At 41.1% G+C, this 113,940-nt stretch overlaps 13 protein-coding genes across 15 annotated transcripts; 4 read left to right on the top strand and 9 right to left on the bottom strand.

The window, feature by feature from the left end:
* Positions 1 to 4,865: 4,865 nt before the first annotated feature.
* LOC115693551 (uncharacterized) lies at positions 4,866 to 12,091 on the bottom strand. Its single transcript, XM_056314762.1, has 10 exons — positions 11,879 to 12,091; positions 10,836 to 11,091; positions 10,092 to 10,249; positions 8,579 to 8,649; positions 8,360 to 8,465; positions 8,175 to 8,264; positions 7,903 to 8,047; positions 7,384 to 7,754; positions 7,251 to 7,308; positions 4,866 to 6,265 (listed from the first exon to the last, which is right to left on the bottom strand). Exons 1-10 carry the CDS (start codon positions 12,089 to 12,091, stop codon positions 4,935 to 4,937), a joined length of 2,799 nt encoding a protein of 932 aa, XP_056170737.1. The 3' UTR covers positions 4,866 to 4,934.
* Positions 12,092 to 12,156: 65 nt separating this feature from the next.
* Positions 12,157 to 12,826, bottom strand: LOC130138970 (RNA polymerase II C-terminal domain phosphatase-like 2). Of its 2 annotated transcripts, XM_056314767.1 has the most exons (2): positions 12,557 to 12,826; positions 12,157 to 12,339 (listed from the first exon to the last, which is right to left on the bottom strand). In XM_056314767.1, exons 1-2 carry the CDS (start codon positions 12,824 to 12,826, stop codon positions 12,157 to 12,159), a joined length of 453 nt encoding a protein of 150 aa, XP_056170742.1. The 2 variants fall into 2 exon arrangements, with proteins under 2 accessions (XP_056170742.1, XP_056170741.1); XM_056314766.1 differs by lacking the exon at positions 12,157 to 12,339 and having other exon boundaries at positions 12,356 to 12,826.
* A 3,062-nt stretch (positions 12,827 to 15,888) lies between these two features.
* LOC115693580 (chlorophyll a-b binding protein CP29.1, chloroplastic-like) lies at positions 15,889 to 17,279 on the bottom strand. Its single transcript, XM_030620592.2, has 2 exons — positions 16,699 to 17,279; positions 15,889 to 16,398 (listed from the first exon to the last, which is right to left on the bottom strand). The coding sequence occupies exons 1-2, from the start codon at positions 17,191 to 17,193 to the stop codon at positions 16,039 to 16,041; spliced, it is 855 nt and encodes a 284-aa protein (XP_030476452.1). The 5' UTR covers positions 17,194 to 17,279; the 3' UTR covers positions 15,889 to 16,038.
* Positions 17,280 to 29,225: 11,946 nt separating this feature from the next.
* Positions 29,226 to 35,625, top strand: LOC115665822 (E3 ubiquitin-protein ligase APD2-like). The gene is made up of 10 exons (XM_030587650.2): positions 29,226 to 29,669; positions 29,859 to 29,965; positions 30,045 to 30,170; positions 30,272 to 30,365; positions 31,132 to 31,206; positions 31,284 to 31,366; positions 33,861 to 34,007; positions 34,209 to 34,281; positions 34,366 to 34,717; positions 35,260 to 35,625. The coding sequence occupies exons 1-10, from the start codon at positions 29,372 to 29,374 to the stop codon at positions 35,333 to 35,335; spliced, it is 1,431 nt and encodes a 476-aa protein (XP_030443510.1). The 5' UTR covers positions 29,226 to 29,371; the 3' UTR covers positions 35,336 to 35,625.
* A 3,406-nt stretch (positions 35,626 to 39,031) lies between these two features.
* LOC115663679 (probable pyridoxal 5'-phosphate synthase subunit PDX1) lies at positions 39,032 to 40,370 on the top strand. Its single transcript, XM_030585662.2, has one exon. The coding sequence runs from the start codon at positions 39,114 to 39,116 to the stop codon at positions 40,041 to 40,043; it is 930 nt and encodes a 309-aa protein (XP_030441522.2). The 5' UTR covers positions 39,032 to 39,113; the 3' UTR covers positions 40,044 to 40,370.
* Positions 40,371 to 42,272: 1,902 nt separating this feature from the next.
* Positions 42,273 to 43,508, bottom strand: LOC115663680 (rhodanese-like domain-containing protein 10). Its single transcript, XM_056314316.1, has 2 exons — positions 42,939 to 43,508; positions 42,273 to 42,563 (listed from the first exon to the last, which is right to left on the bottom strand). The coding sequence occupies exons 1-2, from the start codon at positions 43,424 to 43,426 to the stop codon at positions 42,365 to 42,367; spliced, it is 687 nt and encodes a 228-aa protein (XP_056170291.1). The 5' UTR covers positions 43,427 to 43,508; the 3' UTR covers positions 42,273 to 42,364.
* Positions 43,509 to 45,999: 2,491 nt separating this feature from the next.
* LOC115663681 (vacuolar-sorting receptor 1-like) lies at positions 46,000 to 47,904 on the top strand. The gene is made up of 2 exons (XM_056314735.1): positions 46,000 to 46,472; positions 47,588 to 47,904. Exons 1-2 carry the CDS (start codon positions 46,178 to 46,180, stop codon positions 47,902 to 47,904), a joined length of 612 nt encoding a protein of 203 aa, XP_056170710.1. The 5' UTR covers positions 46,000 to 46,177.
* A 5,214-nt stretch (positions 47,905 to 53,118) lies between these two features.
* LOC115667105 (jasmonate-induced oxygenase 4-like) lies at positions 53,119 to 56,242 on the bottom strand. The gene is made up of 3 exons (XM_030588719.2): positions 55,634 to 56,242; positions 53,896 to 54,229; positions 53,119 to 53,798 (listed from the first exon to the last, which is right to left on the bottom strand). Exons 1-3 carry the CDS (start codon positions 56,155 to 56,157, stop codon positions 53,532 to 53,534), a joined length of 1,125 nt encoding a protein of 374 aa, XP_030444579.1. The 5' UTR covers positions 56,158 to 56,242; the 3' UTR covers positions 53,119 to 53,531.
* Positions 56,243 to 74,326: 18,084 nt separating this feature from the next.
* Positions 74,327 to 75,142, bottom strand: LOC115661353 (protein RESPONSE TO ABA AND SALT 1-like). Its single transcript, XM_030583649.2, has one exon. It carries the CDS (start codon positions 75,140 to 75,142, stop codon positions 74,468 to 74,470), a length of 675 nt encoding a protein of 224 aa, XP_030439509.2. The 3' UTR covers positions 74,327 to 74,467.
* Positions 75,143 to 76,230: 1,088 nt separating this feature from the next.
* On the bottom strand, positions 76,231 to 83,669 carry LOC115661344 (phosphoinositide phosphatase SAC8). 2 transcript variants are annotated; one of them, XM_030583643.2, is made up of 20 exons: positions 83,443 to 83,667; positions 83,057 to 83,131; positions 82,528 to 82,655; positions 82,356 to 82,447; positions 82,174 to 82,231; positions 81,538 to 81,594; positions 81,356 to 81,389; positions 81,000 to 81,080; positions 80,813 to 80,919; positions 80,099 to 80,185; positions 79,880 to 79,957; positions 79,505 to 79,569; positions 78,253 to 78,351; positions 78,040 to 78,139; positions 77,673 to 77,781; positions 77,508 to 77,580; positions 77,312 to 77,405; positions 77,102 to 77,188; positions 76,611 to 76,677; positions 76,231 to 76,502 (listed from the first exon to the last, which is right to left on the bottom strand). In XM_030583643.2, the coding sequence occupies exons 1-20, from the start codon at positions 83,594 to 83,596 to the stop codon at positions 76,375 to 76,377; spliced, it is 1,773 nt and encodes a 590-aa protein (XP_030439503.2). In that variant the 5' UTR covers positions 83,597 to 83,667; the 3' UTR covers positions 76,231 to 76,374. The 2 variants fall into 2 exon arrangements, 1 of the variants encoding a protein (XP_030439503.2); XR_008817223.1 differs by lacking the exons at positions 76,231 to 76,502; positions 76,611 to 76,677 and having other exon boundaries at positions 77,312 to 77,431; positions 83,443 to 83,669.
* Positions 83,670 to 86,720: 3,051 nt separating this feature from the next.
* On the bottom strand, positions 86,721 to 89,479 carry LOC115662418 (bifunctional monothiol glutaredoxin-S16, chloroplastic). Its single transcript, XM_030584573.2, has 2 exons — positions 89,000 to 89,479; positions 86,721 to 87,613 (listed from the first exon to the last, which is right to left on the bottom strand). The coding sequence occupies exons 1-2, from the start codon at positions 89,396 to 89,398 to the stop codon at positions 87,110 to 87,112; spliced, it is 903 nt and encodes a 300-aa protein (XP_030440433.2). The 5' UTR covers positions 89,399 to 89,479; the 3' UTR covers positions 86,721 to 87,109.
* Positions 89,480 to 96,382: 6,903 nt separating this feature from the next.
* Positions 96,383 to 99,193, top strand: LOC115661657 (protein trichome birefringence-like 3). Its single transcript, XM_030583889.2, has 6 exons — positions 96,383 to 96,869; positions 96,993 to 97,230; positions 97,351 to 97,522; positions 98,031 to 98,230; positions 98,352 to 98,510; positions 98,595 to 99,193. Exons 1-6 carry the CDS (start codon positions 96,674 to 96,676, stop codon positions 98,926 to 98,928), a joined length of 1,299 nt encoding a protein of 432 aa, XP_030439749.1. The 5' UTR covers positions 96,383 to 96,673; the 3' UTR covers positions 98,929 to 99,193.
* Positions 99,194 to 104,612: 5,419 nt separating this feature from the next.
* On the bottom strand, positions 104,613 to 105,349 carry LOC130138983 (AMP deaminase-like). Its single transcript, XM_056314823.1, has one exon. The coding sequence runs from the start codon at positions 105,258 to 105,260 to the stop codon at positions 104,877 to 104,879; it is 384 nt and encodes a 127-aa protein (XP_056170798.1). The 5' UTR covers positions 105,261 to 105,349; the 3' UTR covers positions 104,613 to 104,876.
* Positions 105,350 to 113,940: the final 8,591 nt, after the last annotated feature.

Raw genomic sequence — 113,940 nt, forward strand, 5'->3', positions numbered from 1 at the left:
GTACACCTGTAACAATTTTACCCTAAACATACCACAAAAAACCCTAAACTGGTACACATGTGACAATTTTACCCCGAACTAATTTTTAATATTATTTTTTTATTTTTTTGAATTTTTGTTTTTTCTTTTCTTTTTTTTTCCTTCACCTTCAACCTCGCCGGTCGCCGGTCCGGCGACCGGCCAGAGGCGGAAGCCGGCGAGGGCCGTCCTCGCCGGCGTCGGGCGATCCTCGCCAGTATCGGGCGAGGGCCGTCCTCGCCGGCGTCGGGCGATCCTCGCCAGTATCGGGCGAGGGCCGCCTTCACCGGATCCGGCGAGGGCGACCCTCGCCGGTATCGGGAGAGGGCCGCCCTCGCCGGCGTCAAGCGGCCCTCGCTGCGTCGGGCGAGGGCCGTCCTCTCGCCCGGCAAGGCGACCCTCGCCGGCGAGGGGCGGCCTCGCCGATGTAGGCGAGGCGGCCCTCGCCGAGCGGAGCGAGTCGCCCTCGCCGATCCGGGCGGGGCGCGGCGACCCTCGCTGCGTCGCAGGGTCGCCCTTGCCGGGCGGCGAGGACGGCCTCGCTCGACGCGCGAGGGTCGCCCTCGCCCGGACCCTCCGGGCGAGGGCGACCCTCGCTGCGTCGGGCGACCCTCGCTGGCGGGCGGGCGCCCTCGCTGCGTCGGGCGAGGGTCGCCCTTGCCTGGGCGGGGAGGACGGCCCTCGCTCGACGCAGGCGAGGGCGGCCCTCGCTCGACGCCGGCGAAGGCGGCCCTCGTCGGCTTCCGCCTCTGGCCGGTCGCCGGACCGGCGACCGGCCAGGGTCTGAAGATGAAAAAAAAAAGAAAAAGAAACGAATAAAAAATAAATAAAAATTCGAAAAAAAAAAAAAAATAATATTAAAATTTTAATTCATGGTAAAATTGTTACATATGTACCAGTTTGGAGTTTTTTGTGGTAAGTTCAGGGTAAAATTATCACAGGTGTACCAGTTTGAGGTTTTTAGTAGTCAAAAAAATAGTTCAGGGTAAAATTGTCACAGGTGTACCAGTTTGGGATTTTTTATGATCAAAAAAATAGTTTGGGATAAATGTGTCACAAGTGTACCAGTTTAGGGTTTTTCGTGGTATTAACCCTAAAAAAAACCCTCTCAAATTATATTTTGGATCATTTCATTGACCTTCGTAACATGCTCTAACATGTTAACGTTGCCTTCCCATCAATAGTTGTCCAATTCTTCTCTTAATCTTAGAAGATTCATTCTTTGTTCTCACATCCTTCGTATTCTAGGACGGCGTATGATAGTTACCATTGTTTCTGCAACGAATTCAGAATAAAGGATTACTCATAATCCATGATACAACAAAAATATTGGGAACATTGAAGACATCGACATGCATAAGTCTCGGGATCTTCTCCCATCGAGGTCAATAATATTAAGAAATTATACCACGGTTTATATAATTACAATATAAACACAACGACATCAATCATGCCCAAACATTTTTTTTGTTGGTCACAGATCTGTCAATGGTCAACTGGGTCGATTAACGGTCAACGAGTCGGGTCGGTCAATTGGGTCGAGTTGGTCAACTAGCGAAAGGGTAGAATCGTAATTCGGCAATGTGGATAGAATAGTAATTCCATGGAGAGGGCAACAGGCACGTGCTGCACACGCCCCGGCGCATGAGGCCGCCCCTTGCAGCCACGTGTGGGGGCGCATGCGGCCTCCCCCGGAGACGTGCCACCCACCATTTTTCTTGTCTCGACGAGACCTACCACCTTGTATAATCAAAATTTATTTTTGATGGACGGAACTCCGAGAAGCCGTCCCGAAAAGTACGATCGAGTGGCGTTTTCATACCCGAGCGACCATCGGAGCCAGTTCTCATTTTCCGACAAATCCGTGTCTAAAGAACAATTCAATTAATAGTATATCAACCACGGCTTCGATACCAATGTTAGAAATTCAAGGAAAACAAATTTCGAATTCTAGACACGAGAAACATATTCCTCATGAAATACATGGCCAAGAAAAATGTTCTATCACTGATCAAAACTGGTATATTACAATTACGAACATACCTCGATGTCCACAGATTAATCCGTGTTTGAAGAACAATTCAATTAACAGTATATCAACCACGACTGCGATACCAATGTCAGAAATTCAAGGAAAACAAATTTTGAATTCTATACACGAGAAACATATTCCTCATGAAATACATGCCCAAGAAAGATGTTCTATCACTGATCAAAACTGGTATATTACAATTACGAACATACCTTGATGTCTACAGATTAGATGCTCTCTCACAGCAGCCTTAAGAGAGAGTTCTTCCTTTTTATGGGAGTCACTGTACGGCGTTTTCTTTCTCGTCGCTTAAGAAAGAAGAAGTAACGAAGAAGAGAACGTAATTCTCTATTAATCGTTCTTTTCTTTTTTATAACCACTATCTCCTTTTTTATTACAATCTTTTATCTTTTGTTTTTGAATTCTTAAGTAACTGCCATTTGATTTATGGGCTGGGTTAGTCCAACATGGGCGGCCCACATCCATAAACCCATAATCTTCCCATGTGCAGATTTTGACAGAAAATTAAGACAGACCAGAAGCCACTCAACTTTACCAACAATGGAAGAATAATGATGTGAATTGTAAATAGAAACAAGCCATTTAAATATAGTAAATTACAAAATAATGTTAATCAAAGATCACTCGAACAATTAAAACCTAGAAACTATTAACAACTCCTCAGAATTACAAAGAAAGCCTTCGACGACTATTGCTGAATTTGAATTCCTGTTTGTAATAAAAAGAAGCTATTCCTAACGAACTATCTAACCTAATAGAGTTCCAAACGAACTAAGCAAGTTTCTCCCTACTGGATTATCATCTGTGTTGTTCAACCTTGAAAACAGGTTTTGATCCAACTCAAACGTATGACAAGAGTTTTGGTCAATTAAAGCAACAAAATTTTCATCAATTTGGAGTCAACACACCAAAACTCCATTGTTCATGAACTTGAATGCAATGCTCTGAGAATAGCTCTTAACCACACCTATCTTGAATCCACCAAGTTCAATAGAAATCCCATAAAAATTATTCTCACTAGAAAAGCTAATAAGCGTTAAAGTCGTAGAATCTCTCGGTCAACATGTCTCATGAAACTGCTCTTTTCCAAGACCAAATTATGATATTTTACCAAAAGCTTAACCAAACAACGCAAGAACCAAAGGATGGACCTCGAGCAACAAACATGACAACGAGGGCGTTTTTTATTGGATACAACTCATGCTTACGACATGAACAAAAAACCTAGATCAAGACGCAATCAAAGTCCGAGAATGAGAAAAGCCAAACATACACAGAATCCCCCAATCTACTTCTAGATACCTTGTACTCTTCCATTTCTGTAAAAAACTTTGTATTACTCAAGCAGTAATATTTTTTCCAAAACTCCTATATTTTAGCCTAAGGGGCACTGGGCAAAGCCCCTCCAAAACGCACCCTTAGTAAGAATTGCTTTTGTCATTAAGAGTGATAAACTAAGTTTGTTGTCCTCGTTCAAATATTGAGAAAACCCAAATGAATGATGTATTTTATGTTAATGCACTTGAAAATATCATGTACATTCAAGTTTGCACTAGACAAGACATTGCTTTTGCAACATAAATTCTAAGTAGATATCAGCCAAATCCAGGACACGATCACTGGATTGTTGCAAAACAATTTTGAGGTACTTAAATAGGATAAAAGACTATATGCTGATTTACAGACATGTTCAAAACCTACAACTAGTGAGGTATTCCGATTTAGATCTTTATGTTAGTATAATAGAAAAGCAAGAAATAGAAATCTATATCATCTTCTATCATGCAAATAGAGTTTGTAGCATTCTTCACGACCACTACTCAGGCTATTTAGCTCTGCAACCTCATTAGGGAGTTAACTGTATTTGACTTTGTTGATAGACCATATAGTTGTATTGTAACAATAACTCTAACAATAGAGATCTTAAGGGTCTAAGCGTATAGCGGTTAAGTTTTTGACCAAAAAGGAAACAGTTTAAAATGTTGAATACATATATTCAATGAAAATCTCAAGGTATTGTGTAAACCTCGAGTAAATGCTAGGAGCATTTAGTTATTAGCCTTAAGATATGTCTTGTTACACATAAAGTAAATTTAACTATAAGAATAAGACATATGGTATTCTTAGGTGATACATCAGGTTTTGTGACACTTAAAGAGAGAGAATGTGGACCGAGAAAGGAAATGACACATAAGGCATCACTCTTTATGAGCTCTTATCCATTTGCCATACTACCGTATTAAATCCATATCAGTAGAGTTAAAAGCACTCGTGACCGTAAAATACTCTATGTATATTCATGTAATTACCACCATGATTCGGCGTTTGGGACTTTATGAATTATTTGACATGATTTCATTATAAAAGAAAGCACCTTTGAAGGGAAAATTGTGCAAAAAGTCTTAAACTTATTGGATGGAGGCCAATCTAATCCTAAAATTTTCAATTGTGCCAATATAATCCCAAACATTTTGATGATTTACCAATTTAGTCCCAAACCTTTTGACTACTTGCCAATTTTGTTCACATAATTTTGACGATTTGCCAATATAGTCATTCCAACTAAATAACCAAATAATAAATTTAGAATCAAATTGACAAATCTTATAAAGGTTTAAAACTAAATTGACACGAAGAAATATTAGCAAATCCCCAAAAGGTTAATGACTAAATTGACACAATTGAAAGGCTTAATAGTGAATTGGCTTTCATACAATAGTTTTATGACTTTTTGCACAATCATCCCCATCTTGGAAAGGAAAATCGATGACAATCAATTTAAAACCCATATGAATTATAAAAAATAATCCTCTTGATTGAATTTGGAGTATTTTAATATGAACTTAGATTAGATACAATCAGGCTATTCACAGATATGTCGTAGCCGCTTATTCTGCAAGGCCAGATAAGAGACTTTAGCTTGCGCCTCATCTCTGTCCCGCTTGAGCTGCTCAATCTGTGCTTGGAGAGCATTATGAGTAAGCTTCATCGGTTTCTCTGGTACGAAAGGCAAGAATTCAGAATCAACCAGGCGATTGATGTACTCTAGGGATGCATGGTGTTCCTTCATTTGCCCTTCCAACTCTCCAGCATAGGTAATCTTTTGCGGGTGACAGTCGTGCCATGCACATTCGATGTAATCCACTTTCTTTTGGTAGACGTGTGACTGAGATTCACTAAGATCCTTTTGGGTGATGTCCAATTGGAAAAGGTCCGACCTTAGGGGAGGTGGGATCTCCTGAATAGCGCCGTACTGTCGAATAACCCTAAGGGGATAATAGGATGTACACCCTGTGAATCCCACTAAGGGGATCGGATTACCCGATTGGTGGGTAAGACGCGCAATATGTAATCTAGGCCACCTAACGTGCCATAAAAATTGTCTGGGAGTGATGTTTTTCAAAAAATTTATCCATTTGGATAGAGTTCTTCTTGAAAAAACTTTCGTGTTTTGCAAAAACATTTCAATTGGAGAAGTGTGGTCACCAATCTCATGTAGGCCCATGTTGATACAAAATTTTTTGATGTGAGAAAGAAACCATATTTCCAAAAGTGCAGCTGGTACATGCAAGCTTCCTTCTTTATTCTTTTTAAATCGTGTGAGAGATAAGAAAGTTTCGGCCAAAATCATGTTGGAGAAATTCATTCCGCAACATACTTGCCTAACTAGATGTGCAACTAATGGATTCATTGCATCCCTAGTATGAGGAAAAACTACGAAACCAAAAAATGCTAAAAGAAACACCCTAGAGGAGTGACACATTGATTGCTTCGTCGGATATGCATAATGTTTGACTAAAAAGGAGAGCGGACAACTATTGTTATGAGCTTCCAAAACCTTCTCTATCTCATTGATTTTACGTTCCAAAAATTCAGCTAAGACAACTGCAGGCTCTAAACCAATGGGAGGCCTAAAAAGTTTAGTGATCGGGGTAACTCCTATGGCAACGTTATATTCCTCTATAGTTGGGACCAATTCATGTTTACCGAACGTGAACGTAGACGTCACGGGATTCCAAAAGTGAGCCAATGCTTGGACTAGATTGATGTGGGTCACGACTTGAAGCAAGGACCCAAGTTTTCCAATTTTTGAATCAGTGTAATTGCGGCCACTCTGATCTAGTCTCTTCCACCATTTCAAGAGTATGCTATTGGGAGTAAGAATGATTTGGATGTCGGACCTCTGCTTTGTACCTAAATCAAGAAGGATGTTTGATTGATTATTACAAATTATTTGGAGTAGGAATATAAATTATGACAACGTAAACAAATAAAAAGAGATAAAGAGTAATGAAAACTCATAGAGAGGATAAAGGTTAGCGAAAATATAGAGACATGCGCATAACTTGTGAGGTCCGACGCCTACTGGGTGAGATATATTAGGGTACTCGAGGCTCCCATTCGAACGGAAAAAATGAGTCCAGTGATATGAGTGAGGCTGAGCCGATTCACTACCAGATACTACTTGCAGCCGGGCTCAGCCTTCTCAACATCATCCTTTTTGGGATAAAGACGCCACAAGCATGATAACTTTTGTATGACGTTCACTCGAGTGCCATAAAATTTTTTTCAATCACTCGAGTGCCGTGACTCTTAAAAGACGTTCACTAACTTTTAAAAAACGTTCATCCAAGTGTCAAAATCCAAAATGTCATGACACTTGTTGTGAACAATTTTAAAAATTTATGACACTCAAGTGATCGATTGAAAAGTTATATGAACTCAAGTGATTGCATTTGTGGTGATTTTTTTTACTCCTATTTGGCTTCTTAGAGTGTTAACCCGAGGTTTTGGATCACGGGAGGTGTGTGTAAAAACGTAGTGCTAAAGCATATAAAGCATGCACGACATGATATATCATGCGTACACCGCTTAAAAGAACTTTTCGGAATTAAAACATTCATCCATACACCTCCCTACAAAACAAAGGTTAGTAAACACTCCTTCCCCTATAAATCCAACTTGTAAGAACACTCAAACGGCAGAGGAGCGTACCTGGAATTTCACAAGCAATGATGAGATATCACAAAAATGTTTCAAAAAGAGAAAATCAGAACTAAGTTTTCTATAGATTTTAACCGGTCCCCAGTGGAGTCACGAAGCTGTCACGACCCTCCGAGGTGAACCCCGAGGTAGTTAGACGTATTACTAAGTGAAAAGGAAAAAGAAAAATCCATACCAGATTGCCGGCTTCCAGAAGAAAACGTTGCTTCTTTTTTATCATGTCCAGACCCCACCTGGTGAAAAGGGAACTAAGATCAAAACTAGAAGTAACTTGTAAACTAAACATTAGATATAAGTTACAAGCAAACCTCTTCTGCCTTCACTTGAGATGAGTTAGAGAGGAAACAAGAGGTACTAAAACTTGAAAGTTTTTGACCGAGCTGATTTTGATGAGCTCTCTGCTCATCGAACTTCTTTGAATCAGCTTCTTGAGAAAAGCCAGAACTTCCAGAATTTATATGTCCTTCGTTTGAGTCTTCTTCCGTAGGACATTCTCCTAGTGGTTGGATATTGGCAGTAGATAACTGCACTGGTGGTTTAGATAGGAGAGGAGGCTCACCAGAGCCCTGATTCTTCGAGTCAGGACCATGCTTCATAGTAAGAATCCTCCTTTTCATGTCATGTTCCTGATCCGAAAAGCTGAAATCTTGTCTGGCAGTATTATCAAGCAAACCAGGTTCTACAAACAAAAAAAAAAAAAAACAAAAATCTGTAACGTATCCGAATATTGCATGCTTATAAGCCCATATCAAGATTGCATGCTTATAACCCCATATCGGGTACAAACTCTAGGAGACACGCATGTTCCTAACAGTGGAGAATCATACTCTGAGATGGCATAAGTGTTCTTGAAGCATTGGGACCAACAGCGTATGGAATTATTGTGATGGTTGGCTGGGATGTTCCGGATTTTACATCAGAAGTTTCTTTTACAGGGATACTATTAGCCACATCAACAGCATGCTTTTTACCCTAAAAAAGAAAACAAATGAAAAAAAAAGTAATTTGGACACATTCATGGTAAAATCAGGACCCCAGAATTCCTGATTCGAATGAATGTATTTGTAGAAAAGTGACCAGAGCCTATATCAAAGGTTACCGGAAAATTAAGTCTTTTATCGATTTCTGCACCATGCATTCCATCAGCAAGTGGAGTATTTTCAGGGCCATTTGGAGCAAAACCAAAGTCCTGACATTAAGGACAGATGATAACCATAGATGAGCACTTTAACAAGCCTTCAGATTTCTCTAATGACTGCATATTGAATACGTCAGTTCAAATACCTCTGACATCAAGTAATTGCTCACATCAGGGGAATGGGGTAAAGTAACCACCTCATATTCATAAAATACTTCAAAGGTTTTGCTTAATAGGTTTTCATCAAACTCCCTGGATGAGAAATATTACATCTCAATCAGACGATATAGAGATCAGAATGCACTCGAATCCAATCTTTCATTGTATATGGCTTTATAAACTTTAACTGAAACCTAGATACTTACTTGAAAAAGTAACCCCTGACATTGCATGCTACATTTCTTGCCACACAAAGGACTGGAATAGCATTTGCAGTCTGAGAAATACCCCAAAAGAAAATGTGTATTCATACTTTCATCTATATTATTCATAGGAAAACCCATTTCATAAATGAAACCTCAACAACATGCCCAGAAAAGCCACAACAAATCAAAAAAAATGAAAAATGGATATAAGATAAGAGTGTGTTTGTTTGAGGGAAAGTGTTTTCTGGGAATTTATTTTCCGGACTTTCACCTGTTTGGTTCGCCGAAATGATAGTCAACCCAAAAACACTTTCCGGTCAAGGAAAAATTCATGTATAAAATTAGGAAAGTGAATTCCCCAATCTAAGAAAGTGAAAACACTTTCCAAAATTGCTGATCTTGACTTTTTTAATATTTTATTTTTTATTTTCTGTCTTTTTTTCTGGATTAATGAAATTATTCTTATAAAATATTTTTTTTTAAAAATCGAATTTTTAATTATTTTTAAAAAATCGAATTTTTAATTATTTTAAAAAAATCGAATTTTGTTATTATTTTTAATATTTTCTTCTCTTTTCTTTTTTTCTTTCTTTTTCTTTTCTTTTCTTTTTTCTTCTTTCTTTCTCTTTTTTTCTTTTCCCTTTTCTTTCTTTTCCTTCCTCCTCCTTCCTCCACCGGTGCTCGGCGAATGCCGGCAGGTCAGCGACCGGCCAAGACCTAGGCCGGCAAGCTCAAGGCTCGGCCGATCCAGGCAAGCCCGAGCTCGGCCGAGGCCGGCGAGCTCGCGGCTTGCCAGATCCAGGCGAGCCCGGGCTTGGACCGGAAAGCTCGCGGCTCACCAGATCCAGGCGAGCCCGAGCTCGGCCGAGACCGGCAAGCTCGCGGCTCAGATCCAGGCGAGCCCGAGCTCCGCTGAGGCCAGCAAGCTCGAGGCTCGGCCAAGGCCGGCAAGGTTGTGGCTTGCCCGACGCCGGCGAGCTCAAGCTCGCCTATGGCCGTTGCCGGCCAGTCGCGACGGAGGAAGGAGGAGAGAAAAGGAAAAAATAAAATTAAAAATAATTAAAAAAATCCAAAATTTTCAAAAAATAGAAATAAAATAATTAAAATGGTAAACAATGCGAATATTACTGCATTTGGCGAAAGTTACGTATATGAGTATTCCTTCCTACTGTTTGAATTTTATGGTTTCAGACTATTGCAAACATACAAACAATTTACCGTTCTATTGCCAAATGCGAGCCCTATTTAATGGACTATCTATGATGTTACCTTTTTGGCAATGTCAATTTCATTCCCGTTTCTTAGCTAGAATCACAGTACCAAACAAGATCTAGAAGTTTTTATAAAATAATAACCCTTAATTGTTTGAGTGACTGTCTTCCCATTTCTCATGCAAATCAGCCCGACTGACATAATGACATTTAGGCACAAAAATAAGCTCAGTGGAATTTTCTTTCACAAGAATAACAAAAGGACTACCCGGAAAAGACATAATGAATTCATGATCTCATACCTCTGCCTGAGGAGCATAATATGGAGCAAATGGAGGAACTACATGCACTCGTGGTTGATCCCTGTCTTCCCAAACCTTTGAGTGGTCATCAATCACCATTGCCATCTTGGGATGGCAATTACCATCCCGAAACACATTTAGCAATGATTTCCTTGAACCTGCCATTCATACATATTAGGCATAGACACTACCGGACAAGAAGACGGTTGAGCAGCAATGTGAAAATGAGGAACAGTTGTTCAGTAGAATTTGCCTAAGTAATAAAATTAACATCCTAGTAGTTAGAAGAGATAGGCAATCGAAAGGTGGCATACCTGAATCATTAATCAAGATTTTTAACTATGAAATTTCATGAAACAAGAAAGAAAAACTAATACTATGGTTGCAAAGCCAGGTGGACTAAAGTTAGTGGGACTATGGGAGGTAGTATCATAAAACCCAATAAATATCTGAAACAAGTGTTAGTAAGTCTGTGTACATGTAACACATCCCATTGACTGACACCATTGCCATTAGCATATTCATCCTCCTGTTGGTTACTCATCGTATAACCAGATCAGCATGTGAGGTTCTACAAAGTTGATTCCCCAAATTCCCCATTTCGAACCTTCTCCTGTTGGTTCACTCCACGTATAACCAGATCAGCATGTGAGGTTCTACAGAAAGTAGAAATTACTGCACGACGATGAACCATCAAATTATTAACTCATCATATAGTAATCAACTCGCAAACTCCACACATACCATCTCCTACAAGCATCTTAATTTGTACATTAGCAGACAACTTGCCTGATTTGACACAAACAACACGGTTAAAGACTTGTTCTCTATTAATTAGGTGTGCTTCGGGGTCAAGAAGCCTCCACATCTCCAAAGCATAGTCTCTTTCAGCCATTGTGCACACATAAACTTCAAACCTCTTACGTCCTTTAGCTGTTAAGTAACTCCTCAAGTGGTCCCATGCAGGTCTTAATCTCACTAGCACACTGGTGTCACGGATCTGCATAAAGGGAATAAAGATGCTGAGAAGAAAAATACAAGAGGCTTTCTATATCTTGAAACGTATAATTCAGCATTAACCTTAGAAATATTATCATTAACCATTATCTAGTGAGTATGATTTTTTCTTAGTTGGGTGAACAAGACATTGCAAATAGAAACAAGAAGTGGAACCTCTTCAATCAAAACCTGCCTGCAATAACTCAATACTGAATCATGGACAGACGAATTGAATTTGATGACAATAGAAGTTTGCCCACCATTATGCACACCGCTTTCTCAATGTGAAAAAACATTTTATCAGCAACTTCTGTTGAAAGCCACAACCTAGATTGTAGTTTACCCTTGAATATAAAACATGCCTTGCTCATAACCATTGGGACTCGGTATGTCTTTGCTCACTAGAAAGGCCCACAAGAACTCCCAACTTTTGTCAGATGCCAACAAATTAAAAAAAAAAACATTATTGCACGAGCCGCTACTGTAGATAAATGAATTAAATAAGGGGAGCCAGCATTCTTTCTATAAGTAATGAGTCGATGGTCATTTTTTTCCTGCTTCAAACCCGTTGATCAGTTCTAACTATGTTATCCTTGATGCAAGAGAAAAAGTCCTGGTTCTGATTTGCCACAAAACACATGCCTATGGTGCATGACGACATCAATTTAAAGAGTAATCATCCCCCACAGAGCCAGTGTTCCATCTATTAGAGACAGCTTATGCGAAAGCACAAAAAACAAAACAAGAAGTAAAAGACTAAACAAGAATAGCAGCAAGTATCTTCTAACCTCAGGATTGATGCGAGTGAGGATGATATTCTTTTCCTGCAATCTAATTACAGGTCTAACAACTTTCTCAAGGCTATCTGAAAGCTGAGGGACCTCCTCAACCTGAACCTCGTACATCTTTCCATTATTCATGACGCGATCACTGTCTGCATACTGCTTCAATAGCGTTCTATCATCTACGTACCACTTCAGTTCAGCTGACATTCCTGACATCCTCACCGAATCAGTCTCCCTCGCAATCCTGCGTCAAAGAGCCTCAATTCTGTCCTCGAAAGACTTCATTGTGTTGGCAACAATGAGTGTCTCGTCGAGATCAAACACGATCGCGAGGCACCGTAGATTGAACAATCCCAGAGAGGAGTCGTAGAAACCCAAAGGAACGGAGAAGCACCAAAAGCACGGGGACTTCTTCTGCTTACTCGGCATTGCCACCAAGTGTATTTCTTCTTCGCCAAGCAACACTAAGGCAGTCTGCCAAAACCAGATTCATCCATCAGACCTCTCACTCACACACTCTCTAAAACCAACAGAAACACTACACGCTGCAGAGACAATGCAAGACCTGATCATAATAACCAAGCACTCTGTACCACACGAAAGACATTCAACAGTAAGACTAAAAGGACACAGAGCGACTTTCGAGCAATTGAAATCGGACGATTCGTCGCGAACAGAGACCTTGAATTCTTGGAGGCAAGAGTCGTGCAGGCTGATCAAATTCGCCTGCTCGACCGCGGAGGACGGCTCGAGCTTGCACCGGACCGAGAACGAGGACACGGTCTGGAGGATCGAGAGAGGGTGGCACCTCTCGCTGATCGGGGAGATGTGGTGGATCCGAATCTCGTTGTTGGGGAACTGGAAGCTGTCGCCGTTCGCCGGGACCGCGTCCAGCTCCCCCAGGCGCAAATAGCCGTGGTACACCGCGGACTTGAACGCTAGACGGCTCATAGGAAGCTCCCTCGCTCGCTCGCTCGCTCCGGCCGAAATCGCCGGGGAGCGTTGAACCGGAAGAAGAAATCGCAACAATGTGCACCGGAGAAATCGAGCTCGCGTTGCTAGGGTTCCGACGGATTGTGGCGGTTCCGTCGACGTCGTCCTCGCAGTCGCCGTCACCGCTCCCACTCTCTCTCTCTCTCTAATATCTAACTGCGGGATTCGCTCCGAAATCTGAAACGAATATATATGGGCGATGGGGAGGTGGGTTATATGTCGGCGGGCGCGAGTGTCGACCGATTTTACGAAATTGCCTTCGTCGATAAGGACAATTTCGCCTTTTTGCGCGGCGAATACGTACAGCGATATAAAAATTACAAAATTCTCGACAAGCTTGCCTTTACAAAAAGACTGATTAATTTTATGAGGAGTGTTTTGCTTATATTCTCCCCCCCGTAGTAGAAAAATGGAAGGGCTCGGTTCCTTGGCGGACAATCGTCGGCGCTGGAAGCATCCGTCGCATAGCTAAAGACCTTCAACAAGTCCTTTAAAGACTTCGGTAATCCTCCAGCACTTAGTGATGGACAAGAGCAACGGCACACTCATCTCCTCATGCGTCTTCTTCAAAATCTTATACGTCGAATTTCACCTCCTACTTACGTCGAGAAGGAACTTTTCAGCTTGCCTTCCTTGCCTTCTTTACTGAACCTCCAAGTCTTGATGCCTCATTTGAGTGCATTTGATGTATTAAACCTGCCCACGTATGTTGAACACGAAATCGTAAAGCTGGCGAAAACCATCTTGTACGTATAAGTCAATGTAGTGGCGCACACACCACACGTGGAAGAAATTCCAGTTGTAAGTGGAATTTAACTATTAGACCAAAGAGTGAATCAGAGAGGTGCGTGATGTTGATGATCTTATCGGTGATGCCAAACTCACAAACAAGTTTCGCTATTTCCACAGCCACATTTTGAGAATCATGCGGAAATATTATTTGCTTAAAGAGCTCGGTGACATAATTCTCATTTCTCATTGACCCAATACTCGGTTACAACATAGTGTGCATGATAGGTAGAAATAGTCTGTAAATTAAAAGTCAAAGAGACTCGAAAGTTACCAGCCTAAAGCGAATGCATCAACATTGCCTTTTTCTCTTTGTACAACAATTTGTAGTTTCTAGTGTTTTGTTCCTCTGAAAACGGGCTTGAACTGATATTAGAGAGTTGTCTGCACATAGTGGATGAAGCGGGGATTTTCGAAGTCCAAGGGTTGATTGGCAGCAGCACAATAATATGCAAGCTCCCATTGATTCCTTGCCTTGCGGACTTCCTATATGTAACATTGTACCTGAAAAGCTCCCGCCGCCCTAGACATCTATTCCTCATGTGTGCGTTGGTGCCTCCTCAGGTGGCCTGTGCCACTTGCCGATTTGCCAACTAAATATTTGCAATATACGGGGCAAATGGCCTTCCCTGTTATCATTGACATCGACCTCGAGTCTAAATGTCCTCCAGACACAGGACCTTCTTCTCTACGAAGTTCGCCCCCAATTGCTTGGGGCTCTTTGGAGTTAGGGGTATGATCCGGGAAAACGTCTTGGCGGAGACTACCTTCCGGTGTCCGCCCCTGCAATTCTTCCCAACCATAGGTCGTTATGTCTTGTCATAGAGTATTTGGTTGGGTGCGGGGATGGAGCTAGCATGTGTACATTGTTTTCTCTGTACTCACGAAACGAGTCTCAAGATAATTATAAGGTAAAGTTCGGACTGTATTAGGATAATCTGACACGGTTGTTGTTGTTCTATGTTGCAAAACTTCGAACGTGATTAAATTTTTGTAAATAAAGGAAATAAACGAAATTGAGAAGAAAGGTTTAGAGAGAAAGAGCTTTTAGAAGTGATATGTGAGTGAAGATTGAGAACCGGTTAAAAATGAGAGGAGGCCAGCCGCCAATAGTCACTGGTCAAGTGACCCAACGATCCCTTCTACTCTTTTTGAAATAGATTTTAGCAATCTGGGTTATTGGATCAAAGATTGTGGGTCACTGATCCAATGACAGAGAATTTTCGGGGCCGAGGCCTAAAGGATTGATTTCCTGTCAATTTTAGCATTACGTGTTGACAATCTCCGCTTCAGATTGTGTGGTAACTGAAATAACTAATTTTTTTTTTGGTCAAAAACTGAAATAGCTAATTAGCATTACTCAATGTAGATAACTTATTATTCTAGAAAAAGTATGCGCTTTATATAATTTAATGTAACAATTCAAAAAACATTGAATAAATCAAAGAAAATTTTTAAAACACAAACTGGGAAATAAGAAAAGAAAGTAGAGAACGAGGATGGGAGACAGCCGGGGTTAAGGCTGCCACCATAGTCGATCACCGTTTGTGACTCTTGGTTGAGGGTCGTGAGGGAGCGATCCCTAGGAAGGCGATCGACTCAACTAAAGTTGTGACTCGAGCAAGCCCGGTCCTCATCCGAAGGCCGTGCTTACCCTCAGTTGAGTAGAGGGTAGTCGCCATTGGTCAAATATTACCGACAGCGGTGGTTGCCACCATGCTGATCGGGCAACCCCCTCCTATTTCTCACTTAATTTATTTGTAAGTCTTTATAAACCGAAACCATTAAGTTAATGACACAATATAATTTAATTATGTTAGTCGTCAATAATTTTTAGGATCCTCCATTAGTTGATCTGGGAAAGTCATTTTGTCTTAGAGGGGTTATTAACAGGTACAATTTAACTACGTGTCTCAAAATTTGACCCAAGCGATCACTTCTATTCTCTCCCTCGCTCATGCGAGTTTGTCTTAATAATTTCCTGATCGAAAAATAAAAATAATGAACTCATCTTTCACTCTATAGATTCTTGCAACACTATCATGCAAGTGGCATTTAGCTAGCGAGGCCTGCTCATCAGATCAAATCACATTGCAGCCCTGTTCTTCAATCTAGCAACCAACATGTTCTTGCCCATTGACACTCCCTGCATAGGATGAGTCAATAGAAATTGATGCCACACCACCCAGTGAATCATGGGATGGGATCGGATTACTTAAGAGCTCTTCCGGTTTGGCTTCGAAATGATTTAGCGATTTAACATCACATTCTACTTAACATTGTAAAGGGTAATGAACTCTTTTTTTACAGGGTCAAAGACCATAGCATAAACATTTCATCCTCAAATTGCCACAGATTCTGGACAAATTGAAGCTCGGACTCTAGGAGGTGAAGGTGTCGATGATGGTCGTGTGAAGGGGGTCGCTCAAGTGGGTTGCCCAGTTGTTCAGGGGGCCCTTCCCGGTGGCGGCGGCCTGGACGGCAAAGCCGAGGAACGCGACCATGGCGAGGCGGGCGTGCTTGATCTCCGCTAGCTGGAGGGTGGCCTTCTTCTCGGGGTCGGCGGCCAGGCCGAGCGGGTCGAAGAACTTGCCTCCCGGGTAGAGCCGCTTCTCGGGGTCAAGCTCGGCGTTCCTCTGGAACTCGATGTACCCGATCACCAAGACCTCGATCCAGATCAGCGTGGTGATGGAGAATGGGAGCGGTTGCCCGAGGTAAGATGACCCTTCAACAAGCTCCACCTGATATGGAAATGGCCATAGATGATGAGCTTCTACAGATTTCTCAACCGGCAAGGGAATGCAGAGCTAGAGTCTTAAAGCTCACGAACACGAGGCTACACTGACACAGATTAAGCAATCAAGCAGATTCACAAGCAAACACTTAAACGCATTACGTAACCTTATAATTGGTTAAAAGAGGCCTTTACTTTACAGTGTAAATCAGAAGATTAGCCAATTAAATCAAGCACGGATGGAACTCTTTTCCTCTTTACATCATCTGATTCCAGAAAGAACGGAGAAAGGGAAAAGGAATATAACCTTGCCAGCGTCTTGCCAGGTGACGCCGGTGAGCCACTCGACGGTGAGGGCGCCGAGGGTGGCGAGCATGGCCCACCTGCCGTGGATTAGCTCGCACTCGCGGAACCTCTGGAGCCCGAACACCTCAGTGTACGGCTGGAACGGCGTCGACTTCACGTCGGAGGTCTCGAAGCGGGTGCCGATGATGTCGCCGGCCTCGTTCTTGGCAAGGTTCTGGTCCAGCGAGTCCAGTTCGAACTGCAGGTACTCCGCCGGCTTCCCCAGCCCGAACGGGTCGAACCCGTAGTCGCCGACCAGGCTCCCGTCGAGCCACTCCGGCGCCGTCGCCCCCGGGTACCACAGCGGCCGGTCCGGGCTCCGCTTCGCCGCCTTCTTGGGGGCGGCCTTCTTGGTCCGGAACCCGAACCGGGCCTGGACCCGGCCGGAGCCGGGGACCTCCGGCAGGCGGGTCCCGATGAACGAGGACGCGGCAGCGGCGGTCGTCATGGCGGCCATCGGCTGTTGTGTGGTGGTTGTAGAAGAAGAAGAAGCCGAGGAGGCCGAGCGAGCGAGGTTCCGGACGGTGGTGGTATGATCATCGCATTACGTTGTTTTGGTGGTTATATTCGGGATTTCGAAGGTAGAATTCTGACAATCTAAGGCGGAGGTTATGGGGCGTCGGATGGGAGGGCGTATCCATCTGACGGCGGAGGGAGTTTCGGGCTTATCTTTCCTTATCTGCATGTGGGCCCCGGCAATACTAAAGAAGAGGAGCGAGTAAGAGACCTTTGTTAAAGATGGTGATCTGATCTCATGTGGCTGAGGTTGTGAGGGCGGGGAGAAAATCTTCTGATCAAAGCGATGGGCCCCACCAGTCCAATAGGAATGGACGAGATATCGGGAGTGGATGGCACTGGATATAATTAGAATACGCGCCATGTCTATTCGGACAAAAATAAAACTTTTATGGGACATATATTTCGATTAACAGATTATTTCGATACCGTTATTTCTGTTTTGAAATAGGAAATTTACTATCAAAATTTGATTATATATGATCACGGTTAGGGTTAATCGTGCCATCTGACAATCGTGATATTCCGATATCTTATCCCAAATCATATAATACACTCATAAATGGTACAATAATCGATTGATTTGAATGAAAAAGAAGTTGAAAGTACACTTCTATATATAAAAGATAAGTTGAGTTTCAAGAAGCTTTTTTGTTAACTAGATTTAAAAATTAATACAGTAAATAGGGGGGAAAGGAAAAATTAAGATACGTAACATCTTATGTTTGTTTGGAGATGAAAGGAAGCTATTGATGTTTAATTAACAATACAATTGTTGTCCATCGATAGGAGAAAATGAAGAGCCTTCTTTTTATTTCATTTTTTGAATGAGGGGATACCAATTTGTTATTTTTATGGTCAACAAACATATGATTGATTTTGATGCAATGATCATAAAAATAATTTGGAAAATAGAACTAACTTTGGTCATTTTTCTATTAACAGAGCCTAGGGAAGAACACCTAGCCCAGCTTTCATGCGGAGCCATAACGCAAGATGAAATCGAGCAATGAGGAATTGTATTTTAACAACTTAGCACAAGATGCCCAAATTTCCTAGTCTCTCAATATGAAAGACACGAAGCTAACATGCATTGCGAGATCTGAAGAGCAAAATTTGATCAATGCAATTACCATAGCAACCTACCGTCGATCACAGAAAAGAATTGTAATTTTAATTCGAAGGATTTACAAAGCTTACCGTCTTAGTCCGATTGAGCAATTCATAACGAATTCATGTGGTATTTAAATCCATGCAATTAAAGAGCATTTCCTGCGTCAATGAATCTTTACTTGGAAATAGCAAACGTTATATGTTTGTACTTCCTATAATATATCTAATTTCATTTTGGACTGCTATAAGATATAGCGGTCCTACCACGCCATTGGTGTTCAATATTTTTGAAGTATCTTTATCCTTTTACTCGCCAGTTGCCCCCGAGACACAAAGCAAATTACTTCGTAAAGAGAGAGAAACACAATTTAATAAATAAAAAAAATCAGTCACAATTAACAAAATGCAATCTTATTCACGTAAAAGACTAACGCAATCCATTGTTCAGATAACGATTACATGTAATCATTCGAAACAGATGGAAAGGTTAGATAATTACCTCTGCTATGAAACAAAAAGAAACAGTAACTCATTGCAAATTTAAAAGTCAATAATCAGTGTTCTCTAGGAACAAAGAGACAAATCGACCCGCGTGCGGATCATCAGACATTGATCTTCTTTCGAAGCTTCTCCCATCCTTTCTTACAAGCGCCCATCGCCTTCCGGCCGTGTTTGAGCAAGTGCTTCTTCAAGTCCTTGGCCTTCTCCTTCAAGTCCTTGGCCTTCTCCTTCACTTGCTTCTGCAACTCCCCCATTCTCTTAGCTTAGCTTTTGCTGTGTTGGAGAGAGAATGGAGATCAAATGGCCTTCTGATGAGAGATTCATCTATTTATGGGGGTCGAGCAGCAACCCCTTTCGTCGATTCTGTTTCATTTCCATCTGTCTTCTGGTTAATTACAGCTTGTGAAACCCATAAAGCTCGTTGCAAACCTTAATTTAGTCGTATTATGTCGGAACACAACCAGAGCTGACCTGTTTTTTGTGGACGCCATGGGTTTTGTTTAGGTGACATATTGACCTGAAACACCTTTGCAACTTTTCAGATACTTCTAACAAACAAAAACATGTATGGCAACTAATATAGCTTGCCCATAATTGACGACTTATGGACACATACATCGAAAAAAAAAAAGATCATCTCGCAATAAATGCATTTTCCAATCCAAATTAAAAGTCTTGATAAAAGAGATTTAAGGCTGAGTTTGGCATGCAAACAAATTTATGTCGGAAAACATTGTCCTTACTTTTCGACATTTAATCGCTTAGAAAAATGAATAAAATAATTTTTTCTGGTAATCAATAGGAATCTATGCTTCAATTTAGACAAATATATATTTTTAAAATTAGAAAAAAAAATTCCAAAATGCGACTAAATATCGACATTTGAACCAGAGATCATGGCACTACACCCGAAATTGTGCTCAGCTCCTTAGCGACCATGCCCGGGTATCCGACTCTCATGCCCAAGTCGCTAGCACCCGAGTTTGGGTCCGCCGAGGTCAGGCATGGTTCCCCTTGGCCCAAGTTTATAGATGGTAGGCCCATGTCCCTCGAAACCTGGCCTAAAACCCCGATGCTTATGCCTAGGTTCCCCGTGAACGTGTCTAATTCTTGGCTCCCTAGCCCAAGTTACTAGCGCCTAGCCCGAGTTCATCAAAATTGGGCTCGGTTCCTTGGCACCCGAGTTTAGGTCCGCAATAGAGATAAGCAAAAGGAATCGCTCCAATTGGGAATCGCTCCAACCAGACCGAACTAGTGAAAATCGGTCTGGTTCTCAGTTCTTGGTGTGGATCCACCCACCTGGATCATACCGATTCTTTTTTAATTCTTACAAACCCTAATTAGACAGATTTTCCCTTTCTTGTTCACAAACTCACGCCTCCCGTTGACAACTTCACAAACCCTAACCGATAGATTTTCTCTCTCGTTCACAAACTCTCTCAGTCACGCGATACCTCTCTTAGTCACAACTCATGCTGTCTTGCGGTCTCACCTCGAAGCCACCCTCTCGCTCGATCGTCGACACCTCTCTCAGTCACGACTCACGCTGTTTCGCGGTCTCGCCTAGACGCCACCCTCTCGCTCGACTGTCGATGCCTCCCTCTCGTTTTTCTCAATCACGATCACGCTGTCTCGTGGCCTCACCTCGACACCACCCTCTTGCTCGACCGTTGATGCCTCTCTTAGTCACAACTCACGCCGTCTCGCGGCCTCGCCTAGATGCCACCCTCTTGCTCGACTATTGATGCCTCCCTCTCGTTTTTCTCAATCACGATCACGCCATCTCGCGGCCTCACCTCGACACCACCCTCTTGCTCGATCGTCGACACCTCTCTCAGGCACAACTTTTATCTCTCTTGAGAGTCTCTGAATTCGTCAATTTCAGTAGCTTGAAAGCAAGCATGTCATTTTCACTTTTCATCACAACTAGGATCCGTAGAATTGAAATTACCATGTCGTTTCCAAGTTAGCTAGCTGTACTATGTGCATTGCTTGTTATAGCTGCAACAAGCAATGCTCTTCTTGTTAATGGGCAGTGGGTACGACAAGGTATCGCAAGCTGAGGTTGTTACTGGATAGTGGGTACAATGCTTTGGCTTTTGTATATCAAGTTTGCTTTCAGAATTCATTAGGAAAAAAAAAAAAAGATAGAAGGAGTTGGTTCTAAGAACCCACTCAGGAACCAAATTGGATCGATCGGTCTAGTCCGGTTTGGCACTAGGACCAGGTGGGCCGATTCCTGATCCCACAAACTGGGAACCGGCCCCTCTGGTTCGGGTCCCGATTCCAAGGTGGAAGTGGCCCACCTTGGTACCGATCACTTTTAGTCCACAAGGGTGGGTGCCCATGCCCGGGTCCTCCGTGGGCGGGCTTAGGTACCCAGTGCCCATACTCGGGCTCCCAATGGTTGACTTGAGAAACCCCGACTCTTTTGACCAGGACCTCGACACCTAGGTTGGGGAACCCCGGTGGCCAGGCCCGAGTCCCCTGTGGCTAAGGCCCAATTCGTGACGCTTGAGCCAGGGCCTCGACACCTGGGTCTAGGACCCTAACGGGTCAGGCCTAATCCCTTAAGGCTGGGTCCAATACCTCTGTGTCATGCCCAACTTCCTGGGAACCCAACAGCCAATGCCAGTTCCCCTGCGCCTAGGTTTAGGACTTATTCGACCAAAAAAAAAAAAGGTTTAGGACTTCGGACCTAAGAGCAAAAAAGAAATTGGTTATCATTTATTAAAGTATGTATGCTATGAAATTTTAATTCGATGATATTTATTTAAAAGTTAACCTTATAGCATGTGCAGCCCTTATATTATACGAAGAATGCATGTCTAATTAGAAAATAAAAGTAAATTTTCCTTTCTAAATGACTGATAAAATTTTCCAATTCATTTGCATATTTTAGCCCAACATGTGAAAGTTTCCATCATTTTCTCAAACATGACTTCTTGAAAAATATTTCTAGAAATGTCAATTTTTTTTGCGAAAGAATGCAACATTAATAGAAAATAATAGCGAACTTGATTGTTTAAGAACATTTGTCATGTGCGTGATTCGCACCCATTCCTTTCTTCAACCACTAAGCTATATCACAGGGTGGAATTGCACTTTAGTTATGTAGCAGACAAAAATATTGTGCAATATTTAACAGAATCTATCTTTATTCCTACTACGCTCCACGTAGTGGTAGTTATTGAAATTTTTATCCCCATTAAATGAGTTAGAATAGAAAAGAATTTTCCGCAATTAAAGAACAATCTAACAATTTTTTAAAAGATGATCAACACAAAGCATGTGTGAGAGTACTAAAAGATACTGTAAAAGTTGTTATTTTCAGTTGAATTTAGTAAGATCTTTTACACTACTCGTGGAATGAAACCATAACACTAGTGGAATAAGGAAGTTAATTAAGATAATATCGCTCTTCTAAATAAGCTAAAAAATATTATATTAAAGTTGTGACATTCCGAATTTTGGCCCATTTTTGGAATTTATAGAACGTGTAATTCGTCAGTGCGCTTATAATAGAATCTCGCCCGGGAATTGATCACTCTCGGATTCTTGTTTTTAAAATAGAGATTTTGCTAGAATCGCACTCGATCGAATTTGGCCGTTCTTTAGAGCCCAAACTTTGGTGTCGAATTTCTCGGAGTTCCGGGACGAATTTAATTGGACGGTGTCGATATTATTGTGGCCAGCCTCGAGATTGCCAAGAATAGTGGAAAAGTGAAATTTTGGACCGGGTGCGGATTTGGACTAGTAGACCTCCCTCGTAGTGTGTTTTGAATTATTTTATTTTGGCCTTTTTTTATCCTATATTATTAATTGGGATTTTTCGTGAACCGTTAGATCGATTTCGGGTTCGAACGTGACCGTTGGATCATAATCATTGCGTTGACTTTGGCCCCCCTCTCTCTTTCTTTCTTTCTCTCTCTCCTCTCTCCTCTGCCGCGTCCACACCCGCGCACGCCCCCTGCGTCTGTCCTCTCTCTCTCTCTCTCTCTCTCTCTCTCTCTCTCTCTCTCTCTCCTCCCTCTGCCGCGCTGAGCACGTCCCCTCCGCGCACGTCCCACCCCCCTGCCATGCGCACGTTTCCCCCCTTCCCCATGCAACCACTCTCTCTCTCTCTCTCCTCTTTCCTTCTTTTCCTTTTCTTTCTTCTTCTTCTTCTTCTTCTTCTCCTTCTTCCTTCGCCCGACTGGTCCTGCTCGTGCGTCTGCTCGCCCGACCGAACGCCGCACGACCGCCCCTCCGCCTCTGCTAGACGCCGTCCCACCAGACACCGACTCTGCCGTCCTCCTCGCGCCGCCGTGTCGCCCGGGAACGCCGCCTCGACGCTGCCTCCTTCCCCTCCCGAGCGCGCGAGCTCAGCTCGTCGTCGCGCCTGTCACGGTCCGGCGTTGCCCAGCCGGCTCGTCCCGTTCCGTTCCACCGCTTGTGACGTCGCCAGCCAGCTCGGCCGCCGTCGCGCCGTCCGTCAGCCGCCGCCCCGACCGGCTGTTCTCTCCCCCTCCTCCGCGCGAGCTGCAGCTCGCCGCTGCGTCTGCTGCGACCGAACCCCGCCAGCCGCCGGCCAGCTCGCCCGGCCAACTCCTCAGCGCCGCCCCGACGCCTGAGCGTCCCCGACACCGCCGCCGAGCGCCCCCCCAACCGCACCACCCGCCTCAGCCAACTTCCTCTCCTTCCTTTAGCTTTCCGCCGTTCGCCGCCGCCGCCGTCGTCAGCTCGCCGCCCGCCGGTTCGACCAGCGTGCCCGTCGCCGCCACGAGGTCGCCGTGCCGCCTCGTCACCGCCGGTTCGCCCCTCTCCCTCAGCCCCGACCTCTTTCTCTCTCTCTCTCTCTCTCTCTCTCCTCACCCTCACCCCGGCTGACCTCTCCCCCTTCAGCTCGCCGCCGTCGCCGCCGCCACCGGTCGCCGCCCTAACCAGCCAGCCAGCCCCGGCCAACCAGCCCAGGCCGTGGTCGGCTCGTCGCCCACGCGACCAAGCTGCGTGCCCGCGCCGCGCCGCGCTCGCGCGCCGCCGCGCCGCGCCGCGCTCACTGCCCGCGCCGTGGCCGACCGCCGTGCCCGCGCGTGTGCCTAGTCCGCACTGTTCACCCGGGCCATTTTAGGCCCGAGCCGACTTTTCCCGGGCCAAACTTAGGTAAGTGACTTCCTAAACCCTACCTAATATTTTGGGTACTTTATTGACTTGTCTCGGGTTTAGAACGGCTAGGGCGTGTTTTAATTTAATTATATTATGTTACAATTATGCTATTTGAATTGGATTAAATGATGTGCTTGATTTGGGTAATTGTGCGTGGCCGACTTGAATGTCGGGTTTGTGGATTGAGGTGGCGAATTGTGAATTGGACTGGGTGGTGATTATGGGTTGTTTGATGCAATTGGCATGAAATTGATTTAATTGAGTGGCGTGTGCTTGCTTGTCGATTCTAAGCCCGGATTGATCGGAGGGCTACGGACTTGGGACGTGTTGACGGCGGTCCGTGTGAAGGCATGAATGGCCGATGTGCCAAATGGATGCGAGCTTAAGACGTGTTGACGGTGGCCCGTGGAAGGCGTGTTGGACCGGGACGTATTTACGTCGGTCATTGGAATTTGAGCCCGGATTGATCGGAGGGCTACGGACTTGGGACGTGTTGACGGCGGTCCGTGAAAGGAAAGTGTGGCTTGGGACGTGTTGGCGGCCACTTGGAATTGATTGAATGGTATGGCTTGGGACGTGTTGACGGCGGCCATTGGAATTGATCGAATTGTGTGGCTTGTGTGCCTGTGAGACCGGACTTGAGACGTGTTGACGGTGGTCCGTGAGAAGAAAGTTGGTTGGACACGTGTGTGCGATGTGATTGATTGAATTGGCTAATTGTACGTGTGGATGCTTGGTTGGATTGGTTGATTGCGAGTAGGAGTGTGTGTGCCGGGTGATGGTGATGTGGCAGTGAACTATTCTTGCATTGTCATGTTGGACTAATATGTAGGGTTGGCACGTGGTTCTAGGCGAGGTAAGCTTATCCTGTGAAACTGGTTGTGTTGTCTGGTGACTCGCATTGTTAGACTTGTCTGGGTACGCATTGGCCTACGTGGGGTATAGGGGGTTGCTTATTGAGACTCGTTCTCACGGTTATTATATAACCATTTCAGATCCGCGACCGTGAGTGATGGGAGACGCTGCAAGGGTATCTTGGAGATCGAGGACGGGTCGAGTGTCCTGTATTTTGAGTTTTCCCATTTTGTAGAGGAGTTAAGTTCGCGAACCATTGTCCCTTTTGATGAGCATTGTATGTATCTGCCAAGTGTAGGAATTACAGTTATTGTTTTGTGCTATTGTTACCCCTTGTCATTATTAATTGTCCGGGTTGTTTCTATTTGTTTCCGCGCGTGCCTAATCTCTGATATTTGGATTGGGTCGGCGACGTGCCTGGGACGTCGCATTCAATGATCGACCATCGCGGGATGATCGCGCGCTCGTAGGGTGCGGGGCGTGACAAAAGTGCTGTACAACGGGTGTTCAAAAATACTAATAATACCTAAATATGTATGAATCGATTTCTTTTTAAACAAAGGTCCATTTGTTTCACGGAAAAAGAATGATTTAAAAGATATTTTTCAATAAATGATGAGTTATATCTATTAAAAAATTAGTTAATAAAAATTATTTTCGCCATCGACAATAATTTATGCCTAGATAGTTCTATGGATGATAAAAATATTTTTCATTTATTAATTTTTGTAAGCGATATAAGTAATCATGTTTTGGAAAATATCTTCCAAGTTATGGATTTTTCGTGAAATGAATGCATCCTAAGGTGAAAGTAAAAGTATCATGTTAATGAAAGTAAGGTAAAAGCTTGAAGACTCTCTATTTTGTTCTATAAAGTGCTATTTTCCTAGCAAATAAAAGGAAAAGCTTGAAGACTTTCATTCTCAAATTCCCACTTGGTATTTTCATTAACGTGAATATGTCACATTCCTTTAATGCGTACACAAAGTTGAATAAAAATTTCAATTATATACCAAAAAGTAATGGGGAAGATGATGACTTCTACGGAAATAAAATCAATAAAATTAAATGATAAAAAGGATATTTACTTTTACCAATAGATCTTCATAACTTCTTGAGAATTATAGTACAAAACGCAACCTAAGTAACATAGAAAATGCTATGATATGAAAATATCAATATTGACTTAAATTTATCGAGGGCTCCATTTTTTTTGCCTTGGAAAATATTTTCCTAAAAATAATCACTTATATCGCTTAAAATAATTAGTTAATGAAAAATGTTTCATTATCGACAATAATTCATGTCTAAACATTTTTATGGATGATGAAATTTTTTTTCCTTCTTTCACTTTTGTAAGTGACACAAGCGATTATTTTTAGGAAAATGTTATCTAAATCATTTATTTTTCGCCAAATAAACACACCCTTACTTTACATCGGTTTGCACGAAGACCTTAAGTTTTTAAAGTATATTTGACAAGATGTTTGCTTACAAAAACAAAAAAATGAGCTATTGAGTATGACTAGAGTTTATGACTCCAATTAATTACTTGTCATGACTTTATTAGATGAAAATAATGCGACTACAAAACGTTTTATAAATCCATGCGCACATAAGAAGCAAATGGAAAAGAAATTAGATATAAAAAAAAACAAAATAAAAGGAAAGGAAAGAAATTTGGTGGATCGATATCAATTTATGTCTAAATATTTCCGTGAATGATAAAAATATCTTTCATTCGTTCATTTTAGTAAGCGATACAAGCAATCATTTTTAAGAAAATGTATTTTAAATCATTCATATTTTGCGGGACAAACGCATATGAAATTCCAGATGTTGAGATTAAAAGTCGAATACGATCCTTTTCTTGTTCATCGAACATTTAACATGCTTAGCTGAACCTGTGATTGTTGGGTTGTTTGAACTTTTAAGTGAGTGAGCACCCGAAGAAGATTGGTGGACGAATGTTCTGATTGCGAAGGGAAACCACCATGACGTTTTCTTCCGAATTTAGGAAGAAGCGTTCCGTTTCCGTCGGCAAAAAGTAAAGAGAGAAGGGAGAGTACCCAAGACGGTAAAAAATCGCTGGGAATCTACTTGAGAGAAGCCTATCTCTATTTCCGATATCCGATTGCCTAGATTTTTGCACCCACAGAAGCTCGTGACCCGAATTTCCAAGCAATGCGGTCCAATTCTTGAAAAAGTATCAGGATGGCGGATTTTCGAAAATTAGGATGAATAGACGACGATCATGGTAGAAAGTTACGATATTTTCCTCATAAAAAATTCGATCGTTTTTGCATCATAAAGCTTGTGATTTGATCTTTAAAATGGAATTAATTAATCGGGTCAAATCACAAAATTCTTGATATCTCTTGATCGCATGTCCATAATTGAAAAATAACGAAATTTTTACATCCAATTATCCGATACGGGGAAATTGGAAAAGCTCGCGACGAGCACGACCAAATTGTACATTTCAGTGGAAATTTTAACGATGTTTTATTTTCGCTCAACTTTGGTAAAACCTTAAATTACGTGTTTACACTGGCCATCACGCTTGTCGTAATTATCACGACCTCCATAATAAGGGTGAATCTCATAGTCGTCACGGTCACCAAATCACAACCACCACAATCACTACAGCTATCATAATTCACCATGAATATTTCTCCAACCAAAATCCTATCTATCCCCAAATGAATTGTGTTCCTCCAGTTAGCTAGGTTAGATGTGAGTGACTCCAAACCGTCGAAACAAGTATACAAACGGTTGGCTATGGGCGTGATTCACCACGGCACCACTTTGTTACCCTAATCGGGCGAAAAGCCTTCGGCCAAGTAGTCATCACATCCTGTTATCGTTTTACAATCTATTAAAACACTTTAAGGCTCCGTTCGTTTGGCGGAAAATATTCTCCTTTTGGAAAATATTTTCCCGGAACATAATTTTCCGGTGTTCGGCGATTAATATGAAAAAGTTTCGGAAAATATTTTTCACCGGCGACCGGCGGCGGCGGGCGGCCGGCGGCGGCGGCGGCGGCGGCGGGCGACCGGCGGCCAACGGTGGTGACCGGCAATCAACTTCCTCTCCCACGGAAAATATTTTCCCTCCGATGGGCAATTTTGCCTTCAATTTGGGGGAAAATGATTTTCCTCTTTGTGAAAAGAGGAAATCATTTTCCTCAAAACAATGAAGGATTTGGGTGTGGGGAAGGAAAATGTTTTCCCACGGAAAACATTTTCCGCCCCCGAACACCGGAAAACGCGGAAAATATTTTTCGAAAAAATATTTTTCCGCAAACGAACACAGCCTAAGATAATCGCCAAAGATACTACAGCTCCCGATCTTTCTCAGCGAGATGGTTATCCTCAAAGTAGGCAGTATATATCTTTGCCTTCCTACGGCTAACTTTTCTCTAACACCACCTAATGTGGTGGAAACGGGGATAGGTAAGCCTAACTTACAATAGAATCAGACAAACCATAGTTGCAATCGCATCAAAGCGCGACAATTTAGAAAATTCTCTCAGTTCATTAATTGATCAAAGAGGTCAGCTGCTTGACAAAAGAACAAAGTACCAACATAGCATCCTAAAATTCCTAAAGAGACCTAGATCCAACTTAGCCGGAAACTATTCAAAAAGCACAACAAATCTCATAAGAATATTGTCTAGAATCTAATCAAATAGTTAATAAAATTACCCATCTAAGACAATAATTTTGAAGATGATCATGTCTCGCGTCATTAGTACGATCTTCCCGACCTTTTCTAGTAATAGGGAGAAAAATGCATTGCTCTTAAGGATCGAAACTACTTAATTCGTTATTTACCATTGCGTGCACCCATTAATGACAGGGAAGCTTTCATTTGATGCAGCGAATGACAGGAGCTTGGATACGCAGAAGATGGAAGAAGCACATGGAGCACGTGACACTTGCGGCCAATGTCAACAAAACCAACAACCTAAGTGGCTAATCTAGCAAAAAAAGGAAACCACAGCTTTAAGGAAAGTCAAAGACGCTTCTGATCTTGTTCCCATGGCATGCATGTCGTCTCACCTAACTAACCCCCACGGCTTTCCCCTCAATGAACCAATCATCTCCTGCCACGCCAGCGCAAGGAGCTCTCGTATTTACCGTAACGCCACTCTGGAGAGCATTTTCGTTCACTTCCCATTGGTCAGAGACTCAGGCGCTTCTCAAAAATAACTGTCGCTCTCCTCTTCAACTTCAACTTCAACTACCAGTCCCCTGCGAAGAAGACGACCGGCCGGTGAATTCGTACACCCCATTCTCTCGCTCCACCTGCATTTTCCGATGGCCTCTTCTCGACACGGACATCCAGCAGGTGCGTCCCTTCTAATCCCCAAATTCGCTCTTGCTATTACGGTTAGGGTTTCGATCGGTTCCTCGGAATCGATTCTCGGATCCTCTGTTTCAGCTCACGCTCTTTTCTGTCTCCTCTTGGATCATCCCTTTTCTCTTTTTTTTTATAGTAGAATGGAAGATCAGGGACAGAGCTCGAATCCGACTTCTTCTTCTTCCCCTTCTTCTTCTTCTTCCACGTCCATTAGGGAAGCTTCGGGGGCTTCGTCGTCCTCCTCGTCGGCGCCGGTTCGCGAAGTGGAAGACGAGCCAGAGCGAATCGACGAGCATCGGTATGGGAACCCTGAGATGGAGCAGCAACATATCGGGATTACGTATCGGGGGAATTTCACCGTGTTCGATGATGGGTCGGCGGTGATACGGGACGATACTTGGTCTTGCATCATCGTGGTCCTTACCTTCTGGTTCTTTGGTGCGTATGGGCTCTGTAATTGGTCCACATTTTGGAATGTCTGAATTCTTTGGGATTGCGCGACTAGCCATTCAAATGCTTCGCGTTTTTTTTTTTGTTGATTTCCGCTGTCGTTTGTATTTACCTCTCTTGTGACTGGGCAATAAAGTGGAAAGCCAAGGTGTATGATTATGCTTCGAATTCTTGCAGTGTCTATGACTCTGATATTGGGAGTTTATGGTTCTGTGAGCATAAGGCTTGGTCCAAACACCTCGATTCTTGTACAGCCAAATTCCATTTTCGTGCAGTCTCTGAAGGTAATGAACTGTTTGTCTCATTGCAGTGTCAAATTATTGACCTTTTGTGCTGCCCTTCACATAGCTTGTTTCTTTTTAGGTAGAGGAGTTGGATGATACCAAGCCTGGGCCACTTCTATATGGGTTTTATAAAGCTCCTTCTCTGGATGTTACTACCACTTGGTCCAAAACTCAAAATGCTTCTGTTCCGGCTGACTCAGACAAGGCAAGGCTTCTATCTTTTAGCTATTGGGTTGCTGCTTTTTCACATTCCAAAATGGACGTTTCTCACTTCAGAACATCAATTTCCTTTATCTTCTTTTTCAGGAGTGGATATATTACTTAAACGAAGGGTCTCAAATTAATATTACCTATAACGTGAGCTCTGCAGGTTCCTCTGTATTTCTTGTTATTGCTCAAGGTAAACTTGAAATAATTCGTCCACCTTGCAATGTTGTTGCCCTAACTTGTCGTCATATATCTGCAATTTGCATCATGTCAATATCCTTATCATTTCCTGTGGTGGTTTATTAGATTGATATGTACCTACCTACTTTGATCATTGCGTCAGTGAAAGGAGCCAATACAAGGTGAAAGAAGAGTCAATGAGAAAATATGCCAACCAATCCCCTAAATTTTGAGCTTTAAACAGAAACTACTTAAATTGCAATTTGTCATGTGCTCTCATAGGGGGAAGCTTTGTCTTAACTAGCTCCTACTCCTTAGATGTAGGTGAATGTTACCAGAATATGCTTAAATAGACCCCTGTTATAAACACAAGCAAGTGTAAGTGAAATGCTTGTTGGAGTTTTTTTTTTCCTGAAACATGAGTCAAGGATCCATGTGTCGTTCGTTCTGATGATTATTTGTATACAATGCAATGACAAAATTATTAGTTCAGAGTATCAACATATCCCGTCGTTAACTTCCAAAAACTTAAAACTCCCTAGTATTTGTTACCTTTTCTTTCTTTTTTTCCTTTTGAATTCTCTGCCTTCCTTGTGCCAAGACAATTTTTTGAGCTTCTCCTAATCGATTAATTGTTGTGTCAGTGAGATGATTCTTTTCCTTCAAATTCTCATACATCTCATATAACACAATCATTACTTGTCTGCCACCTACACCGACTTCCTTATCTCTTTTTGTGAACTCCATTGACAATATCATTGTGAATCTGTCAACTGCAGGCAGTGAAGGCCTTGCCGAATGGCGTGAGGACCCAACATATCCTAACACCACTTTATCATGGAATGTTGTTCATGGTTAGAAAGGATTTGAGAGTTTGTTAAATTTTGCTTTGTCTACTGCATACTAAATGTCTGCAATAAACTTTTCTCAGGGGTCGGCATGATACAGCAAATCATATATAAGTCCTCCAGTTACTATATTGCAGTTGGCAACTTGAACTCGGAAGAAGTGGAGGTAATTACGGAATGATTCATGAAATTCTACATTCCCAGCTGCGAGTTTGTCAAGTATACATAGCCTTGAGATGGAAAATGTTTAGTTTATCCATGAATGAATGCTTGCTAATTGTGTTGTTCATGAGACTGATTTGCGTTGACTTAGTTCGGACTTCACACTTCCTAAAGACTTAACTGCCCGACTAGACAGAAAAACTTTTGCTTCATAAGTTATTTAACTAATTGGTTAGTAGTGCTGATGCCTGTTGCTTCTGTATCTTGTCGTACCTTCACATTAGTACACTTGCCTATCACGTAATGAAGTAAAGTTTTATCTGGATGCTCATGGTTCAATCGGATTATGTAGTTATTTTGCTTTAGCCTGACATTTGATGGGGCAGACTTTGATCCTTCAGATTGGCCATTGCTACTACTAGACTCCTCCAAACATGGGTTTTCTAAGATATGAATATGGTTGTTATTGTACATTTTGGCCATCATGTCTTCTGGAAGGTGCTGGTATTAGAGTTCCACTTGATAATCGAATCAGTTTCTCCATATATGAACCCCATTACCTACTTAAGGATGAATTCATGGAGATTTTACATAATTTGGTTTGGTGGACAACTTTTGTGCAAAGTTTACTGTGAGTTACATAGTTCATTCCTTAGCTAACTTCTAGTTTTTCTTCCAAAGCTGAATAGTGTCCAACTGAAGACTATTTGTTTTCTGAATATTATATATCTCTATACTTCTAAATCTAATACTTTAAAAGAGATCCACTTATCTGATGAGAGGAATGTAACCCTCATCTTTTGCTATTCAGTTTATAACTATTGTTTGATGTGATGCTCAAAACTCTATGCTAGTCGCACTTTTCTGGAGCAGCTTAGTTTATTTAATCCTGCACTGCTATCAGGCTACCTCTCTCTTTAGTTTCGCCTTCCGAGCATAGTCCAATATTACATTATCGCTCTTTTCGCATTCTCCAAAAGATGATTGAGTCCAGAATAACACATTTCAGATCAAGTACAGTTTTAACGTGACTTTTTTATCTTTTGTTTTCTTCTTTTAAAAGCTTTGGCAAATTGAACTCTGAATAACATAATGTTTATGTGATCTTTTCACTACTTCCTCACGACTCCTACTCTTGGTGGTGCATCTCATGTACTCACTTTAAACAGAAAGGGCCCATGATTCCCTTTAATTTTTTTAAAAAGGGGATAGTTGTAATTGTCAATTTGTCAGCATTTTGTAGTAAATGAGACTAAAGGAAATTCATTATGTGGAAAAAGGTGATAGTGGTGTGTGCTTTAGTGATATGCATAGTATAACCTCCATGTCATGGGATATGGACATTCAGCGCTAAAGTTAGGGATGGTAGAAATTTGTCTCATGGATGATGATTTGGTTGAGCTTTGAGCTGTATAAATAAAGGCAAAGCATACTTAGTGCAAGAGATCCTTTCTAGTGATTGGCAGATGAGGTTATTGTCTGCCATTCTTATATCGCCGCTGGTCAACTTTCTTCTGAAAGAGATTGAAATTCAGGAGACAATCTGATCTCAGCAGCATTTAAACACTTTCAGAAAGAGGTTGAAGTGAGATATAGCTTCTATTCCATAACTGTGCAAAAAACAAACCAGACTTTCAACTAATTATAATGTAACTGTCATTCCTTTGCACAAAATATGTTCTTTAGTAGATAACTGACTAAAGTAAGACAAGTTCATGACTAAATTTGGATATGCATGCAGATATAATGACACTGCTCTTGATCTGTCATGAATGTCGGTCTCTACTGAGTTTATGATTAAAATAGCTGCAGATTGCAACTGAATTTTCTTAGAGAGGATAAATAGCACCGTATTAAGTTTTCATCATTACCAGTTTGAAGTTTGCGGAAAACAAATGAAGCTAAATAAAAAAGAGACATGATTTTGCTTGGTTAATTTAGCACATCACATTCATGCATTTATGAAGGAAGCCATCTTTCGTTTATGGATGGTGAAGACCTAGTCAAGAGGGTGTCATCCTAGGTCAGAACAAGTCGATAGAATCCCCATTTAGATGTCCCCATGCCCCTCCCATGTGGTGACTTGGGGCAAGCCCTCCTCTCCATATATGTATATTGTGATGTTAAATTAAATAATGATATTTACCAAGGAGAAAAGGATAAGAAAAATGAATGGACTGGAAGATGGTGGAATGTAGTCCTTGGGACAACTTACCACGTATGTGGAAGTGAGTACTGCAGTGTAATGGCTTAACCATTCAAACTTCCCAGTTCAATATTAGTTTAAGTCTGGTTGGAGAAAATCCCATTATTAGGGCAAAGTTTTGTATTCAAGATTATGGCAGTAATAACAATGCATAGAAGAGTGCAGTAAAAAGAATCTATCTAGATCATAGATTTTGTACCTTGCGATGTTTGCTAAGATACGCGAATTCTTCATATTAATTTGTTCCAATTTATCCTTGTTGTTCACTTTCATCTCCTTCTATGTTCAACAGGTTCAATTGAACCTTGGAGTGAAGGCTTACCTCTATAACACGACCTCGGCCTATTACAAGTGTACTTTTTCCCACGGCGAATGTAGTATGAATGTTCTTTTCCCCGAAGGAAATGCTGCTGTCATAGCTACACCTGGTGCAGGACAGGTAAAAACTTACTAAATTTTGACTGGTATGGTTTTGTGGTTCTTTTAACTTATTGTATAGAGAATTTTGAAAGGGGTTGCCTATATGGAGGCCCTGCTAGGTTTTTGTTACATAAGGCTCTTGAATTCTGTATACCACTCTACTTGACTGTCTCTCAAACCCTACATATCAAGATATATAATTGGCTGTCTTTTGCTGTAGGGAACACCCAGTGATGACTGGTATGTAAGACTGTCCTATGGACCGAGATGGATTACATATTTTGTTGGAATTGGTACACATGATTTTCACTTTCTGTCCTTTCCTTTCATCACCTTTAAATTGTGTCGACACTTCTTAGGGAAGTTGATTTTTGTAGGTGGAATGACAGTGCTCATGCTACTAGCCTTCAATTTCTTGAACAAATTTCGATGTAGTCGTGAAGAGGCAACTGGAGCACCATATGGGCGAATGGAAGCTGAGAGAGCACCTCTTCTATCATATAAAGATGACGATCTCTCTAGTTGGGGGTCATCCTATGATTCTAATTCACATGATGAGGCGGATCTAGAAGAACTTTTGGCAGCGGGAGCTCCTGAAGGGAAGCTATTGCAAGATGGTGAAAATGGTAATAATACACGGCGTTTGTGTGGAATTTGCTTCGATGCTCCCAGGGACTGCTTCTTTCTTCCTTGTGGACACTGTGTGGCTTGTTTTGAATGTGGACAAAGGTAACTGCACTCTAAACTGATCTTATTTTGAAGTTCCACAAAGTGTCCAATTTACACTGGCAACCTATTTGGTTTCATAGACAAAAGAAAATTAAGGTTCTCAATAGGGCTTTATGAACTCCATGAGGATCTAGGATCTAAGTTCTGCTGTATGTGAAAGAAACACAAGGATTAAAAGATGAATGAGAGGAGAGGGATGCCTACTTTTGACTGTTTTCCATCCTTCTTCTGTTATTTAAATTCGCGGGAGTGTCACATCTTGTTCAAGATGGGTGGAAGAAATGGCATAAGCTTCTCTTCTGTAGATGTTCAAAACGTTAGGGTACCTGCCAATTGGGAGAATATGAATGTAATAAGCTGTTTGCACTGGATAATTAGCTGAAACACTCATCATTTCAGTTTCCTTAAGTCCTGAATTAATTAGTTTGAAAACACAGTTCAGTTGGTCTTTTCTTACTCCTTTAGATTTAGTTGAAGTTATGGCAGTGCAACCGTAGTACAATATAAGGACCTTAACACATGAAGTTAACTAATTGCAACAGGATAGCCGAGGCAGCTGGTACATGCCCTATCTGTCGGAGGAACATGAAGAAGGTACGGAAGATTTTCACGGTTTGAAAACAATGAGAAAGATCCAGTTTTTTCGATGGATTAGCAAAGCCTGGACAAATCACCGGCAAGCAGATCCTTTGTGCCGCCTCCAGTGATTTCTTTCTGGTGAATGGCACTGATCAATTAATCATTGTTGAGCGATTTTTTGAAAATAGATGTGACCATGTCCCCATTTGTTCCAGTGGCTTATTGGCTTGTAAAGCTGTTTCTTGGTAGAGCAATGTGAAGATATCTTAATGTGGGCGCTGTAACCTCGAGAAGATTTTGTTAACAAATACGTATTTTTTTTAAACAAAGTTGGCGCCTTCTCTCCTTCTGTGCATGGCAAGGATTACGCTACAGGGCGGGTCTGATCCTGTATTGGAAAACGGTCATCAGCAAGAGCCATGGCAATTGCTATGAGGTTAGTTTCATCATACTTTGTCACACCTGTGAGTTTATCCAGTGGACTGAGCCGAAGCCCCTTCTGCACATGCTTCCTTCGAGATGACTCTGCGATGTGGCATGGGATCTTGCACACCTTGTCATGATCACCACAAAGCTTGTCCGAGTTAGCTGCTGCATCATTCTCACTACTCCTATAAAGCAGTGCCAAATGTTTTTCTCTTGGTTCTTGGCTGGGGAAAGGAGAACCACCTTCGAAATATGGACAGCTCAACTAAGTTATCCATGTCTTCATGTAATGGTAGGAACATATTAGTCTCCTATTTTGACTCCCAGACGACTAAACTGATAACATCAAGCAGAAATCAGACAACAGTAATGTTTTGATGTACCAGGACTTAATCCACATTGGAAATCCTAAACTACGGATGATATTGTGATACTTAATCAACATATATAGACGACCATACTGTAAAAGTAGTCTTGATATGAATAATCTAAGGGCAAATGTGTAAAAAACTCGTTACATTGCAGTGGATCTTATGAAGGATCTTAATTCTGTGGTTGGGAAGTGCATCTCTATAAATGCAATTTTGCATGTAAAAAAGAAATGATGAATGTGTTCATGCTCATATGAACGGTATTACACCTTAACATGACTTGGGTGAACATGAATCTATAAACGTGGAAATCAATAATCAAATTTTCTGTTCTTTTTTTATCTAGATACAAGTGTTATGATTCAACTTTTCCACTGCAGTAGAAGTTAAACAGTCCTTTTAGGAAGATACCGGGAAGGGACACCCGCCTAGATCACGCATTACAATGGAGGGGGGGATGACAAATGAATGTAATAATCACAATTATGGAATTCTTGGGGTTGGGGAAGCACAATCATGGTCAAGGGAAAGCGGGAGAAAGAGACTTTTGACTTGCCCTTCTTCTTCAGTAAGAAAAGAAGTGGACAAAACCTTGGACCGCCAAAGGTGATGATGGCCAACTTTCAACATAAAAAAGTGTAAAAAGAGATCAAGAAATGAATGCAGCTAAAGAAGACAAGTCGAACACTCCTTCCTCATTTTCTAGACAGGTCGAACACTTCTTCTCCATTTTCTGTGGATGTCATGCGAAGGGCCGAAAATGGTTTGTCCAGAAATGTTAAATAAAACAAGCGGTTCGCTTTGCTGACTGCACTCGTGCCTCTTAAAATAATAATTTTTCCTTTTCTTTTCCTTTCTTTTTTTGGCTATTTGGCATGCTTTATTTCGATTCCACGCCAGATAATAACAGAGCCACGAAAAGTGTGTCCTCCCATAAACCAAATTTTAAACGAAAATAATAATTAAAAAAAGCCCACCTTTCTTCTCTCAGACCAAAATGCCCAAAATCGTGTTAGCCCTGACATCACGTTTCTCACGTATTTCTTGCATGACAAGAAAATATCGAGTCTCGTTTTTTTCCTCTTTTTCGATCGAGTTTGAATGTGTGAGTTGACCCTCTATTTTGGATGAGTTGGAATGTCATGAAATTAACACTTGTTATGCCAACAAAATTCAGATACCCGTGGAGTTTATATTGTAACTTTTCGTAAAGATTCTCCTTTTTTGGCATTGATTAATGTGACATCTCAAAACTAAATTGATAATCAGAAACTTTGATATTGTATAAAGCCGGAACATTGGATTCTTAATCGAGCTTTTGATTCAAACGATCAAACCGTGAATACGTAATCGTTAAGTGTCCCCTAACCAAGAGATAAGTGGATTGTATTCTTGGTATAGAAAAAGATATTATTAAGTCAAAGATGAATCTGCTATCTCATCGATATATGTAAGCCAAAAAGATCAAATTACAGATGAGATGAAATGGAAGTTGATGGAAAAAAGAAATCGAGAAGGGTTTTTTGTGAAAAGAGTATTACAACTTCTGTATATTTGGTTGTGACAGAAAATAAGGTCACAATCTAAGATTATATATATAGCACTGGATATGCCCCTAAAGAAAAATATGAGATAAAAGATTAAAAGAAATCTTAGAAGGAATTATCATATGAAGAGGCCTTCTAACTTCTCAAGTGTTGCTTGACCAAAAAAAAAAATTTCTCCAGTGTTGGTAAGACTGCACTGCAGCAATGGGCTCGCCATGTCCCTACAAATTCATTAGGGCTGTTCTTATGGGAGCATTGAATACAGACATGATTCACTCAATATCACAAAATAATGTTACTGGATTAAAATGAGACATGTTGTAAAATAACGTGGAAGCTAACGAATCTTGCAATTCAAGTCTAACGCAAGAAGAAGAAATTACCAAAGAATTCAATGAAGAATGATAAAAAGACCAAGGATGTACCAGATTTCCTCTATGGGCTCAAATTCAAGATATATTTTTAACAAGACCAATGATGATTTCATTTATTGAAGAATTCTAGGTAACATCCTCGTTAAGATTAATTCATAAAATCGATGTATTCATAATGATGTGACGAACTACCAGTCGGTATTGGTTTACGAAATGTTCGATTCATTAAATAACGAAATGAAATTATCGGTAAAATTGCACAATTTAAAGAAATTGTATATGGAAAGATTAAAATATCGTAAAGATAATAGATTTGAGATTCTTTGTTGTCTGTCGTAGAATAAGGGAAGATAGAGATTCTAATATTGAAATATACATGAGAGACAAAAGAAAATCCTTTAACTTGCCCATGAATATGGTTGTAACACTAAAATAAATGAAGATATCTGGGGGACAAAGAAGTAAAGAAAAGATTGAGTTTCCATCAGAAGTAAAGAGTATTTTTATTAGTATATAATGTCGTTTGTTTTTCGTAAAATAAAATAAAATAATAATAATAATAATAATCTCGAATCAGCGCGACAGCCGCCACGACGACATCGGAACCGCCAATCCATATCTAAGTGGGCCCCACTTCCTCCCCCCCCACTATTATCGGAGTCAGCCCAGCCCCGGGAAACGCATCTCGCTTTAAATACTCGAAGCCCGCTCCAGCAGATCCAACCGCGCTCCCTCCCTCGTCCCCTCGCCCAGAGCCCGTCACCACCGTTCGATCGGCCGCTCCACATCAGCCAACCATTCTCCCCCCTCGGCACCCATCCCCACCCACCATTTCCACCCAAAAAATCCGACGGCGCTCGTCACACCACGCACGTCGAAGCGACACCAAACCCTCCCCCTCTCTCTCTCTCTCTCTCCCTCTCTCACCATTCAAAAGCCGCCCTCCCTCAATACTCAATCCCTCGCCACCCTCTCTCTATCTCTCTCTGTTCTCCTCTGCCTCCACCACCACCACCACCACCATCATCATCATCATCATCTTCTTCACCCTCTCTCTTTCTCTCTCTCTATCTCCACACGTGCAGGCGGCGAGGGCGAAATGGCCGGGACCGGAGTGGTGGCGGTGTACGGGAACGGGGCCCTGACGGAGGCGAAGAAGTCGACCTTCTCCGTCAAGGTGGGCCTCGCCCAGATGCTCCGCGGCGGCGTCATCATGGACGTCGTCACCCCCGAGCAGGCCCGCGTCGCCGAGGAGGCCGGGGCGTCCGCCGTCATGGCCCTCGAGCGCGTCCCCGCCGACATCCGCGCCCAAGGCGGCGTCGCCCGCATGAGCGACCCCCAGCTCATCAAGGAGATCAAGCAGTCCGTCACCATCCCCGTCATGGCCAAGGCCCGGATCGGCCACTTCGTCGAGGCCCAGATCCTCGAGGCCATCGGCATCGACTACGTGGACGAGAGCGAGGTCCTCACCCCCGCCGACGAGGACAACCACATCAACAAGCACAACTTCCGCATCCCCTTCGTCTGCGGCTGCCGCAACCTCGGCGAGGCCCTCCGCCGCATCCGCGAGGGCGCCGCCATGATCCGCACCAAAGGCGAGGCCGGCACCGGCAACGTCGTGGAGGCCGTCCGCCACGTCCGCTCCGTGATGGGTGACATCCGGGTGCTCCGCAACATGGATGACGACGAGGTGTTCACCTTCGCCAAGAAGATCGCCGCCCCCTATGACCTGGTCATGCAGACCAAGCAGCTCGGGAGGCTGCCCGTCGTGCAGTTCGCCGCGGGAGGGGTGGCGACCCCGGCTGATGCCGCGCTGATGATGCAGCTGGGCTGCGACGGGGTGTTCGTTGGCTCCGGGGTGTTCAAGAGCGGCGACCCGGCGAAGAGGGCGCGGGCGATCGTGCAGGCGGTGACGCATTACAGCGACCCGGAGATGTTGGCGGAGGTGAGCTGCGGATTAGGGGAGGCCATGGTGGGCTTAAATTTGACGGATTCCAAGGTGGAGAGGTTCGCAAGCCGGTCGGATTGATGGGATTTTGGTCAGGGGCGCGAAGGTGTTTAGCTCATAGAGCTACTCTGTTCTTGGGAATAACAAGGTAAAATGTTAGGAGGGTTTGTCATGGGAGTTATTATACTCGTTGATTTAATGGGGGGTTTCTTGGGATTATTGATTGGGTTTGTGTGGTTGTCATGTCTGTCTGGGTCTGGACATGTTGTACCAAGGTGATAACGATGTTCGGTTTAGGCCAAGAAGGCTGAGTGCTGCTCGAGTTCTCTGTTTTAAGTTGTCATTTACTTTAGAAGATTGAAGATGTACGAACCTGTTGCATCACATCAATCTCGTGTATTGTTTCAACTTGTCTACTTTCTGCCATTGCTCTTTCATGTGGGATTTGTCTTGTATTCGATTTTGTAGCTTTGGCACGAGTTATTTAATTTGGATCTGTTGACTTGTGCGTTAATAACATTGTGAGAGTCTGGTGGCGAGGATTATTTAAAGTTGGCTGTCGTACGTGCTGAAGAATGGATGGTATGAGTTATAGAAGTGTTAACTTGTCAAGGATGGTCTACGGTCCCCTGACCATCCGATTCTCTTGGTTGATTAATGTAGATCCATGCTTTAGATCAGTTCAACTGGTCTTAGCATTACGTAGATGAGTAGGTTCTCGTGCTCGCCATACCGACCCACCTAGCTCAGCAGTTCTAGATGGGTCAAATGACGGTTCCTTGTTTCTGTTGCGACCAAGACGACTGCTGATTTCGATACTGTGGATATATTGTTGTTGATATGCTGGAGGAAGGTGCGTGTCTCGCAAGAGATGGAATTGAAGGACTTCACCTGAAAGCTTGTCCTTTTGGAGCTATTGAAAAGCTTCAAGATCTGCTTCTTCTTCCGTTTCTTCTTCTTCTTCTTCGTTATTCCGAGTTCTGATTTTAATTGCGTATTTGCTAAGATGTTCACTGGTAGACAGATACGGATCTATTGAAAGGTTTCAAGATCTGTGCTGCTGCTAGTGCTGCTAGTGCTGCTTCAATTTTAGCAGCAGGCATTTTGAATACTAGTAGTTTGTGCATTGCTAAACTGGCATGTGATTTTTCTGATAGTGCTAGATTGGTTATGAAATCTCTGCATTCGGTCAAATCTCTTGCGGGTTGATTGAATATGGGTATTGACAATAGTGGTTAGATTTTTTGTGTCCCTTTGTCCTGCCTGTAAGTAAAAGAAGGTCGATTTCTTTTCTTCTTGTCCGATTTGTTGTTGTAGGAAGCGTGGTAGATTCCTCTCCCTCGCTTCTTTCTGTCTTGTAAGATTTATTTGGAAGACTTCTGCAATACAATATCGGAGATGGCAAGAGGTTTTTCATCTTTACGGTGACCTGAACTAGGGGAGCAGAAGGAACCACTCGGACCAGACCGTACCGGCCGGTTTTGGGCGGTTCCCGGGAGCACAGGTCTGGTTTCCGATTCCATGTGTACCGGCCGGCTCCCGGGAGCACAAGTCTGGTTTCCGATTCGGACTAAAATTGGGTCATTTGACCTTTGACTTTCTACACAACACACAATACAGGGCAGAAAGGGGAGGAAAAGAGAGTCAAGTTATATTTACATATCCATTGCTTCATCCCTAGTACGGGCTGTACAGTGACTAGTTCAAAATACAGGAAAAAGTATTTTCCTAAAAAAATAGTAAAAAAGCCTCTAGTTCCAAGGGCACTGGTCCGGTTTTCAGTTTCAAAAATTGGAAACCGGTTCGTTGGGTTGGGTTCGGTTCTCGATTTCGGGGTGGGACTGGAGTGCTCGGGAATCGATCACCCCTACCCTGAACTCATTTATGAAGAAGTCATGTCATCTGAAAGAGGTTTCCGATCGTGCCTTGGCTAGATATTATTCCCATCTTGCAAATGATAAACATATCATTAGTCCTGTCTCATGCTTAGGTAGTATCTTTTACTTTGAGGTGTTAACTCTACATCTAATAACTGAACAATAGTCTTTCCATTTCTGTAGTATCTTTTACTTTAAGGTGTTAGCGCTACATCTAATAACTGAACAATAATCTTTCCATTTACTCGGAACAACGACAGCCCGAGGGCTTCATTATGTCGCGTTTGTGTTCTCGGGAACTGCTGATGAGTTCATATTGCAATTTGTGAACATCCTTCATCTTTGACATTTGTAACCGTTTATAGACGCTTGTAGTTCATTTTGGCAGCGGATCCCTTTGCCAATACAAGAATAATCAAGAGTGATTCATGAATTTGTGGTTTTCTCCATTTTATTCTCCGAGTATTCAGCGGAAGTAACAGAGACATGTGGTTCGAGAACAAGCGGAGAGCTAATCTTCAGTAGCTATTCTTTCCCAACAGCTTGCAAGAGAATGAGCAATTGAAGAAAGAAGTACGACGCGCCTCCGATTGTGGCATACTGCAACTTCTCGGCACCTTCAACATCTGGGAAATCACTGTCCTTGGAACGATTGAATCCTCCGGCCAACCATCCCAGGTTCCGGTAGCCATGATCGTGGAGCTTCGACGCTGCCATCATCGATCTGTGGAGCAACAACAAAATATGATATTGCTGCATCCAAGGATGCACTGCCATCATCAACAACCTCCGACTCAGTGTCCTATAAGCTCTCTTTCACGCGACAGCATCCAAGGATCTGACTTTCATCTAAGAGTACTATTACCAAAATGGCAAGCAAGAGAGGATACCGTCTAAACTCAGGTCATGTGATAATTTTAACTAACAGCCTCCGGTAAGTTTGATTCCAAGTTCACCCATCAACCATATATTGAATAGGTATCTCCTAATCGTTGTTCGCTAAAGGCAGAGAGATATTTAAGCTTTGAAATAAGGTGCAAGCATAGCCCCAAAAACAAGTAATGAAGTGAGACCAGATTGGGGCCACCAGTTACCTTACCTGAGTCCCTCGCCACACGCTACCAGGATCCTAGCATCCTTATCAGGAACCACCTCCTCCACTTGCTCGATGAAATCGGAGTTCAGGGTCGTGAAGTTCTGGCCCGTCCACAGCCCGATGTAGCCGAAGTGCACCCACTTCTTGAGCAGGGTCAGGGGCCCGTTGTCCCTGTCCTCCACGAAGAGAGGCACGTGCAGCGACCCGGCCACGCGTGCCTTCTCCCTCTCCCACTCCGGCCTGATGTCCAGCATCACGAAGCCACCGTCCACGACGGCGGATGCCGCCTCCCTCGGCGGTATGGGGCAGATGGCCCCGGACTCGATGAGCTGCCGGGCGTTGCTTGACGGGACTGCATTAGGTGTTAGTGGACGGTGAGGATTGGCGCGTCTTGGAGGGGCGAGGAAGTGCTGCGAGTGTGATGATTCACGCCGTCCATGAGTTCCGGGAAGACTGCACGTTGTCGAGAGGGGGTTCCATCGAATAGCCATCTCTCTCTCTCTCTCTCTCTTATCCTGAAAGATACTGTCAATGACATTGTTTTGTTGCCAAGGTTTACGAGGCCCCGTCCAGGACAACGTTTTGTTTTCTCGAGTATATAATATATATTGCCGTTCTAAAAAAAAAAAATTACACAAACGGTATTAATTTGAGAGACTGGTTGATTATAATTTTCAATGTCTGATATCCATGGACCGTGAGCTCAAGACATGATTGAGGCTTTCTTACATCCTCAATTGACCAACTTAAACCTTAATGACACGTTTGGTTATCAGAAATGAGGCCACTGGAATGGGAATGAGAGCCCAATTCCCTTTTAATGGCCCGTTTGGTTGATTGGGATAAGGCAGAATGGAAATATAAATTGGGAATGAAAATTGGTCATTACTGCATTTTTATTAACACAAGGGGCAAGTAAATATTTGGATTATTAACCAAGGCTTGCGTTTGGTAACTTTTTTATGGGAAATTTTGATAGAAACTTTTCAACCACATGCTTTCAAATTTGATGATCTTCTTCCCCTTAACATCACTGAAGGCAGTATCTAACAACAGAGGGCAATGGTCTGAGCCAGCAACACTGCAAATTAGAAGCCTGCGAGATGGGCCAAAGGTTTTTCCAACTACCTGTAGCTAATCCTCTCTATCCAACATCTCCCTTACCCTGTTATTCTCATCTCTTTTATTGGACCAGGTGGAGCATTGCCCATGAAAGCCCATATGAACATACGATATTCAAAAATAATCTTTTGGAACTCCACCATCCTCTGAGGCCGTAGCTGACCCACTTCTTCTCTTCCAACCCCTCTCATGTCTTAAAATCCCCCATGCATAACGTTGGAAGGACATTAACGCTAGCCATTGCCTTTAAACTCTCCCAATGCCTCTGTCTCCTTGATGTTTCCGGTTCAGCATGAACCCCAAGTAATCCCGTGAACACAGCACTATCTGCACTTATAATTGTGGTATCAACAGAGTTCTGGTATGCCCATTTTATCTCTAATTGAACTTCATTATCCCATCACAAAGCTAATTTTTCACTCAGTCCAATTGGATCGACATAACATCTATTGTTGTACCCCAACGTCCTCCTGACTTTCTCCATCATTTTTTGCCCATTTTTCACTCAGTCCATTAGGTTTCCTCCTTATTCCATGCTCCTGTTCTCTGCCCTCCTCCATCCCCTTCCTCCTTTTACAGATAACAGCTCCCTCTCTTTCGTCTTTCCTCATTAAATTATCTGTCTCTTCATTGATAACCTGTGCATAGCCTCAATGAAAGGCACAATTACTGTCCCCCCCTGCGTCTCTTCACCTCCTCAGCACCAGCATCCTCCTCTAAAGGGAACTCTAGCACACTGTCCTTTCTCCTTCATCTAACTGAGCCAAGCTTAAATTTCATGTTGAATGGTCATGTCATTTTCTCTATGCTATCTCTGACTATTTTTATCGCTTACTTTTTTCTTTTCATCTCTATGCCCCGGTTCCCCTTTCTCAAGTGAGAAGGGTGGCCACTGAGGGCAACCCCCGTGGTGATCGTTTACAATTGATACAACTAAGAACTCAAAGCCTTTCATTATATTTAGATTATTTATTTTAAGAGAAATGCGAATATGATAATTAGATTTTGGTACGTTTATAAGTTGAGAAGCAAACTTAAAATACTTCACTAACTAAATCATTTCAATAATACTCTTTATCAATTTATCTCAGTCAAAAAAAGAAATATTTAATATTATTTCATTTTTTCTCATTGATTTATTGCACAATATTTATTAATTGAACCTCTAAGTCAAGTATGTCGCGAAATTTCGCACCCACCACTAAAATACTGGCTCAGTCACTGGATGGAGCCAATTGTCCGAATAAATTTTTTTACTTAGGCTCCGTTTGTTTTACGAAAAATAAATTATTTAAAAAATATTTTCTTAAAAATGATTTCTTGTGTCCCTGACAAAAATAAATGAATAAAAACTATATTCATTGTCCACGAAAAGGTTTAAACATTAATTGTTGTCAAGAATGAAAAAAAGTTCCCTTCATTTAATTATTGCAAGTAATATGAGTAATCATCTTTTAAAACATACTTTTAAAATCATTCATCTTCGATCAAACATACGGAGCCTTAGATAGTAGTTGATGTTTTCATGTTAAACATAATAAGAGTTGCATATATCTTAGGGGTGGGGAAGTACTTATCTATATCAGGAATGACATGGATCAAATATATTACATCCATCAAGTGCATTCCACGTATTAGCTCTTACGACTTTATATGGTACATGGGCCCCATAATCCATTCAAGCATCCCCCAAATGAAAGGTCATCTTTGTTTTCTCCGGAGAATCCATATCGTTAACAGCCAAAGAGTTCCTCGAGTCTGAGTCAAATGATTTACCTCGATAAAATCAATACGATTTTTGTCGGAATCCCCTCGGACTCTTTATGAGCTGATGAAACGTGAATTCCACGTGTCAGATGTTGTGATTTTTATATGGTACATGCACTAAAATCCATTTAAGCATTCCTGCAATGAACGGTCATCTTTGTTTTCTGCAGAATTTCCCATGTTGTTAATGGCTAAGAGATCCTAGTCTCTGAATCTACTGATTAACCTCGATAATGTCATTCTGATTTTGTCGCAATCTTCTCGGACTTATGAGCCGTTGAAACAGATAAATACATTACCTCTTCTTGATCTGTCCAAAGCCTGATTCGGAGAAAATTAAGTGGTCATTCAAGATGTGGGAAAAGCTGAAGATTTTGGTCTGGGTTTGGTGCATCTTGTGCGGGTCTAGTTTTGGAGGATTCACAGTGGCAAAGAACAGATTGGAGGTGACTTCTCCAGAATCGATGAAAGGATTTTATGACAGTTCGATCGGAAGCTTTGGAGTCCCAAAGCTTGGAGGAACGATGGCTGGCACCGTAGTTTATCCGAAATCCAACCGCAAGGCATGTAAGAGCTTTGGCGACTTTGGTCTCTCTTTCAATTCCAATTCCGGAGGACCACCTACTTTTCTACTTGCTGATCGAGGAGGTACCGTGCAACCTCATCATCATCATCATCATCATTATCATCACGAGCTATATATGACTATATCAAAAGGGTCATATTGAGATTTGAGATAGTAAATGGCCAGACTCAATCTTCATGAAGTCATAGATTAAGTTCAAGGATTCCAATTATCTCTTGATGGTGGAGCCATTAAACAGTTTTACGTGAAACAATGTGATTCCTTAGTCTAGCATCTAATTATGCCGGTAATTCTCTATCACTCTCTAACTTTTAACTTTCATAAGTTCTTAAGTAATACACTAGAAGACACTAAGTACCATATCAATTTGAGTGATTCTTGTGTGGTTGTTCGTGCATGGATCAATCAAAGGCATCCTCGGTGCATCATTGTTAAGGCTTACTCATGGATTATTATGACTGAAAATTTGAACCTACTTTGGTGCATATTTGAAATACGATTGTGCTTTTGCCTAAATTACTTTCTTCGATGGGAAGTACATCAAGATTTAATGTTTGTTTGTTATGGTGTTTTCGATGGTCGTGGTACATGATTTTATGGTTGAGAACATTATGATGAATATTGAATTTTGGCTATTCTTGGATCTGATCAAATGCTTTAATTATATTCGTGTGGATTTTGTTAACGAGTGCTCTCGAGACACTTGTTAATCATATCTCTTAAAGAAACATTTTAATTTTCAATGCATTGATTACACATAATACGAGAGAGACAATCCATCATCAAAAGATGAACTTTCTTTATTTGAATATTTAACTAGTGCTAGTGGTATTTTTTGACACAATCCTATTTTCTATTATTAAACTGGGAGTTACAGTGTTCTTTATCATATAAAAAGAGGATTGAGAGTTTCTATCTCTTTAGAAACCCCAATTTCAGGTTCAGTTCTTAGGCAACCAAACATTTGAGTACAGCTATGAAAGAGCAACTATTCAGTTTTTAAACATTAAGGACTAATATATTCTAAAGATATACAAGTTTATAGACCACCGATGCAATTTTTCTGCAGGTCAAAGAACAAACACATTTTTCGACCCAAAAAAAAAGAACAAACACATTCATGATACATTATTTCTGCCCCCCCCAAACTCACGACTGAGTTAGCTATTGTTGGCAGATTGCTTCTTCTCACTGAAGGCATGGAACGCGCAGAACGCCGGAGTGGCCGCCATTCTCATCGCTGACGACAGATGCGAGCAATTTTTCAACATGGACTTTCCTGAAGAATATTATCCTGGTTCTGAGTATATTCAGGAGATCGTCATCCCATCAGCATTCATCATGAAAGCTTTGGGAGATGACATGAAGAGGGAATTGTCTGATGGCCGAAAGGTTAATGTGACTCTGGATTGGACCGGAGCTCTTCCACACAGTGATCTCGTACAGAACCTTGGAGAAGACATGGACGTAATTGATGAAAGAGCGAGAAAGTAAGAGTTATCTAAGTGAGGCAAAGCTAAGTTCGATGTAACTACTTCTTTATCTAAGTATGGCTGACGGTGAGAAATATATCTCTTTAATCTTGAGACATTGGAAATAAAATGCGTGTTTATTACAAGTTGAAGTGCGTAGGCAAGTTTCATAGGAGAAGCTGTTTGGGGATTGATTTGATTGAACGAGATTCAAGATTGGAAATAATGCTTCATCTTGAGGGAAAGTTGGGAGCAGAAGGAATCAAGAAGGAAAGAGAAAGGGAGAGGAGTACGATGAGCAAGAGATCTAGAATTCAAATCTTTTCAAGCCCCTATTTGTCTTCTCACAATTACATATTCCTGCGCTTTAGGCTTAGAACAAAGTCCAACCTACACGTGAGTGAGAGAATTTTACCTTCATCCAACAAAGCATATGGGAGGTGACATCACAATCACACGGACTCCTCTTCTGTTGAACATGCAAAGCGACCAAGTGTTGCTTCCTGTAAAGAAAAAACGAAATTATAATCTTCAAAATGAATTCTTAATGTCTTCGATGAGCCTCGCAAGCTTCCAGTTGCACTGCCCGGCTCCATGGATGAGGTCTTTTATGGGCACAGGCTGAATCAATTTCCGCACAAACCTTCTTCCCTGCTGCTCCATTGCCAGAAGAACATCCTCCAATGCAGCCTCTTGCTTCAGTTTTTTCTGCAGACAACTTACAATCTTTTGTGTGATTCCAATGTTGTCTTTCTTTAAAATTGATGGTTGTGACCGAGTCCTGGAACAACCAAAAAAATTCACTCCGATAGTACCCAATTTTCACGTGAGAGTTTTGACAAACATTCACACTATAAAGTGTATGTCATTGCGAAGTCTATAGAAAACAAAAAAGCTCAATTTAAAATTTCGTTAATTCTTGTTCTTGAATTTTTTTATATGAACTCAAACAAGCACTTGCATAAAGAGAAATACCTTTTTCTTGATGACTCCCGATTACAATAATACTAAATTTTGAAATTTATCTTTTAGCATAATCTTTTCCACCAAAATATTCATATATGTTGCCTTGACTTTATCCATACTTATGTAAATGTAGATTACCAAAGAGGCCCGTAGATTATGCCAATGAAAATAATCACGATTTTTTACAAGAAAAATAGTACGAAGAAAGAGATTATTATATAATTGTTGATACATATAAGAAAAGATCTAAGAGAATATAATATTAATTGAACACTTTACCAAGACAATGACAAATATAGATTGATTTCATTAATTGATTTGCATCTTTCATATAAGCTAAAAATATTTTGTCTTAACTTCTAAGTCAATTCTGTGTACATCAAATATAGATAGTTATCATACCACATATTACTAGTTTAATCCATTTGAAACTAGCTAGACGAAAGGGAACATTTTCTATATGTGCAATAAGAAAAGAAGTACATGACCAAAAAAAATAATAATAAGAAAATAAGTAGACGAGATATTTGCATCTAATTAGACGAAGAAAATCCAAAACTATCTAGTTTTACACTTTATGGATGAGAAAACATGTTTTTGGTTTGAGAGATTTTGCTCTTATTTCATTAATTTACATCTTTACCCACTGAATACCACATATAAATTGCAAGTCACTTTAGATAAATTTTACCTAAAATTTGTGATTTTTCGAAGAAAAAAAAATCTGCGTGGGATGCATGAGAGAAGCAGCTTTCATGCTATGGGCCGGTGATATGCAACATCTCATATTCTCCCGCCCCCGATTAAAAGAAAATAAATTAAAGCATTGCTCATTCATTTAATTAGCGTTACTAGTCCACACAAGTCACAGTAATAGCGGGAAAAGTGCAAAAAAAGTCCTAAACCTTTTGCATTAGTACCAATTTAGTCCTAAACCTTTTTTTAGTGCCAATTCAGTCCTAAACCTTTTGTTTTTGTGCCAATTTAGTCCTTCCGACCAATTTTGACCGGAATTTGCCGACGTGGACGCCTGCCAGCCGGTCACCGGCGCTGACGTGGACAACTTTAATATTATTTTAATATTTTTTTGAATTTTTATTTTTTTTCCTTTTTTTATTTTTTTTTTCCACTTTTTTTTTTTTGGTCTCTCCCTACTCCCTTTGACCGGTCGCCGGTCTGGCGATCGGCGACGGGCCAGAGGCCAAAGGCGGGCGAGGCTTGACCTTGCCAGATCCGACGAGGCTTGACCTCGCGGATCCGGCGAGGTCGAGCCTCGCCCGACCATGGCGAGGCTCGAGCCCTCGTCGGAGGCCGCGGCGAGGGCGAGCCTCGCCATGGTCGGGCGAGGCCCGACCTCGCCGCGCCTCCGGCGAGGCTCGAGCCTCGCCTAGTCGAGCGAGGCCCGACCTCGCCGGATCCGGCGAGGTCGCTGGCGAGGCTCGACCTCGCCAGATCCGGCAAGGTCGGGCCTCGCCCGACCATGGCGAGGCTCGCCCTCGCCGCGGCCTCCGGCGAGGGCTCGAGCCTTGCCCTTGGTCGGGCGAGGCTCGACCTCGCAGCATCCGGCGAGGTCGGGCCTCGCCCGACCATGGCGAGGCTCGAGCCCTCACCTGCGGCCTCCGGCGAGGGCTCGAGCCTTGCCATGGTCGGGCGAGGCTTGACCTTGCCGGATCTGGGGAGGTCGAGCCTCGCCCGACGAAGGCGAGGCTCGCCCTTGCCAGTGGCCGGCCAGAGGGAGGAGGGAGAGACCAAAAAAAAAAGTGGAAAAAAAAAGAAAAAAAGGAAAAAAATAAAAATTCAAAAAAATATTAAAATAATATTAAAGTTGTCCACGTCGGCGCCACGTTAGCGCCGGTGACTGGCCGCCGGCCGGCAGGCGTCCACGTCGGCAAAATCCAGTCAAAATTGACCGGAAGGACTAAATTGGCACAAAAACAAAAGGTTTAGGACTGAATTGGCACCAATTTAAAAGGTTTATGACTGAATTGGCACCAATGCAAAAGGTTTAGGACTGAATTGGCACCAAAAAAAGGTTTAGGACTAAATTGGCACTAATGCAAAAGGTTTAGGACTTTTTTGGCACTTTTCCCCAGTAATAGCCCCTGTTACAATCGCAAGAAGGTGATCATGTTATATTATGTTTCGAGTTTGAGCTATGTACGTAATCCATATTCGTTGGAGGGAGAATTACCAAAGAAGTTTTAAATCTATTGTAATTGTGTCAATTCAGTCCTAATTTTTTTTTTTTGCCAATTGAGTCCTAAACCTTTTGTATTTATGTCAATTTAGTCCATTCCACCAATTTTGGTAAGAAATCGTTGACATGGCTAGCGCTGATGTAGACAATTTTTAACAATATTTTTTCGATTTTTTTTTCTTCCTCTTTCCTTTTCTTTTCTTCCTTCTTCCTCTGGCTGGCAAGGGTGAGGCTCGCCCAGCCTCGCCGGCCCTCGCCTTTAGCTGGTCGTTAAGGTTTGGTGACCGGCCAAAGGAATAAGGAAGAAAATAAAAAAGAAAGAGAAAGAAAAGGAAAGAAAAAAGAAAAGAAAAAATAAAATTCCACGTCAGCGTGGCCGCGTCACTTAGAACGGCCGGCGTTTATGTTGGTAATTTCCGGCAAAAAAGTGGCCGGATAAACTGAATTGACACAAATGCAAAAAGTTTATCACTCAATTAATAACAAAAAAAAAGATTTAAGATCGAATTGACATAATTACAATAAGTTTAAATTTTTTTTTTGGTAATTTCCCCTCTGTTGGAAGAATTTTATTAGTTCAAATTTGATGTTGCTTTTTACGGATGTAAGTCCATTCAAATTTGTCCAAGTTTGATTATTTGACCAGGAAGTGGACGTGGACATCTTTTCTTTGGCTTCTTGGAGCCGCACAAAAAGAAAACAAGTAGGGCCCAGGGAGTAGTTAGAGAAAAAGTAAACTAAAGGGAAAATATGGGGCTTCTTAAGGCGAGCGCCGCCTGGGTCGCGCGACTCTAGGTGACCGCCGACCCAAGCGACGGCGCCTGGGCGGTCGCCCGACCCCAGGCGGCCGTCGCCTAGGTCAGGTGACCTCGCCGGCCCCTCGCCGGGCCTTCGCCGGCCCTTCGCCGGCCACCCTCGCCGGCCACGTGAAGAAGATGAACAGTGACAGGGCACAACCGGAAAATTGAAATTTGAATGAGGGCAATTTGGGAAGGAAAAATAAGATTTAGCATTCCAATGGCATTTCAAATGCTGGCTTTCGGCTTTCCGAATTCGGAAAGCCGAACCAAACGGTTCAGCATTTTGGGAAGGGGTTTTCGAGGCCGAAAGCCTTTTCCCAAAGCTGAACCAAACGGGCCTTCGTATACTTAGGATCCTTATTTTGTCTTTCTTGGATTCTCGGTTAGGAGAGAGAGAGATAACAGAGCAGAGGAGAGGAGAGAGGTAGTACCGGGGATGATCGAGAGAGTCACAGAGGGAGAGAATAAAAGTGAAACGTGGGGCCCACTATGGACACGTGTCGCTCGATGAATGGAGTGGTGGGTGGATGACGTGGAGAGACAGGCCTGTGTACTATTTTCTTGATCTTTAAAGCCGCATTAGTGGAGGTTTCTTAGAGTTACTTCGGTAGAGAGCACAAGCGTAGTGACTCTTGGTAGACGAGCCGTTCACAAAAGGAACAGCTTGAAGAAGACAAAGGCGAAGCTTTTTCATACGGACAACGAAGTGGGCTTGGACACCTAGTGATTTTGTGTTATGAGTTTTTTATTCAATTAATTGATTTATTTGTGAACACTTTGGGTTTGGACATAATCTAGGTGTGGGAAACACTCGAGCGTGTGAGCGATTGTACACTTTGATTATTCGATTATAGTGGATTATGTGTTGCTGGCTTTCTCCGTGAATGTAGATATCGATGCTTGGACCGAAACACGTAAATCATTAGTGTCCTTTATTGTTCCTCGTTTATTTCTCTGGTTCTCTTTCGCATCGATTTAATTGTAAGATTTTGGTTAGCTTTCGCATTATTTTACAACAAATCACAACCATCGATTTCAGAGAAAGACAATTTCGGAATCATACATAATTTCAAAACGAATGGTTCATATCACATGTAAAGTACCAAGAGAATTAACTTCGAGTTTGTGTGCATGCGAGTGGTGGGTCAAGATTGCAATTTTATTTGAGTGTGGTGAAAATATCTATAAAGGTATTTTCTGAAATATAATGTCGGGAACATGAATGCAAAATTGAATTTGGAGACAGTTAACTCCAATGTCACATTGAAGATAGTTGCGTGAAATATATATACTGCTCGTTCTATAAGTTTAAATTGTTACAAAAGACTTTAAAACATATTCTATTACCGTATACATGCGTATATCTTTATACTGCCAACCATAGTGTAAAACTACGGAGAACATACTGCATACATAACTGAGGATGTCGAGTTCTACATTCCTCACGAGTCACGAGAACCTGAAATAACTGATTGATTATAACAGAAGTAGCCTATTCAAGACAGTTTTCTCTAACATCATCCATCTTATGAAGAACCCGTTACACACTGCTAAAACATATGCACATAACTTGACATTCAGGACTTAAAATCAACAGTAGCGGCAATGCTGAACTTCACATACACTGATGGCTGCGAGATGGCAGAAGTGCTCCTCTAAGGTTTCCATTGATTGAGCCACAGAAGTTTATTGTGTCAATTTTTTGGTGGGTAATCGTATTAGAGATTCGAGTTGCGACTTGCCACGAGGACCTTTTGTTCTGATGTAAGTTCTGTACTCCTCATAAGTCATCGGAGAGTAGAGGGCAGGCCGGTCCTCGGTGACGAGCTCCTTGGCGGGTTGAATCAGTAGGTCGATCTTAGGGTTGTAAAAGAATGCCAGCGAGACTCGCTCTTTCGCCGAATTCACAATCACCCTATGCTCCACGCTCCTGTAAATTGCATTTGTCACCACCTGAAATGTTCACGCAGAAGCAAAGAGAGTTAGCACTTGCTGAATCCTGGTAAATATGCAAAATGTTCATAATCATATAGAGAGGGAGCTGATGCACCTGCATCTGGTCACCCAGGTTGACGATGAAAGCATTAGGGATGGGCTTGACCGTGACCCAGTGTTCTCCTTGTCGCACCTGAAGACCCGCCACGTGTGGGTCGGGGAGGAGAATGGTCATGGAGCCCGGGTCGGAATGGGCAGAGAGGCCGAGAGCGAGGTCAGGCTGAGGGCACTTTGGGTAGAAGTTGGCCCTCAGGCATGCCCCAAGCTCCTCCCCTCCTTCAAATGCTCTCTCCAAGTGGTCTCCTTCCAATCCCAAGCTTCTCGATAGTAGGCTCAACAACCTTTTGCACAGCTCCGTCACTTCCTTCCCATATTCTGATATCAGCTCTCTGCATAGAATCAGCCACAGTACCTATTAAATCTGTACCCATTTTGTCGTACTTCCCATAATATGTAAATATTCAATCAAAGCATTCTCTAACAGTTTAAACTTTTAGAACAGCTGACTATGTTCTATATACATCTCGCATGATATCAAAGCATTGGTTATGATCCCACACAATTTTACAAATACCGTCTTCTAATGAGAAATGACATCGATACATCATTCATCCATAGGTGACATGATATACTTAATAAGAAAGTACTTTAATAAATGAATCATACTAAAAATGTCAACAAACCCTGGTTTTTATACCATTCGGTCCGTGCTTATCAATCTGTGTCCTCTCTGATCGGAATGGAGGTTTAATTTGTCGTATTATAATGCTGCTTAAGAAGCTAAGTCATTATATTATGTTAAACGATATTAACGAGGCCGGCGACCTGCCGACAAGGAATGGGCAGTTTGATTCGAGGATATGTCGGCGCCGTTTAGATGTCTTTTAGGTGGATATGATATGAAGTCCACGTCCTCCAGTCGTCCCTGCCGGGGCAGACAGAGAAGTTGCGTCTTCAAGATTTTCGGGCTAAAAAATACGAGCAAGGATTGCCTGCACTCAAATCATGTGAGATCAATGCATATAAACCGTTGCGATCAGGCTGATCTTGGGGGCGGCTGATAGCTTTTCAAAAAAGATATGGGCAATTTGTGACGATTCTCCATGAAGGAGAAGAGATTCCAGTCACACTAGTGCACCGCTTTCCCTAGATAATACATGAAACTTGAAGAACATGGCCGGTTTTAAGCATTAAGTTCACAAGCAATCGTTATGGTATAGTACCATGATTACACAATATAAGACTAAACAGGACTTTCGGTGTGGAATTTCTTTCGATTCGATTTTCAGGTCGGATAAGAAGAACCTAAACCCGAGTTGGTCGGACCGGGTGGGGTTTCAAAGAAAAGCCGACCCGTCAACACTAAGTCATCTAGTCAATAATAAAAACCTATGGATGAGCATAAAAAGCGACCCAATGTTAGATAATACGTAATAGTCGACACATGATCTGTACTTTGGTTTCGTTCTTGTTTGAACGATAAAGTTCTTGCTCAATTACCAATTAGAAAGGAGACTATCGTTATGTATATTAAAATTTAAGAACTGTCATGTTAAAATTGATATATTATTGAATGATGTGTGATATTGTATTTCAAATTATGGTATATTGTATTAAACCTGTGAATGAGTTATGACCAATATCCCATAAAACTCTTACTTATCACTCAATATATTGAATTTAGCATATCAATCTTGATATACCTAGTATTGTGCACAGACTATGTAAGAAGCCAAGAGAAAATTATCAATTTATGAGAACCAAGAAAGCCATGAACATAGCAAGAGGAAAACCTGCACGAGAGTGGGAGTGCAGGCCATTTGCTGGGGTTCCTAACCGAGCGAGGCAAGTAGTGAAGAAAAAAATAGTCGCACCAATCGAGCGTGGCCCCCCTCTCCACCCCAATCCGACTCCCGTACCCTTCGTACGTGCTCGGGTTGTTCGCGTACTCCTGCTTCACCTCCACCGGCAGCCCGAAGAACTCCCTCCACACCTCCCTCGCCGCCCCCATCAGCTCAACGCTCACCCCGTGGTTCACCACCTGGAAGAACCCCCACTCCCGGCACACGTAAGAGATGCGTTCGAGGAGGAGGGTGGACCCGTCGCCGCTTGACATTATGCCGGCGAGGTCGATAACGGGTATATTTATGCTGTCATGGGTGTGGTCATGATCTCGAGGGGTGAAGTTAGGAACCGGCGAGGGCCGCTCGGAGGGCGGCTTCACGTAGCGCTCTGGGATCCGTGCGATGCCACTCTCCGATAAGGCTTGGACCCGGACGATCGGCTCGGGCCAACTCTGCAAGCTGCTGGTCATCATTCTTGTCTTCGGGAGACAGGGAGAGAGAGGGAATTAGTGGCCTTTTACGAAGAAAAGAGCAGTGTCTGTGTGTGGAGAAGTGGAGTGAGGTGGGTGTTGAATATATAAGAGCGGAATAACAATTGTGGCGCCGTGAAGAAATTGAAGAGGTTCATGTGTTTACTCGCCACGTGGAAAATGAGGGACAAACTTTTTTTTTTTTCAAATGTGCGGAAAAGAACTGCACCTGATGTTAATTTCGATCGCGATCCAAGACTAGCCCTCATTAAACTATCGTCCACTTTATACGTTGAAGTGCTGACAAGTCATCCAGCATGCACTGTGCACCTCCACGGCCTTGCTGACGTGCGCTGTTGGGCAGGAGACCACGTTCTTTTTCCTGAACTAGAACAAATGCTTCAGGAGAGAGAAAGAGAGACGTTGCCGTTCAGACTTAGGGTTAAAAGATTAGGGGTTCTTAATTTAGGAAAGAATTAGGGTTCCTGCTTTTTCAAGAGGAGTCATTAACTATGTCATGGATCGGAAGCCACAACTAATAGAGGTGGTAAGGCATTGAGCAGCTTCCGTCGGTAGCGAGTAGAGGTGAGCATGGTTTGGATTGAGCCAATCCAGCACCTAACTCAAAGAGTAACCCTCATAGTGTTGGTTCCAAATTTTTGGGACTAGAGACCGGCCCTGTTGAGCTTGGGATCGAAAATCACAATTATCTAGTTAAATGAATGACTAATAGAGCAAAGTCAAGACATGATTTAACACCTGCAAATATTAAAGAAAAGAAATTCACTATCAAATTCAAGGAAAAGCACACAAATAGCATATCATCATACGGACTATTCGAGGTTCAAAAAGCACAAAAAGCAAGATTTCTCACGAGCATTATCACCAAATGGACTTTACTCCGTAGATCAAGAAGCATTATCATCACCAAAAAAGAGGCTGACGAGCTTAAAGCTCTCAGATCAAGCACAAATTGGGAAAAAATAAATACCAGGCACAAATCGAGAACTCACATGAGCTTGAAGCTCTCAACTCAAGCACAAATTGGGAACTCACCAGCTAGGCTGCGTTTGTGGGGCGAGGGAACAGAGGCGAGCGAGCTGCGTTCGTGAGGCAAGCCAAGAGAGGTGAGCGATGTCACCAGCCGAGCTGTGTTCATGTGGCAAGCAAGGAGAGGTGAGAGATCTAGCGAAGGAAGGCAACGGGGTTTTTATTTTAAACAGCCTAGATGCTATGCTATTTTCATCATTTATTATTTGCATCCATCTTATCGAAGGGAAATCAATCTCGTCCTTAACTAAACACCCCCCCCCCCCCCCCAATAAACTCCTCAGTCATCTTTACTCTTACCCCAAGCCCCAAGAAAGAAAAGCACAAATACGACATCCGTTACGAAAAACTCACGCTGTTAAGTCCCTCTAATTCTTCCATACAAAGTCACCACCTTCATCACCACTATAAGTCAACAGCCCAGAAGAGGAGGGGCCTAGGGCTTAGACAAGATATATATATATATATATATATATATATATATATATAGAGAGAGAGAGAGAGAGAGAGAGAGAGAGAGAGAGAGAGAGAGAGAGAGAGAGAGAGAGAGAGAGAGAGAGAGAGAGAGAGAGGTTGGTATGGGTTGGACCAATCCTCAAGCCCCAGAACCAGAGACCAATCCGCACAGTGTTGGTTCCAAGGTTCCCAAGACCAAGGATCGGCCCACTCCCCTAGGAACCGGACCAGGACCAGCCGAGTTGGCCGGTCTAGGGTTGATCCAAGACCGATGCTCACCCCTAGTAGAGAGTGGAACATTTCTTGGAAGCAGAAGGACAAAGCTACTTCCCCACTTCGCCAACAGTGAATAAACCCTGCGATGAGGTTTTGCCATTGTTCATTATGGAAGTTACTTGAAATTTGTTTTCTAATAGAATCTCGTCTCTCTTGTAGATGTAGGCATGCTTGTCAGGATCATGAAAACTATTGATATTATGCGTTGGACGAAAATATGATCCTAACAATGAAGACAGTGAAACTTTTAAAACATGAATATCGATAAGTTCACTCTTAAGGTCTTCGATTTGACGGGCCCTTGATCAACATTATAAGAAAGTTTCAATTCTGCCTCCACTCTAAGTGATAACATCTATTAAATATATATCTTGAGTTTGAGCCTGTAAAGGAAACTCAGATATTGAAATCTTATGTTGCCCTCCCAATAGAGTAATTCCCATCAATCGAATGACGTGAATTCGGTGTCTAAATATTTTATGTTCCGTTTATTTTTTGCTTTTGGCAAATACCATCTGGATTCGTGAATAACATGGGGGGGGGGGGGGCGGCGTAACATGAGGTTTGGCAAGGCTACATTAGCTCGTTTTGCCTCTCTCCATGACATTAAGTTGGCTAACATGAGGTTTGGCAAGGCTACATAGCTCGTTTTGCCCCTCTCCATGGCATTATGCGATTGGCCACCGGCTCAAATTGGGCTACGATAGCGGTCACACGTGTCATTTCTCTTGCAGACCCTCGCATAGCCCTTGACGGGACATTTGCAACATGTGCCTATTGTTATTGCCTTGGGGGGATGGAACGAGAATTGGGTGGAATCAATGTTGGGTTTCGTCAGTTCAGTGTCGATGGTTGTGGAATGGGGTCACTCAAAACTCTCTCTTTTCTTTTTTAATGTGGGTGGGACTACATGGCCCCATGCCGATGTAGCCACCGTCTTCCCTTCATTAGCAAAAACCGAAACACGAGGCTCGATCGATGGCATGTCGGCTGAGCAGCTGGAAAGCTTCGTTTGTGTGATTCCCACTTGCCAGTTTGCCAGTTTTGTGGGATATGAAGGATCGATGGGTGTATCAGCCTGCCGACATAACCGGAGTCCCGCTTTATGAGGGCCGCTATCTTTGTGCCTATCATTTCTATCACGTGGCCATAAACCGAGAGAAAGAGACAATGAATGCTTTGTGATTTGGTGGAGTTAGGAATATCTCATTATTAGGAAATAAACCTAACTGGCTCGGAAAAAAATACTTATTTCAATCGTATTAGTAGGATTGGTTTTGTCCTATCTAATCCTATCTAATGAACTCATATGCTGACTCGGCATTTATTTGTAGCATACAAAAAATTTTGTACTAACCCGTTCGAGCGTCTTTGTGAACCGTAGGAGGAGGATCACCTATACAATCTTTGGGTCGCCATTAAACACAACAAAGAAGCTAGCAATAAATGTAGGTCGTATCTTCTCCTCAAATCCACAGACGGTTCAACTATTTCATTTCCAAACATAAATGGATTTTTTCTTTTTGTGCTGATAAATTCCTGAAACAGTTGATAAGTGTATAAAAAAATATCGGTAAAAAAACGTTACCGGCCATCTCAGTTCCCGATGACTCATATTATTTCTTTACTTCTTTTTTTTTCTTTTTCCCTCTCCCAGCCATTGCCAAACGTCCCCAATGCCGGAATCAGGACCCTCGCGAACCATCGACTAGGCCTAGTGATGGCCAACGGAGGGAAAAAAAGAAAAAAGAAGAGGAAAGGAAAGGGGAAAAAAAGTAAAGAAGGAAAAGAGAGGAAAAGAAAAAGGGGAAAAATAAAAAATTCAAAAAAATATTATAATATATTTAAAAATTGTCAACATCAAAGCCGGTTGCTGGCCAGGCCACGTGGTATGGCCGACGTCCACGTCAACAATTTCCGGCAAAATTTGTTAGATGGACTCACTTGGCAAAATGTGAAAAATGATTTATGACTCAATTAACACAATTAAAAGGTTTAAAATTGAATTGAAAAAAGTGCAATAACTTTTAAACCTTTTGAAAATTTTTCCCATAATAATATTTATGTTGTGATTGGCTTGAGTGCACAAAATACTGTACTTTAAGGAATAGCTAAAAATCATATGTGAGCGTTTACGTCATAAAGTCCAAGAGTTGTTCTAGTAGTATCTTTCTCTTAGGAGTATAATAATTGAATTCAACTAAATGGCATTGTACAAATGCTTTTAAAAACATTTATCACAAGTGCACTCAAATGATCGGTTGAAAAGTTGTAGCACTCTAGTGAACATTGTATGAATGTTATAGTATTGATTGAAAAGTGATCACATTCAAGTTAGCGTCAAACTAAAGTTATGACACTAATGGTGTCATTTTCCTTCTGCATTGTGTTGTAATGGAAACACTCCACCGATTTCTCATGTACATCAATGGAATATATTTTGGCACTCATGAATTCTAGACATTTAGCAATAACTTCGACACTATAAAATCTGAAACATGGATATCGTGTATCTCAATTAGCTATCCATAGTAATATACAGCCCCAAAATTACAGGTAAAAAGGGAAAAAAAAATCTTATAAACGATTACCCTGGAGAGCGTCTTAAGTTTTCTTAAGAGAGACTGTCGTAATTTTTAGAACGTTGATTACATATAACACTAGAAAACAATTTATTAGCAAACTCTAAGCTTTTTTTAAATGGCTTTTTAACAAGTGCCCTGCGGGATGCGGGTACTTTTTTTTTTTTGTAATATAAGAAAATCTAAATAAGGAATCTATGCATCAAAAGAATTAGCTAATTTAACCAAAATAAACAATGAGCACGACATGCTGCAAAAACCGGGTCCAATTTCATTAATGCATTGGAATGTCAAAAATTCGTGTGATGAGCATAAGTTACTATTACGAGCATAAAGAATTGGTTGAGTAAATTAATACTTAGGTTGTGTTTGGTCGTCTACATTTATAGTCAAGATGGGATTGGATATGATAAGATATAAAATTTAGAGATTTTGTAATATCATATCCATTGTTTAGAAAATCGCAGTAATAAAACCGGATATTTTCATACCCTATTTTGTCCATTATTTGGTATAGATGACATATGAGTGTAAATGAACCTGAAAATATACAGAGGGTGATTGTAAGAAAACTCTCATGATTTACTGCTAAAGAAACTATAAATGCATAAACGGAGGGAATTACCATCATTCAATCCATGATTATTGTACTATCTAAATTTTAAATAGCAAAGGAGCATATTGAAGTATCCCAGAGACTATGACAAGATATGTAAACAGATTACAACAACGTCAATGAGGTAGATTAACCATCAAATGCCAAATCTAGTAATAGAAAAAAAACATTATCATTTTCCTTCGCAATTCTTAAAAGTTTTGAGCTTCGCCTATCTTGCCACTTTCATGAAACTTCCACGTGAACCACAGCTACGGAGAAAAAGGAGCTTCGACTCTCTTGCTGCTTTTATGGACTTTTGACGTGAACTAGAGAGCTACAGAAGAGAAGTAGTTTCAATTCTCTCGCTGTTTCCATGGAGTTTTGAAGTGAACTTAATAATTACGGAGGAATCGCGAAGCTTCAACGTGAACCAAAGATACAGATTTTTTTTTTTAGAAATCTTATTGCCTCTCATTTTTCGAGAATTAGAAAGATCATTTTCAAGTTTGAGTTTGTTAATTTAAAATATAGGTTCTTCTACGTTTTTTTTTGGTAAGGATTATAGGTTCTTCTACTTCATCATTATTTACTTTATTTTTTTATTCCCTTCTATCATTCCTTAACAAAAATTTTAAGGTGCGTTTGTTTTGCGGAAAATGAGTGATTTTGAAAAACATTTTGCGAAAAATAATCGCCTGTATCGCTTATAGAAATAAATGAATGAATTTTTTTTTCATCGTCCACAAAAATAGTTAACCATAGATTGTTATCGTTGATGAGAATATTTTCCGTTGACTAATTTTTCTAAACGATATAAGCAATCATTTTTAGTAAAATACTTTCCAAATCGCTCATTTTTCGCGAAACGAACGCACCCTTATTATATAATAGACTATGCCACTACACCAATATACCTAAAATATGTAATAAATTTGATACTAAATATATACACACACACATATACAAAATATATATTATATAGTTGAAAGAAAAAAAATATAAAAAAATATAGAAATAAATAAAACAGAAATTATAGTTATTTTTTGCTACTTTGAATTTTATTTTTATATTAGAATTCATATATTATTTATATATAATTACTTATTAGTTTAAGAAGTTTGTTATTCAAGAAAAGTAGCTCTTATACCATGAACATAAGAAATTCCATCCAACTTCCACCCACTTCCTTCATTGGATATTTTTATCCAGGTTATATCCCTTGATATCCGATTTATCCTATCTTGGGCAAAAACTAAATACATGATAAAATTTATCCTATTATGATTTTTATCTTGGCTATCAAATGTACCTTATTAGTTTAGAGGTGATAAATTTCCAAACATTTTATAGATAGATGGAGAGGTGGAATGAATTTATAAGAAAAAACATCTCTCTCACTCAAAGTTATTTTAGAGGTCATAAATGTCATGATACTTCATTCACATGACAAAGCATGCATCCATAGAAATTACTCCAATTAAAGCTCAGCTATCCGTGATAAGAACAAATTCAACCATATTCCAGCACGTATTGTTATCCATACCGAAAATAGTAACTGACGCTCTGATCAGATTAATGCATCTCCGTCCGACAAATAAATGTGCGAACATTGCACTCCATCGGTTACTTTAGTCGGCAATGTGTTGAAGTGTCCGTCTCTAGCCCACCAAATTATTCATTTGCACTATCTTTCAACTTCAGTGTATCGGCCTCCATGGAGTCATTCTTTCAAATCCATCACGAAGACTAAACAGAAAATCGTGGAGCTGAATCAGCCGAAATTGCATGCTCATTTGCATTATCTGTCGCTATAGTATTAGTCAAAGTATGAAGGTGCTAGAAACCCTCAAGAAAATATTGAGTAGGCCTGTCTTGCCACGTAGACAATGTACCACTCTACTCATTGATCGCCACATGTCCATAATGGATCCACTTGTCAGATTTTTTTTTCTTAAGCTCCGTTTGTTTTGTAAAAAATGGATGATTTGGAAAATATTTTCCTAAAAACAATAGCTTACTTTGGTGGAAATATTTTCATTATCGACAATAATTTATGTCTCAAAATTTTCGTGAATGATAAAAAAAAATTTCTTTTGTTTATTTTTGTATGCGATACATGCAATTGTTTTTATGAAAAAGTTTTCCGGATCACTCATTCCGCCAAACAAATGGAGCCTTAATCTTTCTCCTCCGTTACCCTCTCTCTCTAAGTTCACTCTTTGCAACAACAATGACGTCTCTCCCTTTCCTCCTTTCCCTGTCGCCCATCTCTCTCCTTCTCCCTCCAACCTCTCTCCCTCACCTGCACATCCCAGAAATTCACTAAAAAGCTCTCCGCCAATTGGACCGACCCCCCTAGCTCGGCGCATACCTCCACTACATGTACAATGCCTCCAACTCCTCCTTCTCTACCCACCCTAGAGCTGCCGTCGCCTCCTATTTATCCCTTTGATGGACACCATGTTCTCTAACATCAGCCTTCGGTCCTTCTTGCTCAAAAAACCCATCCCATCATCCCCCTCCCTCTGAGCCCGATCTCCGTGCATTCCCTACTATCACCATCGGTGGAGTCACCGATGCTGACCGAGCCGACCAAGTCTGGTAGGACAACACCGATGACGGTCATGGATGAGTGTTGACATTAGCGAGCCGCTCATCCAAATCTGGCCTCGCCCATCTCATTTTCCAAATGCTGGCCATATATGGCCGAATGATGATGACGACAGACATGGAAGAGTGTTGGCATTACTCCCGCCTGGCTCATCCTATGGCTGATGACGCTGCTATCCATGACCTGTTGTACGGAAGAGCACCCTAACTAGATGAGATGAAACAAGAATAATCCGAACACAAAGATTTACGTGGTTCGGCGAAAAAATTCTGCCTACGTCCATAGGAGAGAGAGACGATTTATTATTTTGAGCATATCTGATACATGGTACAATGTTGAATAAATAGATCTTCTGATCCCTACTTCCCTAATCAAGAAATTCCACCATAAAGATTTTATCAGTTTAAGAAACTAACTAATAAATCTTTAGTGATTATCCCTTAAATTTTAGGAATATCATGACATATCCCAGTTACATTGAATTAGGACTATTTCCCATGAAATCCCATGTAGATAGGAAATATATTTGAAACGCATAGCCTGCAAGCTCCAAGCCTTCTTAGACTTCATGATCAACTTTTCCGAGTCTCTAATCGATCGAAACTTTATGGAATTCAAGACAACATCAACAAATCTCCACCTTTGGCTTGAATAAACCACAAGCCTCTACTCGAACCAAGAAAATGTTTATATCTCTCTCTCCACCGTACCTTTGCAAAGGTACACCCGCACCTAGACCGGTGCGGCCTCTGTCAACTTTAATGATGGGTGAGAGAAATCAAGTCCTTGCAGGACTTAAACTTCTCCGTAGTAACTGTCTTCATGAGCATATCCGCGGGATTATCTTTTGTATGGATTTTCTTCAAAGCGATGCTACCATTCTCCACAAATTCTCTAATCTTGTGGTACCGACCTTCAATGTGTTTCGTTCCGGAAGAAACACTTGATTCTTCACGAGACATATTGCGATTTGGCTATCGCAATTTAGTGTAGCACTTTCCTACTTTAAACCCAACTCCGTGACCAAACCGGTCAGCCATATTCCTTCCTCCGTAGCCTCAGTTGCTGCCATATACTCGGCTTCGGTTGTAGACAATGCTACAGTAGACTGAAGTATTGGCCTCCACGAAATAGCTCCTCCTCCAAGAGTAAAGATGTATCCCGTGATGGACCTTCGCTTGTCCAAATCACAATTGATCAATTTTGAATCGACATAACCTACTAAATTGATCAATTCTTCCTTTGAACTGAACATCAAACTCATTTCGGTAGTTCCAGCCAAATAACGAACCCCTTAATAGCTTCCCCATGCTCCTTACCTGGATTGCTCATGTATCGGCTGATGAGACTCACTGCATGAGCCAAATCCAGTCTGCTACAAACCATAACATACATGAGGCTCCCTATTGCGCTGGCATAGGGTACTCGAAACATCTTTACAACCTCCTCATGGTTTCTCGGATAATTTGAAGTGATTTGCTAAGGGTGTACAAACCGGTTTAGCTTTTTCCATATTGAACCGCTCCAAGACCTTCTCAACATACTTCTTCTAATTTACCCAAAGCTTACTTGCACGTTTATCTCGAAAGATTTCCATGCCAAGGGTCCTCTTTGCAGCACCAAGATCCTTCATTTCAAACTCGTTGTTTAACCGAGACTTTAGGGAAATGATGTCTCTCATTTTTCTTGCAGCAATCAACATATCATCAACATAGAGCATCAACAGACTAAGCGACTTATCATCCAAAACTCTGTAGTAGACACAAGAATCATGCACACTCCTCATGTGGCCAATACGAAACATAAAAGAATCAAACCTTTTATTCCATTGCCTCGGAGATTGCTTCAAACCGTAAAGTGATCTCTTGAGCAAGCAATCGTGATTCTATTTCCCTTCCACCTTGAAGCCTTCGGGCTACTCCATGTAAATTTTCTCCTCCAAGTCACCATGAAGGAATGGCGTCTTCACATCTAGCTGCTCGAGTTCCAAGTTGTACACGGCCACCATAGCTAGTAAAACATGAATTGACGTGTGTTTTACAACCGGGGAAAATATCTCGTTGTAATCGATCCCTTCATTTTGTGCATAGCCCTTAGCAACAAGTCGGGCCTTCTATCTCTCTTGCTCTTTCTTCGTTGCTGCTTCCTTTCTTCGAAGAACCCATTTGCAGCCAATGACTTTCCAATCCTTGGGCTTTTTTACAAGTTCCCACATCTCATTCTTTTGTAACTACTCCATCTCCTCCATCATCGCGGTCATCCACTTTTCTTGTGATCACTTTTCAAAGCTTCATGATAGGAGCTTGGATCGTTGGATCCCATGGTAAGAGCATAAGCAACCATGTCCTCAAAACCATACCTCTCCAGTGCTTTGAGAGTGCGCCTTCCTCGACCAGTTGCAATGGTACGAGGAACTTCTACCGTTTCTTTAACTTCTGGAGCTTCATCGGATGACTCGCTATTCTCTGCATCTTCTCTAGCTTTAAGCTCCACCTTAACAATAGATTTATCACTCTCCTCTTCAACAGTTGCGTGTGGTACGCAGCTTGACTTCAACATTGCAGATTCATCGAACACAACATCCTTGCTCATCAGAACTTTCTTCTCACTTGGATCCCATAATTTGTAGCCTTTCTCTCCTTTCTTGTAACCGAGAAATATGCAATATTTTGATTTTGGATTCAACTTCGGGCGCTTCGAACTCTGCACATGTACAAAAGCAGGACAACCGGATATCCTTAAATTAGAACAATCGATAGTTTTACCAGTCCATACCTTTTCGGGAATTTTACATTTAATTACAGTTGATGGAGACCGATTCACAAGATAACATGCCATGTAGACAGCTTCCGCCCAAAAGTCCTTTTACTCAGTCCTGCATTCAGCCTCATGCTTCGAGCTCTCTTTAATAAGGTCCGGTTCATCCTTTCTGCTACGCCATTCTGTTGAGGCGTATCCGGAACTGTAAAGTGACGTCTAATCCCTTCTTTCTTGCAAAGCTCCATGAACGGTGTTGATTTGTACTCTCCTCCATTGTCTGATCCTAAGCACTTAAGCTTCTTCCCCATTGAAGTCTCAACTTTGGCTTTCCATTCTTTGAACTTGTCAAAGACCTCACTTTTATGTCGCATGAAGTAGACCCAAACTTTCTTAAAGAAATCGTCAATGAATGTCACGAAGTATTCCTTCTCGCCTTTTGACTTTACCAATGAAGGACCCCATACATTCGTGTGTACATACTTGAGCACTCCCTTGCTCGCATGAGTTGTAACCTTGAACCGTACTCTGCATTGTTTTCCAAATGCACAAAATTTGCAAAAATCTAATTTGCATGTTTTCATACCTTGGAGTGCATTCCTCTTGCGAAGCTCCATCAATCCTCTTTTCCCCATATGCCCGAGACACATATGCCATAGATAGGTGTTATCTATCTCCGTGCTAGCATCCGTGGACACAAATGCTCCACCTGGCACTATGGTTCCTATAAGTCGATATAGGTTCCCGTGCCTCTGTCCCTTTAGAACAACCAGAGCTCCCTTTATCACCTTCAAGACTCCACATTGAGCCGAGTACTTGCATCCATTGGATTCAAGTGCTCCCAATGAAATCAGATTTTTCCTTAGACTCGGTACATGACGTACATCCGCCAGGGTTCTGATCATGCCATCAAACATCCTGATTTTCACGGTTCCAACTCCCACAGTCTTGCATGAAGTGTCATTCCCCATGAGAGCTGAACCACCATTATATGCCTTGTACTCATCGAAGGCTTCTCGATGAGGACACATATGATAAGTACATCCGGAGTCCAAGATCCACGAATCTTCAAAGGTGTCCTTCCCCAACGATATGGACAAGACGTCCCCATCATTGGTCTCAGTGTTGTCGGCTACACTTGCTTTATCCGAGCTCTTTTTCTTTTTCTCATTCTTATTTGGACAGAATCTCTTGGTATACCCCTCATCATTACACCGGTAGCATCTTCCTTTAAACTTTCCCTTGGATTTTGATCAACCCCTACGGTTCGATCCTCAATCCGTTGATCTTCTTCTTCCTTGACTGCTTTTCTCCTTCCCAAATAGTCCCTCTCCCGAAGATTTTGAATTACTTGACCTTTTTCAGGTGTCGTTTGAAATTAGTGCAGCAGTCACCTCTCCGATCTCCAGGGTTTCCTTGCCATAAAAGAGCATAGTCACCAAGTGGTCAAACGAATCCGGCAACGACGCCAATAGTAGAAGCACTATGTCTTCATCCTCGACTTTACCTCCAAGCTTGTAAGTTCACTGATCATCTAATTGAACACGTTGAGGTGTTCCAACAGATCCTCCTTTACTCATCTAAAGCGAATACAATCTCTTCTTCAAGAACAACTTGTTCGTAAGAGATTTCGTCATGTAGATGCTTTTGAGTTTGAGCCATACCTCTGGAGCGGATTCGATTTCCGCCACGTATTGAAGGGCCTCATCGATAGGTTCAATCGGATCGCGCTGCACGCCCTCTCCTCCATGTCGGCCCAATCATCGTTTGTGATGGTGGCCGGCTTGTTCGATCTTCCCAGAAGAACCTTTAATAAACCCTGTTGAATCAACAGATCTTTCATCTTTCTCTGCCATAGTGTAAAATTATTCTTCCCAGTGAATCGTTCAGTATCGAATCAAACGATCGACCCTTTTCCAGCCATCTAGTCAGAAGTCGTAGTACAAGAACGGAGAGCCTGGATTGCTCTTATACCAAGTTATGCGGAAGAGCACCCTAATTAGATGAGATTAAACAAGAATAATCCGAACACAGAGATTTACGTGGTTTGGTGAAAAAACTCCGCCTATGTCCACGGGAGAGAGAGACGATTTATTTTTTTGAGCATATCTGATACAAGATACAATGTTGAATAAATGGAACCTCAGATCCCTACTTCCCTAATCCCAAGAAATTCCACCCTAAAAATCTTATCAGTTTAGGAAACTAACTAATAAATCTTTAGTGATTTTCCCTTAAATATTAGGAATATCATGACATATCCCAATTACATTGAATTAGGACTATTTCCCATGAAATCCCATGTAGATAGGAAATATATTTGAAACGCGTAGCCTGCAAGCTCTGAGCCTTCTTAGACTTCCCAATTGACTTTTCTGAGTTTCTAATTGATCGAAACTTCATGGAATTCAAGACAACATCAACATGACCATGATCCATTATCGTCAATGACCTCAAAAAGCAAAAAGAAAGCCCAAGAAAAGAGTGAAAGAAGAGAGTGAGTAACGAAGGAGAGAGAAAAAAAATGAAAAGTGAGCCCCATTCGAACATGTGGTGATTAATGTGTGAACTGATGCTTTGCGTACAATGACAAGATAGACCTACCTATATTTTCTCAAGATCCTATCGATACTCACGTGAGTTGGGTTACACATTGCGCAACTTTAGGTGGATGGTCTGTCCCTTACTAGTTGACCTGAAGCTAGTAAGGGACAAACCATCCACCTAATCTTAATTAAAATATTCAAATAGAGTGGATACTCCTATCGATATTTGAATATTTTAATTTGACTTTAATCCGTATGATATTGCACGTTGAATATACTTAACCGTATTATTTTGTGATTTTGGTCATATAGTCTTATGAAGGTAAGAACTTGAGCTTGTTGGAATTTAAAAAGCTCAAATTACTCCAAAGGAAGCCCAAAATCCTAGATATTATCTACAAATTCTGATAATCAATCAGTACATGTTGTTTACTTGTGTCACGCACCAAAGTGACGCCGGAGTTCTCCCGTACTCATGTGCCCTTGTGAGTGAAGTTAGGCGGCGTCATGAAAAGTGAGTGATGCAAAAAGGATGAATACATCTAGTTCATGGGAGTGTCGTCAGGGTGGTTTGTACTAAGAGTTCTAGGTTATAATAGATATACCCTTAAGAGCTTTGAAGGCGGGATTGGACTCCCATGCACAAACTAGTTAAGAACTGATGTCGCTCTCTTGATGAGGTCATGACAAGTCGAAACTAATTGTTGTACCTAAAGTGTTCTGCATCCTAGATGCCTGAATTTAGCTGGGCGTGGTACGATTCAATACAAGAAAGCTATTTGTCATGCGGTTCTTTGAAACAATTATAGAACGAACGTTGGCTTTGTGTTATCGACCCACTAGATGCCACACATGCTATTTCGCGGCTAAGGAACTGCTGGCATGTGACAATTGCCTCATAATAGCTATACACATGAACTACATAAAAACATATGGATTTAGGATTACTTCTTTCCTTACATTGTTGCTCCAACTAAGAATATGTTCAAGCTCTGTACTTGCCTTTTAGGTAAAGATTTAGAATTTCGTGTTGTGTTTTTCCAGTATTATTCACATGTGAAGATGCTTTTAGAAAGGTTTTCTTGTTAGGTGAACTTTTTAAGCATTATATATAGTCTTAGACATAGAAAAGAAAGTGACATCTAGAAATTTGGCCCCCTTCTTTTGTTTTCTTTGCTTCCTGAGTCAAACAAAGAAAATGTTAAAGAGATTTTCCACAAAATGCGAGAGAGACACCCATTTCAATCCTCTGCTATATATATATATATATATATCGAGGCCTAGCATAATGCACAGAGCATTGAAACCAAGATGATTGCATCCGAGCATATGCATATATACACAATTACACACACTAATAATGGGGTAAGGTTTTATATATTCCAAAATTATTGTACAACATAAAATTTGGTCCTACAATTTTACAAGTAATCACTTAGATATCTTACCATTTTAAAACAACTAATTTGAGTTTCATGAGTGCCTCGATTCGCCGGAGTCTTATGTAGCCATTTTTTAAGAATAACTTATTTGAAGTGGTTGCCGGAAAAATTTTACTGATAAATATACAATATATACATTAATTATGGTCGTTAGCACCACATGAACATCCACTCTAGTGGTTGAGGCATTTTTCTATGTACAGTTTTAAAACAGTGTTCCGCTTACTCCATCTCCTGCACAGTGTTGCCACCTCTAGAGCAAGGACCAGCCACCGCCATCATCAAAATGGCCAATACCACTAGCGAACGACGACCTCAAGCAACTATCATCTATCATCTCTCTCTCTCTCTCTCTTCGCCCCTCTCTTCGCCCCTGGTCATCGTTGCAACCCACAATGGAACCCCTATCTGTCATTGCCCCCACATTGCACAGTGTCGAGCTCGCATGGAGGTCGACATTACGTGACCTTCGTCATTACGAGAGAGAGAGAGAGATCTGTTAGGGTTTTTTTTTTTTTTGGGTACATTAGAGACGTGAGTGAGATTTGGCGAAAAATCGACTGATAAAAAGGGGCAGTCAATTCAGCAGCTATCTTTGATTTTTTATATTTTCTGCTTCGGGTGGGAAGTTCACCCACAATTCTACTGCACAAGCGCTGATACTCCTTTATAATGTTTCGCATTTTCGGCAAGCATGAAGCCAAACATATGTGCCCAACATGGTTCGTGCTGGTTCAAGGGTTTTGATGTTCTTTTCCTGCTAACTTTTGTCGTTATACGACGGAATATTCCTAAATAATCATGAGGCTAATTAAGAACATAATGCTCCAAAAACTAGGTAGCCGGAAAGTGGCAGGCCAATCCAATTTAAATAATAAGAAAGTTATCGGCATGAGACATAGATATGAAGTCCCTCTGTATGAAACACGTGGATATACGGATGGCCGATCATTGTTGACAAAAGCGGCCGTCCCTCCAAGTGGAACCACCCAACAAGAAGAAGAACCCAGAGCTATACATTCATATCTCTATATCATCTACGATCTATTCATATATATCATCTAAAACTCTGTTCTTTTCACTTTTCAGAGCTGCTGCTTACCTCTGGCGCATTGTTTATTTAAGTGGTCGGGCGAGTATGTACACAAGTGCTACACGTAACTTCCCTAGACAGTGGAGCACTATGTTCATCATTGTCTTATAAGCTATTATATTCCGAACAGCATGGATCTTTTCCCTTTGGAGCTGGGCAGCAGCTAGCTGCTGCTGTGGAAAAATCCATGATGGATAAGATATACCCGACAGTGGATAGAGCTTTTATCGCCTAAATTCCTAACGTGGGACCGGATAATTTTCAAGAGCGTGATACGATTTAGGGTTTCTAAAATTCTAGGTCGCGCACTTACTTTTTATCAATACTTATCTAAGTTGGTTCCTAATTCTATGTTTCTAGTTCGGCTTAGCGATGTTTTAAAGGTTTTTCGCGCATGTAATTATGCATCTCATTCTTTTTGTAATACGATTTTGCCCTAGTCAATTGACGTTGAGAAATTTCAATTTGTCCATTCATGTTTGCTTTATTGCAATCCCAATAGTGGAGTCATTGGTTTGAAAGCAGTTCCTGGAATTAATAGAAATAAAAAACAGCCGTTAACTTAATGTTCCTCGCGACAATTGATAAGGAATTGGTGTTTGAAGATCTGGTCCACAAGTTAATACCAAAAGCTCATATAGATGTGAGCCAATGGAGAGGAGATCGAGAAGAAATATCAAAGAAGTTGATTTAACGACCGAGGAGCTTATATCTAAGATTATTTTAATTGGAAAAAACGAGGAACCTCGACGTTTGGAGCTGGACAACGATCTTGCTCGCAGGTCTTATGTAACAAAGATAATCATGGGGAGACTATGAAGAAACTGATGATAAACCAAATGCGACAGAAAGCATGGGATTCGACCCCACAAGATGGGTGACTCCACCCGATAGTTGTGACTAAGTAATAATGACTCTCTTTAGCAAAAAAAAAAAAAAAGAAGGTAAGAATGACTCCCAATATGACGAGTTCAGATGGGCCTACCCGCCGTATGGTGCACTAATAAAGCCTCCACTTAAACCTCCTCTTATTGGAGGAGGCAGCCGTGTTCCCACGTGTCCTCAAATCAATTTGACCATCACTTGTCGTGACTTGCCGCCTGTCCAAATCATGCCGCCGCCTGTCGATGATCACCCATTGGGTAAAGATAAGTTTGTGAGAGTTTGTCGAACCATTATAGACCGTTTCAAAAACTTAAACTATTAGATAAATACGTGATTTAATATTTAAACATTTTAACAAGATTCGCCTATAAATAGTAAACTCCATACTCAGGGTCCTAGACTCTCTTTTTCCTTTCAAAAACTCGTATCACACACTCTCCTCTATGTACTAACTTAAACATCATATAGTCATTCTCGGTCAAAATCCCGAGCGCCCTAACCCGTGTTCATGTGTGCAGGTCCATTTCTTGGCAAAAGCTTTAATAGATCCTGAAGGACTGGATCGTGCACAAACAAAGATCAAGTAGGCAGAACCATGGACATTGATGTTGGGAAATCGAGCAAATTTGTTTGATTATTCTTACAAGTTTGATTGCAAAATTTCTCAATGGAACAATTATGATATGATGTTGGAGTTTTGGTTATGAAGTTAATTATGTAATGAGGATAAAAGCAAGCAAACTTCAAAGTTCCGCACTTCAATATTCAAGGGTGAGTTGTTTCCAACCATGGAGGAATCTTGTTGTTCACACACTCCTGTGTATCGTGTGCATGATGCTAAGTTTGCTTGTATAAAGGTCAATAGCGAGCCACTCGAGGAAACATTACACGAGCTTATTCAAACCCAAAACTTAAAATACATCACTAAGTGATGCGACCAAGTTTAATTGGTTGTTGAAATAAGTGGAATCATTTATCTAATGATTAGCTTGTCTAAAACACATCACGTGGTAGACTAGTTCAAGTAAAATTTCCTCCTCGAGCATTATACTCTCGGTAACTATAGGCGTTACGATTTTGTCAATTATGGCCTCGAGAAAGGTTATGCTAGGTGCAAAGCATTTTTCAGTTGCTTTTCTTCTAGCGTGATAGTACTTTCTTTTTTAATTACATGAGCAGTTGTAATATCGACATAATTAGACGCGTCCGATTAGTAGCACATAAACTAACATATAGGACCGATTGTGTAAAAGGGAGACATCCACTACTATGGGGACTTCACACCCACCCGAAGAAAGATTAGAACCCATCTAGTATTTAACTTAGCAATAACGTATTTGGCCAAGAAATGCATTAATACGTTCTTTCCATGCTTTTGTTGTTGTCGAAGCAACACATGCCAAAACAGTAATTACTTGGGCCAAGTCCAGCTCGATCCACGGGTGCCCTGAGGTGGGATTGAAGAGATGGGCATAAGCCCAGATTTCACTATGAAAGGATTCCCATAATATTGGCTCATGGGCTGCAATGTTTTCAAAGCATCTTCATCTTTTTATCACGAGGCAGTGTCATCGCTTATCCATTACTAAAGCTCTCGTAATCTTTCATCGGCCTATCTCCACAGCAGGCAGAAGGTTTGGGGAGATTCACCTTTTCCTAATTGCTTATGCAGACTGATACCCTCTTCAGTGCTTATGCAGATTGACCAACTAAACCCGCACAATTGCCTTATATGCACTTACTCGTCTCAGTCATCGGTGCACCGTCTTTCTTGTATTATGTTAAGAAAGTCGCCATTTTCGATGCACTGTTTTTCTTGTATCACGTATGATCAAGATAAAACCATTTCGAATCAGTTACCGAGTACTCCTGATCATTCGTTTATAAAATCCTTGCTAAATTTTTCGACGGGATTAAACAACCAAACCATCTTTGAGAGACAAACATCCCCAAATCAAGAATCAGGAAAAAAATAAGAGAAAGAAAGAGTGGACACAGGATAAAGAACCATGAAGCACTACAGTCCTCTCTCAGCATCTCTCTGCAGTCCCAAGCTCCTGACCTTGAGCTGGAGCTGCGCGACCGCGACCAAAACTTTGATGATCTGAGCAGGGGTCAATATTAACGCCACCTTCTCCGCCGTGGTCGCCCTCAGCATGTCCGCGTTCGCCACCACCTTCTCCAACGGCTTCCTCAACCCGCCGATTGCCGAGTCACCGGTGCCACCGGTCATCTCGCCGTCCTGAGCTGCCTTGCCGTACCTCCTGATCGCATTGGCCAGAGGAGGAGCGCCCACGCGCTCCTGGATCTTTGCCATCTCGTCGTTGAGCACTTTCTCTTGCATTCTCGTCTCCGCAACCAGCCTATTTATTCTTTGACTCTGGTCCTCGGTCATGTCACTGACGGAGGACGAGACAAGGCGAAACAAGAGGTTTGGTTTGAAGCCCGCGATCCACAAGAAGGCGCGCTCGAGGCCGGTGAACCAGGGGGGAGAGAACACGAGGAACACGTCCCACCTAGCAACCCTGGACTTCTCCTCAGAGTACTGCTGATAATGGTAGAGGACCCGGTGGATCAGCTCGTGATGATCGTCTTGGCGCGCGGGAGCCGTGTTGGGCCGAGAGGAGCTCGTCCAGGTAGCGTTTTTGACGGACCAACCAAGCTTCAAGAAAGGACTCGAAGGCAAAGGCATTGTGGTTCCTCCTTGATCCCAAAGCGTACATACACTTAGAGAGAGAGATCTTTTCTTCTTTCTGGGTCTTGCCTAGTTAGAGAGAGGGCCAAAGAAATGGGGTCGATCTGACAAGAGAGAGGGGCAATGGGATGATTTATAGAAGCGAGGTGGAGAAGAGGGTGAAGTGATCCTTCCTTTTCTTAGCGGGAAAGGAAGAGCTGAAATAGAAGCCTTGCAAAGTAAGGTTTATAGGGTGAGAGCCTCCTCTCACTCTGATCCGTCTGGTCACAGTGGATAACGAACAGATATTTTAGACTGTGACTACACGACGACGAATTTGCGAGCAAATTCTGAGAAAGCGAGCAGGGCGAGGTGACCTGTATCGTTCTGTGGTATAATTTTGAGGTATTCGAAAGTGGAAAGAGAGCATAAATGGCGTAGAGAGAGAATTGAAGGGACAGAGAGAGGCTTCGGTGCAATTTGTCTTTCTCAAACTGTGGGTGTCCGATTGTCTTTTTGTGATTTGGAGTATCATTCATTACTGTGATCTTGAGCACGTTAGGCAGAGGAATCCTTGCGTGGAGGGTCGCTGCGGTCGAAACTGAAAGGGACGAGCCAAGGCCAAAGGCTAGGTCCGATGCTTTCTCGTCAAGTCCTGGTGGGGGAGCGACACGTGGCCTGCATGCAACATGGACAGATTGATACGAGGGCGTGTGTCCCTAATCCTGATGTAACGCCAAACTGATTGTCGAACCGGTGTGTTGCTTTGTTTGCAACGGCAAAACTTACATTTTTATAAAGCGGCCGACAAGAGTTTGGGAGATTCTTAGGAGGCAAAAGTGCTCCCCGCTTTTTTCAAATGCGATCTTACAGAGACAATTCTCGACGGGTTTCCGAGGAACGACTGATGCTCACCTCGCACGGCCCAAGTTGTTCCTAACGGAGACGTGCGTGTTGGAACAGAGACGTACTTTGTAACTCGGTAGGATTAGGCAGAGATGTCACAGGGCAACCTCATTTAGAGACCCCCGACGATTCAACAGATCAAAGCAAACGCACTTGGTTTCTAAGGCCGCCTTGTCGACCATTGCCGCAGCCGTGTGAGATAAAATAATCGTTCTAAGACTTTAATCTATGGAATGGTGTGATTGTCAATATTTATTGAGATGCAAGTATGATGATAATGATCGAGCAAATCCTAAGTTACGGCGCTGTACAATTCTTTTAATTCGTGTAAGTCAGTGTAGAACTTACAATAGCCCGCACAAGCGAGGTCTAGAACAGAATTGTCTCCCGTTTGCTTTTACCATTGCCATTACTCCAGCAGCCACTCCGGCGCAGAGAACAGAAGTCACGAACTGCTGCGCGTTCCGTCCGGCTGTGTGCCAAAATATAGAAATTAAGAAAACGATAGAGAAAAAAAGTGAAGATGAAGTTCTCCATGAGCTTCTCTTGACATGAAAGCGAAGACAAAAACCACAAGTACCTTGGCTCAGTGTCAAGGTTGTCACTGTCAAACCCCCGACGAGCAAAGCTGAAGCTATGGGCAGATACTACATGATTCAATCGACACGGCAAAGATCATTAGATCGTGATTGCAGGAGTCATTACTTGATCATATTAGCTACTTATCAGGTTAGTGATCGACAGCTAAGGGGTTTGACCTGTTGAGAGTGGAATTAATGGGCATTGCTTTTTTTCCTGCTTTTATTTTTCCAATTTTTCATATGAAAGCTACAAATCCTGCAGCAACTAACTATTCTTCTTCATCCATATGAAGGAACCAGCATTTAGTCCGCAAACGGTGGGAAAAATATAGGCCAAAAGTTAAAATGCACTTTCTTAGAAATATCAATTTCTGCGAGCATCATTTAATCAATGCTCTTTTGACTGTGAGATGCCCTTCTACTCCGTATTTCAGTGGTTAAGTTGTTAACACCAAACAATGCATCAAGAGGACAAAATGTGATCGCTTACCGATAATGAGTCGAATCCATTAAGCTGGAAAGGAGAAAGACCGTTCCTGTTAACTGTATAGTGCCCACTTACAAGATCTATTGCATCCTGTGAAGAAGAAAATGAGCTTCCTCAAGGAAAACCCCAGACGTATTCGAAATCCAAATTAATTTGAGATGAGGAATCCATATTAACTATATAAAGTAGAGAGAGAAGGAAAAGAAGGCGTGCCTGCCGGATGCCATCATGGAAATTGTTCAAGTAGTATCTCGACAGAGCACTCATCCCATCCTTGATTGTTCCAGCTAGAGTCTGTCTTCCATATCTGCATTGGAGCATTGTAGAATCAGACTGCCCAGAGAACAACTTTATGACTACAAAGTTTGTTTATGACCAAAAAAAAACTACAAAGTCTGTCATCAACTACCTAACCAAATCCCCTTTTAGCGCATGAGTCCCAGCGTACTCGAGACTTATGTCGTCACCTTGCTCAGCCCACACTGACAAAGGCAATGGATCAGGACATATCCAACAATCAACCACATCAGCAACTCATAAGCTCATTGCAAAGAAAAAAAGAACTAAGTCCTACATGTTCTAAATTTCCGGTAGTCTTCGTTGAACATGGAAATGCACTCGCCCGAAGTGAGCACTCCAATCTGCCGCAGCTGGTGATTCAGAGACTTCTGGGCCAAAAAACTCTGTAGGGAACAGAATATGCAAGAGACTTGACACTATAGCATTGTCACTTAGATAAGCTACTGAGCAGACAGACAAATTATCTCACATACAAAAGCATTCGCATGGAAGAGATGCAGATGCCCCTATTATATTGTATTAAAAACTGTCTACTTTTTTTGTTAACCCCAAAATGGATTCACCCAGAAGCATAGTCATTAATTTATACAGACACTGTCGATACTATGATTTAGTGCACATCGCCAGACAAATGACCTAACCTGGGTTACGTTAGTTCGATCAAGGCAATCAATACAGTTGGATCTGACAATTCCTTTCTGCTCCTCTAGTATATTTCCTTCCGCATCAATGAGGAAATATCTGCTCAGCTGGAACAATAATAATTAAAACCAGTAGTAACTATAGCCAGCAAGCATACCGGTGCTCTGCCATATTAATCAAGAAGACTCATAGGTATGAAGATTTGCTTTTACCCTTGCTTTTCAAAGTCCTCAGAGATTTGTTCATACAGAAGTTCCAGGTTCTCAAAGTTGCAGCTGCCACAGGCCTGATGAAACTCAAAAGATAAGTATCTGCAATTGCACAGGGGGAAAAGCTTAATTGACCGGATACGAAAAAGCTCCATCTTTGCAACTCATCTTTCCCATGCAAAATATCAGAATAAGCACAATTGAATCCAAAAAATGCTTTAGTCATTTGAGAAGTACTTGGAAAAAGAAAAGAATGTGGAGTTAACTATCAAAAGATGTTCCATAGTTGGCGTAATGGATGCATGTGGCATTTAAGTTTCAGAGGTTGCTCGACCAGTGGCCTAAATTATGATCTCAATCATCTTAGCCTTAAATAGAAAACTTATCTGCGTAATAACAATTACTGCAGTCGTCAGAACTATGCAAGATGACCTAAGCAGAGCACTTTGAGTTCTTCAGTGATGATTCTATATGAAGCTTCACCAAGAACTTGATGTATCAAAACAAACTTATCGCGAATGATTACATCCAAAAGCTCATTCCCTGCTGCTAGAAGATTCTTTAGAGTTTCAATCTCCAAACCGTGAGGAACAAATTCAAGCAGCATTTCGGGTATAGTAGGAGATACACTTCCAACCTTGCTACAGGCCATCCATGAAAAATGAAACTAAAAAGAGAACATATTATGATGTGCTAAGCGCCACATTCAGAATAATTAGGTATCCAACACTTCTTCTAAGAATTCGTGATATTTTTTTTCCATTTTCTTCAAAGAATAGTCATGGTGTTCTGTATTCCATAATTGAGCAAAATGTGACTATTAAGAGAAAGACTTTGTTAAATAGTGCCCTAAGGGCACTTGTTTGGCAACTAATTAAGGAAGCTTTATAGTTTCCAATGTATTATACACAGTCAGTGCCTTCAAAGTAGAATTATTGCAAATAAAGTGTACTAAAAAGTGCCACCCGGGGGCACTTGTTAACAATACCCTCAAAATAATGGTACTTCCAGGTGAAAGAAGAAAAGGTAAGGCAAGGTATGGGCATGAGTTTTCAGCAACCGTCAGAAGAATTCAAATATTTCACCGACAGAGTCCATTTTAGATGGGAAATAAGGCATAAAAAGCACAGGTTAACATGTAGAGGAAGTATATATTAGGCACAAACACCTTGTGATAAAGCAGAATACATGCGACTTAGCAGCTTGGCAGAAACATAGGAATGACGAGAGTACAAAGACATAAATAGAATGTCACCTCGCGTTTGGCAGCTTCTGCATTTCAGCAGCATAAGCTGCACTCAGTTGACCTTCGTCACCATGCTACATCAATGAGATAAACAGATTTAGATTACGACTATATTTCAAAGTGGTGGATAGCAGCCTTGCATGGAGATCAAAGCCTAGTAAAAATGGGTTGTGATCAAGAATTCACTTGTCGTAAAGTTTATCAAAACTAGCACTTGGCTCAGTGGAGTGAAATTTACTGGCTATGGCATTTACCAAAAATTTGACTACACCTCCTAAACCAATAGCCAATTAGGTGTAAAGTCTCATTCCTTCTATGACATCATTCATGAAATCAATCTATGCTTTGTGCTCCAAACAGAGTTAAAGAGAAGAAACTACTCACCTGATCAGTCAAGTCAACTGCAATCGTCTCTCCATATCTTTGGAAAAGATCGTTAAAATGGCGCTCGACAACTTTTGACTGCATAATGTCATATAAAGATGTGAATAAGTATGTTTTATACTTGTAAATGCAGAAGATAACCGTACAGCATCATGGTCCTTTGTTCTTGTAGATATTACTCTCCTTTTTTAGGCGAAAACTTAATCCCTTTGAACGTACCGTTTGCTCGTGATCTATGAGTCTAAGCTGTGGTTTATAGCTCAAATCCACAATCTGCTCCCAAAGAAGTGGAATTGATCCTCGAACCTGTGAATGCAAACAAAATGGACATTAATTAACAACTGGATATGAAAGCTGAAAGATGAAGATGCTTTTCTCACTTCAACGTCACTCTCGACATCCAATTTAATGGATCCATAGATGGTTCAATTATGAATTTCTGGAACCTCTTTGGCAAAATACCAAAGCAAAGACAAGTACCATGCTGGTCATATTCAACAAGCAACCAACACAACCTTAAACCCGTCAACATAGTATTCCTAAGGAGTGAAGCATTCTTTTTGCCTCTAGAATATTTATGATGTTCAGTTAAACAGAAAAGAACTGTGGTGATATCCGTGCTCAAGTTTTACTTTGAGGAGATTCTATTTGGGGGTTATGAAGTTCAGAGGATGTTCTATAGATGCATTGATTTCCATAAGGTCTATTATGCAAGAAACCTACAGAAAGACATTCACCAATATTTTTTAAATGCTAGGAAGATTTTGACAGATGTCTTCTAGTCGCATCGCAAAGTGGTATAGAGACAGAACTGCAAATGGAAAATCTTGCCATTGATGGCCGAGCGCAACTTGATAATTTCCAGTTTCATGCAAGATCAAGGTATTGGACTCTTTTTTTCCATTTAGAATCCAGCAGATCTAGAAGAATTACCTGCAATAAGGAAGACCTGAAACCCTCAATATCTAAAATTTGCTCAGTTTCAATAAAATTAGCAACATCTCCTTCTAGATTAGCACCTCTTCTCCACATTCTTGTTCCTGAAACACCATAATCAGTCCCTAGTCATGCATCCCACCACATATGTAAATCGCAAAAAATATAACCACATCAGACTTACCTAAACGCCTGGTACACCTTCTTGAAATTAACGATATCGTGGCAGGTGAACTTTTGAGCGTCAACTGTGCAACTTGAAAGCTTAAATCTAGTCAAATGAAAACATTATGTCTTTCAAAAAAATAAAAAAAATGACTGAATTTCTCATTCCTATTTTCAGCTATCACCACAGTTTCTAGCTTCCGGATGAAGAGGTTTAAATCTCATCACCCATCATACGATCTCATTAACCCATCATACAAAAGGGCAGTACAACTGGCTGAAATTTACAGCCAAAACACACATGAGCACACAAACCCTCATCTCAAAGCTCATAAATATGTGGGGGAGAAAGAAGCAACAGACTGTTAAGGATATTTCCTTGAAGAAGAGGAAGAATGAACCTATCAAGCTGCACATAGAAAATTTAACTTTATCAGACTGATAAGTATAATTATAGAAATGCATTCATAGATGATCTGGAATTACGATATCCTCACTTCTTAGGGCATGGGAAAAGTGCCTTAAATGGCACAACAAATACTCAATGTCCAGCTTACCTTGTGCTCAATAAGTTCCTCCAAAAGATTCTTGTTCCATACATATTTGGGGTCAGCCTGAAATGCATCTTAAAATCAGAATCTCACATAAACCTAAACAATCTCCTATTTTCACGCATGAGTAAATCAAATTCCATGAGAACTGAAAAGGCTGGTCTACACATATGCACAGTTCGACCTAAGGGGAATTTGATACTAGGAAAGGGCTTATCACAGTAGATTCATGATAAAATTGGAGTTTGAGGACACGATGATCCAGCTGGTTTGCATGTTTCTTGAACGATGGACCGTACAGTGCTTGTGCCAGGAAATCAGGCTTTTTGAAATTGAAAATGAAAATTTGGTTTCTTAAGTTGTCAAATTATCTAAAATGAAGTGTCAAGAGTTACTTCTTCTCCTCCTTACAAATTTGTCTAAAGTATTTGTATGCAAATGCATTTACAGACTCAACATCAAGACTGGTGACAGCAAAATAAAGAATGAAAAGTAGCTTAGTTCTAATAGACTGAAATATATAAATCAAATTGAAGTAACCATGCGAGTTAAAGCATATCGTGCAGACTAAAAGCAAAATTCTCGCAGCATGATTATCATGTTTTGACAGCAAGTGAACATGAAACCAATATGCAAACTAACCTGTTTCCAAATTGGTTTCTTCATCCAACCATCTGCTAACTTAAATCTTCTTTGTAAGCTAACGACAATAGCAACAGGTTACACAATGTGAGCTGAAGTAATTGAATCCAAAAATGTACTGTATTTCATTCCACAAAGCCAATGATCAAGTGCAAAGGATGGTTGGGATTTGTAGGACTTACTTCAATGTGATATCCGTTCCATATGAATAGTATAACCCTGGCGTCGATTCTACTAATTTCAGCAATGTCATGAAATAAGCCTCATCTTTTTTCTGCATGCAAATAGATTACGATTACAATACGGCAAAAATCAACGTTTAATTCACCAGGGTCCTAAGGTCGAAGACTTCACTTCTTGAAAAGTCGAAAGCTTCAAACCCTCGTTGCAGTGAAGAAATCTCATTGACATCACCCTATAAACTGGGAAACCATGAAATCTTCCAACTTCCTTTCGGGAAGTGATGACAAGCATGTATGTCCCTGCAAAAAGAATATAAGTTGCTGAAAAGAGATGCAGACAAACAACTAGTGACCAAGCAATTATAATTCAGAACTGGTTACTTCTAATCCTCCGAGCTAGAATTAAATTAGCTCTAAGTCTATGCCCTCCCCCCCCCTCCCAAAAAAAAAAAAAAAAAAAACCTTCTTCTAACACACAGATGTTTAATCAACAACTGTGCCGTCATAAACGACCTCACGGACAAAGCCTAAGACAACAAGACTTCAACACGTTGAGAAAAACTCGATGCTTATCCTTTCAACTATGCGGAGGCCGATCAATTGCTTGAAAGACAAAAGCAATCTGCTCGGAAGTATTCAAAACGCACACATGTAAAGAACACAAAAACAGAAACACATTCTTGAGTCAAAAGCAAGAGCACCTGCAAGCAATCTGATCGTCCCCACCACGCCGAAGATCGTCGAAGTCTTCGAAGGACCAGCAGAGCAATCATCTCCTGTTTCGCAGATCATCAGCAACTAAATCGATCGCAAGCACAAAAGCATCCCTACTGCCTATCAGTCATTACATTGAGCTCTAGGAATTTCCAAAGGCATACAACAACGACATCAACAAACCAATGCTCGGTAAGAATCGCGTCCTTCACATCCAAATTACCGGCAATCTCATCTCGCGCTTCGGTTCCAGCCGTTACAGCGAAACTAAAACTCAGAAACCATCGACCGTTCCGAAGACGACGGAAATTGCACCGGAAGATCCGGAAGAAGGAGGAAAGAAAAAAGAAAAGAAAGAAACTGGAAAACTCACCGTCGGCGAGCAAGTCGATGCTGCCGTCGCGGCGATCGATGAAGAAGCCATCGCCGGGGGACTCCCTGGACTCGATCACGAACCTGTCGCGGAACTCCCGCAGCTCGAGCTGCTCGTGCAGCTTGAACCCGCCCGACGACGATTCCCCTTCCATCCCGCACCGCGAATTTCAGGAACGTTGCAGAAGGGACACGAAAAAAACAAAAGAAAGATGGAGGAAAAGGATTTTATAGATTTTGACGTCGTCGTCTGCCCCGCGGGAGAAGAAGGGAAGAGGAGGGAAGAGAAGGGAGGAGGACGCCGTGCCCCCAGGAACGACGGAGGAGAATGGTCATAACAACTCGTCACGCCTTCAGGAGACGGGCCCAAAGATTAAATTTTTCGCGTGTTTAGGATGAGGCCCCCCGTGTGCGAAATCTAGACGTGAACATCTCAAAAAATCCCACCCCAGATTGGGACTTTTCCTTTTGATCCCCGGGATAAATATACTAGAAGCCCTAAAACATATCGCAAAAGTACAATCGATTCTTAAAATTTTCAAAACGTATAATTGAAGCCATAAAAACTTGTCAAAAAGTACAATAAATGGAAGGATTTGATTGCACTCTCTGAAAGTTTTAAGATTCAGTTGCATTTTCGCGAAAAATTTTGAAATTTTCGGTACACTTATTCATTTTTTTCCCTAAAGATCCCATTGGAATGACATTTCGTGTTCCAAATGACCCAGACCTCTCCCGACGACCTCGTGTCGATGGTGTGCCCCTTTACTTGCTGATAGAGCGACTTGACATTTCAGAATGAGTTATCGAGTTAGGTTTCAATGGGATCAACGGTGAGATTGCACGTGGTTCGAACAAGAGAAGAGACCCATGGATTGGGACCGCCTGCATCATATTGTGCCATTAATCGTTTCGTTCTGGCGAGTTTTTCAAGGTTTCATCTCTATTTGTGCGAATTCATGCGCACGAAAGTTCTGTTTTTTGTAATTGCAAGTGGGGTTCACTATCCACCCATGACCACGAGCATATAATAGATTCAAAATTTTAAAGTTAGATATCTATTGTTGTCTTTGCAGTGATGCTCTTGGACTCAAACTTCATCGTAAAGAGAGGCAATTATAGACACCTAAATTTTAACAAAAAATTTGACCAAATTTTGACCGCAATCCTACCTTGTTAAAATTACAATAGGGTACAACTGGGTTAATGCTCTGCGAGAGCTTTCCAAGACATCCAATTTAATTCGGATTGGACGACTGGATTGCTGGATATTGTGATTATTGACCGTAGTCGTCCGATCTCGATATGATAGGGAAATTTAAAATTTACACAAAATCAAGTGATGAGATCACGTATATCTGGTCGTGAGCTTTACAATTTACCAAATTTTTGGAATTAGGGTCACCAGGCTTTCTTGATACAAAAATCATGTTGATCGAACGCCGGATAAGAGATAAATAAGCGATCAATGTTGGGTCAAAAGTAAAAGAAATTGGTGGCAGTATGCCTCAACCGCCACATGTTAGTTGCAAAGTCGCAAGGGAGGCCCAGCACCATGCCAGCGCCACGCCATCGGCAGCCCAACGCTGCGCGGGGCGGCGGGGCTAACCCTTCAAAGGGCCAGAACGGCTGTTTTTTTTTTTTCTTTTTTCTTTTTCAAGAAGCAGCATGGCTGTTTGAAGAAGCCATCTTAGACCTTCAAATGGCTTATTCGGATCTCTTGAAGGGTAGGTGTAGCCTTTCGCAAGGCTATTCCAACCTTTCAAAAGGTCACATCAAACTCTTGAACGAATTCTCGTAAGTTTTCAATTTTTTTTAAAGATTTGGTTTGTTTATGAAAAATAAATGATTTCTTAAAACTGATTTCTTGTATCATTTACAAAAAAAATGTATAAACGAAAAATATTTTCACCGTCCACCAAAATGTAATCCGAGATTTAGCTAGGTCAATAAACTTTATCATATTCAAACTTATAGCATTTATAGAAAAATTTCGAGGGCATGGTTCAGGTGCTCTACATAAATGTATTAATAACTTTCTTCATGGTTCAACATTAAAAATTTTTTTAATTTTGATCTTTTTCTTTCCTTTTTTTTATTATCTTTTTTTAGTCTTTATGGTTTTAAGACTAGAATGAACAAACGAATAAAAATTCTGAAATGAGTTCGTAGCATAGTGTAAATACACTTTGGAAATTGTTTTTGCCATTTTGGTGAAGTTGATCTCTTCAAGCCAGGTGCAAGAAAAAAAAATTTAAATTTAAATCAAGGTAGGAAAATAGTGACTCATAAATAATTAATCAGCCTATAAAGGTGTCATTAGATATTAATGCATGCTTAAGAAAGTTAAAGGACAGTTTGGTCAGTTGACATAAAAAGAGTGTGGAAATAGCCACACTTTTTGAGATTTGATTTAGGCATATATGATACTTTGCCGACACCCAAAGTTTTAGGAAAATCACATTCACGCAAACCCAACCTTTTGGTGTACTTCTTATCAAGTTGCTTCAATGTGTTCATCTTAGAAATCCCACAATATCTCACTTTTAAGAGAATTTGTCACAAGGGAGAAATCATGCTCTTGATCAGGTCTCTAATAAGTAAATTAATTAAGTGAATGATCCATTACAAAAACACATGTAGTATATAGCTTCAGGTAATAGTTAGACTAATCTCTTCCTTAAACAAGCTAAAAGACGGAAAGGAGCAATGGGTGGTAACTGGTAACAACCTCCCTGGTGTTAAGTTTCATGCCTATAGAGCATCCAATTTGAGCTACAGCTACTGTTTGTGAGGTCTACGCGCTAGACGGACACCCCTGAGCCTATACCTCAAATGGGTAAGCCCGTCACTAACTTGAGCCTATACCCCAAATGGGTGAGCCCGTCACTGCAACCTTACCAAATGCTAACGACGTAAGAACCTCTTCATTAATATCGGGTTTGCAAGGACTACTATCGTAAAAGGTTCAAAGTCGCAACCGCCAAAGAATAGAGGGAAGAAAGATCATCGATCATTAGGTTACTAAATTCGATATGATAAACCGCAATGAAATAGCCGATGAACCCCGTTAAGTGTCATGTCCCAAAAGCAAGTATTGCGTTAGCTAATCCTCGGATCAACCATCAGGTGTACAAATCCGATGAAGAATGGAGCCAACGGAAAAGGCAAAAACAAGATAGTCCGAGGGATTTAGGTACGGTCTTCCTCCATTGCTTGGAAGAGCTTCATGTAGAGCACTACACTTCTATACAAACTGCGCTTACAAGGTCATGGCACTTGCAAAGATCAATCAAATATATAATGAACTCTCATCAGGTAAAACATTACTCCAAGATGAAACGGCATCCTGAGTGACCCTTCCAGCAGTGCAAAAAATGGCATGCTTCTAGTCTCTTAGAATCCCTCTTACATTTTGTCAGAGAATTGACTCATAGGATTAGTAGCAATATGTAGGGAGAAACCTTACCAAGATCGAGCTGAAGTAGGCAAGAGGAGAAAAATTGACCATACCTAGACAACTCACTGAGAGAGAAATTCTCTTCAATCTGCTTCAGTAATAGCTTACATTATGAGCTCTCTGAGTATTAACTTGCTATATCTCATAGACTGCCAATCCCATCCACCAAAACTGGTCCAACACGAAAGCAGTCACAAAATTCTATGCTTTACTTTTTGAACAAGCCAGAGAGCTCACCCTTATCGTACATAGAGCTCAAGATGTCACAGCCCCCCAACAATTCGCCATCCACAAAGACCTGTGGAAATGTGGGCCAATTACTATATTTCTTCAGTGTTTCCCTCAAACCATAGTTATATTCTTCATCGAGCACATCAACACTCTCGTAATCCACCCCTTCGGTTTCTAGGATGGCGATAACCCTCTGCGAGAACCCACACATCGGAGCACTTCTTGATCCTTTGATAAAGGCCACCACCTTGTTCTCCTTGACCAGCCGATCAATCAGTTCCTCCAGAGGTACGGTTAACTGCATGTGGCGGCCAGGTGTGAGGCGAAGATCGGGCTTCTTCTTGGTCGGCTGCCGAATCCACGTGGTATTTCCTGACTCATTTCCAGGTGGCACCTTCCCGGTGGCTGTCATGTGTTCCTCCATCCATGATTTCCACGCTTGAGTGAGAGCCACTCTATCAGGTTCATCAACAACACCAACCTGAAAAGGTATATCAAAAGATTCAGAACTGACTAATATCATTCAATCAAAATAAAGAAACTCACAATCCAAATATGGAGCCAAAAAGGAAGTATCCCAAACAAAAAGCTTCAACTTTTACCAAGTTTAGTTGACTAGGCTAAGTACTCTTGTTGCCAAGCTCAAACAATTTTTATGTTTCTTATTCTCTGATTCTGCTCTATTGAGCTAGAATAATGGTGTCATCCCATAAATTGTATTTAAGATCATCTAACAATCTCAGAGATAGGTAAGCCCATAATGCTGGAAAAGTTCATGTCCTCCCTCTCATCCCTCTGTATAGAGCTCAGTGTATTTGGATTTAATCCTCTTCCCTTAAGAATTGTAAGACCATTAATTAGTGCCATGTCCCCATGCTAATACCTGAAACCACATAAAACTTGGGAGATGTAGAGAAACGGATGGAAGCCCCAACAAGAACACTAAGAATCACCAGAGATGCAGTGTTCTACACCATGTGACATGTCACCACATGTCTAGGAGTAGGCACAGACTTCTTTTTATATAATCATGAAAGTTTTTTTTTTGGTCCAATAATCATCAGAGTTGATTAGGACTATTTCTTATCATATCATGTTTTCATATCCGATGCATATTCTCTACTCCATACACAGGATACCGACTCGGACTTGTTGCATTGTCCACCTGACACTAGTGACATATTAACCATATCCTTCGAATGAACTATTACCAAGATCGATGTGCCCTACAATCTATAATACACCACCTTTTCCCCCCTGATATGTTCTAGCATCGAGATTAATTGTATCTCACGGCCCAAAATCCAAACAAAGTTTTAAAGGACTAATGACTAACTGATTACATCATCCTGTTAGACTATCCTAAAACCCATCTAATGCAACATAAACCTCCTAAAATTCTTTAAAACTGTAACTCCATGACTTCGTCTTAGACCTGCTAGAATCAGTTCAAGTTGGTGTACTAACTTAAGCACCGTCTAACTGCAGAAAGTCCTGTCAAAAGCAATTCACATGATCCAAAGTTCTTAAGATTTCACTCGCTTCTACCCATTTGTACATAATGAAGTCCAGTCTCTTCGCGATGGAATTTAAATAAAGGCGAAAGCTCCAAGGTTGCCCAAGAAAGAACAATGTCAATCTTAAGTTTCAACATTAACTTCAGAAGCGAGAAACCAAAAAAAAATTAAGCTTTAATTCGAGGAGTTGATAAAAGAACAACCTTCCATCACATTCACGCCGTCAAAAATAGTCACTTCAGCACACTTCATGGTTACGATAGACAAGCAGATTCATAAATGCTTTGCCAATTGCATATCAGTTTCAATCTACCGCCAGCAAATTTCATAATTTTCTGTTAAAACAGTACCTTAACGGAACAGCAGAGCTCGGGGACCGATCTCCGGTGACCGTCGATGCTGGCCGCGACGTTCCGCGAGATCCCGACGAACTGAAGCTCGCCCTCGCCGTCGTACACGGCGTAAACGCCGGAAGCGGAGGGAAATCTCCGCGCGACCTCCCCGGAGTCGGCGGGCACCGGCGCGGGCTCGGTGTTGGAGAGGCCCGCCAGCGCGGCGGAGACGCGGGAGGGGCGAGGCCCGGCGGGGCGGCGAGGCGCCGCGGGGAGCGGGGAGAGGAGGACGCAGGGGGGCTTAAGGTGGGAAGCAAAAGAAAGGGTAGGAGTAATTCTGGCTCGAGGAGGGTGCGATGAGCTCGAAGTGAGCGAACGGAGAGGCGAGGAGGAGAGGCTGACGGTGCTGGTGGCCATCGTCGGAGCAAGTGTTGTTGCAGTTGCAGGGGAAGAAACTGCAGACCGAAAACTCTGATAGAAGAGGAAATGAAAAAGACAAAAAAAAAAAAAGAAAAAGAAAGAAAAAGGTAACCCAGGAGAAGAAAGTTATTGGGCCCGGCCCACTTGGTATTGGGCCAAGGAAAATGTTGGTGTCGAATCGCCAATTAGAGATTTTGAATAATCTCGATGACATTTTAGTCTAATGTGTGATTTTTTTAATAAGATTATCATGAACTATATTGATGACGTAAGGAAAAAAAAAGAAAAACTCAAAAATACTAAAGCATTCTTTGAGCCACCTCTTATATTTCTTTTCGAGTTTCTGATAATTAATATTCTTTTTTCTATTTTGATGAAAAATATATAAATACCACTCGTACGGAGTTCTTGTGGCCACCCAAACAAATATAGAATTTTCACTCCTAAAGCGAGATGAATGATCTTGATGGAGTGCCAAAAAGTCTTATTTATAGTTGGATGTAAAACTTATTAGGGTCGGGCCAATTCCACTTGGAAACGGGCCCAACTGTCCTCACTTGGCCAATTCCAAGAGGATCAATCTAGTTCCCGATTCCAAAAACAAGGAACTGGCCTTGATCGGTTTGATTTCCTGTTCTATTTCTTGAACTAGCTGGTTCCAAGTTAGAACCTGTGAGGCCGGTTCAGGGTTAGAATTGGAAACCGAACTAATTTTAAATCGGATTACCACTAACCCTAAGTAAGTTCTTTTACTCTTTTTTTTCGACATAGAAAATATTTATTGAAATTGAATATGTTTAATATATAATCCTCAAGTAGAAAGAATTATATTAATGTTTTACTCATGCATGTTGTGTGTGTATATATTTACATGAAGATAAAAAACCCAGCTGGTTTCGAGGTCAGCATGGCAAGTTGTGACAATTAAAAAAAGAAAACTAGGATTGAATTGGCATAAGTACAATAATGTTTTGGATTGATTGGGTAATTTTTTCTGAAAAATCTATATTTTGATAGCATTTGTTAACTTGTGACAATTAGATGGATGGTCACGTGATGCTTCAACTTTCAATAGCGCCAGAGACTTTTTGGGCTTTCTATGATAGACTCTTCAACTCTATGCACGTTGAGTAAAGTAACAAAGAATACACAGGGCTGTGCTTTTAGAGACACAGGCGAACGTAAGAATCAATAAGGTTTGGAGTTAAAATCCGCGCTAGTAATCTTATCCCTTAATTCTTCATCCAATTGCACGGATTGGATTGTGCCCTGGTTGGTCATTCACTGACCAATGATGACCCCTCCTCCATTTACTGACCCCCGATATGTCGACTAGCCAAAGCAATTTCCAGACAGCCAGCCCAGGAAAGATGAGTTACCAGCAAAGGAATGAAGTGCCTTCTTGTATGTTCTTGTGCGATTGTTGGGGATTCGATTGGTAGAGGAAGTCTTTTTTAACCACGGTTTGACATAAGCTTGCTCTGATCGAGATCTTTGGAGATGATTAGTTACTATAATTCGGTAGAGGAACTTTTGGTCACCTGAGTCCCTGGGTGACTACTCACGCTGTCCTCGCTAATATTTGTTGGTATGACTTTCGCGAGCGCTCCATGTGTTCGTTCGGAGAGAGAGAGAGAGAGAGAGAGAGGCGCAGGGCAATGACAAAGTGCAGTGTGGAGGTGACCAAAGACAGAGGACGGAGCTATGAATTTCATTAGTTTCCTTCCACCAGTTGTTAACTTGTGATAGTCACGTGATGTTTCGATAGTACCTAAGACTTTCTCAGCGTTACAAGATAAACTCTTATACTCTATGCTCGTTGAGTAATAAGTAAAATTTAAAATACAAAGCGATGTGCTTTTGGAGATAGTGGCGAACGTAGAAATTAATTGGATTTGGAGCTAAATCAGTTTGGGAAGGGAATGCGGTGGAAACCTGAGCTTTAACATTAGAGATATGAGGCCACAATTCGTTAAAATTCTTTTTCATTGTTCAGTGTTGGCTTTCAACTTAGTTTTATAAACGTCATTTCCGAATTTATTCAATCCTTTCATTATTTCTTCTACGTCGGCACATCCGATTCAATCGACCTGAAGCTGATATGGCATCATGGCATTTTCATGAAAAAAATCTTCCACCGAAAGGACCAGCACGAACCAAAAGTAGAAATGTTTGGAGACTAAATTTAAAGACTGCATTTGCAAGGCACACCCCCCCACTTTGGGTTCGACAGCGATCCCGCGAGTGCGTGAGTTGCAACGTTCAGATCAATAGGAGAACATCAGCCCTTGTGGGAATGTGCGATCAAGAGGTCTGGAATAGCAAAATAGCAAAACCCTACATTTGGTGAGCCCCTCGGATATGATTTTCTAGTGCAATATTCCTCGGTGCTTTCATCATTTGGTCGACTAGTTTAAGCTAATTCCTAACATCCTGGCCATGAAAGATGTGTTACCAGCCAACCATTGTAAGCGTTTCTTGTGTATTCGTGCGTGATTGGTTGGGGACTCCATTGGTAAAGGATGTCTTTTGTTTTTAACCAAGTAACCTGCTAATAGATATGGAGGGTCCGAACGTTTGACGCGGATATTGAGGGCGCGTTTGGCAACCGGCCAAATAATAACTATTTCTATTCTTTTGTTCCCAGAATCAGTTTTGGGACAGAAATCCGTTTTTTATTCCCGGGCACAAATTTGCAAAAATTTGTTCCTAGAATCAGTTTTGGAACAGAATCAAGAAGCAAAAAAAAAGTTAATTCTTGATTCTAGAAACAAGAATAAAAAATGAAAAATAATAATTTTTTTCTTCTTCTTCTTGGCCGGTGACCGGTCATAGGCTAGGGCCGGCGAGGGTGAGGGTTGGACCCTCGTTGCCTGGGCGAGGGCCGCCCTCGCCGGATCTGGAGAGGGCGGCGGCGAGGGCGGCCCTGGCCTGTGATCGGTTGCCGCCGTCGGCAACCTGGCCATGGCTAAGGAAGGCGAAGGGGGGAAAAAAAGAGAAAGAAATATTAAAAAATTCAAAATATTATTAAAATATTATTAATAAAAAAAAAATTTGTGCGGTTACCAAACACATTTATGTTCTTTTTCTATTCCAAAAATAGAAATTTTGGACAGTTATCAAATGCCTTCAAATGCTTAAAAATTGTTTCCAGGCACGGAATAAAGAAGAATCATTTCTGAATATAATTAGTTTCTGGAAACAGAATGGTTGCCAAACGCACCCTAACTAATCCGAAAATTGGGTTGGCTTAAAAAAGGATCAAGGGTTTATAAATTTAGGGCATATTGATATTTTCAATTTATCATCTGGAAAAGATGATACACCGATGCAAGTAAAATTAGATGTCCGATATTGACTCGTTTCTTCTCTTCTTCTTCTTTTCTCTTGTTTTCTTCTTTCCTCTTTAGCCGTACGTCCTCGACCCCACAACCAGTCCACCGCCCTACTCGATCGTAGCTATTCCACCTGAAACCTATTATACGGCTGCCAATTCGATCCTAAACTTTCAAATTTTGCTAATGTAATCTTAAACATTTGTTCAAAATTCCAATGTAATCCTTTTGACCAATTTCCACTTGTTATTGCTAACGTGGCGTTTAGTCATCGCCGACCGTCGTATGTAACATGCGGATGTAGACAACTCGTGGGTCGCCACGTCAGCGATTTCCAAACAGTAATTGGCCGGAAGAACTATATTGGAACTTCATGCAAAAGTTTAGGATTACATTGGCAAAATTAAAAAGTTTAAGAATGAATTAACATCCGTACAATCGATTTAGAACTGATTGGGTAATTTTCCCCCCGATTAATTCACATTTGATTACATCCCAATTAAGATTTCAAAGCCATAGCATCCAATGAGAAAGAAATGGACATCGACACTTGCTCTCGTTTTGACCCTATTATAACGAGTTCTGACTTTTTTTTCTGTCACAATACAATCCAGACATTTTATAAGCCTTCAATTGCTAATTCAGACAAGTCCTGTATAGGAGGCATTCATAACTAGCTCAAACCAGAGGCATTAATTTTTTTAATTGCGCATCATTCATGTGGCATTAATTAGAAAAAATTACTCACTTCTCTACTCGTTGATCAGGTGCATTATATCTTATACTTTTGTGGTTGTTGGGTCCGACCCGAACTAGGGTTTGAATTTCTTCTGAATAAGAAAAGTAATCGACATTGTCCATGACTAGAATAAGGATGCACACCCTTCAGGAGATCAACTCTATCATTCTTATTTGAATGAACGCTTGTGGGATTAAATTTCCCTTTTGCTTGTTGGAGCGAGTGTATCGATATTTAGTCGGTTGTTGGAAAGAGGAATACGAATCATAGTAAGTTGGCATACTAAAAGACCTAGCAAGCAATAAAACGCAAAAATAGGGGCTCAAGGGCTGGTCGTTCCTGCCATACCACAAAAGGCAATCCGTACAGGGGCAAACCGGCGACTTTTGGACCGCGCTCCGACCTTTCGAGTCGAGAGGTTCGGTCCCCTCTATGTTCCTACGTCACAAATGGGTTATTGGAACATGAACGATTACACGAACGCGAGAACATAAAACTAGCAGCAAGCACTAGAATCGATATCGCATATGGATCGAGGATTGAATCAATCTATGAGCCAAACAAACCCACACTCGAATTCACAAGACATAGAATAGCAACCTAGAGGACTTAATTAAATGTGGATCGTTTATCATGGCCTCGAATCTCAAACTCGACAAAAAAAACCGAGATAATTGGAACGGAGAATTATAATAGTATATGTAAGGAGCTTCGAGCACGGTGTATGACTTCAAGTGCTCGACTTAGGGAAGCCCTTGGGACACGAATGAAGACTCTGAAGCACCTGTTTAGACCCGAATTGCACAAAAAAAAACAGCCAGTCACTACTGGTTGGGTAAAGCAAATTTCTCGTCTGGCTTGTCTCGAAAGCTTTGGGATTGATATAGACACGAACTAGGGGTGTGCAAAAGAACCGGGATCCGTCCGGACCGCCCGGGACCGCCCAGAGCCGGACCGGAACCGGTGGTTCCCAAGGGAACCGGTCCGGTTCCCGGTTCCAATTTTTTGGAACCGGTGGGTACCGGTCCGGTTCCCGGTGTGGAACCACTCACCCCCCACCCGGACCGGACCGGTAATATAATAATAATATATTTAATTTTTTAATTTTTAATTTAAAAAATCTAACCAAAAAAAAAAAGGAAAATAAGAGAGTTGTTGTTTTGTTTGATTGCTGACTATTGTGAACTTGTAACAAACTCCCATGTGTGATATATAATATAAGCTACTGATGTATTTGATATGAAGCAAAGTAGCGTGTGGTGAACACAATCGACTAACGAGCAAAAATTAGACCAGTCCATTTTTTGATTTGTCCAGGAAAACTTAGTGGGACTGGTTCCATGGACCCACCCGGGAACCGGCAGTCCAGTTCTCGGGTGGGTCCATGGAACCGACGGGCGGTTCTCGATTCCAATTTTTTGGAACCGGTCCTTAGCTGGCGGTCCACGGTTCCGGGGTGGGAACTGCCCACCCGGACCATGCTCACCCCTAACACGAACAATGACCAAATAGACACCATAGTGATCATCTTCTAGTCTAGTCTCCAACGGCGTATTCTCATTCGTAGATATCAAGTATATAACTCCAGTACAACCTGATTTCTGCAACCGTGTTGGCAGATCCTCTGTTCCGCCCAACAAATCCGACTTGCTCTGTTTTTGCTCTCAAATTAGGAGTGACCGGTTCCCGGGTTGGGGTGATTCCATTTTATAATAGGGTAGCGGACCGGACCGGATCGGTTGGTTCCGGTCCGATTACCGGGTTAGACTGGTCTGGTTTAGGGTTTTGGCAATTTCATTTTCTTTACTCTTTAAAAGAAAAGGAAAAAAAAAACATATAGGTTCGACCTAGTCCAGTCAGTTTGGGCGGTTCGGTTCCATACCTAAAACCGAGAAATTGATCGATTATTCCCAGTTCCAATTTGGAACCAAAAACTGCCCACAATCGGCAGTTCGATTCAGTCCGATTTCTGTGTACACCCAATTTCCAATCGATACTTCCGGATGTTGTTTTGATCTCTCCTTTTTGCACACTCGATTTTATTGTCTTAAGATGCTCTCCTCCAAGAATCGGACGAAAATTGTCGTTTTCGTGCGACTGCATAGTCTCCTCTGTTCCACGAGATCTCTCTCTTTTTGTCTATTTGCCCCCTGTTTTTTTTTTTTTTTTTCGAATTTTGTTTCTCTTAAGGCCAGATATCCCCCCCGGCAATCCTAGATATCTCATAACAGGTAGAAATCACCTTTTTCTCTTGATCCACAAATGCTAAAAAGTACAAACAATGATTACATTTGATCAAACAGGAAACGGGTGCTGCCAAATTCTCATGCTGGCCAAAAAATAATAAAGATTCTCCGGTGAATAGGGTTCCTATCCATTATTAGATTACCACCAATCACGACATGCTTGCTACAATTGCTGACATTTGCTCTTCTTAGCCTCCACATATCTTTTTGCTATGTTACATTTTGATGGTACATTGACTTAGTTCAAGCGTACCTCGACTGATCAAACCCCTCTTCAGACAAAGTCAAAATCAGGTAGTACATGCGGCGAAATTTTACTTGGACGAGTTCAAACGTTGAGAAAAGAAGATATCTAAGTCACATCACCCAAACATAACTGCCCAAAAAGGTTTATGCATGGTTCAAAAAGTAGTTTTTATTTAGAATTGCACAATGCATGATCATAGCATATCTACCACAGAGAAGACCTAGTCTTGGACGGCAGAGAGAGAGAGAGAGAGCTTCAGTTGCGTATCCACTCTACAGAAAACTATCTCCCGCCCACATTCAGTTGAATCAATTCTATAAAAGGTTGGCCGTGATAGCAATGGCATGCACAGTGGTTGGGATCATCATGTAGCTTCCTTCCTCCATTTGCAAAGCGAGGGAAAGGGAGAGGGGGGGAAAAACACGGAGGAACCCCAGGATGTGATCCTTCCAACCTACTTCCTCTAACCACCATTGGCCACAATTTTCAATCCTCGACCCAACCACCCGTCGCTTTAGCTTTACTGCTACTCCATGACCTATAAAATAATAACCTCCCCGTAAGAAAAGACCCAGCGCGACTCACCTGCCTTCTTCTCGATCACTTGATTGAAGTCTTCATCCATTCTGTTGTTTCTCTCATCATTCTCTTGTTTCTTTCTCGTCCTTGATTTCAGACTCTCTCTCTCCCTGTGCCCTGAGTCCAATGGGCACCACCACAACACTCCCTCCTTTGGCCACGGTGAAGCACTTACACTACAGGGGGAAGCTACCTCTTTCTATTACAACCGTCGTGATCTGCACTCTCGCGTTCATCGGTCTCATGTACTCCAAAACGATCAGCCCCTTCACTTCCAAGCTCAAGTCCTGCTCTAAAAGAGACTCCTTAATTTCAAGATCCGGTAAATCTCATGGAACGGGCAATGAGGAGATCATTGTACTTTCTTCAGTTCGCGACATCCATGAAACGACCAGAGTACCCTGATGTTGTGATTATGATGCCTTTTTTCTGGGCCACATTGCAGGTGAAAGGGACGGAGATAAAAGTGGTTACGACCCGGAATTGGATGACAGGTTCGAGTTCGACCCCGAGGAGTGCAGCGTGGTGAACGGAAAATGGGTGTTCAACAGCTCGTACGAGCCTCCCTACACGGACAGAAGCTGCCCGTATCTCGACTGGCAAGTCTCATGCGTCAAGAACGGCCGGCCTGATACCGATTATCAGCGCTGGCAATGGCAGCCTGACGACTGTCTATTGCCCCTGTAAGCAATTCATCTCTACATGCATGCAACGTCCTTATACAGTGCAGTATGCATGATCTCCTGTGGTGGTAAAAATTGAAGTCAGAGTTTGCAGTATGAGGTTTAATGCAATTTTTGCAGATTCGACCCAGAGAAAGCACTGAAGAAACTTCGTGGGAAGAGATTGATGTTCGTAGGAGATTCACTTCAAAGAGGGCAATGGCAATCCTTCGTGTGTTTGGTGGAGTCCATCATACCAGAAAACCAGAAGTCCATGAAACGAGGTCGGGCACATTCAGTCTTCAAGGCAAAGGTATTAAGTTGATGATAATGTTAGGTACAGTATATGAAGATTGGTCTACCTGCTTGGCATAGGCTAACTAAGAGAAAGATTGTAAGTTGGTATTTAAATAAATGGATTGCATTCGATACAAGTTTGTAAGCTAATCTCAGAATGCTGAATGTTGTTCTTAACTTGATATTCTATACTTCACAGATTAAAGTCCAGACTCGTGCGAAAGTTATAGCAAAAAGGATTTTTCAAAGACATTAGTCATACAAATCAATACGATCTATATACATAAACTCACTTTTACCCAAGTTGTGTAGGAAGTACTGTTTCTAAAATAATAGACTAATTTGGCTTTTTATCTGTGATTTGTGAGCATGCTTTGCTTAAAAGAAAATGAAGTTTTCTTCAACTATAATTTTAGGAGAGTCAGTCATGGGATTTCTTGGATGATTTTCTAAGCTTAAATGTAGCATTGCTGAAGAATAATGACATATGGATGACAATGACATTCTCCAATCTCTTCCGACAGGAATACAATGCTACAATCGAGTTCTACTGGTCGCCATTTCTGGTGGAGTCCAATTCCGATCTGCATATCGTAGGCGATCCGAAGAAGAGGATTCTGAAGGTGGACTCAATCATGAAGCATGCGAAATACTGGACCGGGGTCGACATCCTCGTCTTCAACAGCTACGTTTGGTGGATGACCGGACTCAGGATCAAGTCACTGTAATGAACTAATTCCTCTGTTTTGGACCGATCACCTTTCGAATTGACTCTTTATCCTCTGTTCAAAAAAGGCAAAAGAATGGCCTTACACGGTTCTTGTCCTTTTCATGAGCTGATGCAGATGGGGTTCATTCGCCAACGGCGAAGAAGGGTACGAAGAGCTGGACCTGCCGGTTGCTTATAGAATCGCCTTGAAAACATGGGCCAACTGGGTTGATTCCACCATCAATCCGAACGAAACCCGGGTCTTCTTCACCACTATGTCCCCGACACACATGAGGTCTCTCAGACAAGCACACATTCATTTCCAAATTCGTTTGCGATCACATCAATTGCTAACAGCACATGTCCTGGCTCGATGCAGAAGCGCGGATTGGGATCACAAGGATGGCATCAAGTGCTACAACGAAACAAAGCCGGTGATGAAGAAGAACCACTGGGGAACCGGCTCCGACAAGAGGATAATGAAGGTGGTGTCCAGCGTGGTGGAGAAAATGAAGGTCCCCGTCGCTTTCATCAACGTCACGCAGCTCTCCGAGTACAGGATCGACGGCCACTCGTCGGTCTACACCGAGACGGGAGGTAGCTTGTTGACGGACGAGCAAAAAGCCGACCCGCTCCATCACGCGGATTGCATACATTGGTGCTTGCCCGGTATCCCGGACACTTGGAATCAAATATTGTACGCGCACTTGTAAGCATGGGTATGGGATCCATGGCCCAATGTCCATGTGTTCCCATGACCAGATATTGTACGAGCTCGATGGCCATAGATAGCGGTCGGAGATTGCGGGGCGGCGGCCGGTGGCAGTGCATGGTGGTGGGTGGAGGAGGGAGTTGGGCTTTGTGGTGGGTGTTGGTGGCTTTGGGAACTAGAGAGCAAGCGGATTGAGGGGCGCGAGGGTTTGAGTGCTTGATTTTTTTCAAAAGAGTGAGGGCAATTTGATCTCATTGTTTTGCAAATATGTATATTTTTTAATAAATGTTTTACAAACAACTCCCTCCTCCATGAGTAACTAATGAAGAGCGATGCTAACATACTAACTTTTCTTCCTAGATTCTATTTAAACAACTAGATAAGGATACATTGGATTTTTCTATCAATAAAAATTAAAATAAAGGTGATTGACTTGTTCAAATCAAAGTCATCCGTTTTAAAAACAGGTCGGTTAACCGATATCTATATAGTAAAATATGAAAATTGCACATTCCACTAAAAAAAAGTTTGGTAGTTAAGTGGTTATGCTTGAGAACTTTGGTACAATTCTTGATGGGTGCAAAAGTATACTTTTTATTTCTAAAAGAGGGGTTTAAAACAGATTTAGAATCAGTTTAACTCGAGAATTATATTGCTTGAACGGCTCCGAAGCCGGAATTGGGAACCAAACCGGTCCTAGGCCGGGTTCCAAACTCATGGACCCCGAGACCAAAATGGTTCTCTCTACAATCAGCCTCGAACCAGATCCGGTGCTCATCTCTTAGTCTACGTTACCTAATCCGAAAGCATCGAAGTCTCCAACGTCTAGAAGGATCATTGCATCATCTAAAAGTACGACATAGGCAACTGCGAATATATGGGCCAGTCGAGTTCGAGTAACCAATATCTTGGAAAGAAAAACGAAAAAGGCAAAAAGAAAGAAAATTGCAAAAAAAGAGAAAAGAATCTGCGACCCTCGCGATCAAAACCTGCAGAAAAAATCTGGAGGTACTAGGAGTCAGCTGCCGCCACGTATACGCGATGATTTGTTGCCACTCTTCACTTTTTCAGTATTTACCTCTCGAGTCCTCCAAACTCTTCCTATTTGCCACCGTGGGTGCTCGGCCAGCATGCTTTTAAAAGGTCCCCCCCCGTTCATCAGCCTCCGCCCGTGCCTGAAACCTCCTCCTCCTCTTTCTTGCGCTATTTGCTGCTTCGTTCGATGTTTCTGTGGTTTCGATGCTGCTCAGGTTTTCTCTTGTTTCTTTCGACGATGCGATTGTTTGTTGTCGGTTTTTTGGTCTGGGCGTCGCGGCTTCGACTGTCTTGCCATCAGGACCTTGATCTGTCGCAGTGCCTGATCGGTTCGTGACCATGAAGCGACATAGACATCTCGCGTCTTCCGCCTTCTTTGCAGCGCGAAGCATCTGTCCACGCGCTGTCCGGAGGGAAGATCGAGAGAAATTTGGCCCCCGTTTGGCCCCCCAACTCTTCTTCCTTCAAGAGATTTACAAAGTCTTTAGCTTTTCCATTGATCTGTTCCGTCTTCTCTTGCCTTTTTTTTTTCCTTCTTTGTTTTCCTATTTTTTATTCCGTTCTTTATTTTTGTGGTTTGTGCATCGAACCTGAGATTTTTTATTTTGGTATTTTCCTGATATATCGTAATTTATGACGTTCCTGGATGTTGATGTGTTGTGATTTGACGGAGGGAATCTAGGCTCCTCCACTCCAGCAGTTGTGGTGTACCAATTCTCCACGAAATCGACGCTAACTGAACAAATTGTCGAGACTCACAAGCAAACGAGCACAAATATGAGGAGAACGTGAACGTACGGTGGAAAATGAATTCAAGATTCGGGACGAAAATGGAATGGATTCGAGCTAAACAGAGGTGGTCCACCCGCCTGCTCGAAGAATGGGCGAGGGGCGGGCGGGGCTGCTATTTCCATGCCCGATCGGCGAGCGGGTCGAGCCTTTGCGAGAGGGTTCGGGCCCGGCTCATCAATAGAATTTTTGCAATATTTTTAATATTCACACACGTATAAAGTAATAGGCTATGTATAACCTATTTTCTATTAGATCCTTTTATCTTAATACGTCTAAAATATTGCATAACATAGGCTAGGCTATTGCCTAATACCCTTAATAAAAATTAAAAAAATGCGTTTTTATAAATTTTACAAACTAATTATATATGCAAGTCAAAAGTGAGATTTGTCTCGCTTCTAACTTTTCAGATTTGCCCTTCATTATCAAAGATGTTTTAAAGGAAACAACTCCTTTTTGTTCTCTACTATAATTTATTCTTTCAAAGGCTAAAATTCTAAAAGCGTAAAAAACGAAGAACTACCCTCTAATTTTCTAAATTAGAAAACTATTCACTGCCTTTAAAAAAAGAAGGATTGTTGTTAAGTCTATCACTAGTGTAACAATTTCTTTAAGAATTTCTTTAAACATTCATTGTTGGATATGTGACGTGTGCCTTTAGAATTAGTTTCCTAACTAAATTCTTTCACATGTCAACCACAAGATGAATGTGTATATCATTGTTTACTTCGGCAGTGGACTTAGTAAAAATTCGAAAAAGAAAAGCTACACAAATTCATTCACCAAACGCATACGGCACGTGTCGGTTTGCAATAATATTCAAAATGGCAGTTTTATGTCCTACTTTTCAAATGCAATTATTTTAATTATAATTTTTAGAATAAAAAATGGAATAGTTGGATATTAACTTATATAATTTAGCCATAATAATAATTTTTTTAACAGAAATAATTTTCAAAAGTATTATTAAAGATAGAGTTCACGGGTTTTAATTTGTTGCACTATAATAAATAGCATCTACATCACAATTTGAAAAGAAAAAAATATTAACTAATGATTCAAGATATGTAATCTCGACTTTTTTTATATCTGTAAACGATGGATGAAGAGATATGCTCTCGATTTCTAAATAACTTTAATTGATATTGCCTATTTTAAATATAGTTTCTTAAGAATTTTTCTACAAATAATATAAATTTTTTACCATTCCCCTTAATGAAAATTTTTCCATGAGAAAATTTGAACTAAGTTCATTCAAGGAATTTTTTTTTGTACGAAAAGGGCGTCGTAAATCTACTATCCATATTTTATTACCTAATAAAATATGAAGTAACTTTCTATGAGGAAATAAAAAGGATATAATATCTAAGCGCTTACCTTTCAAGATTAGCAAGCCAGTTGTTTTTTTGATCGAAAAGCCAGTTAGCAAAGCGATTTTCTTCCAAAAAATATAAACGATTATTTTTAGAAAAATATTTTTCAAAACCATTCATTTTCTAAAAAACAAACGCACCATAAATTAAAAATATGATCATTCAAAAGCCTCACCATCTCTCTGATACCACATCTCCTACAATGAACATTATTAATGATTCAAAACTACGAATATGAGTATGCTATAGAAAGCGTGGGCTAAGAAACTAGTTTCTAGTGCTACAAGCAAAGAATAGAGAAAGCAAACTCTCTAAAAAGCTAATAATTACGCAATATGTATTGACATTTGGATTGATAGAAACTATACAGCATGTGTACTTTTCTTTTTTAACAAATCTCGTATTGATAGTTTTATTTTTACCAAGTATTAGCTACTCATATTGACGGTGATAGAGGTGAGATATGTAGAAGAAAAGGTTACATAGGCTGTGTACCCAGTATTCTCCTTGAAATTTTAATCCATATTTGTAGGCACAACATATTATAGAGATTATCGTTAGACCCCTAGAAAATTGTGTTATGTGGCAATTTCTATCAAATAAGTAAAAAAAAATCTCTCTTCTCTCCCTCTGCATTGCCTAGTCCTACCTCTGCACACAAGTCATGCACATTATTGCGAAAAGCAAATGATCAAACAATAAAATAGATAGAACAAGAAAATAAATCAAACATCAGATTTATGTGATTCGTTTGGTGTGACCTACTTCACAAGGAAAGCAATATAAAATTTCACTATAAATCAAGGACACAACAAAACTTACAATCACAATGGACTCTCCCTCTCTCTCTCTCCCCGTGTGTCCCTCCTCAAGTCCTCATTACCTCAGGTCAAGCTCGATATGAGGACGTAGTGGCGCATTATTGAGGCTAGAAGCAGTAAGGAGCTGATGGTGAAAGGGGTAAGACGTCAAGGGTGGTGAAAGAAATGCTCAGATCTTATCTAAGCGAGGGAGAGGAGAGAGTTGATGAAGGCGAATGACAAGGTGGCAACAAGTGATATAGCTGTGTCATGCAAAACCGGGGTTGGTGGCAGTTTGGGATGGCATCAAGGGGTGACCACCGGGTTCGCTTCAATTAAGAAACTGGATTGAGCCAGTCTGGACCGTTGGGTGCAAGGCTGGTTCAAGAGAGAACCGATTCTCAGTTGCGTGAACCTAGGATTGGCCCAGGTTTAGTTCGGTTCCCTATTCCAAGGCCAGAACCATCAATTATATCCAAAACCGGTTCAATCAGTTTGGTTCTCGAGTTGAATTGATTCTAAATCAATATCGAAGCCTCTTTTAGAAAAAACAAAAGACAAAACTTTAGCACCCATAAAATATTGAATTATGGTATTCAACATCAACAAACAGCAACATAAGCATTTGACCAACAAACGGTTTTGTAGTTAATTGGCACAATTTTTATGTTTTATTATAAGAATTTGGTTGAAAAGATAAAATGGGCTAGTGTCTCAAATGGACCGGAACCGGTCGGTTCAGCTTTCGATTTCAATCTTTTGGGAGTCGCAAGGTCAGTTCCTAATTCTAGGCCGGAACAAACCCACTATTGAATCGATCATCCCAAGCGGCATTGTGTAAGGATGGGGTTTTAATCTCTCTGATTGCAGAGAGAGAGTGTGTGTGTGTGTTTTACCAATGTGAAAATAATATACAAGAGAGTACTTTTTGCTCACCTTGAATTGTCCTAGTGATAAGGGTATTCTCATGCTTTCAACTTAGGAATAAAAAATATGGATTCGATTTCTATCCTAGAGAATTTATATTTGAGTGGGTGCTATGACAATGGGTTACTGTGCAATTTTCACTCCAAGTAACCGACTAATTAAGGTCGTCTCATTTGATTATTAAAAAAAATTAACCGAATATTAATCCAAATTTGGTTAGGCCAACTTTTTCCGATATGTTGCACTGTCCAAATGGACACATATATGGTGCACTGTTTAAACTATCACCATATCATCTTAAATTTAGCTCGCGGGTTCAACTGAAAAGATCTTAGTAACGTAGTTTGAGGAACAAAAGAGTAGTATTATGCACATATAGGTAGTGGCCATTGTTACTCTAAAACTCCGTTTATTTCGCGGAAAATGTATGATTTGAAAAATATTTTTCTAAAATGATATTTTATATCCCTTCAAAAATTGAATAAATGAAAAATATTTTCATCATCGACGAAAATGTTTAGACATAAATTGTTATCATTGATGAAAACACTTTCCATTGACTAATCATTTCAAGCGACACAAACGACCATTTTTAGAAAAATGTTTTTCAAATTATTCATTTTTCGCGAAATAAACGGAGCTTAAAAGGAAAATATCGTGATTCAAAACACCATCCCATGGTATCCAAATGGAAAGCTTAAATGCTCACGATCACCGATATATGAAATCACAATCATTGAAGTATCTGGGACAAAATATTAAGTACCTTAGTAGGCAAGAGATGTATTTAAATTGAAAATTTCGATGATAGACCCACTAACAAATTAGATAACTTGGCAAATTACATATACGTGGTTTCTTGACATTATCTACAAGAACCAGAAATCATCAGAACGCAAAGTGTGATGTGTGTAGTAGTCCATAACTATTAGACCTTCCCATTCATATATATATATAACTAGAATCATTAGATCAAGGACCGTAAAACCTAGCGATAATCCAATTGATCAACCGACTTATCCTCACTCGGGCGAGAAGTCCGACATAGCCATGCCTTCGGAGAGTGCGTGGAGCTTAGAATTCCTAATGGGTATACCCTCGACCCGATCCGAGCTTTTCGACTTCCCCGCCCCATCGTCGATTCCGCCGGCGTCCACCACAGGCGGGGACGACACGGTGCGCCTCAGCTCCCTGAGCTTGCGACGGCCGTTGCTCCTCCGCCTTCTCTGCCGCGGCGGTGAGCAGGTCTCTGGTCCAGCGACCTCCCTGAGCTTCACTCTTCCCAGGGTGTTGATGAAGTCCAGGAACTCGATCACCGTCTTCTGGTGCATGTAGAACGTCGAGACAGCCACGAACGATGCGCCCGCCAGGGCTGCCATGGCCAGATGAAATCTGTATGTAGTCATGTGGGGAGTTACGCTATGTCGAGAGTGGATTCTGCTAGGTGTTTTGTGTGTGTATAAACGAAGGGTGCTCTATTTTAACTGGACAATATAGGCTGGCCTCAGAATTTAAAGACCCAAAAGCTGAGGGTAGAATGGATTCCTCTCTTGTTGTATGCGTTTGCGTACCCATTCTTTCACACGCGTGAACGCACAGATTCTTGTCCAGCCACACGTGTACTTTTGTGAATATTTCTTTTGGCCAGCATATACTCATTGGGAGGAATTTTGTTTGCCTTAATTTGATGACTTGTATATTCTCACATGGATATAGTTTCAATTCGCATTACCTGGGGAGTTAATCCCATGTCATTGGCTTACAGGTGAAGGAGCTGACATATGTGCGTGGACTAGATACATGACACAAATTCGATATCCCACGCCACCAAGGCAATTCCATTTTTTGAGACACACCCTCTTGGTTTAACTAGCTTCTTACCTAGTTCATGAGATTAGTGTGGGTATTTCGTAAGCTTCAAAATTTACCTACCTAAAAAAAACGGGAAAATTACCGTATCAATTATAAACTTATTGTACGGATGCAGATTCAATCCTACACTTTTTATTTTTGCCAATTTAGTCCAAACCTTCGCACGAAATATCAATATAGTCATTCCGGTCAATTTTCACTGAAAATCGCTGATATGGCGATCCAATAGTTATCCTAAATGACACATCGCAACGTCAATGATTTCCAGTGAAAATTTATTTGAAGGACTATGGTGGAATTTCATATAAAGGTTTAGGATTAAGTTAGCAAAATTGAAAAGTTTAGAATTTAATTGATATCCATATAATATGTTTAGAACTAATTGGATAATTTTTCCAATTACTCGGAAACAGAGAAGTTTTTAATTGTATAACCTAAACTTGCTTTAAGTTAAGTGAATTACATATCATTAATTAAGGTGGATTCACATGATTATTATCTATTTCATTACTTTAGAATGAGACCGGAAAGCACGCATATGTTCGGATTTAGCGTCGATGATGCTGGTAAGTCAGTAATTATGATAACTTTTCATTCATTTTCTTGTTACTTATCTTACAGGAATCCGACGCTATAAGTCTATAACTGTGAGCAAAGTCAATGCAATTTGGGAGTATATCTCATTGTCATCACCAATATTGTATGAGAGCGTCTACTAAGGAATTTGATAGGGATGCACATTAGGGTTGTGTTTGACTAACCAGAGGCAGATATACATGCTATAACAAAACTTGGAAGAAAATTGCTAAAGAAAAGTATGAAAATTAAATTAGATCTCAAGAAAAAAAATCGGCTATCGATCGCAATTTTACTCTTTAAATAAAATCTTTAGCATACATATGACCTGCATTTATCATAACTTCACTGGCAATTATTGTTGGGAAGTGTGCAGTAGAAGTCCGATACCTTTGCAGGAGATCATCAAGGAGAGCTTGTCAACACTCAAAAGCTTAAACCAATTAATTCTGATATCATTTGTCGGAGAGGGCGCAATAAAAACCCGATACCTTCACTTGAGGATATCACTAAGGAGAGCATAAGCCTGAGCCTTTCAACATATTCAGTTGAATCCACGTTCACTCAAAATCTTGAACCAATGAATCATAGGCCAATTAAGATGTATTAATTGCTCCACATTGTATCAATTTTTCGATGTGGGACTTTTCAACACAACTCGCACATTGCATCCCAACAATAATTTATCAAATAAAAATATATTTAGTAACTTGGTGGACATTGAGGCCAACATCCAACTGTTTTGAGTGGTGGACAGTATCTAATTCTCTCGAAGCATATGGGCATATAACGATCACGAGAAGTAAGGAAGTTGTGAAAGAAACAACGAACAAATGGGAAAGATCCACGTTCTATTTTAAGGAAATCAATTAGTGGACGGAGCATCCGGCCAAATTCTTCTACTTGCCAAGTTCCTCTTTTATGGGACGGTGCCTAATTGTATCTCCGGTAGATTTTGTTTACGAAAATTCAACATAGAATCGCATAAACTTAGGTTCTCGTCATGTCAACTATCGACCTTTTTGTTTTTGCCAACCATGTCAATAGAATTGAAACTCGAAAGATCTCGGTAAAATTAGACAATCGTTCTGAAATCTATCGTACATAAATCAATATAATCTTAAACATTTTAATTGAATCAATGTAGCCCTATACCTTTGAGGAAAAGTGCAATCAAGTCCTTTCGGACAAGTTTCGCCTGATTTATCTGATGTGGCAGTCTAGTCATTGCCGACCTACATGTGACGTGAACTAATTCTCAGTGAAACGTCGCCGTTATTGGCTAGACGGTAGCGTAGTTTCTTGGTCTTGCTTAATAGTCCAAATAAGCCTCAAAATCCGCCCATCCCCAAATCATTTCTCATTTTCGAACCCTAATTCCCCTGAGAATGTGCTTCTTCATTTCCATTATGCACTACAGAATTTCGCCATACCTGACTTTTTCTTGCTGCTTTTTCTGCCTGAATTATGTTGCTCATTCAATTGCCAAAACTTAAACAACCTATTCTAAGTTGAAATTGTTGAATCCTTGCGATGATTATTCGACTAGTATATTATGATAATCTGTAATTGCTCTTGAATAATCCAACAAATCAAGTAATTGGGTTGGGAATAATACAACAATATGAGTAAAGGAACAAACTTCGTAGGACATATTACGTTAATTTCTTATTGAATCTGGGGGAACACACTGCTAAGATCTAGTTAGATCAACATCTAAACGGATCGGCCGCTAGAATGCTTAAGGCTACGCATGGCAACCATTCTGTGCCTGGGAACAGATTCTGGTCAGAAATGATTCTTTTTTATTCTGTGCCCGGGAACTGATTCTAAGCATTTGAAGGCGTTTGGTAACGGCCTAAAATTTCTATTCCTGAAATAGTAAAAGAATAGAAATGCGTTTGGTAACGGCATAAAATTTCTTTTTATTAATAATATTTTAATAACATTTTAAATATTTTAATATTTCTTTCTTTTCTTTTTTTCTTCTCCTCCTTTGCCATGGCCGGTAAAATATTTTTTAATTAATAATACTTTTATTAAAAATAATTTTTTTATTTTTTTTTGCCATGGCCGGTAAAAAATTTTCTTATAAATAATTTTTTTATTATTAATTTTTTAAAAAATATTTTTTTCTTTTTTTTCGCCATGGCTTGGTCGCTGGCAATGGCCGGTAAAATATTTTTTTATTAATAATATTTTAATAAAAAATATTTCTATTGAAATTATTTTTTTTTGCCATGGCCTGGTCACTGGCCATGGCCGGTAAAATATTTTTTTATAAATATTTTTTTATTAATAATATTTTAATAAAAAAAATTTTATTGAAAATATTTTTTTATTTTTTTTGCCATGGCCTGGTCGCTGGCCATGTCGGCAAAATTTTTTTATTAATAATATTTTTTTATTTTTTTTTGCCATGGCCGGTAAAAAATTTTTTATTAATAATATTTTTTTATTTTTTTTCGCCATGGCCGGTAAAAATTTTTTTTATTAATAATTTTTTTTTATTAAAATATTTTAATCTCGGCAGATACGACGAGGGTGGCCCTCGCGTCGGACATTAGAAGTTATATAAAAAACCAAGAAAAAGAAAAAGAAAAAAAAACTGATTCTCATTTTTGTTCCAAGAATCAAGAAGCTATTTTTTTTTTTTTATTCTTGATTCTGCTCCAAAACTGTTTCTGGGCACAAATTCTTGCAAATTTGTGCCCAGAATCAAAAAATTAAACAAACGGATTTCTATTCCCAAACTGATTCTAGGAACAAAAAAACAGAATCAAACACTATTTGGCAAGTTGCCATGCGCAGCCTAAATGTACACCAAATCATCCAGATTCGTTCTTTCTTTATTCCAATTCTCTTCCGAAATATCAAACGGGGAAAAGGTTTTAGGGCAAGGTTAATGAGGAATATAAACCTTACAGATATGCTTTTATAGGAAATAGAGATAGTGATATGCGAGTAATATTCTCTTAAAGATGTTGCATAGCTTAGATAAAGCATGCGACGACATCCATCTTATACGTGAGATAATAGTATCTGCGTTTGGTGGCAACTTTTGTTCTCCATCACTGTCACTAAAAGGTCTAGTTCTAAAAAGTAATTCTCAATGTTGTGCAAATACATATGCCGTTGAATTTTTCATTATAAAATTTAGTTAATGTAATCCGTTTCCCACAAACTTCATTTACAATGTTTCTTAGTTGAGTGTTTCGGGAAAATTACCAAAAAAGTCATAAACATATTGCAATTGGGTCAATTCAGTCCTAAACTTTTTTTTTGCCAATTGAGTCATCAATCTTTTACATTTGTGCCAATTCAGTCTATCCGGACAATTTTGATCGGAAATCGCTGACATGGACGCTAGCTATCTTACGTGGTACGGCCGGCACCGACGTGGATTTTATAAAATAATATTTTAATATTTTTTCAAATATTTTATTAAATTTTTCTTTACTTTTTCTTTTTTCCCTAAACTTTTTTTTGCTACGTTTAAGACTCAATTAGCAAAGAAAAAAAGGTTTAAAACTGAATTGGCACAATTGCAATAGTTTATGACTTTTTTGGTAATTTTTCGTGAGTGTTTTCAGTAGGGGTGATTGGTTCTGGAATGAGTCAATTCCCACCCCAAAACCTGGACTGGACAAGATCGATTCTAGGTTTGTGGAACCAGCCCACCTGGTCTTGGAACCGGATCGTCCGAACTGGTCTGATTCCCTAGTGGGTCCAAGAACCAACGGATTAGTTATTTTTTTTCCTCTTCTATTCCCTCCAGGCCTGTAAGTGTGTCTCGCTCTATGCAAGTTGTCATCCTCGAATTAGTTATCTTGCCTATGCAATCATTGTGTTTCACACCTGTTTGGAAGAAAACCTTAGCAAAACGATTGTTAAAACATAACATATTACCTGAAGTAAGCCTTAAGAAAGGAATTAGTTGTGCAAGCATAGCAGCGTCTCGAGTTCATTTTCTATAAACTCACGGATATCCAAATGAATGTTGGTTAATAATTGTAAAAAAAAAAAACTATTGATCTAGTCCGGGCGATTCGGCCTGCATTTGGATCGGAGAATTGGACTGATTACCACTGGTTCCAAATCATAAGAGTTGAAAATACTTCAAGACCAAAAATCACAAAATTCTAAAATTTAACAATTCTATAATGAGAAATGAAGCTTTCAAAAATTGATAAACTAATGAATCGACACCACTAAATGAGGCATCCACGTCATTAAGGAAGCAATATCTTTTTTTTCCAAAAAAATCGATGGGACATTGATTAGGAGTGGGGCCATTTACCGGTTCTTTAGGAAGTGAGAAAAAAGGTGGAATTGAACCCTATTGAGTCGCTTAAAGGAGAGGGCGATCAAGGAATATATAGGAATAACTCACCCTACCCTTCCTTTCCCCGGTTATAGCCTATAATGAATTAGTTACCGGGAGATATGTGTTGAATCATCTAAAAGTCATCTTGGCAAGAAATTATCTACATAATATGATAAAAAAACAGTGTGTCACAAACACAATGGCTATAGCTCATCTAGGTAGAGCACCTCGTTTACAAGTGCGCCAATGTTTTTAAGAGGAGTCCATCACATCATGTAATCAAAAGAATTATTTTATAGAGGATTCCATATCTTACTCCATAAGATTTAGGGAACATGACAAGAGAACAATAGCATCACAAAAGGTTCTCAATCCTTGACCTAGTTGTTAAGACAATTAAAAAAAAGGATATTTCCTTGTTCCAAGATTTTTTTCATTGCTTTGAATCATTGAGTTTATACATTATTTCGGTGATTTTTAATCGTTTCAAAATGGTAGCATGAGAATATGATTTCTTTTGATAGAGAAGGGGCTATGCCTTTTTATATCTCTACATTTATGATCTAACTTGTATCATTGATAGTAATAGAAACTGAACCATTATGGCAAGGAAAAGTTTGATTTGAGGGAGAAGAAGAGGCAAAAATTGGAGCAAAAATATCATTTGATTAATTGATCCTCAAAAAAAGAAATTAAAGTTCCGTTGTTGAGTGAGAAATGGAAAATTCATGGAAAGTTGCAACCCTTCCTGCGTAATGGGCACCTATACGTCTTCGTTAACGTTGTTTTCCGACCGGAAGACCAAAAGCTAACTATCAAAACTTTGGGCTTTTTTGAACGCATAATTCTAAAAATGGTTAATGCATGTTTGTTGCTAAGGGCGACAATATCAAATTGGTAAGGATAAAAAAAATTCCCCAATTTTATAGTTATTTCCTATGGTCATCGAGCCCCTTTTACCATTATGGACAAATGTGCTATTCTATCTATACAAAAATGGGAGAGGGGCGCATTCAAGCCTTTTACTTGTTTGGTTATTAGGGCCTCCTCCTTATCTTCATCGCGGGGTAGATCAACCTGGTAGCTCACAAGGCTCACAATTTTTTAGATTTATGGACTAAATTCAATTCCGTTGGATACTTCATTCACATATTTTTTCCACCAAGAACGTGTTGCAAAACTCTTGGATCCTTGAATTTAGAGTATCCTATTTTCATGCAATTCATAGGGTTCAACATGCAATGGTGGTTGTTACTAAAAAAATCAAATTATAATTAATTTTCTTTGGGGGTTCACAAAATTATGTAGGTAACCTTAAGTCAGTAGTAAATCTAAAAAAAAGTGTCCTAAACGCTAGGATTAGAATAACTACGTACATTTACCAAATAACTAAATACTATAAGAGAAATGAAGTCATTTTAGTAACTAAAATATATCAGGAAACCATCCTACCTTTTAGGGTTCTTGACAGTTTTTTATTTTTTTGGGGTTCTTGACAGTTGACTACAACTCGTTCCGTTTCCGCTACTCGAAACGTGAAATCCATTTAGAGCCTGTTTAGTTCAGCATTTGCAAGGATCCCTTGGCCAAATGCAAATAGCGTTTGGCAATTTTTTTGGAGAATTTTGGGGAAATGCAATTGCATTTCCAAAGGCCTCTAAAAGCTTTCAGCACAAGGCAGGTCCGGAGGTATTTTAGCAAGTTGCTTTCTCGGAATGCAAGTTCAATGTTCACCACACTATTCATCGCATTGTTCATCTTTCTTGATTTACCCAGAGAAGCAAGTCCGATAGCCGACGACTGCCACCTGAGGGGTTGCACGACCCCGGTGATTGCCACTTGGGGGTCGCGCGACCTTAGGTGTTGCCTGGGGTCTCGCGACCCAGGCGATGCCGCCTGAGGTTGGGCCCAAGCGACAGTTGCCTGGGTCGAGGGACCCTAGGCGACGTCGCTTGAGGTCACCCGACCTCAGTCGAGGCTGGCTGACTGCCAAATCTGGCCATTAAGCGTTGGTCGGCGATCATTTTGGCGCGCCGATGGTTGAGACTTTTTTAATAAAACAACAACAAAAGTTCTTTATAAAATATAGTTTTTACCAAACGGTATTTAGGTCAAAGTTGCTTTCAAATGTGATTTTAAAATACATTTTATCAAACACTATTTGCATTTCGCAAAACCCCTTTAGCTCAAAGGCCTTTGCATTTTGCCAAAGACATTCCTTCAAAGCCGAACCAAATGGGCCCTTACATCCATTAGGATTTGCACGAAGATAATTGTCCAAAAAGTCTTTAACCTATTGTACATCAATCAATTTATTCTTAAACTTTTCAATTTGATCAATTTAATTCTACACCTTTGGACGATTGACCAATATACTCCTTCTAGCTAAATTTGGTCGAAAATCACTAACATGAATGACTTTCGTCCCATATGTCACGACCGTAGCTGACATCAACGATTTTTGTAATTATTTTAAAATTTTATGAATTTTTTCCCCTTTTCTTTTCTTTCCTTTTTCTTTTTTTCATTTTTTCCAATTTTCCTTCGTTGTCTAGGGCCTCGGCGATGGTCGGCAAGGATGTTGTAGTCCTCACCCACCACAGCGAGGGGTCCCAGATCTCGGCCGTGGCTGGCGGAGGGACATAGAAAAAAAAGAAAAAGGAAAGGAAAAAAATAATAAAAAAGAAATAAAGAAAAAATTCAGAAGAAATTTAAAAAATGACACAAATCGTCTATGTCGGCGTCAGTTATGCCACGTAAGACGCCCGACTTCCATGTCGGCAATTTCCGACCCAAGTTGGCTGGAAAGACTATATTGTTGTCAAAATGTTTAGGACTAAATTGGCTAAATTAAAAAGTTTATGATTGAATTAGCCACATCACAATAGAATTAGGATTTTTTGAACAATTTTACCCCATTTGCACAAATTGGGTGCCTGATTTGTTGCACCCTGCATCCATCTCTACTTATCGAAATCGATGATGCTATTATTTCGATTTAATATATCCTTTACTCAATTAGATGTCGTTAATACGTGCACGGATCAAAAGGCTTTGAATTTCCTATTTTGGTCGTTCGATTACATGGTTTGTTTCCAATACTCTAATTCGATGACACTAGCCTCTGAAATGACGAGTTAAAATTTATATGTCATCCATTTCAAGTTGAAGTTTGAAGAAACAAGATTACATCATGAGCCATGGAATTGAAAAGTCGAAGCAATTTTTACTCATGCATGCTTGATATATCCATATTACCGACCTACACTATAGAAACATTAAGAGACCATGCACAATAAAACCACATATGG

This window comes from Syzygium oleosum, unplaced genomic scaffold (assembly GCF_021117445.2).
Source record: "Syzygium oleosum isolate NSW1041296 unplaced genomic scaffold, Sole_v2.1 Sole_v2.09, whole genome shotgun sequence".
NCBI lineage: Eukaryota > Viridiplantae > Streptophyta > Magnoliopsida > Myrtales > Myrtaceae > Syzygium > Syzygium oleosum.

Excerpts from the sequence above, each read along its gene's own strand:
- LOC115663680 (XM_056314316.1), bottom strand. The coding sequence starts at position 43,426 with ATGGCTATTCGATGGAACCCCCTCTCGACAACGTGCAGTCTTCCCGGA. Across the intron at positions 42,564-42,938 it reads GCGTGTGGCGAGGGACTCAG|ATCGATGATGGCAGCGTCGA; the intron begins GTAAGGTAACTG and ends GTTGCTCCACAG.
- LOC115661353 (XM_030583649.2), bottom strand. The coding sequence starts at position 75,142 with ATGCCTTTGCCTTCGAGTCCTTTCTTGAAGCTTGGTTGGTCCGTCAAA.
- LOC115662418 (XM_030584573.2), bottom strand. The coding sequence starts at position 89,398 with ATGGCCACCAGCACCGTCAGCCTCTCCTCCTCGCCTCTCCGTTCGCTC. Across the intron at positions 87,614-88,999 it reads AGCTCTGCTGTTCCGTTAAG|GTTGGTGTTGTTGATGAACC; the intron begins GTACTGTTTTAA and ends ATACCTTTTCAG.
- LOC130138970 (XM_056314766.1), bottom strand. The coding sequence starts at position 12,826 with ATGAGCCGTCTAGCGTTCAAGTCCGCGGTGTACCACGGCTATTTGCGC.
- LOC115663681 (XM_056314735.1), top strand. The coding sequence starts at position 46,178 with ATGTGGGAAAAGCTGAAGATTTTGGTCTGGGTTTGGTGCATCTTGTGC. Across the intron at positions 46,473-47,587 it reads TCTACTTGCTGATCGAGGAG|ATTGCTTCTTCTCACTGAAG; the intron begins GTACCGTGCAAC and ends TATTGTTGGCAG.
- LOC115665822 (XM_030587650.2), top strand. The coding sequence starts at position 29,372 with ATGGAAGATCAGGGACAGAGCTCGAATCCGACTTCTTCTTCTTCCCCT. Across the intron at positions 31,367-33,860 it reads TGAACTCGGAAGAAGTGGAG|GTTCAATTGAACCTTGGAGT; the intron begins GTAATTACGGAA and ends TATGTTCAACAG. Across the intron at positions 34,282-34,365 it reads TACATATTTTGTTGGAATTG|GTGGAATGACAGTGCTCATG; the intron begins GTACACATGATT and ends TGATTTTTGTAG.
- LOC115661344 (XM_030583643.2), bottom strand. The coding sequence starts at position 83,596 with ATGGAAGGGGAATCGTCGTCGGGCGGGTTCAAGCTGCACGAGCAGCTC. Across the intron at positions 81,081-81,355 it reads TCTTCCTCTTCTTCAAGGAA|GCTTTCAAGTTGCACAGTTG; the intron begins ATATCCTTAACA and ends GACTAGATTTAA. Across the intron at positions 79,570-79,879 it reads CAGTTGACTTGACTGATCAG|CATGGTGACGAAGGTCAACT; the intron begins GTGAGTAGTTTC and ends TCATTGATGTAG.
- LOC115663679 (XM_030585662.2), top strand. The coding sequence starts at position 39,114 with ATGGCCGGGACCGGAGTGGTGGCGGTGTACGGGAACGGGGCCCTGACG.
- LOC115693551 (XM_056314762.1), bottom strand. The coding sequence starts at position 12,091 with ATGTCAGGAATGTCAGCTGAACTGAAGTGGTACGTAGATGATAGAACG. Across the intron at positions 10,250-10,835 it reads TAAGATGCTTGTAGGAGATG|GTTCAAGGAAATCATTGCTA; the intron begins GTATGTGTGGAG and ends TATGAATGGCAG. Across the intron at positions 7,309-7,383 it reads CTCAAGTGAAGGCAGAAGAG|GTGGGGTCTGGACATGATAA; the intron begins GTTTGCTTGTAA and ends CCTTTTCACCAG.
- LOC115661657 (XM_030583889.2), top strand. The coding sequence starts at position 96,674 with ATGGGCACCACCACAACACTCCCTCCTTTGGCCACGGTGAAGCACTTA. Across the intron at positions 97,231-97,350 it reads GACGACTGTCTATTGCCCCT|ATTCGACCCAGAGAAAGCAC; the intron begins GTAAGCAATTCA and ends CAATTTTTGCAG. Across the intron at positions 98,511-98,594 it reads ATGTCCCCGACACACATGAG|AAGCGCGGATTGGGATCACA; the intron begins GTCTCTCAGACA and ends GGCTCGATGCAG.
- LOC115693580 (XM_030620592.2), bottom strand. The coding sequence starts at position 17,193 with ATGGCCGCCATGACGACCGCCGCTGCCGCGTCCTCGTTCATCGGGACC. Across the intron at positions 16,399-16,698 it reads CCTGGCAAGACGCTGGCAAG|GTGGAGCTTGTTGAAGGGTC; the intron begins GTTATATTCCTT and ends TTTCCATATCAG.
- LOC115667105 (XM_030588719.2), bottom strand. The coding sequence starts at position 56,157 with ATGATGACCAGCAGCTTGCAGAGTTGGCCCGAGCCGATCGTCCGGGTC. Across the intron at positions 54,230-55,633 it reads GCACTCCCACTCTCGTGCAG|AGAGCTGATATCAGAATATG; the intron begins GTTTTCCTCTTG and ends GATTCTATGCAG. Across the intron at positions 53,799-53,895 it reads ACCTGGGTGACCAGATGCAG|GTGGTGACAAATGCAATTTA; the intron begins GTGCATCAGCTC and ends TGAACATTTCAG.
- LOC130138983 (XM_056314823.1), bottom strand. The coding sequence starts at position 105,260 with ATGACTACATACAGATTTCATCTGGCCATGGCAGCCCTGGCGGGCGCA.